The following is a 144,179-nucleotide window of genomic DNA, read 5'->3' as shown; positions in this document are numbered from 1 at the left end:
CTTGTAAACCGTTCAAAGGGTGAAGGTTACACCCCTTCACGATCCATGATATCGCTAACTCCATAGTGGTCTGGAACCATGACTGGATATTTGGAGATGAAGGTACAAATCCAACCTAAAAGAGATTGAACCTGCCCTAAATAGGCCTCTACTTTATTCTTCTTATATTCATGTGCACTTTCTGACTGACATACAATCAATATATTAATCCTAAACCTGTTTAATCTATGTTGGTTGAATATTAATGCACAAACAAATCTATTATTGGCGATCACTTGAATTAAAATCATATTAACCTAAATAAGATTATTGATTATCTTATTAAGTGTGATTACAAGTATAAATTCCCTTTAATCCTGCAAGAGAGGGCACGATCAAGCAATAACAATAATAATATATCAAGCAACAATAATAATGACAATCATAATATTCATAATAATATTCAATCTCAATAAAGCATAATAATATTAGCAAGATCCTAGGCATGATACTAATAAGATTAATAACAAATCCTAGCATGTCACTAAACATTAAAAATCAAAGCTTTATCCCTAAAATGATACTAACACGATAGAAGAAAGAATAATAGGAAGCAACCTAAACATGATACTAGAAAGCAATAAAAGCATCCTAACATGCTAATAGGAATTAAAATAATCTAAGCATGCTTTCTATATCAAAAGATTAATTAAATTACTTACTTTGATGCCTCGTATCTCTTTCTAATAATAAAATACACACGTTAGTAACTTCAAGGAAAATATTAAATCAAACAATCAAATGAAATAATTGAAATAGAGATTTGGGACCAAACCCTTAGACATTATCAACCTTTCACGTCTAGGGCGAAGGCAACTTCGAAGTTGGCTAGGTGTGTCTAGAACTTGTGAATGAGGAATTTTTTATTTGGAAAAGGTTTAGAAAAAGAGAGAAGAATAAGCTATAGCTTGAGAGAATTAAGGATGGTTGTGAATCTTGATGATTCTGAGTGAATGAAAACGGGGAAATACGACCCTACTTATAAAGAAAATAGTCCGAAAACGATAGAAAAGAATCAGAATTTGCATCGAATAAAACTGACCCCTGTCGCCAGCGACAGAGCCCAGCGCGAAACGACAAGCATCACGCATGGCAACAGGCTCTGTCGTTTGGCGACGGACTTGTCATTTGGCGCTAGTTAAAGATAAAACGCGTTTTGTACGGAATCCTCTTCTTAATATAAGTAAGAAATTAAACTCCGTGTTTATCACCTTTAAATCGGATTTTATCAAAATAATACACTGTTTTATTTCAAATCAAATCATTATTTTTCTAAAAAAGATAATTATCAATCCTGACGCTATTAGAACTTAAAATAACTTTGTAGACTATCCTAGAAAATTAGAACCAATCCTAATAGTTTTAGGAATAATAATTAATGGGCCCTCCACTAGATCATTGGGCCATAAAACCATTTCAGACCCAATTTAATATTTTGGCCATAACATCCTCATTATCCATTGGAATTAGGCTTATAATATATCATTGGAAAACTCTTTGCAAGCTCGACCCAGCTACACTATTATTGGACCCTCGTCATGGACCAAGCTAAATTTGACTAGCTATTTTCATAAATAGAGAAGATTTTCGAAAACAAAAAGAAAGATTTTCATTAAAATAACCACATCACAAGAATTTTCACACTTCCACTTCGTTCGATAATCAAGCGACGTGAAAAGTATTCATCACCGGGTTTGGTTTTTGGGGAGACACATTTGGGTGTCTACACCCGGCATTTGGTCGGTTTTAAATCTATGAATTATGCTGACTGAGTCCGTTTTGTTCAATTACTCTTAAGTTTTATTTCAACTTTTGAGTTTAAATTTTGCATATGTATACTTGAATTTTACCTAACTCAATAATGACATGCGGCAAATGACAAACCGACTGTACTTGCCCCTGGGCGGCTGTGTGGTTGGTTTCACAGCTTGCTGATTGATTGATTTGGGAACTTTTGATTCTTTAAAGAGTATGAGATGTTCCTAAGTCAATTAATCACATTAGTGATTGCCCCAAACCAAGTACACATTCGTCCAAGCGTACAAGGAAGCAACCGTTAACCCAGGCGGTGAAATAGTTGTATTGAACTTCTTTTTCTCTGCCTGGGGTATTTGCAATCCAATTACGCTCAATGTCCTTTTCCCCTATTGGGAGGACTTGCATAATCTCAAAAAATAATCTAAATTAGAACTTCAGCCGGTCACCGGCTGGTGTCTTTAGACATCCGGCTTTCGTAAACTTGATTGTTTTTTAGATTATCCTGATCAGATGGCTATGAGTTGACCAATTAGGTTGTTCAATCTTTGTCTTCTGTATGCGTTTGTAGAGCACTGTGTCACCCGGATGAGAGATACTCTCTGCGACGATTCCACCAGGATGGGCGTCGCCGGATGCCACACTCATGTTGGAGCAGACGAATTTATAAAATTTTAATTATCATCAGGCCATTAGCCTCGCGTCTCTTGGACATTTATTTAGCTACTAAGTTTTCAACTTAGTTTAAATCTGGTTCGTGAAAGTTAACCGTCTGTACGTCATTTAGGCGTTGGTTTGAAATATTACGCATGTAAATAACAGAATTGAAAACAAAAAGTAACTTTTTCATTGATAGGCTTTTCATTTACAAAAAATTACAATTCTTAGAAGTAGTACTTTTTAAAGTTGTCTACATTCCAAGTTCTGGTCAGTCGCTTACCGTCTGGGGTCTCCAAGCGGTAGGTGCCGTTCCTTACTTCCTCATAAATCTGGTAGGGACCTTCCCAATTATGAGTTAACTTTCCCTGTTCATTGGCCCTACCGGTTTCCTCCATTATCTGTAACACAAAGTCACCTTCTTTCTTAGGCCATTTGTGTACTATTTTGTTGTAGGCACGGGTCATTCTCAAACGGTAAAACTCATGACGCAAGGCGGCATTGCCCCTTAGCTCCGGGAGTGAGTCCAATGCTAGCCGCATGGCCTCCCAGTTTACCTCTTCATCATATAGCATGACTCGTAGAGTAGGCTCATAATGCTTGATGGGCAAGACGGCTTCAGCACCGTAAACCATGAGAAATAGGGTTTCACCGGTTGCCCCTTTTTCAGTTGTCCGAATGGCCCATAGGACGTGAATTAACTCTTCTACCCATAAGCCACCGGCTCTTTCAATCTTCTTTTTAATGTTGTCTGAGATGACTTTGTTGAAGGCTTCAACTTGGTCGTTTGCTTGGGGTTGACCTGACTGATACAAAGCAATGTGAGATCCCTTGATCTCCTAAAAAAGTTTTGAGTTGAGGCGTCTCAAACTGGGAGCCATTGTCAAAAACCATAGCCATAGGTATCGGGTGATGATGTTCTTCCAGATGAAAGAGATGTGTAGGGAATATTTCAAGCATCCCACACTTGAGCCCCACTGTGATCATACACTTAAGTATGGTGGCGTCCAAGGGAAGGAAGCTAGAGCAAAAGAGTCGCCAACAAGTTTTAGGAACTTGTAAACCGTTCACAGGATGAAGGTTACAACCCTTCACGATCCATGAGATCGCTAACTCCATAGTGATTTGGAACCATGACTGGATATTCGAGGATAAAGGTACAAATCCAACCTCAAAGAGATTGATCTTGTCCTAAAAATAGACCTCTACTTTATTCTTCTCATATTTATGTGCGCTTTCTAACTAAATCAATGTGATAATCCTAAACCTGTTTAATCTATGTTGGTTGAATATTAATGCACACACAAATCTATTATTGGCGATCACTTAAATTAAAATCACATTAGCCTAAATTATTATCTTATTAAGCGTGATTGCAAGTATAAATTCCCTTTAAACCTGCAAGAGAGGGCGTGATCAAGCAATAACAATAAATATCAAGCAACATAATAATAACAATCATTATCATAATAATATTCAATCTCAATAAAGCATAATAATACTAGCAAGATCCTAGGCATGATGCTAACAAGATTAATAACAAATCCTAGCATGTCACCAAGCAATAAAGATCAAAGCTTTATCCCTAACGTGATACTAACATGATAGAAGAAATAGGAAGCAACCTAAACATGATACTAGAAAGCAATAAAAGCATCCTAACATGACACTAGGAATTAAAATAATATAAGCATGCTTTCTAAAGATTTAGCAATAAAACTACTTACTTTGATGCCTCGTATCTCTTTCTAATAACAAATACACACGTTAGTAATTTCAAGGAAAATATTAAATCAAACAATTAATTCAAATAATTGAAATAGGGATTTGGGACCAAACCCTCAGAAATTATCAACCTTTCACGTCTAGGGCGAAGGCGACTTCGAACTTGGCTAGGTGTGTCTAGAACTCGTGAATATGGTATTTTATTAGAAAAGGCTAGGCTTAGAAAGAGGGAGAAAGAACAAGCTATTAGCTTAAGAGAGAATAGAATAGAATATTGATGATGATTGTGTATGATTGTTGATGAATAAAACAGGGAAATACGAACCTACTTATAGAGAAAATAGCCCGAAAATGATCAGAAAAAGATCGAATCCTATTTGGCGTAAAACCGCTCCTGTCGCAGAACGACAGAGTCCAGCGCGATGCGACAGATCTGTCGCTGTAAGACAAGCTTGTCTTTCAGCGCCAGCTTTGTCGTTCCGCGCTGCTTCACACGTTTTCTAAAAACTCGTACGGAATCCTTAATCTAATTAAATTCGATTAACAACGTCCGTACTTATCTTTTGAAAATCAGTTTTAAATCTCTTTAAAACACTTGTGTTATTCCAAAAAGAATTCTTATGTTCATAAAAGATAAAATTATTATTCTTAATTTTATTAGAACTCAAAAAAATCTCCTAAATTATTCTAGAAGACTAAAATCAATCCTAATAACTTTAGGAATATTAATTAAATGGCCCTCCACTAGATCATTGGGCCATAAAACCATTTCAGGCCCAATTTAGTATTTTAGCCATAACTTCCTCATTATTCATCGGAATTGGGCTTATAATATATCGTTGGAAAGCTCTTTTCGAGCCTAACCCAACTACACTTTTATTGGACCCTTATCATGGACCAAATTAAATTGAACTGGACATTTTCCATAAATAAAGTATATTTTCAAAAACAGAATGAAGAGTTCTTTTATTAAAACAACCGCATCACAAGACTTTTCACACTTTCACTTCGTTCGATAATCAAGTGACGTGAAAGGTACTCATCACTGGGTTTGGTTTTGGGGAGACACAATTAGGTGTCTACAAGATGACATCCTTTGTCTTGATGTTCTTGACTGCATCTGCCTCTACCCACTTGGTAAAATAATCCACAGCCACCAGAATGTACTGTTTTCCTCTTGGCGCAGGCGTATACGGTACCAGGATGTCCATGCCCCATTTAGCAAACAGGATTGGGCTATGAATTGTTGTCAGGTCAGTGGCCGGCTAATGGATGAGCTTGCAAAATATTTGGCACATGTCACATTTTTTTACCATCTCCATGGCGTCTGACTCAAGAGTGGGCTAGAAGCAACCCTACCGCCTGGCCCTGACAGCCAAGGATCTGTCGCCTATGTGAGAGGCGCAGTATCCTGCATGCAACTCTTTGAGAACTTCCAGTCCCTTTTCTGGGGAAACAAACTTTAGCAGAGGCTTTAAGAAACCTGCCTTGAATAGTTCTCCGTTTCTTATCTCGAAGTTTGCAGCTCGTTTTTTCATGACAGCCGCTTCTTGTTGTGAGTCAAGGAGCGTGCCATCTTGAAGGTATGCCCGAATGCCATCCATCTAGGTAGAGATTCGGTCAAGTACTCCAATGGGCTCTTCTTCTATAATACTTCATTTTTCCATAACTTCCCAGAAGACTGACTGAGGCGTATCACAAGAGGCGGAGGATGCCAATTTGACAGTGCATCCGCCTGATTGTTTTTCAGACTTGAGCGCTTGACTCAGATGGAATTCTTCAAGTGTCCCAGCTTCAGTTTTGACCGCCTGAAGGTATTTGATCATAGCCGGATGGGTGGCCTCATAGTCACCATGGTATTGGCTAACGACCAACTGAGAATTAGAGCAGGCGTTAATTTTTGTTGCCCCTGCCGCCTTACACATGCGGATACCAGCAAGCAGGGATTCATATTCTGCCTCATTATTTGAGGCTTCGAACTTGAACCATAGTGCATACTCATATTTGTCCCCTTCAGCAGACTGACAAATTATGCCTACACCACAGCCGTTCATGGTAGAGCTCCCGTCTACATACACTTTCTAAACCTGATAAAGATTGTCTGGTGCAACCGGCCTTGTCATTTCAACAATGAAGTCGGGAAACGCCTGCTCCTTCACTGCCTTTCTCGGTTCAAAAGTGATTTCAGTACTTTGCATTTCAATAGCCCATTTGAGCATCCTACCGGATGACTCCAAGGTTGTCATTGACCGCTTAAGAGGTTGGTCTGTGTATATCACAACCAGATGTCCCAGGAAGTAAGGTTTCAACTTCTTGACGGTTATGTAAAGAGTAAGGCCAAAATTTTCAACCATGGGGTACCGTAGTTCAGCATTTGTGAGCACATGGCTAATGAAATAAACCGGGAGCTGAATGTCGTCTCTCTCAGCACTGAGGGAATGATCTGAGACGGCTAAGTACATGTAAAGCATCTCTTGGGGCAGAGGGCTAACAAGCCTTGGCAAAGAGTGTAAATGTTCTTTCAATTTCTGAAAGGCCGCCTCAGCATCATCCCCCCATTCAAACCTTGTCTTCTTTTTGATCACCTGGAAGGAATAGAGGCACTTGTCACCTGATCGGCTGAGGAATCTCCCCAAAGCCGCCAGATAACCTGTAAGTTTCTAAACTTCCTTACAGTATGGGGTGACTTCATGTCTATTACCGCCTGTATTTTTTCTAGGTTGGCCTCTATCCCTCTTTGATCAATTAAAAATCCGAGAAACTTCCCAGACTCAACACCAAAAACACTTCTTGGGATTGAGCATGACCTTGTGCCGCCTGAGTGTGGTAAAGGTTTCTCGGAGTTCAGCAAGATGATTCGTCTGTTGCTTGGATTTGACTATCATGTCATTAATGTACGCCTCTACATTCCTCTTAATCTAATTAATGAAGACAGTATTAATCATCTGTTGGAAAGTAGTAGGCGCATTGTTTAAGCTAAATGGAATCACAGTATAACAGAATAACCCCTGATCAGTGTCGAAAGCCGTCTTCTCTTGATCTTTTTTCCACAGGGGTATCTGATGGAAACCTGAGTAGGCATCCATAAAACTCATCAAGGCATGCCCGGCTGTAGAGTCGACCAAGATGTCGATCTTTGGAAGCGGGTAACTGTCCTTTAGACATGCCTTGTTCAAGTTAGTGTAATCTACACACATGCGCCAAGTACCATTCGGCTTCTTTACAGGCACAACGTTTGCAACCTAATCGAAGAATTTACATAGCCGAATGAACCCAGCATCTAATAGATTTTTGACCTCGGTAGCTGCCGCCTGACTTCTCTTCTCACCGTGATTTCTTTTCTTTCGCCGGATGGGCTTCTTTTTAGGATCAACGGCGAGTTTGTGGACAGCGAGATTCGGACTGATTCTTGGAATCTTTTCCACTTCAAAGGCAAAGATGTCTTTGAATTCCTTCAGCAGAAGGTGCAAGTCTGCACCCAACTTTTCAAAAGCAGTCGTCCCTACCTTAACAGTTCGCTTTGGACGGCTGTCATCCAGAGGAATATCAATATGATCACCAGCCGGTTGGGGATGGAGTTCATCTGACCGTTTCCTGGTCACTGATTGCTATTTCTTCTCTTTCTTCACCTTTACCAGCTGATTAGCTTTTCTTTTCATTCCGGCTGAGGATTGGTCAGAGTCCTTGACATCGTCAAGGTCTATTGGCGCCTTCACATGACCGGCTGCTGCAGCCGTTGGTTTGACGTCTGAGAGGTAGCACTCTCTAGCCGTCTTCTGATCCCCATTCAGGGAGCCAACAGAGCCATCATCCTTTTCATATTTTAGCAACATAAGAGTTGGGATGATGACGGCCTTGCACTCGTTCAGAGTGGGACGGCCCAGAATAATGTTATAAGCGGTCAGCTCTTCAACCACCAAAAACTGGACAATCATATGTTGCTCTTTTCCCTTCTCCCCCAGCCAGATGAGTAAGTCACTTTGTCCGACTAGGTGCATGACCCCTCCCCCGAAACCAACAGGGGGGTGGGAGACATTGCGTAGGTTGTCCAGCTTGTACGTCAGCTTGGATAGACACTTGTAGCTGATGAGGTCAGAGGAGCTACCCGTGTCTATAAGGATTCGACCAACCAGTTGGTTGGCGACCTTACATACAATGACAACCAGGTCGTCATGCGGCCGGCGGACTTTGCCCCGATCCTTCTTAGTGATGAGGATGTTTGGGAAGGTATCGCTGGCAGACGCCTGACCCTCATCAACAACATGGATTATCTTCTTCAGATAATCCTTGGTGCCCCGGATGGTCGGGCCACCGCTTGCGAATCCGCCTGCTATGGTGTAGACCGGCTCTTTGTCAATGTCCGAACTACTAGCAGGCTGGACAGTCTTGGACGACTGTCTCAGATTCGTCTTGACAGTCGCTTTGGACTTCAAAATGTAAGATTTCAGCACCCCCTTGTCAGCCAGACGGTCCAATGTCTGGTTAAGACTATAGCAGTCATTCGTGTCATGGCCAACTTCCTCATGGAAGTGGTAGTATTTATTTTTGTTCTGCAACTGGACGGAACTCTTCATGGGATTCGGCTTCTCAATGGTCAGCCGATCCTTTATCTCCATGAGGATGGAGTAGCAGTCTTTATTAAACTCGTACTTTGGGACGTACGGTTTGAATTCTTTCCTTTTCTTCTAGGTCGGCTAATCAGATTCATCAACTGCCCAGACTTCTTTTCTCTTTTTTCTCTCTCCAGCTTTCTAGGTCAGCTGAGCAGATCGACTCTCTTTTTGTTTGTCAGACTTTTTGGAGTCTGACTGATGGTTGGACGAGCAGAGGTCGGTGGCTTAAATAAAGCTCTCCGCCTCTATCAACGCCTCTTGTAGAGTGAAGACCCTCTTCCGGATGAGGTCAAACTTAAAGGTTGACCCATCCTTCAGACCCTTGAAGAAGTCTGTATAAGCTACCTCGTCAGACAGCCCTTGTATCTGGATTCTCACCAGATTGAACCGTCTGACATAGGAGCAATGTCCTTCTCTATCTCCCTACCGTATGGTGCTCAAGTCAAGACTTGTTTTCTTGGCACGGATGTTCATCGAGAAGTTGGAGGCAAGAAGGAAGGCAAGCCTCCTAAAGCTATCGATGCATCCGGCTGGCATGTTGCCAAACCATTGTTGGGTTATGCCTTTCAAGGTAGCCGGGAAGCATCGGCACAACATAGCATCCTCCAACCCCTGCATGTGCATAGGTTGGTGTAGGCCATGAGGTGGTCCTCACGGTTGGTGGTACCATCATAGGCACCAACCAAGACATTCTTAACCTTGGTCGGCTGTGCTGCCTCGGTTATTTCCTTGGTGAACGCAGAGGTTTGTTCACCAAGTCTGAGCAGACAGAGCTGCCAGTCTAGGGGCTGGACATTGTGTGTCGCCTGACCTCTAAAGAGGGTCGGCTGCATGAATGGCGGGACATACTTCCTGTATGGCATCTAGGGCACATACGGGACTGGTCCAATCATTTGAGGGCTAGTATGGGCGGATTTGCCGCCTGTATGGCTCTCATGTAAGGATTGAGAATTCCTTGTAAATTTATTTTTGAAGGTGTTTGGAAAGCTTGATGTAGAGGCTGACTCAGACAGCTGTTGGCTCCGGTTGTGCTCGATGATGTGTTGAACATCGGAGAAGGTTTTCTTGCTGCCATCCGGCTGAACAGCTCAGATGACCTTTCTTTTTCCCGTCTAGGGCAGAAGGATCTTGGACCAGTCAATGGCAGGCGTAGTCTTCTCCTTTGGATGTGGAGTAGGCTGCCTCTCTCTAACTGACTTTCTCCTCTCAGCTTGAGGAGTCTTTTTGGCCGACTGACCCTTGCTAGAGCCATCCGTCCTCTTGTTGATCAGGTTCTTGATTTTACCCTTGAAACTTGTCATGAATTTCATGAGTTCGTCTCGGGTGACTAGAGCCTGACCCCTTGCCGCCTGGGTGTTCCCCGGCGGTGGTCTAGCAGACCTGCTGGGACCAGCTTTGTTGTTGCTTCGCTCAGGTCTATCCTTGGAACGGATGCGCTTAGAGATGAGTGACCCATCAGGGGCCACATAAGTTTCGACTTCACAGTCGTTATCTGAATCATGGTCCGTATAGACCTCCTCGTCGACCGTAGGCCAGTTGGGATCAGGTGGCGGTACAGAATCTTGAACCATCTTAGAGGTACTCTCCCCACAGACGGTGCCAAATGTTTTGGGTGTTTTTGTCCCTCGGGAGAGTTACAGCTCGAAGATTGGTCCGGCGCGCTCTGTACCTGCAAAACACAGAGACTCCGGTTGGTAGGAGCTCCGCCTCCGACGATCAAGTTAGAATCGGTCGAAGAATACGAAAAGGTGCGAAAAAGGTAAAAGTGAGATCTTCTCGGATTCCGAGATCAGGTGTTTTCTCTAATGTGAGATAATTTAGGGTTGTTGTAATAAATGAATTGTGTCAAAACAATGGGGGAAATCTCCCTATTTATAGGGTCATTGGAATAGGTGCCCTTCATTAGGTCAGTATGACCTAATGGACTGCGCCGTTTTACGGCACTCTTGGGAATTGGGCCTTGAAGGCCGAAATTCCATCTATTATCTGAGGCTGACACATGTCATCTGGTGAGTGGCCCATGTTGGACCAGTCAAGGGTTGACACGTGTCCCTCTCTAATTAGGCCACGTGTCTAGGGTATTTTTACCCTAAACAACAGGTTCTGGTTTCGGGTAATAAAATTTTAGACCTGGAACCTGTAGGGTACCCTGTTCGTATGGGTTCCGTATAGGGCACACGAAAACGAAACCTATCATTTAAGCCCAAATATAAAAGCCCTATACCAACTTTGTATAAAAGCCGTCACCTACCATTTTTCATCTTACTCTTAAAGGTTTGATTAATGGTATAAATATAGATATTTGTAATTTTGTATTCAATATTCTAGATAATCAGTGGTGGTTGATTATATTTGTAGCATTGAAAGTTGTAAGCTTTTATTGTGAACATCCATTTTTTTTTTATAACAATTTATCAAGTAACTATTAAGCTTACAGGTTCCAGTTCTGGTTCCTATTTTTAGGAACCTTTTGCAACAGGTTTCGTTCCGAGTCTTGAGATTTTCACAGGGTACCCTGCTACGCTCACTCCTAATTACACCCTTACATTCGACAAGACAAAGCCAAAGACTCGATTTGGATCCAATAACTTTAAAAGGAACTGAATCTACGTTTGACTTATAGCAACTTAGTTTGACTTGATAACAACTATAGACAACTCTATTATAGAAAGAGTTTTCCTGGTATGTCTAGCTATAGCGTGTGCGTTAACCATCCTATCGACGAAGGAAGTACATAAAGTTAAGATGGGGCATTACGTAGTTGAATTTACATTTTACAGATTTTTCATCAAATGCCTCTGAGTTTTTTTTTTTATTCACTATATACCCATGAAAAATTTCAAATTTAGCATATACTCACGAGTTTTACAAAAATATCACCAAATGCCCTTAATGACTAACGACAATTTTACATGGCATCATATGATTGGTTGTTTATTAAATTAGTGATGAATTAATTATTAAAAAAAAAACTTAATGAAACTTAAAAAGAATAATAACAACCACTCAGCCTCCCCTTAGCTACGTACTGTCAACGCTCACCTCTCGCCGACGACCGGCCAACCCCTCACCGACGATTGACCAGCACCTCGCCGGCGACCGGGCATTTTTTACACCCTAGAAATATTCATTTCCTTTAAAATACTTGTTTTGCTCTTTTTAAAACTCAAAATAGGAAAATCTAAGATTTTATCGCCACTGTGAAAACGACTAAGGCAATTATCAAAGACACACAGCGGAAGACTATCTTTAAAACCAATCAAAATAAGTCAACTTAAAAGTCAACCAAATGAAAGTAAAGTCAAATGAAAACAACATATAACTTTGAACCATTGTAGGCCCTTATTAAAACCAAATAAAACTTAAAAACCTTTGCGTTAGTCTCACAAGCATAATAATATTATAATCAATAAAGCAATAAATTACATCATAGTCTTAAGCAAACTAAGCATGATTCGCTCTTCACTCATGCCCACCATGAATATACTTTATCACCTGAAAAGTTCTTCTCTACTTGTCCCCACTACTCGCCATCAGAAATGAGTCGTCGTAGGGCCAAAGTAAAGATAAAGCCAAACAAACATACAAACACACAATCAGCAATGTTGAGTACATAAGCGTAAATAAAACACACTAACATGCTTTCACCCTATCATCACACAACTTACCTTGTTGCACCTGTTTACAAGCATACAACAAACAACACGACCCTCAAATAAATAACTAATTTATTTATTTAACTTGATTACGCATCGAACGGGTTTCTCCTAACCTGCCCCAATAAAGAGGTACTAACACGGGAGCTAACCGTGCCAGTATAAAAGAACCACTCGTAAGTGGCGGAATTCCTACGCATAATAAAAAGGAATATATAGCGTCCTGTACTCCCCGTAGAAGTTATAGTCAAATATAAAGTCGCATAACTCCCCCTATATGTTCATACTCAAGGTATATACGTTTTAAGAGTTTTGGTACGTAATCTCTTTCACTTTACATTGATTTACATATTATTAGACTAGGTGATGACTCTCAAAACATAACACAATCAATCATTATAATTATTCAAACAATTAAACATACCAATTTAATTCTTGAATAATTAGTGACCACATAATATTTAATGTTGAACCCTCTTTAATCTACCTCTGTGCAAAGACACTTTAAACGTGTAATGCGCCAAAATTCCTATCTCTCGGTGTTAGAAACACCTTAAGTGCACCAAGGCACCAAAATATATAATTTATTCCTCGTGTACATAGACACTTAAATAGTTCTTTCCTCATGCTTATAGCGTCAATAAAAATTATATGAACCATAATAAAATTCCTTTTCAATATTCCAAACCAAATTAAACATTTAGTTTAATTAAACATACTCACTATCATGCCAATAATAAAAGTGTGGTTCATATACAACATGTCAAAGTAATTATTTCCAATCACTGATCCATCACAAATAATTCATGCTTCATAATTCAATCACCAACATCAACTAGATAACAAATTCCAACCAAGATCTATCATGATACTGTTTGGAATTAATTATTCAAAGCCTAGTATGTTCCTACATCATCAAATAAATACCAAGTATGTGAACGTACCTCAATTCTTCTTTCTAACTAGCCAAAATGCTAGAAATTACTCAACTTAAAGTCTTCTACAATACCAAGTATATAAACTCATTAATCCCTTGATTACACAAATTTTCAGTAACTTTTAAACATCTTAAAACCTTTCAAATAAGCTGAAATTTTGGTTAAAAACCTTTTAAACGCTATATTTATGTGGGTAATTAAAACCACAATGTAAAAACATAATTATAGTGTATTTATAAAAATTCCAGCATACTTTTTAAGCTTTAAACCCTTAAATTAAATCTGAAAACCCCATAATAATCAATTAAAACATTCTCTACTTATGGGTAATCAACCCCTTTTAATTAAAACACAAAAGTAGTGCTTAAAATAAAATTCCAGCAATTTATTTTAAATAAAAATTAATAAAACATCATAAAGATACAATCTTTAAGCTTTATAACCACTTACAATTAATAGGTATATAAAACCCTCAAATCAATTGCAAGTTAAAACCCTAAAAATCAACACTTTAATAATTAAAACCTTAACTTTTAATACTTTATAAAATCTGAAATTAAACAACTTATAATCTCAAATTTACAATCTTTAATCATTAAAATAAAATTATAAAATATATTAATCATGTTTAAACAATTAAAATCAATACCCAAAATATAAAGTTTAGGAATAATAATTAAAACAAGAGGAGAGAGAAGAAGCAACCACCGTTAGTGGTGGCCAGCGGTTGGTGCGTCGCCGGCGATGACGTGGCGGTGATGGATTCACAGCAAGGTGGGCATGCATGGGAACCATGCCATGCGTGAAGAAGGAGTTTCACGCATGAAACTCCAAAACAAGAGGAAAAGGAAGGAAAAAAAAAAAAAACTTACATGGGAAAATCTAATTTCTTTGAGCCTCTTTGTGTGGGAGAATTTTGGGGTTTTGGGGGATATTTACAGAGTATAGTGTAGGGTTTAAGTTTAGGTTTATTAAATAAGTGGGCTTAAGTTATGGGATATTTGACCCACAAGGGTTCAAATAAAGAATTGGGATTAGTTAAATGAAATGGGTAGATCCAATAAGAGTATGTAGGAAGTAATTCTTAACACCTACCCCCTAGTGTAGCTTCCATTACCTTCACCCCCCCCCCCTAAACGCAACGTATGGAGTCCCACTAACCGCAGTAACCCCTCATATCCCACTAACCACAGTAACTTCTTAAAAACCGCCCCTACCCCACATATATATACAATTAAAAAAAACAGCATTTTCTCTCTCTAAACCCTTCTTCTTCAAGTTTCTTACAATTTCTCTCTCATAAAATTCAAAAAATCGAAGCAATTACAACAAAAAGTTGTACAAAATTACTTCAAAATTAGTACAAATGTCAGAAATTGAAGATAAAACTACTAAATCGATACAAGATTTAACAAAAGAGTAAGTAATTTGTTGATTTTGTTGCAATTTTATGTATGAACCCTAATTATTGTTCAATTTCTTGAGATTATAGTTCGATTTTACTGAAAATTTACTAAAATGTACTATATTTGTGCGATTTTTTTATTGAACAACAAAAAATGATTCGGAGAAGAACATTTCAAAGAAGAACACTTCAGAGAAGAGTATTTCGGAGAAAAGTTCTAACGAAATGTATGAACCCTAATTTTTGTTCAATTTTTTGCGATTATACTACGATTTTACTGAAAATTACTAAAATGTACTATAATTTGTGCGATTTTTGTAGAAAAACACAAAAGGATTTAGAGAAGAACATTTTGGAAAAGAATACTTCAGAGAAGAGTTCTTCGGAGTAAAATTCTGACGAAATGTAAGTTTTCTCACTACTTAAACTATGGAAATTGCTTCAAAAGTTGTTTTAGTAACAACATTGACAATTTATTAAACAAAACAGAGACGATGATGATGTACCTATTCAGTCAAGAGTAGAAAAATTGAAAAAAAAACCGCGAAAAGACTCCAGTTGTAGATCCTGAACTTTTATAAGATATAAACAAATCAAGTGATACGAATTTAAAAATGTCTCCATTTCCAAGGTATATAATCATTTACAGTATATATATTATTTTCATTTGTTTAATATGTTATATATATAATTTTATCATGACTTTGGTTATATCATGTACGTTTGTTTAATATGTTATTTGTATTTGTTCATTTGATTATACAAATATGCCTAAATAACAAATGTACAACTATGTGGAACTTTAAGGACATTTATGAAATTGTTAATTTATATCCTAAACTTGTTGCAGATTTTAAAATTCAAATAATATTTCATTAACAATTTATAATGTACAATTAAAAGTAAAATTGATAATTCCTGACTTATATATGTTCATTTGATTATAGAAATATGTTTATATCCCTAAATAAAATATGTTCATTTTTGTGGAACTTTGTGCACATTTATACAAATATATTCATTTGATTATATAAATATATTTATATCTATAATAAAAGTAAAATTGATAATTGCAGACTTATATATATTCATTTTAATATTCAACTAATATTTCATAAACAATCTATATTGTAGCAATGTACCACATAAAGTGAAATACTTGCTGTAAATAAGAGATGGAAATTCTGAATCATTAAGTATAATGAAGGTTATAGGAAAAAAAATTAATTGGATAATATGTGTCAAAGATACACTTTAAACACCAAGTAAGTTTATATACATGAACATAATATATCTATATACAAGCATTGTGTATTTTATATAGTGTATACATCAAACTTATTAGATAATTGTTAAAATTTTAGTGAAAAAAAAAAGATCAGACTGAAAATTAAAATGTCAAAATCAAGACCAGAGACAAATCAACACATCAGGTATAACAACTTTGTAATAACTATAACAGTTCATCACTATATTTATTATAAATCACATTTAGTATAACAATCTTTCTAATTTTAGTTTTCCAACTAAGGATGCTCCTCCTAAAGATGCACCTGAAGATACACCTGAAGATACCCCTCATGCTGATGATACTACTGAGATAGAATAGACAAAGCAGGGGCCAGAAAACACTGAAGCAGAAAAAGGTATAATAAAATGTTCATACATGTTAAGCATAATGAACATTTTTGTTAATATATTTTTTGTTTCAATTATTCAATTTAACTTTTAATTATTTTAAACAGGTGATAAGGAGGCAACAAAGACAACAGACATGGAAAAGAACAAGGCTGTGTCAACAGACATTGCAACACAAAAGGGTAATATGTTAAATATGATTACTGATACATTAAATGTTCATTATCTATAATATAAATGTGACTTTGTAGATTGATAATTGTTTAAATCTATTTTGATTATTAATCATATATAATAATGTTCATTTGATGATTGATAATTATTCAAATATGTTTTAATAATTCATCATATATGATTTCATAAATGTTCATATGATCTCATAAATGTTCATTATGTATAATATAAATGTGCATTTGTAGATTGATAATTTTTCAAATCTATTTTGATTCACATAATATAAAATGATCAAATTTATGGAGCATAATGAACATCATTGATTCACATAATATTGATTTATACATTACTAAATTAATTTGATATATTTAAACAGATATTAAGAAGAGAGTAATACAAGAAGTAATCATTGAGGATGAAACAAACCTTTTGTACAATGATTCTGAACCTCATATGAGTGCAGAGTCATCACAGAAGCAACCAAAATTTAAAATGGTTGGAATAAAAATGATGAAAAAGAAAAATGCTCCTAATGCTCCTGTAGGGAATATTTCAAGCATTACGATAACCCCAAACTTGAACCCCACTGTGATCATACACTAAAGTACGGTGGCGTTCCAAAGGGAAAGACAAAGAGCAAAAAGAGTCGCCAACAAGTTTTAGGAACTTGTAAACCCAAAAGACAATCCAAAAGGACCATCAACTACTCCATAAGGTCTTGAACCAAACAGGGTCCGGGGATGAGGGTACGAATCCAATCTACAAAAGAAAGGACCCGCCCTATAAAATAGGCCTCTACTTTGTTCTGCTCGTATTCATGCGTGCTTTTCGAATAACATACAAACATTATATTAAACCTACCCTGTTTATCTATGTTGGTTGAATATTAATGCACAAACAAAACTATTATTAGCGATCACTTGAGTTAAAATCACATTAGCCTAAACCAAATTAATAATTATCTTATTAAGCGTGATTTCAAGTACAAATTCCCTTTAACAATCATAAAAGGTGTGATCAAGAAATAACAATATGAAATATAATCAAGCAACATAAGTAACAAGGCAATAAATAATAATAACGATGATAATAGCATAATAAGGCATAATAAAGCTTAAATATAATAGCAAGATCCTAGGCATGATACTAACAAGATTAATAACAAACCCTAGCATGTCACTAAACAATAAAGATCAAAGCTTTAAACCTAACATGGTACTAACATGCTAACATGATATTAGAAATAATAAGAGGCAACCTAAACATGATACTAGAAAGCATTAAATAACATCCTAACATGATACTAGGAATTAATCAATAATAAACATGCTTTCTACATTGAAAGAGAGTAATAAGATTACATACTTTGAAGCCTCGTATCTCTTTCTAATAACAAAATACACAAGTTAGTAAACTTCAATGAAAATAAATAAAGAACAACTAAAGAATCAAATTAAAATCAAATTAAATAAAGTTTAGACTAGCTTTGGACCAAACCCTCAGAAATTATCAACCTTTCACGTCTAGGGCGAAGGCAACTTCGAACTTGGCTAAGAGACTCTAAGTCTTGTGAATGCGGAATATTGTATGTAAAAAGGCTAGTTTAGAAAGAGAGAGAAAATAAGAATTAAGTAATTCTTGAGAGGGAATAGAGAGAATTAAGGAAGAATAGATGAGAGTTGATTGTTGATTGAGAAAATTGATTGAGAGAATTGATTGAGAGAATTGATGAATAAAAACAGAAGTTCGGACCCTATTTATAGGAAAATAGTTCGGAAAATCATAGAATTTGATAAGGAATAAAACTCCACTCTGTCGCCAGGAATCGACTCTGTCGCGACGCGACAATGTCTGTCGCGAGGCGACAGGGTCTGTCGCGTGGCGACAGACTTGTCGTTTGGCGACAACCTGTATTAGCGCGTTTTTCTTCACGCGGAATCCGATCTTTAATCAACTTGATCTACGGAATCCGTACAGAAGATAAAATATATTTTTAAGATAATAAAACGATATTTTATTCCAAATAAAAATCTATTAAAGATAATTAATTATTAAATCTAATAATATTAGAATTAAAAGGAACTTTCTAGAAACTTCTAGAAAACTATAATTAATCCTAATAATTTTAGGAACAATAATTAATATTGGGCCCTCCTCTAGATCATTGGGCCGTATTTAAATAATTAACCAGACCCAGTTTAGTATTTTGGCCATAACTTCCTCATTATTCATCGGAATTGGGCTTATAATATATCGTTGGAAAGGTCTTTTCGAGCCCCATCCAACTACACCATTATTGGACCCTTATCATGGACCAAAATAAACTGAAATGGACGTTTTCAAATAAATAAGGTCATTTTCAAAAACAGAGAGAAAAGAATTTAATTAAAACTAAACCGCAACATTTGACTTTCGAATCACTTTCACCTAATTCGATAATAACACAACGCGCAAGGCATTCATCACTGGGTTTGGTTTTGGGGAGACACAAATGGGTGTCTACAGCTCCTGCTGAGAAACAAGTAAAATAATCTGCTGCAAGAAAGAGTAAATGTTCAATTTAATATAATTTGATAAATATTACAACTATCTATTTATATTTATTTTAATATGTTCAATTCATTTGCATATATAAAGCTCCTGCTGCAAAAGCTACAGCTACAAAGGAAGAAACAATATAAAAAGGTAAATAAAATAAATCAAAGTTTATTCTTATTATAATAATAAATTTTTAAATTGAATAATTGAAACAAATTTAACAATACAAAAAAGAGACCTGGTAAAGGAAAAATACCCTAGAATTGTTGAAAAAGCTTAATTCAATCCTCAGGTATGTAAATGAACACTTATAAATACATACATGCTGTAGGGAATATTTCAAGCATCCCACACTTGAGCCCCACTGTGATCATACACTTAAGCATGGTGGCGTCCAAAGGGAAGGAAGCTAGAGTAAAAGAGTCGCCAACAAGTTTTAGGAACTTGTAAACCGTTCATAGGGTGAAGGTTACACCCCTTAACGATCCAGGAGATCATTAACTCCAATAGGTCTGGAACCATGACTGGAAGTTTGGGGATGAAGGTACAAATCCAACCCAAAGAGATTGAACCTGCCCTAATAATAGGCCTCTACTTTATTCTTCTTGTATTCATGTGCGCCTTATAAAAAAAACAGTCCGGAGACAATAGAGAATACTTCAAGTTTTGTACGGAATAAAACTAGAATTTGTTGCTAGGCGACAGACATCAGCGCCAAGCGACAAAACCAGCGTCAGGCAACAGATACTAGCGCCAGGCGACAGGCTTTGTCGTTTAGCACTAATTAAAAGATAAAACGTGCTTTTGTACGGAATCCTCTTCTTAATACGATTAAGCAGCAAATTCCGAGTTAAAATCAGGTTTTGTGATAAAACACTTGTTTTATTCCAAATAAAACTCTTTAAAATATAATTATTAATCCTAATCTTTTTAGAATTAAAGGGAACCTTCTAGATATTCTAGAAGATTAAAATCAATCCTAATAACTTTAGGAATAATAATTAATAGGCCTTCCTCTAGATCATTAGGCCACATATAAAAATTATTTCGGGCCTAATTTAATTTAATCCATAATTTCCTCATTATTCATCGGAATTGGGCTTATAATATATCATTGGAAAGCTCTTTTCGAGCCCAATTCAACTAAACTATTATTGGACCCTTATCATGGACCAAACTAAACTGGACTGACTATTTTTCATAAATGGAGTAAGAGGAGAAATATTTTTGAAAATAGAAAGAGAAATATTTTAATAAAAACAACCAGATCACTAGACTTTTCACACTTTCACCTCGTTCAATAATCAAATGACGTGAAAGGTATTCATCATTGGGTTTGGTTTTGGGGAGACACATTTGGGTGTCTACAGAAGCCCCTACTTTGACTGAAATTGGAGAAATGCAAGTTTCGAAAACGAAAGTCAAAGTAGCGATAGGAACGGAGAATGATTCAGAACGTTCTGCAATCCTATATCATTCTTGTAACGCCGATACTTGCAAACTAGTGTTAGTTAAATAGACAAAAGAGTTAAGAAACGCGTATCTTGCACCGTCAAGCACACGTCTCTGGAGTAACCGTTTTTTTTTGTTTGACGATCTTCCTCAAGCTAGGGGATATCTCCTGAAGACTGCTACGCTTGCAGCTGCCTTCAATTTTTGCTGTGACAATCTTCCACATCCTAGGGAACACCGTCTATCATTGCTTCTATATCTCGAGCTATTTTCTTGAATCATGGTGACAACTTCCCAATCATAGAGAATGTCGTCGAAGACCGCCTCATCACGAACCGTTCTTCTCAAATCTAGGTGACAACCTCCACATCTTAGCGAACGCTGTCGAAGACCGCCCATCTCGTGCTATCTTCTGAAATCTAAGTGACAACCTCCACAATCTTACCGAACGTGGTCGAAGACCGCCCATCTCGTGCCATCTTCTCAAATCTAGGTGACAACCTCCACAATCTTAGCGAACGTCGTCGTAGACCGCCCATCTCGTGCCATCTTCTCAAATCCATATGATAATTTCCACCATCTTAGCGAAAGCTATCAAAAACTGCTTCATCTCAAATCGTTCTTTTCTCGAATCAAATAGTAACCTCCCCAATCATAGTGAAAGCTATCGAAGGTTGTTTCATCTCGAACCATCCTTCTTAAATCCAAGCAAGAGACTCTTTTAATCTTAAAGCCTCCTATTAAAAACTTCTTCATCTTGAATTTTCAAATCTTTTTGTCTTTACTTTTAGGAGTAATCGACCTTTCTAGCTTTGGGAAGAACCTTATCTTGAGATTCTTCGATCCTGAAGTCAATCTCTATAGAAATCTCCATCCTAGGAATCTTTTGTGATTACAATCAATCACTAATCAAATTAGTTTTCAAATTCGCTTAATCAATATGCAATCGATAATTTGATCGTCATCAGGCCGATCATCAATTAAGACCGAAATCGGGCCGACTACTAATCAAAGGTGTCAAAAGTTGTTCATTCGATATGATCGTCATCAAGCCGATCTTCAATCAAGGTGCAATCGGGCCGATTACCAATCATGTCAATTTACTTATAGGGGCTAACTGGCGTACCAAGGAACCTGAAATTACTGCATGAGGTCTGCATAATCTAATATGGGGGCCATGTATCTTGTTGTCGCACCAGCACGTGCCAGTGTATACTATCGCCAATATTTTGCTCTTTCTCCATGTGACAAGCTTTAGCGCCTGACGACAACCTTGTCATCGGGCACTGCAGTCGCTGTTGCTGCTGTTCGTTGCTCGGTTTCACTCCAAACCTTCAACTTGGTCGTTTCCTTTCAACCAAATCCGCTCAAGTCTTTTGCAAATTAAAGCTCCTCATCTTTAATTTACTGATCCATATAAGAATTTCATGTGTTTATATTCGCGGTTTTTCGAAAAATTCGGGAATGTCCTTTCTCGCTTGTCCTTTGGAAGTGATAGCTTCCCATGCCTTGAAACTCTGTCAAAAACCCTATCCTTCAAGATTTTACTGAGTCCAAGTTAATTTCCGTAGAGATCTTGCATCTTGGGAAGTTCGCAATTATGACCAATTATTATTCCAAACGAGGTGCTTGGTCAAAATCCGGGTGTGCTCAATTAATCAGGCTGATCGTCAATCTAACTATGATCAGGCCGACTCTAGTTTATTTGCTAAGCCATTTGTGTCCTTTTGCTTCAAATCTTTTGTACCTGCATTTATGTTTTGGACTATAGGACTTTGCTTATATTTTCTTTTTTTATGGTTGACCTAAGGCTTAGTGTTGCTTGATTCATTGCATAATATTTAATGTGTTTTCAACACATATGACTTGTCATGGCTCGACTCAAAGTATAAACTTGACTTATTGATGACTCACTTCATGTGACTCGTGTGTGCAAAGTGTTGACTCATGACTCAATGTGTGACTCGAAAACGTAGAAAAACAAAAAATTTCGTCATTTTTGTGGAGGGTACCGACTTTCTCCTGAAAAAAGAAAGACGCAAAAAGAAGAAGTGAAGTTTTTGAAGGTGCATGTTGAATGAGCTTAGTCAAGTGTAGGCGTCGACGTTGTATCTCATAGATTTCCACGTTGTATCTCATAGTGCAAGGATTGTAACATCCTAGACTATCCTAGTTGACTCGATAGTGACAGTATTTAGGTTACTTAGGCACGGAGGCTAAGTACTTCATACTTAATGATGCAATGATGAGTGATTTTGATATGACAAGGCATGCTTCAACGTTATGCTAAGACTTTATGACAAAAGGTTCCTAAGAGGTGGATTATTTGGTCATGTATCTGTGACGTGTGTGAAAGTGATACTAAAGTTAGGCTGCAAAGGCTAATGGTATGGAAAAATATTATTTCGAGAAGAGTCAAATGATGGTGACTCTTAAGCTAGGTAAGCTAATGATGTAGGGATCAAGCCCCCAAGTCTATCTCTAAATGGATAGGGATGAGCATTAGAAATTCCTTGATACGATCATGGTGTAAGTGTGTGAATATGAATGTGAATGCATTTTTATTACGGCCGCACCCCAATGTGAGGTTGCCTACGTATCCATTAGGAATCAGACCGAACGTAGCTCTAGCCGAACCTTGCACAAGTGTGTGTATACCTCAAAGAGGTCTTTTAAGGTTTGTGACGTGGTTAGGCTAAAGGTTGAAGAAAAAAGGGATAAAGGCTCAAGACCCTAGATAAGCCCCCAAGGTGTGCAACCTTGCTTTTGAAATCTTTATATTTTTATGCTTGGATTTTCTCACTTTTGAGCTCTTTTTTTTTTTTTTTTTTTTGCTCTCTCTCTTTTTTTGCTTTATCATTTTTATTTTGATAAGTGTGGGAAATCCCAATCATGCGGTCTATCACTCACTTGGCATTCATGTTTCTCAGGCACGGTACCGAGCACTCGATAAGAGACGCAATCTGAGACGTGTTCTTATCAAAGACATGTTCATATCAATGACATTGGAACACTTGCCCTTTTGTACACTTTTATTATTTTTGCTTTTTTGAATTTTGTAAAATCTCTCAAGCTTTCGTATTTAGAACTTGCATAAGTTGCACACCATCCCATCCCATCCCACCCCATCCCAAGGTTTGGTAGATGTGGGTTGAAAAAATAAAGGTTTATCGTTAGACGAGGCTCAAAGTGGTTTATCAAGAAATGATTGCATATTTGAAAGGTGAAAGGTGATAAGATATGGCTACAAGGGGTGCTCTAATCATAAGTATACCTTGTGCTTAGTTCGACATGAATATTTTTTTTTTCCAATGTAATGAAATGATCATATGCAAGAAAAGAAATGCTTATTTTAGTAAAAGGTAAAAAGGAAAAAAAAAAAACCTACAAAATAAGATCTAAGGAAAATGAAAGGTGCCTATGCTAGACTTATTGGGGAAAGGATGAATAAAAGAAATAGAAAAAGAGGTCACGAAATCTTGTCATTGAAGCTCGCCTCTTGTCTTATGCCTTATCATCACTCGCTTTTCTTGCCAACTGGAGGTATGGGAAGCTTGTTATTATCGGTCAAGTATTGGATGGCCTCTTTTACCTTCCAACAACTCTCAGTAGTATGACCCCTACCTTGATGGTACTTGCAATGTGCATCTTGGTTCCAACTAGGCAATCTCTTCTCAGGTGCGGGATCTTGAATAGGTCCAATGGGAGTAATGAGTCCCTTGGCGTGGAGTCGATCGAAGGCAGTATCATAGCTCATCCCAATAGGAGTGAAATCTTTCCTTAGTTGGTTTTTAGACCCTTGATTTTCCATGGCTAAGACTTCATTGAGATCAAAGGTACTAACATTTTTATTAGAGTGGGCGTTTTCGGAAGAAGAAGGATTGTCGTTCTTCTTTCCTTTCCAGCCACTGTTGTTGCTATTGTTAGTAGCTTTTTTCTTTGCAAGGTCATCTTCGATTTCAATACCTATGTCATAGACGGCTTTGAAAGTATTCAAGTTGTGTTGATATTTCAAATGCTTCGAATACTTGTCTTGAAGTTTCTAGATGAACATCCTTACAGACTCCTTTTCAGTAGGGACCTCGACCATATTAGCGAAAGTTTCCCTCCACTTGTTAAAGAAAGAAGTGAACCCTTTGTTTTCCTTTTGCTTTAACATCTCAAGTTGTCTATGGTCTGTTTCAACTTGAATGTTGCACTTATATCTATCAATGAAAGCGTTTATTATTAGATCCCAAGTAGAGGTTTTTTCTTTGTCAAGGGAAAAGAACCATTGTCGACAAACGGTTTCAAGAGATAAAGAAAACAAAGAAGGAAAGACTTTCCTACCAATCCCTTTAATATTCATTATGGTTTCAAAAGCCCTTAAGTGAAAATAAGGATTGTCTGTTGGCTTGAACTTAAAGATGTCATTGGCATTGAACTTTTGTAGAAGAAGCTCCTTGTTCACCGAGACCCCTTGTGAACTAATGCCCTGGAATCAATAGTCATTGGATATTTTATTCAAGCTTTCTTGCATGAGCTCCATTTTTTGTTGCCTCACAGGGTCATTAACTTGAAGAGCTATACTCTTCATCAATTCAGTTAGGTTGGCCACATCCTTCTTGAGTTCATTAACTTCTTCTTGAGACGCCATTATCTTTTGGGCTTTTCTTTTCCGACTTATGGGTTTGTCAAAAAGTAGTATTTGAACAAAGGTGTTGTCCTTGATTAATCTCCCTTCTCTCCTTGACCAAGTGCTGTGAAAAGGGAAGTTATGGATACTTTTTGTTAATAATTTGACTCAAACTTTATTCAACATGCAGTAGATGGAAAGAGGTAAGAAGAATGAAGGTTGTGATATGGAGAAAGCATGTAGAGAATGGAAAGACGATGTAGATGGAGAGGTATGAAAGAATTAAGAATAGAATGTACCCCCAACTCAAATGACGGAAAGACCGACTCATGCATGAACCTAAGACAAGGTCATGGTGATATATTCACAAAGTGTGTGCTAAGACTAGTGAGTGTAGGTGACATGTTTGACTCGTGTCATGACCATGTGATTAGACTATGTGAATAGAATTAATTAAGGACTAAACATAATTATTGTCATTGATAAACTGATTAAACCGATTAAGCAAACTGATTATTTAGACTCGTCGTGAGTACTCGAGCAAAAATATGGACTGTCGCCGGAGCAACATGACTGTCGCCAAACGCTAAGGACCAGCGCCAGACGACAACATTGTCGCCTGGCACTAATCACTAGCGCGTGGCGCTACAATCCAAACCTCTACGCCATTGCTGGAACATTGGTCTGGTTCCAGTATTTTTACTTCAAAGGGACAAGCCTAAAGTCGTACTAAGTCAAGTTTGATCAATTTATTTAGATTTTAATCATTTATTAATTAATTAGTTAATTTAGCAAAGTCCTTTAGTCGTTAATTAACTCATTTAAACTCATTCACAAGTCAAACAAACGGTTAGTGTAAACACATATAGGTTATGCACAAACAAATAATGCACAAGTAGTCAAGTAGTCACAACATGATGCAATGAGTTTGCAACCTAACCATGGCTCTATTTCTCTAAAGTTCGGGATATGGGTTAGTCAAAGAGGTTCCATGGTTATGAGTCCGGATGCACCGCACAGAACCCTTACCTTTGGAAAGGTTGGCGCGAGTGGATGGGACCCCGCGAGTTAAACTCGCTTCCATGGTTTGGTGAATTCACAAACTCGGATGTACCCATCGTTGCTAGGAGCGTTCGATTGGGTAGATGGAGCGTGAATTCCCAGAGGGTTATGGCCATATGTAGAACACATATGGGTTTCAGAAAAAAGGGAAAAACTCAATCAGGAAGTAAAACCAAGCAAACAGTACTAGAAAACTAGTCGAAACAACAAGGTAGATTTCTGGCTTGGTATTGGTAGAATTCGATGCGAGAAAATAGCGTCTGTCGCCAGACGATGCCTCCATCGCCAGATGACAAGTACTGTCGCCAGGCGACAGAGCCATCGCTCGGCGCTGACTCTGTTTTCTCAGCGCTAATTCCTACATGCCTCGGCAGCTTTCTATTCTTGAATTTTCCAGTTTTTTTCGTAGCGTTATTTCGACTTTAGTTGTCAAAGATATTTCCCTAATTTCCTACGTGTAAAAATCCTATGTTTTGACGCATTTCGGATGGTCTTTCCAATGCGGACCTTTTTATGCATATGCCAATAATGTTAATCAAAACTACACACATGAAATATTTAGAACTTTCCGAGTCTCATCCACTCATTCTAAATTATTGCCAAAATAAATTTTAGGAATTAAAATAGAAATCCTCCCCAGTGGAGTCGCCTAAAAACTGTAGGGAATATTTCAAGCATCCCACACTTGAGCCCCATTGTGATCATACACTTAAGCATGGTGGCGTTCAAAGGGAAGGAAGCTAGAGTAAAAGAGTCGCCAACAAGTTTTAGGAACTTGTAAACCGTTCACAGGGTGAAGGTTACACTTCTTGATGATCCAGGAGATCGTTAACTCCAATAGGTCTGGAACCATGACTGGAAGTTCGGGGATGAAGGTACAAGTCCAACCTAAAAGAGATTGAACCTGCCCTAATAATAGGCCTCTACTTTATTCTTCTCGTATTCATGTGCGCTTTCTGACAAACATACAATCAATAGATTAACCCTAAACCTGTTTAATCTATGTTGGTTTAATTTCAATGCACAACAAAACTATTATTGGCGATCACTTGAATTATAATCATATTAACCTAAACAAGATTATTAATTATCTTATTAAGCGTGATTACAAGTACAAATTCCCTTTCAATCTGCATAAAAGGCGTGATGAAGCAATAACAATAAAAATATGACAAGCAACAGAATAATCATCATCATAATCAAAGCTTAATAATAATAGCAAGATCCTAGGCATGATACTAACAAGATTATTAACAAACCCTAGCATATCACTAAACATAAAGATCAGTTAGCCCTAACATGACACTAACATGATAGAAGGAAAGAATAAGAATCATCCCATAGAAACATACATGATATTAGAAATCGTAATTATTACCCTAAACATGATACTAGGAACCATAAAGACATCCTAACATGATACTAGGAATCAAAATAATCAAAGCATGATTTCTATATAAAAAGATCAATAAAACAATTAAAGTACTTACTTCGATGCCTCGTACCTCTTTCTAATAACAAAATACACACGTAAGTAACTTCAAGGAAAATAATAAATCAAACAATTAATTTAAATAATTGAAATAGAGATTTGGGACCAAACCCTCAGAAATATTCAACCTTTCACGTCTAGGGCGAAGGCAACTTCAAACTTGGCTAAGTTTGTCTAGAACTTGTGAATGCGGAATTTTGTGAGAGGGAAGGTTTAGAAAAAGAATAGAGAGAGAAATCTTCTAGCTTTTAGAGAGAACAGAGAGAGATGATTGTGAATAATTATTGTGAATTGATGAATGAAAACGAAGGAAATACGACCCCTATTTATAAAAAAAAACAGTCCGGAGACGATAGAGAATACTTCAAGTTCTATACGGAATAAAACTGGAATATGTCGCTAGGCGACAGACATCAGCGCCAGGCGACAGATGTTAGCGCCAGGCGACAGGCTTTGTCGTTTGGCGCTAATTAAAAGATAAAACGCGCTTTTGTACGGAATCCTCTTCTTAATATGATTAAGCAGCAAATTCCGTGTTAAAATCAGGTTTTGTGATAAAAACACTTATTTTATTCCAAATAAAACTCTTTAAAATATAATTATTAATCCTAATCTCATTAGAATTAAAAGGAACCTTCTAGATATTCTAGAAGATTAAAATCAATCCTAATAAATTTAGGAATAATAATTAATAGGCCATCCTCTAGATCATTGGGCCACATATAAAAATCATTTCGGGCCTAATTTAATTTAATCCATAATTTCCTCATTATTCATCGGAATTAGGCTTATAATATATCATTGGAAAACTCTTTTCGAGCCCAATTCAACTAAACTATTATTGGACCTTTATCATGGACCAAACTAAACTGGACTGAATATTTTTCATAAATGGAGTAAGAGGAGAAATATTTTTGAAAACAAAAAGAGAAATATTTTAATAAAAACAACCACATCACTAGACTTTTCACACTTTCACCTCGTTCGGTAATCAAATGACGTGAAAGGTATTCATCACTGGGTTTGGTTTTGGGGAGACACATGCTCATTTCTGGAATATGAAATATATTGTTTAAAATCTAATTATTTATTTATATTCTAGATTTTCATGAATTATTTCATTGATGTGGTGAATGAAATTGGTCTTTTCTTGTCAAAACTATCAAGCAAATTGATGAAAGCAAAGGAAATATTCCCCGAAAATGAGTTGGTAAAAAAAGTTGATGAGGTTCTGGGGAAAATGGCAAGAGAACCATCAATCCTAAGCCAAGATGATGAGATCTATGGATCGGATGATTTCTTGAATGCCATTACAGAAGTTGAAAAGGATTTCCTTATAGAAATTGCAAATGAAAGAAAGAAAAAAGAAAAACAAAAACTAGAGGAGTACATAAAATCGAAAAAGCATTTAACTTAGGATTAACTCCTCCATTTCCACAAATTGGTAAGAGTAAATTCAAAATGTTTAAATGTTATACTCAATATATCTTATGATATTTTTCACTGACAAATTTTTATTAAAAACAAAAGCGGATCCGAGTCATTCAACATCTACAGAAATGGGTGTTATTCATCAAGCCCAAGCCTCTGCTTTCTGTAGCAGTTAAAAAGGCTACAGAAAAATCTTCTCCTATAAGTATGTTCATAATTATTATTAATAATAGTATATTCATAATTATTATTAATAATGTACATATCTATATATCATAATGTTCATTTTGATAACTGCAGGATTAACAGATCCAAAGAGTGCTGATAAGCAAGGCTCTACTTCTGTAGCAGTTGAAGAGGCTACTGAAAAAACTTCTTCTACAGGTAAAATATAAGAAAAAGAAAATAATATGGTCATATTTATTGTTTATATATTCATATTCATATTTATATTTGATAATGTTCATTTTAGTAACTGCAGGATTAACAAATCCAAAGAGTACTGATGAGCAAGGAACACATACTGAAAAAGAAGTTGAAATTGAGCCTATTAGAGAAAAAAAAAATGGAGAAGACATTTATGATATTAGAACCCCAGCAGTTAGTGATGTTATGAAGAACAAGGAGAGTGAACAGGGGTAAAAAAAACTTGAAGATGATCTATGTATTAGTAGTAATAATGTAGTTTATAATTTTGAATGTGAACAATTAAGGTTTATGTAACTCTGTAGAATCTTTTGTTAAATCAAGAACAATTAAGGTTTATGTAATTTATGAATTTTAATGTGAACATGTTATCGTAATATTAATTAGTTTTTCTGTAATACTAAATTTAAATGAATTGTTTTAATTATTTGGTTGCTAATAGATAAAAATAACATTATGTTACTAACTTGATTTGATTTTTCAGAATACAAAAGAACAAGAAGACACATATATCTTTCTCAGAGACTGACCAAAGGTAAATATGTTTTATATCTTCCTCATTGAATAAATGAACATTTGTGGGAACCAATATGTTCATTTATAAATTACATTTTATTCAGGGAAGATAGTATGAAAAGAGTTTAGGAGAATAAAACAAAAGAAAAAAAAATACCAGAGAAGAGCAAACAATTTGCAAAGAAGATAGATGAGAGGTATAAAATGACAATCCTTTATTTTATAATTGTATCAAATGTTCATTTGCATATGCATAATGATCATATTTAATTCATTATATGTTCAGTTCATCAAAAGAGGCCCCACTGTCCATTTTTTCTAATTGTATTAAATGTTCATTTGCATATACATAATGATCATATTCAATTCATTATATGTTTAGATCATCAAAGAGGCCACAACGTCAATCCCAAACTCTTCCTCTTGCTTTTAGATCTCCATACAAGGTCAAATACAAAGATCTTTTTAAAGATAAGAAACAATGAATCAACTTGTATGTGACTATGCTTATAGTGGAGAAGATGAAGGTAATTTGTTCATATTCAAATGAATTAATCTTTTATAAGTTTCTTGAGAAATTAATCATTTATACATTGCTTAATTAATGTTCATTTGTAACGCACTTTTATATCATGATGGACTCACTTGGAGATGATGTACAAGTTATGAATTGTGTCATAGATTCATGGGCAACAATCCTAAATCATAAGAACACAAAAAACAAGATATATTTCTCAACAATGCCACATGTAAGTTAACATCACTTATTTTTTATTTCTATTACTCAACAAAGGATTTATTAATTAATGTTCACATGTACAAGAAATGCAGCAAATTATGTGTACAAATAGAGTCTACAAGGAAGGGTCAACTATGGAAAAAAGATTTAAAGAATTCATAGAAAGAATAGACAATGAGTTACAGCTGTACAAAATCAAGAGCATTGTTGGATACAAACAGGTAACATCAATACATTTATTATTATTTGTTCAATTATAATGAATTAAATGTTCACTAACAATTTATTATTTGTTGAGATATTTTTTCCAGTAACTACTGCCAATCATTTTTTTGTCTTGTGCATCAATCATATGAGGGATACAATCCATATCATCGACAATAGAAAGCTACCACAACATGTGTCAGTACCTTAAAAGTATCTCGACCAACCAAAAATGATTGTAAGTTAAAATTTTATAACAATTTGATAATTGACTAATTGTTTATTATATATAATTTAAATGTTCATTTTTTGGTTGATAAATGTTAAAATCTATTTTGACAAAATGTTTAATATAAATGTTCATTTGCTGATTGATAAATATTTATCTGTTGATTGATAAATGTTCAAATCAGTTAAAAGGATTGGCTGCATACATGAAACACATTGGGTATGAAGATGCAAGTTCTATTGAAGATTATGACGTTGTATTAGAGAAAATGAAATGGCGTAGCAATGCAGACTACACAAACTGTGGAGTCTACATAATGAAGCATATGGAAACTTTCACAGTCGATCCTAATGAAAAATGGATTTGTGACTTGAAAGCAAACAATTTAAGTATATCAAATGTTCAATTACCTAAGACATAATGTTCATTTATATACATAGAATTGTACTTAATTTATAATTTATTCTCATTTACAGCTGGACCAAATAAGGAAACTGAGGATGCAATACACAGCTGAACTGATGCTTTTGGAAGAAAACACTAAGTCTAAGATTAACAGAAAATAAGCAAGAAAGTTGGCAAAATCGTGGTATAAAATGTTCATTTATAAATAGCAGTATAGTCATATTTCATATATAAACTGGTAGTTATTATTTTACAAAGTTTTGTATTTGGATATTTTATTTTTATTCAATTTTATGTATAAACAATATTACATATAAAATGTTCATTTATAAATAGCAATATAGTCATATTTCATATATAGCTGGTAGTTATTATTTTACATATAAAATGTTCATTTATAAATAGCAATATAGTCAAATTTCATATATTGCATTTTATGGTCATATAAGTGATCATATTTTAATTTATGTTTAAATATGAACATTTATTTTGAATCAATTTTATGTATACACAATATTACATATATATTAAAAAAATTTGCAAGTGCAGATAATATTCTTTCAAAAATGATCATTTATCATTTCAAAAATGAACATACAACAAGTACTTGTATGTTCATATTTAAACATAAATTAAAATATGATCACTTATATGACCATAAAATGTACAGATTCCAAATAATAATACTATGCTAAATGATCAAATGTAAACACGTAATGTACATATATAAATCATAAAATGCTCATAATTTCAGTATATATATTAAAAAAGGATTTTATTATACATAGCCCTTAGGGTTATGCATAAAAAATAGAGAGTTCATATCATAAATGTAAATTTAAGTTTTCAATGGAATCTATGGCATGTTTAATAGCACCAAGTCATTAACTACATATCAACATTATTTAATACTAGATAAAAATGTTCTTTAACTAAGCAATAAATATGATGAGTTGTTAACCAAAATAATTCATTTGACTTCACTACAATTTAACCACTGTAAATCAAAACCCACGTTGAATATTTTCAATTAACTCCAAAATAGCAAAAAAAAAATTGAAGTACTTTGTTATTGCTCCACTACTCCTATTTTAATTTTTTTTCAACCACTGGTCAAAATTGTGAATATATATTAGGATTCAAATATACTCAGTAAACAATGTGCAAATATGGAATTTAGCTTTGAGTATTATCAAGTATTACCTAAAACTTTAAAGTGAATACAGGATTAATCCTTAAATCACGAGCTGTCTCTTTTAGTTTTCTTTGGGAAGCAAATGGAGCACCCTCTTCCATTCCATTGAAGCCATATATATTCTCTTTGTGAGGACAAGTAGGCTTAGTGTGGCCGGGTTGTTTACATATGGAACAAGATTTAGTCTTCTTCCCCAACTCTTTTCCACCTTTCTCACGTCGTTTTTTTGGACGCCCTTTTATCTTAGATTTAGGGGGCAAATACACATTGGTTTCATGTGTAAGTTCATCATCCATTACATCAGATTCTTCTTCTGTCAAAATTTCATCTTCTCCTCCATCAACACCACAAGTACCACCTTCAACAACGTTACTAGAATTCAAGACCCCTCCTTTACCAACAGTAGTAGTTTGCAAGGCATTACGACACCATCGTAAATGTAAGTGAAATGAGGGTATCTTGAAACAGTCTTTATGGAAGAAGACTCGAAGAATATGACAACAAAGAATACCCCAAAATTCAAAATTCTTGCATCTACAAGTTGTTGTTACTCCATCCCAAAAAACATTATGATTTTTTGAAGTTTCCCCTTCAAAATATCGCACTATAAATGTATTACCTTGATCATGTATGATTGAATATTGACTCGCTCTAAAAAATTCATCTTGAAACTATTTAAAAGCAAATGGTGTAAGAACTCCAAAAGCTTGTACTTCTAATGGCGATTTTGATTTCACAGAAATTGGTCTAATATTGGTAGTCAAATTATTATACAATCGTCCTTGGGAAATTTCTAGAACAGCAATATCAACCTGTAAATATTAATTACAAGTAGCCATATAAATTATGTTGTTGTGCCATATAAAAAGCTATGTATAGTATAAAGTCAACCAAGTACAAATTTAGGCTATTTATGAAATAAACCCAATGCAAAGAGTAATACATAAGCCTAATACTTCCAACTGTAAAGCAATCAACATAAATATCGAACAACATTCAATTAGACAAAAAAAAGTTAGAAGGATGTTCATGTATGACATACCTGTTTCACAAAATATGTTAAGCTCACATTAGAGGAAACAAACTTCTTAATAAATGCATTAATAGACTCTGATATACCCGTGGTAATCATCCCTCCAAAAAAATGATCACGGAGATAAGTCGGCGCCTAAAAAAGTTTGACATTGTATAAGCCTTGAATATGATTATTCTCTTGCAAGTTGTACTTATGAATCATAATATTCCACTTACATTCAAACTCTTCTGGTATAGTGGTCCTATATATGCTGTAAAAATCAGCACACCAATCTTGATAGGCCGTACGGAGAAGTGATGCAAACCAACAACTAAATTTTGAGGTAATATGCCATATACAAAAGTTATGCTTCGTAGTGGCAAAATAGATGCAATTGCTTCCGACATCCAAGGGTCTTGATCAGTTATAATCGTCTTTGGTGGCATTTTCATTATGGTAACAAAAGTCTGTTTTATTCCAAATAATAGAGAAAATTTCTAGTTAGCTAAGTAAAATAATCTTACAAATAGATAAACTTAAATTTTTAGTAGTCTTACCTTCATCAACCACTTGAAAGTAGATGTTTTTTCATCGCGAAGAAGAGCACAACCGAATAAGATAGTCTTTTCATGATTATCGACACCAACAAAAATTGCACAAGGCATGTCATACGCATTCACTTTGTATGTGGTATCAAACACAATCACATCACCATAATTTTGATAAAGTTTAAAGCTTTGACCTTAACACCAAAACAAATATTCAAGCCTTCTACTATCATCCACTGTGTATGCATATCGAAACAATTCATTCTATTGTCTTGAAGATTAAATATACTCTAAAAGGCTCTTAATATCATCATCTCCAAGCACTCTCTTAACCCTAACAAAAAGATTACGAACATCTCTTTCAATAAATGATAGCTCACCATGCCTAATATTTTTTTCAAGCTCCATAACTCGAATGATTTGTCTTGCCGAAAATCCAGCTTCTTCATAGAGTAAATTTTTTTTTTCATCCTCTTGACTAATGAAATGATTAACTTCTAGAAGATGCATTTCATCATATGACAATAGCTCGTGATTATGCTCTTTCACAAACTTTGTGACATGCCATTCTTCGGGAAATATATCAAAACACCTTTTCAGTACTATACGCATATGTGCCTTGCAATCACATCTACAAGACTCCTTTTGTCTTTGAGGTTTCGACATATCAACCACTTTCAAAGGTTTTTTCCCGCCACAATGACAATAAAAGTCACGTCTCACAGCCCTTCCATGTTTAGTGTCCGAGCAATCTTTGCGAACAACATACCCATGTCGTTTTGCATAGTTGTTATAGTACAGATAAGCCTCTGCTTGACTCTCAAAAGTTTGGCCAATAAAAGGTTCATTTTCATCCTCCTCAGTAGCAGGATCATTCAAGTCAAAGTGTAACATTTGCACTAACTGTACACAAAATTTTATATTCAGCAAACCACTACTACTAGTATCAACAAATAAATAAAGAAAGACATCTACATATGTCTAATGTAGGCAAAGGAGAAACCAAATGGGTTCAAAATAAATTGAAAAAATATTAGACAATTATACTATCATGAAATTTTCTCAATTTAATTCAAAAATATCAATTATGATGGTTAATTTCTTATTGAAACTCAGATATTTATCCAATGTAAGACAAGAAGACTTACCAACTTCAATGTTCAACCTCTTGCTCAATTGTTTTTTCTTCACAGGTAATTGATAGAAAGCTAGCTATTGTTTGATGGGCATGGATAATTGAACGAGATTGTGTCTCCAATATAATAAATTTCTACTTTTATATTTCCATGGAAGGTAATTGAAGGAAGATGAAAAAGCAGAGCAAATTTTAGGCAGCAAAAATGTAAAGATAAAATAGAATAGCGCCATTAGCATTGGTAACTGATGGGAAAGGATGCAACTGTTAATTAATTGCAAGGGTAATAATTGCCTTGTACTGCTTACTTATGTTTTTAATAGCATTCATTTTTATATTGAAAATATAAAAGAATCTAGACAGTATTATTTCTTATATGTAGCCCTAAGGGCTACATATAACATTTGCCACTAAAAAATTACAAGTGTTGATAATACTAATGAGCTCTCTTATTTGCCACTATTAGCCAATATCTTAGCTACATTAGTATCAAAAAAAGCTAAAAATCTATCATACTTGGTAGAAAATTGTCCAGAACCAACATGATCATTTCTTGTAACATTTGAAGCACTTTTATTATTATCCCTTGAAGCACTAGCACCAGCTTGAACATTCTTTTGAATGGAAGGAAGAACAGTAGAACGTATTGCAACTCTTGGAGCCCTAACAGCAACATTATCATTCACAAAACCAAAATGGACCCTTTTTGGAACATTTGTATATATATGTGCACTAGCACTGGCTTGAACATTCTTTTGAATAGAAGGAAGAACAATAGAGCGTATTGGAACTCTTGGAGCACTAGCAGCAACATTATCATTCAAAGAACCAAAAAGAACACTTTTCTGAACATTTGTAGATATATGTGAATCCTTTTCCTACATAAGAAAATTAATCATTATGAGACATTAAATTTTCAATTTATAAAACAATAATAAACAAATAAGATGATATAAATAGTAGAAATATCTGGATCAACAGATATATTGGATTGAAGAGAGCTTTCACCAGTAGCCTTTAAAATAACAAATTTAAAAAATGTTAATAATGTACATATAAAATGGAAAGTACAAAATTCAACTATTAAACAATTTTTAGATATCTGATTAACCTCATTAAGAACACTTTGATCAGATTCCTTTGAGCTAGAAGGCATATCTTCCACAACTAAATTCCTACCAACATACAATTTATTATTATAAATTAATCATTTATAAAATAAAGATAAAAAAAATTAATAAATTAACCTGATGTAATGGGTTTTTCAGCATAATCAAGTCAGTAGGATCATTTATAGAATTGGCATAACTAACTGAAAATCCATTCTCACCAAATTCCTGGTAAAAAATTAAATAATAATATATTTCAGATACATAATCAAATATAAGTATATAAATGTTCATTCCTGAACATATAGCAGTAAGTCTGTAAGTAATAAAATAATATGTACATATATAACAATTAAATGAACATATATGATAAAATAAATGATCATAATTACCAGTACAACAGCCTAACCTTTAGCTCGTATATAAGGAGTATATATTGCCTTTCTCTTCCTCCATTTACCCTTTGCTTTGTTGCATGCCTTCTCTAAGGCACTCTTTGGCCTAAAATTCCTCTCACCAACAGGCCTTAATTTTGGTGGATTCTTGACTTCATGATTAACAATTTTAATACCTTCAACAGGCTCACTAAAATCTATAGCACCAGAAACACTCTCAACCTTTTCCTTTAAAAGGTTAAAATAACAATCAATCTCTGCCCTTGCATTCAATGAGTTTTGACAAATTGTTACCAACTTTACAAATTTCCTTAGTGTTTGTGACCTCCACACACTAGTAGACACAACATTAGTTCTCAAAGTTGGTTCTTCAATACCATGACTACACATAGCAGCCTTTGTCTAGCATTTCATTATGTACTCTTGTGGAATATTGCGTACACAATACAAATGATATACTCGTAGAGAATGAGAGCAAAGCAAACCAGTTTCACTAAAGAACATGCAAGTGCAAAAGATTGCATGTGTTTCTTTATTAAAAACAACTTCATGTTTAATCATGTCCTTCCCAGGATGCCAAAGATGAAACGAATATTCAGGAAAACGCAAACCAGAATCTTGATGATCGTATGCAGTACCTTTGATGAACTGCTCTTCAAAAAGCACATAAGTTTGAATAGTATACAAAGATCTTGCATGAACTAAGATCCCAATGTTAGCAAAAGCTAAATGTCTATTTCCCCTCAAATTATTGAAATCCCTGTCACCTTCTTTGCTTCTCCACTCAGAAACAACATCAAGAAAAACATGGTAAAGTCACATAGACCTTGTGTCTTATTAAGTCTTTGAGAAACTGACTTATTAGTAGTTTCACTACGTTGAGAAGATAGAATACCACCAGACCAAAACTTCTTAGAATAAGCTGGACACTACATCTCCTTTATTTTGTACAAATCACACAACCACTCATCATTTGCACAATTATATTTCACCAACATTCTGTGAAGCAAAAATGACCATTTATCATTTCAAAAATGAACATACAGCAAGTACTTGTATGAACATTTATATAAACATAAATGTTCATATTTAAACTTAAATTAAAATATGGTCACTTATATAACCATAAAATGTACAGATTCCAAATAATAATACTATGCTAAATGATCAAATGTAAACACGTAATGTACATTATAAATCATAAAATGATCATATTTTCAGCATAATCAAATAGACAAAAAGTATAAAATATAATGATATTACCTTTTCCAAAAATGCTCAAACTCAGCAGGGTTTCACAATATTTCACTAAATAGCTGAACAAATCTGTAAAACTATCCAAAGCTCCGAAATATAGAAAATTTATTTCTAGTTTCTATTTATAGTTATCCTTTTCAATTTTTTTTATAAAAAAAAAAGATATCACCTAGAATCTAAATACATAGATAATTAATAGAAAATACGGATTCAATTGAACAATAGATGTCTTTCACATCCAACTATAACACTGAATAATGAATTTTTTCAATTTTAAATGGCAGTTCCAAAAAAAACGTACTTCGATTTACAAAAAGCGTATTCGTAAAAATATTTGGAAAAAAGGGGGGTATTGGGCGGCATTAAGAGCCTTTTCGTTAGCAAAATCTCTTTCTACCGGGAATTCGAAAAGTTTTTTGTACGAAAAATAAGTAATCAAACCTTGGAATAAGCGAAATCGACCTGACTAAAAAAAATGGTATAACAAATTCGAAATAATTCCATTTCTCGTTTAGAATCAAAAAATCGAAAATAAAGGATTTAGGGAGGTTTGTATTTATAAATTACTTTTTTTTGAACTAGAAAATTTTGTTACTTTTTCTTATGATATGGAGAATAAGAAATCTTATGACAACACTAACATAGTACTTTATGTTTTTTGTTGAAAAACTCTCGATATATAATCTATATATCGAAGATTTCATCAACTTCCTTTTTTATTTTAGTTTATTACTTAAAAGATAAAAGATGGGGATTTTTTTCCCCATCAACCTATTTTTTTTGTCAAAAAAAAAATGAAAAGTTTTCTCGACTTATAGAATTAGTAGATTTTATAAAAAAGGGCAAATCAAAAATAACAACGGTTAAACTTTAACTTACAGAAGCATTATTTCTCGAAATTGCTTTTTTCTAGTCCGGTTTAAATCAATCAAAAAATCCTTTCGTTTTTTTAGACGCAAAGTTTTTTTACTACGTTTCCATAGGATCAAAACTTTTTTATATGAAATATTCGGTTCAATACTTAAGAAGAAAAATTTTACCGATTAATTGCTTTTTTTGGATTTGGATAAAAAACTATCCATTTACAGAAAAGAAAGTCCCTCGATCTCGTGTTCAAATTGAGAGCTAAAATATTCTATTTTTTATGTATTCAAAGGGTCTATGTATTTGTTATTTTTGAAATCCGCTAAAAAAATTCATTTCTCATTACTAACTGAAAAGAAAATGAGAAAGAACTTTGTTGAGGTCTATCCTGGGATGAAAGGAAGAATTTTCTAGTTAGAGAGGTTTCAGTTCATGAAAACATAAACTACATGAGAGTCCATTGACAGATTAAAGCAGTCTTATGAAAAAAAAATTCACGAAAAATAACAAAAACCTTAAGTAATATATACTTATTACTATGAATATGAACCATTTCAATTCGTGAATAAAAAATAATTTGCAAACCGAACTGGTTCGGTTACTACTTGGTGGAATACTAAGCAATCTGAAACTTTTTTGAATGATATTCAAGAAAAAAATCTTCGCGAAAAATGGATCGAATTCGAGGAGCTCCGCTTGTTGGACGAAATGATAAAGGAATGTCCGGAAACACATCTACAAAAGCTTCGTATAGGAATCCACAATGAAACGATTCAATTGATCAAGACGTACAATGAAGATTGTATCCATATGATTTTGCACTTCTCCACAAATTTTATCTGTTTCCTTATTCTAGGTGGTTATTCCATTCTGGGAAATAAAGAACTTATTCGTCTTAATTCTTGGGTTCAGGAATTCCTATATAACTTAAGCGACACAATAAAAGCTTTTTCCATTCTTTTAGTAACCGATTTATGTATCGGATTTCATTCGCCCCAAGGTTGGGAACTACTGATTAGCTCTATCTACAAAGATTTTGGATTTGCCCATAACGATCAAATTATATCGAGTCTTGTTTCCACTTTTCCAGTCATTCTAGATACATTTTTAAAATATTGGATTTTCCGTTCTTTAAATCGTGTATCCCCATCACTTGTAGTGATTTATCATTCAATGAATGACTGAAAAAAAGAAAGCTGCAATATGCCTCTTTGAATTTTGTTCAAGATGCCATACACATAATCGATGATGGACAGTTGAAGGGAAAATGTTTCTTATACCCGCTTCAATTGCTTGTGCTTGGTTAGTCATAATAGTGATGGGACTTTTCTTTCCCATAGAATAAAGAAATGTATCGAATAACCAATCAAAAGAATCAGTGTGCTCATTAAGAATAAAACCCATACCAAACATCACATTGTTACCATGATGGTTCATTCCTACAAAGGGAGCACAAATTATTCCATATTTATTAGTTCTATATGTTGTATCAAACACCAACAAATCTCCAAAGTAACGATAATCTCTTAACATTCTTCCATCACGCCAAAATACTAACTAATGCACCACTCTCATCTTGCTCAAAATCATAATAAAAATCTTGAAAATAGGATAGTACACCCGGGTGCACCATGTGCATGGTGCACCTGGAAGACGGAAAGAACATACGGTTGTTCGATAAAGAACATACTGTGTTTGACAAAGAATATACTTATGTTTGACAAAGAACATACCCATATATGTTTTGATAATATGTTCTTTTATGCTTATGTTCTTTAACATATGTTGATTAAACATGGTTTTTGGGTTTCAATAATATAAAGTATGTTATTTGAATTTGGCTCGTATGTTCTTTGAGGTAATGAGTGACGCACAATTTATTATTATTTTTTTTTTATCATATATCATTTTTTTATTATTATCGTATGTTCTTTGAGTTTGATAAGTGTGTTATTAGGGTATGAATTATATGTTCTTTCATTATAAACTTATGTTCTTTCAACCTATGTTAATTTGAATTTTGAAATTTGAAAATGAAATCTTGAATTTTTTTAGTTGAAAATATTTAAGAGAGAGAACTAAAATTATTAAGGAAAGTTGAATTTTTGGACTTTGGAGAGAGCGAAAACTATTTTTGGGGAAATGATATCTTTGGTAAAGATTTTTTCTGTTAATGTGTAATTTTTCACAAAATTTTAATAAATTTTTTATCACACGTTCTTTATGTAATGTTTTTATGTTCTTTAATAACGCATATTCATTGTTATTTAAAAACCTGCATGTTCTTTTTTGAACATCTAAATGTTCTTTCTGCTTTTTTTTTTATTTAATCGGGTACACCATGCTCATGGTGCACCCTGGTGCACAGATCATGCATTATAAAAATCTGCCTCATCTACATGTCTCTTTGCAAAATACTTTATCAACTTATTGCTATCACATCCATCAAGTTTGGCAGCTTTATCACATGATAATGCATTATACACATTCGAAGCTGTAAAAGTAAGGTTAGGAGAACCACCAACTTCCTTTTTTAAAGCCCTCAAAGAATCAGAAACTTTGACTCCACTCATTTTCAATGTAGAAATAAATCTAAGTTGTTCTTCATTAACACTCCTTTGAGACCTTACTAAATGCCTCTTTTCAACAGGAATCATATCATGATTATGAACCATTTCATGTCTTGAACATGTCCAAACACCATCATGATCAACAAAAAACTGTATAAAAGTTGTACAACTAGTTCGAACATCAAGCTTCTCATAAGCCCTACGATTACTACACTTATCATTATAACCCTCATTAGAACAAACAAATCATTTCTTCAATAATGAGCCATCTCTTCACCACTTACTCTTCCCAACTCGGACTCCAAAACCCTTCCTAAAAGCATACTCTTATACATTTCATAAGCTTCATCTTCAGATTTAAATCCTTTATGCAATAATTCAGACTTACTTGCTTCATGATAAACAATACCATCCTTTTTTCCCACTGCATAAATATATAAAGTAAAATTATGATCAACATCAATGCATAAAATGTACAATAACAGAAAAACAAATAATCAACTATAAAAAAATTTAAAATCTAATGTAATTAAAAATGATCATTTATACACAAATGAGCATTTATCACTTAAAAATGAACAATATTCAAAAATATATCAGTAAGTCAGTAACAAACAATAAAACATATGATAATATTAAAATGATTATTTAGCATACTACATTTGATCAAAACAAATTAAAACAAATTACAACATAAAAACAATTTAAATTAAGATCTAGCAAAACAAAATGTACTGCGATTTTTGCAATTTTCCTGAACATGCAGAACATCAAATCGATATACAAAATCAAAATAATTAGCGAAATACAAAGCATCAAAATACACTAAACATTTTCATTATACAAAGCATCAAAATCACAATAAACATGCAAAACAAAAATCGATATACAAAATCAAAATTACAGGAAACATAAATCAATTAGCGAAATACAGAGCATCAAAATACAAAGAAATCCAGAAATTTTAAATATAAATAGAGCATAACATAAACACAATTATTAGTAAAAAAAATAATTAAATTAGGATCATAATAGCTCACATTGATTAACAAATGAATCAACCAATGAAACACCAGATGGAAGAACAGCTTCGCAATCACGATCAAAATCAACAATAAAAGAATCATCCATTAGAAGAAAACGCAACTATCAAAATTAAAGGAAGAAATTAGATGAAATCAAATCAATGATGAGAAAACGAGAAGAGAGAGAAAAAATAAGAATAAAATCAATTGAAGAGAGAGAAAATAAAAGTTTAAAAATGATATATATGTACATAGTGTGAATAAAAAGTAAGACATTAAAAAAAAAAAAAGGAAAAAAAAAACTAACCAAAAATGGCAGAAAAGAAAAAAAAGGAAAAAAAAAAGATGAAAACACGTAAACAATCAAAACGACGTCGCTGGGGAGAGGGGTGTAGGTAGAGGAAGCTACACAGGGGGGTAGTGTAAAAATTGTGAGTTTAGATACGATTATTTAAATGAGTTCATATAATTAATGATCGTTTGGCCCAAAATATAATTTACTTTTATAAAACTTTATAATTAAAATACTTTAGCACTTTAAAATATTGATTAAAATACTTGAGCCCTTAAAAATACATTTTATAAATACTTAAATATTTTATAAAAATACATAAAAATACGGAGTATTACAGTATTGCCTTCCCGCCGTTGGCAACCCCAACCCTAACGTTCCCACACATCCTCACTCCAAAATTCGTTCTTATTTCTCACTCCTTTGGCTTGAGCACCACACTTACCACCCTTTCCCTTACTCCGGCAGCGACATCGACAATGACCCTTCCTGCTCCCTCCTCCGCCATCGGTGTCGCACTTGTCCCTCCGACCGTCGCTCTCTCCCCCTTCCTCTTAAACCACCTCTCGATTTTGGGGTTTTAGGGCTTTGGGATGGTGGTTTAAAGGGGGGTAGTGGTGGTGATGGTAGGAGGAGGGACGAATCAAGTTTGCCAGCGCGGGGGAGGGGGTTAGGGCGCCGACTGGGTGCGACGGGAAAAGAGGGAGGTGTATTTTCGAGTGGAGGGATGAGTTTTACGGTGAGGGGAAAGTGAATATGAGAAATGTGAGGGGCGTCGACGGAATAAGTAAGGGGAGGGAAGTGGCTGCTGGTGTCGCACGCGTTGGTCGCCGGTGGGGGTGGGGGCAAGGGCTGGCTGGCGTGGGGGTGGTGGTAGCAGTGGAGGGTGGCTAGGTTGGGTTTTTTTAAAAAAAAAAATTTGGTTGTTTTTTGTTAAATAAAACAAATAATAAAAAAGAACCAATTAGAATATGTCATGTGGCATAATTACTCTTAATGACTAATGGAGTTAAATTCCGTTAGTTATTTGGGCAATTGGTAACATTTTTAAAAAATTAGGCATTAATGAATATAATTTTTTTTATGAATATATGACAAATAAAAAAATAACTTAGGGTATTTGGTGAAAAAATCCGTAGATTTTACATTTGAGCCATTTGTCAATTTTGTTTAACAAGAATCAAAACAAAGTCTTTCTAGAAAGAGACCCAATATTTGAATTATCCGATTTAATATCCTCCATTTATTTCCCCACCAGCCGGTCCAGCCCAACTCAAACACCAGTACTACAACTCTGCAAGTGAGACCCAGATATCTCTCTGATTCTCTCTCCAATTTCCTGCATTCAAAACAAAAAACAATCGAAAAATGTCAGGGCCACAATGCTGCGAAAATCCTCCTGCTTTGAACCCAAGCAGTGGAACTGGGCATGTTGAAGAAATTGGTGGTCTTAAATCATATGTTTCTGGCACTTCTGATTCCAAGCTTGCTGTTCTTTTCATCTCTGATGTTTATGGTAATTTTTTCTAATATCCATTTCCATTTAATTGTTGTTTCGGTCATTTTGATCTTATAATTGTTTGATTTAAGAAATATGTATTGGAATTTGTTATCAATTTTTGTGGGTAGTAACCATTTCTTATTTGTTTTTGCAGGATTTGAAGCTCCAAATTTGAGGTATAATTAATGAAATTTTATAATTTAATTATTTGGCTGAATTATTAATTTCTAGTTGTTTGGTGATGATTTCATAACCTCTAGTTGTTGAATTATGTTTGAATTGTAGTGAATGATTGATTAGTACAAAGTCGTCATCATCCGTTGTGAATGTTCTCTAAAGTGTTGGAATGAGGTTAAATTGGCTTTTTTGAATTATAGTGTATCATTGATTAGTACAAAGTCAAAAGAATGGCTTCTTTTGGGAAATACAATCATGTTTGGTTTATGTTCCTTTTTGTCATGTAGTACTAAACTACTAATCGGTACTCCGTATTTTCTATGATTATTGTTTAGTCTAAACAAGTTACTCGCAAGTGCTTGTTTGGTTGACATGAGAATTTTCCGTAGGAAGTTGTATGGGAAGCTATTTCCCTTATTAAATCTTAGTGAATTTTTTTTAACATGTTCAGTTGACATTTGACAACATAGGAAAATTATATTTGATTGACCAAGAAGGTTTGGTAATGTATTTCCTATGCTTTGTGGGTGATTTAAAATCTCACGCCTATTTTTATTTTGCTTTATCAACTAAACAATTACCCAATATAACAATTTCCAATAATTTCCGTTGCCCTCAATTTTTGTTGTCAACTAGAAGGCAAGAAACACTCAGTGTAAATGGTAAAAAAAGTAAAGTGTTTTTATGGTACTTAAAAGTGGGAGATATAGATATTCGTGGGAATTATTTTGTATCAACTCAGCAATTATCCTTAGAAATGATAAATACCCATGAAATGCATACTTGGAGCATGTATCTTATACTCTGTATCTTATGCATGATAAATACCCATGAAATGCACCTGCTGTAAAGTGTTAAGCTATGGTAAATTATCTTGTGCATGTTATTTCATCCTTGCATAGTTGGAGCATTATATATAATAGGATGTGGCTTTTATCCTACTTTTGTTTTTGAAACACATGGCTCTTTTTAGCTTTCTTAAAGAAATTAATCATACATATTCTACAAAACAAGCTATTCCCTTTATTCATGTTGCCTTCGATTGTTTATATCATGCTTCCTAAATTATACTCCATATTTTTCTTGGAATTTATTGTGCATTTATAGTGTTTGGAAAGGGTACTCGTGAATTGTTTGATTTCTGTCTGATTTTTTCCCCTGATATTTATAGTTTGGGGCCTTTGGGCAGTCTGAAATTATGTGAGTTCTGTGTTAATTTGTTAATGGGAAAATACATGTTTGTTCGGCCTACTTCTACCTCACATGCAACTTCATTGAGCCATATTCAGTTTGGAAAGTTTTTTGGAGTATGATAGCCCATTAGCCCCCAATTGCAGCATGCTGGTGTAACTGGTGCTGATTAATGTGTACTTTTTTAACCATTGAACACTGACATCAACAGCATAATCCTACAGGAAGCTCGCAGACAAAGTTGCTGCTGCTGGTTATTATGCTGTTGTCCCTGATTTCCTCCACGGGGATCCTTACAATCCTGAAAACACCGAGAGACCGATACAGGCTTGGATAAAGGACCATGGGACGGTAAGTTTGTGTTTGTGTTTTATTCTGGTCTAAGTTAATGGAAGGTAAGAATATTTTAGAACAAAAATATCCGTTTGTTCTATGATTGTTTTTGGCTGATTTGTCCATTTAATACAGTATGGATTAGCCAGCTATGAACTCGTAACTAAAAGGAAGTAGCCAGTAGCTTATAAGCCTAACTCTAATTACTTCGTACTTTTTAATTATTTTTGCTAACGTCTGATCATTTCTTATAGTTGCATTCATGATAGCATGGTTAGAGATCAATTCTTGCTTAGTCTGTTAAATTATTGCCACATTAATTCAATCTCTATGAATAGGATATAACATGATTTTACTAGAAATTTTAATTAGACCATTTTGGCACCTATTTTAATCAATCATTGTTGCATTGACCGAAACTTTATTATTAAGGACATGACATGAATGTACTAGGATTTTCCTTATAATATTTAGATTATTATAGTAATATTTAATCCCTCTCTATGTAAGTTGGGTCACTTAATTATATCCAATTATAAACCATTATTATTTTAGGATATGACAAGTTTTTAGACATTCCAAAACAGTATACATGACTATAATCACCGGGCAAAGGGATTAAGATATCTTTATAGTGGTTATGGGTATGGCTCTGATATTTATGCATATCAATTCATATCTTTTAGGACAAAGGATGTGAAGAGGCTAAGCCGGTAATTGATTCTCTGAAGCAGAAAGGTATATCAAAGATAGGAGCAGTTGGCTTTTGTTGGGGAGGTAAAATTTCATCTTTTCTTTCATATGCAATGCTTTTTACACATAGGTGACTTGTATTTGTAATTTGATGTTGCATGCCAAATCTTTACTCACTTGTTTTTTCTCTCTTTGTGATCTTAATCATTGACTCAATTTAGCCAAAGTGGTTGTGCAACTAGCACAAACTGATGAATATATACAAGCAGCAGCGCTCCTACACCCTTCATTTGTTACTGTGGATGATATCAAAGGTAAGGTTCAATATAGCACGCAGTCTGTTTATCTTTGTGATGGTATATCTTCATTAATATTCTTTGTTAACCTGCCATTTCTGTTCACATAGTAATTTTTGTACTACTTCATATTTGTTGTTAGATGGAAACGGTGTGTCGATGCTTAGATCATTTGGTTTTTGAATTAGGAGCAGTCTTTGACTCTTCAATATTGATCACCTACACCTTTAGTTGCAAAGATCTCCATTGATGAAAGTTTATCACAGCCCTTAGTTGTGAAAGAGGGATGGTTGAATCTCTTCACAACCTTTTCACAAGAAGTCTGCAAACTCCCTCCTTAATTGTATACTACTCGTGTGTGAATGTATACTTTGATTAAGTATCTGTATGTTTGTGTGTACATTATTTGTCCAAGTAGGGATTGTGTGCTTGGCATCATCCTATTATATTTCTCTTGTGGTTTCTTTTTGCAACTCAAATGAATAACAAGATGAACCCCAAATGGTGTCTGACACTTTTATCTATTTCATACCCACACTAGCAAGAAGCAACTGCCACTGCTTGTGTACCCCTTCTTTGTGGTTTCATGGTGCAACTATTCTATATATGGTACTCCTTTCCCCAGTCCCATTAATTACTTCTGTATAATATCGGCCTTTTGGACTGCTCCTGTTGGTTGATTTGGCACTTTAAACCTTGAATTTTCCCTTCCATGAACTAAAGCTTTCTTTTAAAAGTTTCCTCCGCAGCATAGCTCATTTTCCCCTAGCAAAGCTCCAAGATATATTGAGTGACATGGTCAGATAAGTTGTTAAGTGGAGAGTGGAGTTTATCTAGGGAAAGAGCCAATAAAGCAGGATGAAGGAGCTTGAATTAATAAGAGACAAATAGAATGGATGTCAATATTAATTTGTAGACTTGAAATAGGGAAAATTATCATGATGGCCAATATTCAATTTTAGATGTGGGCAAGTAATTTAATACAAGTAGATGTTTTTGTTTCTAAATTTTTTGATTTAATTTTTTGTCATTGAAAGAGAGGTTTTTTAACTCCTAGAATTGTTTTGCATTTTACACCAGGGATTTTAAGTTCCATTGTGATCTTGGTTTCATCTTAAATCTTGGTTCAATTAAACCTTGAAAATTTACAGTGACTGAATTTGTTTGGTACTTTGTTGGTCAAATTGCAATAGGTGTGAAGGTACCTATTACTGTTCTTGGGGCTGAGGTTGATCAAATGTCTCCACCTGAGCTCGTGAAGCAATTTGAGGAGGCCTTAAATGCCAAGCCTGAGGTATAGAGACTGTCATACTTTACGTTAAATTTTCTCTTTTGAGTTATAATTGGTGTTTTTTGGGTGATTAAAATTACTAGATATAATGAATTGAAAGTACAATTGGTGTTTGGGTGATAATAATTAGATATAATGAAAGTACAATTGGTCTTTTTGGTTTTGAGCAAGTTTAGTAGTGCTAATTGGATTTCCTCAGCAAAAAGAAGTGTTAACTCACCTATTGTTTACTCTTCCTTAATATGGCCTCCCTGCTCATACTTGCTCACAAAGAGGTCATCATCTATCAAATGAAAAAGAAGAGGGCCTTAAACGTCTCTTGAATTCTTGATTTTCTGCTAGATTTCTTTTTTATTTCGGAGACTTGAGACAATAAGGCTCCGTTTGGTTTGGTAAAACATTTTCAATGAAAAACTAGTTTTTATGGAAACATATTTCCAAGGAAAACCACACTAGTAAGATAGTTTTCCTTTGTTTGGTTCTTACAAGAAAAGGTAAAGAGAAATAAAACATAGGAGTGAAAATGTAGGGATGGATGAGAGGAAAGTTAAAAAGAGATAAGAAGGGAGGAAAATGTGGCTTCCCTTGTTCCGTGAAGAAAAATGTTTTCCAACATCATAAATGCAATTTTCTGCCATTGGGAAAATTATTTTCCACCCTTTCACAAACCAAATAAAGGAAATTGAGAAATAATGGGAAAATCATTTTCCATAAGAACATTTTACATCAAACGGGGCCTAGTACTAGCTAGAAAAATTGTGTTTTGACTTTATACCCTTTATTTTTGGTAAGTGTAGTTTTATTGCAAAATCACACCATTACACCCAAGTCCCTAAAAAAGAAAGGGAGCAACCAAAAGGCAGAAAAAAGGACTGCCTAGCAGACCTTAAGGAGCAAGGCCATACAATTAGCTCCTCAAGAAATTTCCTATCATTACATTTTATACTCTTAGAACAAAGACCAAGTAATCTAGTTCTAATGTCTTATCTTTATTTGCTTTACAATATTATCTAGTTCTAATCTTTAAGGTCCCAGAGAGCTGTGTTCCTAGCTCTCCATTCACTTTACACTCTACAGAAGTGTAATGTTTCTTGCTTGTTATATATAGGTGGATAAATTCGTCAAGATTTTTCCTGGAGTTTCCCATGGATGGACAGTCAGATACAAACCTGAAGATGCTGCAGTAGTCAAGGCTGCAGAGGAAGCTCACCAGGATATGTTGGGATGGTTTCAGAAGCACATAAAGTAAAGATCGTAGAGAGTTATGATCACCGGATCGGAGTATTACACTATCACATGCATTAAATAGGGCTGTATGAAATAAAATGAGCTATGGTTTTAGTGATTTGTCAAATACTTTCACGTTTATGTGACTTGTGGAATTTCATAAAAATAAAGTTCTGCGTGTGATTTAGTAATCTTGTGTGAAAATGTGTTGCATCTGGTTTATGCTCAAGTGCTCAACTGCATTGTGTGTACTAGACTACTAGTATATGCACCTGTCGTTGGCCTGAATTCATATGATTCTGGTTTTTTTCACATTATTTTCACTTTAGGTGTAAGTTTAAGAGTAATTATATATGTAGACCTTAGGGTTATATATGCATAAGCATTAAATATACTTCCTAAAATGGAATTAAGTTGGGAATTCATGATAAAATCATACACAAATTGGTGTAATTAATGTTAATTTATCCTCAATATTTCAATTTTTAGTTTCTTATACATAGCCCTTAGTGTTAATGTTAATCATTTTTCTAAGTTTAAATAAGTTTAGTCTTCAAAAAATAAGTTTAGTTAAATACATACTTAGTATAAGATAAGTTTAGTTAAGTTCATATAAGATAAGTTTAGTTAAGTTCATATATGAGATGTACATTCAAATCACAACTAAAATAAGTTTTAATATGTTCATGTAAGTTCAAACAAAATAATTGACTTTCAAATAAGTGAAGATCAAGTAAATAGAATTCCTTAATGAATTGATTACATTACATATAAACAAGCTCTCCAAATTTGTAAAAGTCGGAAGCCTTGAAACCATGACCTCTGAAAACTAAAGTACTAAGCTAGTCTAAAATAAAACTAAGGACATAATCAAGGTATACCAACAACTAACTACTTATATATATATATATATATATATATATATATATATATATATATATATATATATATATATATATATATATATATATATATATATATATATATATATATATATATATATATATTTTTGAGGAAACTAACTACTTATAAAATACAAGTAATTACAATAAAATAAACCATCAAACAAGGTAAACTACTAAAATTTTGATCATTAGTATAATTTAGTAGTGACAACGCATTTAAACAACACAAATGACAATTATTTAATCAAATAACGGGTCTTTTTTTAATTTTAGAATTAACGTAACCTTTTAGACATGGGCAACTACTTTTAATATTACTTCATATTATATATACTTACTAATTGCTTAGAAACCTTTGACTTTTGATTATTGAGTTAGGTATAATTTCTAAAGTAGAAGCATTAAGCATATATACTCTTCTCTTTTATTTTTTTCTTCTTACAAACTAAATGAGGAAGACTAAGAGTGCATTTGCATTGATAATCTTCGTATGGGCTTTCATCACCCCCACTATATTTGTTCAGTGGTCCTCTGTTGCTGCTCAGGGTATGTCTTAGCTTTAAATCGATTGTTGAGGATTTTGTTGCTTATGATTCATGTGTATTTGATCATTAGATTGTTTTGATTTGTGCATCATGGATATGCCATTTGTGATCGAACATAAAATAATCTTGAGTTTTTTTTCAACATTATTCAATTAGTATCCTAACGATGACAGATCTTGGAAAACCTTCAACTTTTATATACTCGTATTTATTTATCACATGTTCTTTATCCTTCGCATCTAATAGCTAGCTTGTATGCATGCATTTTAGAGAGAAAGGGGGTTAGGTCCCTACGAACATTAATTATTACGATTTGCATACTTGAAACTACATACAAACATGGCTTTAAGAACGTACAAACATGGCTTCATTGAAGATCATTCACTACATAATATATTGAAGTATTACGACATGAATATTTGAACCTACATAAAGTCTTGGCTTTAAGCCTTTAAGGACTTCACATGGCGTTTGTTTAGGGAGGACAATAAGGGTAGAGACTTGTAAATTGTTTTTGTGGGATTCAAATAAGGATAGGGATTTGTTCCTCATCCCAATACTTGAAGGGGTGGGAAAAAAATTATGAGGGATAGTTTGTTAGGAGACAAAAAACACTTTTTTTTTTTTTTTAATTTTTTTAATTTTTATTTTTATATGAGCTTAATAAACAAAAGTAAGGATTACAAAGGATTAAGGGGGCGTTTGATTTGCACGGGGTAATCGGAATAGAATGAACAAAAGGAAAGAAAGAGAATGGAATGGAAAACCCTTAATTTTGGTATATTGTTGTGTTTGAAAAACAATGAGAAATAACCCACTAGTCCCACCACCACATCACCACCACACAACCACCCATTTTTTTCAAAATCCACTTTTTCAGCCACCACCTAGCCAACTCACCACTCGTCGAACTTCCCCCACCACTCGCCGCCGTTCGCAGCACCACCCTCGCCCTTCGCTACCCCTCCCCTCTCCCGTTAAACTTCCTTACCACAGTAAAACCCTAAAAACTCCTCACTCTCCCACCACCTTAGAAACCCTAGGCGCTAGGGTTCCGAGGGTGGTGGGAGAGGGGGATGACAAGTTTACAGGGAGGGAGAAGAGCTTTTAGGGTTTTGCGGGGGGCTGGGGGTAGTTTTACGAGGGAGGGGGCAGATTTGCGGGTCAGGGGAGGAGCGGCGGTGCGTTGGCTGATTTTTCGGTGGTGAGGTAAGAGGGTGGTGCTATGCTATGGTGGTGATGTGGTGGCTTAGGAATGGGAATGGAATTACCTAGGGAGGGTGAGGAATCAAGTTAGAGGGATTTGGGGGAATGAAGAGGGTAAAGGGAATAGGAAAAATGGCCTAACAAACAACAACAAAGGGAATGAAGGTAGTTGATTCCCATTCTCTTTGATGAATACCCCCAGCCAAACGCCCCCTAAATTTGCTACGGTACTTGAGCTTTACTAGTTCCAACATTACATAGGCACAAATAAAACTTAAGAACAACTTCCTCACAAGAAAACCCCGTATCATGAATGATAAATTTATATATTTTCGGCTAATTATTAATCTTTTCATCCCAATAAATAAGTAATCGTTTCTTTTTGTCATATTTTCTAACATAATTTCGACCATTTATATTGTTAATTTTCTATAAGTAAAAAGATATAAAATGTTTAATTGTGAAAATATACATTAGGACTAATCCAACAATTTTTCAATAAAATATTAGTTAAAAAAATTGTAATAAAATAAGTACCGCATATATTTATATAGCGTAAAAGTCAAAATAAGTATGATATTATGGGATAAATAGAATGTCTAGTAGTTCGTACAATAGTATGTTGTCAAACAGGAGGTGTTGTGTCAAATTTGTGATCATGTTTAGTGAAAACATGTCATGAGCCCTTGACACTAACTTGATCCATTTAATAATTGTGTGGAAACTCTTGGCATTATCCCAACGAAGAAACTTTTAATGATAGATTAGTTTTTGTATGCTAAATTTGTTTTATTGCTGTATCAATTCATGTTTAGGTAGTATACTAAATATTTGAATATTTAATTCAAATTATGATAGTTCATGCCATTCTATTGTCCTAAAATATTGATTTAGATGGGTATTATGGTGTCATCTTTGGACTAACAATTTTAACATCTTGCCCAATTTTATTTATTTATTTATTATTTATTTTTTTGGTGAAAACATCTTGCCCATTTATTATACAGTATAGCTCGTGCTGAGACTGCTGACTTAACTATTTAAACAGATGATAAATATCTTACAATAATATATTCCGTACGTACATATTTTCCTTTATTTCGCACATGTACATATAATATGTTGTAAACTTGTAATGATCAGTAGCTCATAATCAGTTTAGCCATTTGCTGGCTTATACATGTTAACACGTGGACATGTGCACTGAGAGGTCAAAATCCTACCGACCCAAAACACATTAATTTTAGATATCAACTTGTCCGATCCGGATACAACAGTTAAACATACTTAAATTTAAAAATAAACTTGATACAACTTTATTAAACCCGACTTGTATATCAGAATTGACATCTCTACTACATGTGATGATTGGTGAAAAGGGAATAAAGGAAAAAGGTCAACTTTCGACTAATGTCGCTACAATTCTTACAAAAACCACTCCTTGTTGCTTTAAATAGTTTGGTAATTTACGTTGTTATTAAGAAAAAGATCGTGGAATTATGTAAAGTGAGAATATTTGTTTTGAGGGTGAGTAAATATTTTGATAAATGAAGATATTTGCTTTGAGATTAGGTAAATATTTTAGCAAATTTAAATGGGTACTTTGAGAATATGTAATATCTTAGTACTACCTCCGTTTTATAAAATCTGCAACAAACTGTCTTTCACATTTTCAACACAAAATTTCTTAAGCAAAGATTAGTAAAAAAAGGACATGTGATTAATTAGATGAGATAGAAAATAAACACCTCCACCACCCACTTTGTAACCCACCCTCCCACCACCACTCAGATGAGAAACCCCACAACCACCACCCAAAACCCACCCAAGAAACCCCACCACTACCACCAATCAGCTTGAACCACCACCCAAAACCCCCACAACCAACTCGACCAGCCACCCATCAACTCTCACCACCCCCCAAATGAACCCACCCAACAAACCAACCCGACCAGAACCCACCCAACAAACCCGACCAGCCGACCACCAACAAACCCACCCAACAAACTGAAACAACCACCTTACCACCTCCAACAAACCGAAACCCTAACAAACCACCACTAATTTAGATCTAAAACCCCAACAAACCACCACTAATTTAGATCTAAAACCCCAACAAACCACAACTAATTTAAATCTCAAACCACCAACTTAGCACCATCCAATTTCGATTTTGAAAAGGGGTGAACTTTGAAAAGGGGAAATTGGAAAGGGTAAAAGAGGGGCGGCGGCGGCGAACTTGCGAGGGTGTTGGTTGTTGAGAGGGAGGAGAAAGAAAGGTGGTGGTTGAGAGGGAGGAGAGAGAAAAATTGGTGATGTTGTTGGTGAATGTGGTTGTGAGGGAGGAGAGAGAAGGTGGGTTAGAGTTTTAAGTATGGATAAATTAATTTGGGTTAAAAAGTTAATAGGTTGTTTATTGAAGTTAAGTAAATATAGTAAGGGTATAATAGTAAATTTACACCAAAAAATTTACTATATTAGGAAAGTTTTTTTTTGTTGCTCATAATGTGTAGCTTCTATTTTGGGTAATTGTTGCAGATTTTATGAAATGGAGGTAGTAAATAGAAATAGTTGCATTTTAGGGGGTGAGTGTAGCAGGATATCCTGTAAAAATCTCAACACCTGAAACCGAAACCTATTGCAGCAGGTTCTTAAAAAAAAAAAGTCGGAACCGGAAGTAGAACCTGTTCAACAGGGTCCTCAACATTGGGAGCCGGAACTGGAATCTGCAAGTTCTAGTTCCAAAACAGGTACTCTGTCTTTCAATGTAAGCTGAATAGTTATTAGATAAATTGTTACAAAATTTAATAAAAGGTTACAACTTTAATACAGTAACAAAATTATAACAAACCAACACGGATTGTCTAGAATATTTAATACCATATTACAAATACTTATATTAATACCATTAATTTAACCTTTAAGAGTAAGATGAAAAATGAATAAGATGAGGGAAAGAGGTAGGTGACGGATTTTATACAATTTTGATGTAGGGCTCTTATATTTAGGCTTAAATGATAGGTTCTGGCCCGTTTCGTGTACCTTACAGGGAACCCTACAAGTTTCGGGTCCAAAATTTTATTACTCGAAACCAGACCCTGTTGTAACAGGTTTCCAATTTTATTATCCGAAATCAAAACCTCATCTAGAGGTTCCGATTCCGAAACTTGCGGTTTCAAACAGGTTCCACTTCTAGTTTAGGGTACACTGGATTTTTGCTCACCTCTAGTTGCATTGGAAGGAAGTAATACTACGTGTATGAGGTAGGTGTATTGGGATTTGGGAGTGAGTAAATGTGCGTTAAATGTGGAAAATTAGAATTTTATTTTAGGAAAGATTAGGAATGAAATCATAGAATGGAGACGCCCAAAAATATTACAAAGTTGCACTAGGCTTTGTCGTAGTTAGCTTTTGTAGCCCACTGGTTGTAAGAACCCACCCTAAGCTTGAAATGCTCTCTCTATATACAAAGCAACTCAAAGTCTGAATTTCTCTCCAGTTTATGCTTAACAAAATTTTATTAAAGAAAAAAAAAAAATTGAAAATGGCAGGGCCACAATGTTGCAAGAATCCCCCAAAATTGAACCCAAACAGTGGAGTTGGGCATGTTGAAGTTATTGGTGGCCTCAATTCATATGTTTCTGGCTCATCTCATCATCACCATGCTATCCTTCTAATTTCTGATATTTTTGGTAAGTTTTTTTTTTTTTCACCCATAAATTCTCAACTTCCTTTCATTCCATTTAATTTATTGAATAATAAATCAATTTTAATTTCTGTCCTCAAACTATTTTTTTTGTCAAAATTGTTAGTTGACTAATGTAAAAAGTCAAAATATTGTATGTATTAAATCAAAATTAAAAACAGAGGTAGCATTACATAGCTGTAATCAAAATGACTGATCATTCTCTTTGTATTTATATTTGTCTTTGCAGGATATGAAGCTCCAATCTTAAGGTATTTGAAAGTGCTATTACAAGATGTTAATCCAAAGTTTACTAGGAATTTTTTTTTTTTTAATTTAATTGTTTAAAATTTTGGATTTTTATGCTCGTTTCGCGTTAGACCCCTTATCTGATTCTCAGTAATTTCACAAGGTTAGCTAAATTAAAGACAAATTTAGGAAAAAGATACTCTAAAGTGGCACACAAGCTAACATTATACTCTATACTTTCGCTAAGTTAGTTTACTTTATGACAGAATTGGGAGATAAAGTTAGCTAGTGTTGCATAGGTGTCAAAAGCACAAAATCGACCTGAAAAATATTCAATTTAAATTTAAACTCTTGTGAATACAATAAGTTAGTATGATTCAACTTTAAAACTTTATTCGATCCGAATAGACTATATCAAGAACATTCGAATTGACATCTCACTGTTGCTAATGGTCAAAACAATACTCTTCTACTACTCCATATAAGGTAAAGAGATTCTATCAAATCTCAAGCCTTACGTTTTTAATTTTTTTTTATGGGAATTTGGGCAATTATGGGTGGGAATTTGTTGTTGGGAATTAATGAAAGGGAACAAAAATCTGTAGTGTGGTAGTTGCTAGGAATATGTTGATAGTTACTAAGAAATTACATCGATGCCCTTACTCACATCTTCTGAATTACTAGCCCAGTAAACCCCCTTGGTAATAAAATTGTGGGAATTGAGTGGGAGTTTACTTTCCATTAAATAAATTCCTATTCCCACCTTCTTAGGCCCGGTTCTTTTGAGTTTTTAGACAGAACAGAGCAGATCAGATCAGATTAAATTTCAGCAAAGCAGAGGCGAGCAGAGCAGAGCAGATTTCGACATTATTAATAGTACCATTATTAATGTTATTATTATTAATGTTGTTATTATTATTATTATTATTATTATTTAGTTATTATTATTACTATTATTATTACTATTACTATTATCATCATCATCATCATCATCATCATCATCATTATTATTATTATTATTAACTGCATATACCATTGATTTAGGTGAGTGAAAACATTAACATATGTGTACCATATTTAACATATGTTAATAGTAGAAAGACAAAAGACAACGGTTTAACATCTTCAAATTATTACAACCGCATATCAAAATAGGAATATAATTAGATTAGAGTTTAATATCATGGTGAATTAACCATCCACTTCCATATGATATTCATTTTCATCATCTTCATTGTTGCTTTGATCTTCGTTGTTATCACCTTTAATGTCGCTTTTGAGTAAATAGGGTTGTTGGGAAGAACATATTTTTAAAGCACATAATTTTTTGCAGCTTTTTTTATTCTTTTTATATCATTGGTAATAATAATTAAATAAAATTTTGTATTTAGTATTATTATTAAATATTCAGTATTGCTTTTCAAAAAAAAAATATTAATTATTATTTATTTTTTTGAAAGAATTGTTATAATTATTAGAAATTATTAATTACTAATATTATTAAATATTAATTCTTAATATTTTGAATTATTTATTGTTATTATTGATAATTATTATTAATAATTGTTATTATCAATGATAAATATTAATATTATTAATATTAATATTAAAAATTATTATAATTATTATTAATAGTAATAATTATTATAATTATTTTTAATATTATTAATTATTATAATTATTTAAAATGATAAATTATTATCAGTAATACAATATTAATTATTGTTATTCAATATTAATTATTATTATTATTGTTATTATTAGTTTTTTGAAAATAGAGCAGAGCAGAGCAGAGCAGATTTCTTTTGAGCAGAGCAGAACAGACTTGATCTGAGCTGAGGGCTCAGCAGAGTAGAGCAGCTCTAAAGAACGGGGCCTTAATCCCACATACCAGACACCCCTTTGAACATTTCTTCTAGTGTCATTCTTTTGAACAATTTTCTGTAGGGAAGAAAATGAATAAGAGAGAATCTTCATTATCCCCTTTGCAGAACATTGATATAATTGGTAGTAATTTACTAATCCTTATGTTGTGCTATTTGCACCATTAGATATTGACATGATCAACAACGTACTGTACTACTACGTACAGGAAACTCGCAGACAAAGTTGCTGCTGCTGGTTATTACGTAGTTGTCCCTGATTTCTTCCATGGAGATCCCTACAATCCTGATAACGCTGACAGACCGGTACAAGTTTGGATTAAAGACCATGGCGCAGTAAGTTTGCGTTTGTTATCTATGTCTGTTAAAATGGATGACATTAAGTTTGTATGTAAGTAATGTAGCTATTAATGGATTTGATATCTATCTATGCATATGAATTCATTTCTTGCAGGACAAAGGATACGAAGAGGCAAAGCCTGTCATCGAGTCTTTGAAGCAGAAAGGTATATGTAAGATAGGAGCAGCTGGCTTCTGTTGGGGAGGTAAAGTTTCATTATTCTTTTGTTTTTTTCCCACTATATTTGACTAATATTTGCAACTAGATGTGCTAAGTCATCACCTTACTACTCATTTGCCTTTATTCGTACTACAATTTTCAATCATTTGCTCGATTCAGGCAAAGTGGCTGCGCTACTAGCACAAAGTGATGAGTATGTACAAGCAACCGTTCTCCTACATCCTTCAGCGGTCACTGTAGATGATATCAAAGGTAAAATAGTGGATGCCTAAACTATATAGATTTGTAACAATTGTTTTATTTTGTTTATGGCGCAATGCACCTTAGTTTACAATGTCTAACTTTTTGTAATGAAGGGTGACTGGGGTACTTGCACTGTTAACACCTTTGGTATATGTTAGAATTAGTATAGTTGTGTACTCTTCAAAATTGATTACATAGACAAAAGATTTTTCACATCAATGGAAGTACATTATGTACCTTAGTTTGAAAGACAGAGCTTTAGGGTTCACACTCATCCTTCATTCTAATCCTGCTCGAATGAAGCCCTCTAGCCGTCCTGCACATTTATATACACGTATGAACATACACATGTATGTATTTTTGAATCAACAAAAGCCATGATTATTTCCAAAAGTGTGTTCACTAGTTAATCCTTGCTAAAGTTGCTACCAGTTGCCAAGGTGGCTCTAATAGTTTAATTACCTAGTACATAATCTTATTTGTTAATTATGACAGGTGTGAAGGTACCAATTGCTATTCTTGGGGCTGAGCTCGACCAAGTATCTCCACCTGCGCTCCTGAAGCAGTTTGAGGAGGCCTTGAATGCTAAGCGCCCTAAGGTATGTCGATCATTATACTTCAATGTTAAGCATGCTCTTTAATTGAGCTAACAATATCCGTAGTGAAACAAGTGTACTATCTAAATGAAAACTAGATCCTCAATAATTTGCTAAAACTTCTTTAGTTTTGTAGAAGAGATGATAATATCTGGCTCGGGTTGAAAAAATAAAAAATCTGATTCAGGAAGGGAAATTTACTTAATGTTGTACAGAAATCTTATGTAAGTTGGTTTTATAGGTGGATGGATATGTGAAAATATTTCCTGGAGTTGCACATGGGTGGACAGTGAGATATGATCCTGAAGATGCGGCTGCTGTCAAATCTGCTGAAGAAGCTCTCAAGGATATGCTAAATTGGTTTAAGAAATACATCAAGTAAAAGATCTAATTATGTTACAATTAATGGGGATGTATCAAATACTATGATTATGATCTATGACATTAATACATTATATACATTGAAGAATAATCAATTTTATGTGATGACTATTGTTTATTAAATCCCTTTAGTCATCTTGTTTGTTAGTAATTTAGTGTATATTCTAACAGTACGTAATAAGATAGTTCTTATTTCACTCTCTCTCTAAGTTCGTGCAACTTAATACATGCTCACAATTACAGCAAATAGAAGAGTACTGCCAAGGAGTATATATGTCGGTCAAGAAGACTAGCAATAGAGATGAATATATGATGTGACTTGGTCCTTTGCTGAAGTTGGATGCCTAAGTGAATGCGTGGATGGAGAGGATTTCGGAGAAGCGGGAGTAGGTAATGGTGTGGTGGTGCAAGATCATTGTGGGAGCTGGCCAACAATGGAGGTAAGCTCGATCTAGAGCCTGTGATAGTCAAACTGAAGACAGTGGTATTAATCAGCCCTATATATTAGGCTTACATATGCAGCTCAAATGGATGCAACATGCAAGAAGCGTGTTTGTTATGGCTCATACTTAGTGAACTTATTTGATGGTGTTATTTTCAACCATGTGCTTAGTAGAAAAACAAATGTGCCAGCACACATTATTGCTGCTAGTCTTAATCTTCTTGAATACATATCCGTACCCGACAAGGGTTTTGGTGGGCTGGGGAGGAGTCCTTTAGTTGTTGAGAATGTAATTGGTACTACTCCGTAGTTACTTTGGGGTTTATCCATTCAAAAAAAAAAAAAAAAACAAAAGGAAAAAATAAAAGGGCAAGTTCATCCAGCTCTCATTCAAATTTAAAATGATAGGGACACAATGTTGCAAGAATCCCCCAACTTTGAACCCAAACAGTGGAATTGGGCATGTTGAAGTTATCGATGGTCTCAAATCATATGCCACTGGTGTTGGGAGTAATGCAAGTCCAACGATTCGATTGATCGATTGTATAAAGCTATTTGATGTTAAGCTTCTTAATCCCATATGCCCTACCGCCCTGGGGGATAGGGCGGTGAGAAGTAGGCTTCTCGTCAAAGTAGTTAACTCCATAGTTATCGTTTCCCACATGCCCTGTCAGGGCAGCTGCCCTGGCAAGCTTCTAATTACTTTGTTTTAACTTTTACCCCGCGTGCCCGGTAGGGCTATCTTGCCCTGGCAGACCAGGCGGACCTTGCAAGGCTTCGGGAAACGCGTTTTGGCCTGGTTTTATTTCCTTATTCTTGATTCTTTTCATAACCTATAAATACCCTTAAGCTATTATTTTTTACAGAGATGAAAAAACACAGAGTATTGTGAAACCCTAAATACAATAAACACAAAGCCATCCCATAGAGATCTGAGCAGTTCTTGAAATAATTCCAACCTTCCAATCGGAGTACGGAGTTGGAAGGTAGCTGCGTTACCCTTCGGGAGCATTCGTCACTGAGAGCCTCGTACAGGTGGTGGCGAAATACGCTTCTAGGGTAGCCGTAAAACGCGTCACAGCTTTTATAAGATCTACAATGAAGTATTGTATTTTGCCCTAATTGTAATACCTCGTATTTTTATACGTATTTTATTTAAAATAAGTATTTTGAGAAGTATTTAATTGAATTGAAATGTCTTATTTAAAGTATTTTAGTTATTTATTTTAATAAGTTGGAAATATTTTATAAAAGGAAAGTTTATTTAATTAATTATTTTAATTAAGTTGGGGTTTAATTTAGAAAAATTTATTTTAGTAAAGTTTTATTAGGGATGGAATTAGGAAAATTAAAAAGGGAAAGTTTAGGGAGAAGGGTCTTAGAGAAGGGGTATAAATATCCCACATATGAGGCAAATCAAACTTTGCCCAGAGTGGAGAAAACGCAAGGTAAACTTCTCTCTCATTTTTCCTTATTTTCTTTCTTTTTTTTCTTTCTCCTTTTTTCCCCTTCCCCTTCTTTTTTCGGCTGCCCACCACCGGCAGCAGGTGGCTGTCGCCGACAGCAGCGTCAGCCGCCGGCAGCAGGCGGCCACCGGCGCTGGCAGCCGGCGTGGTGGCTGCCGCCACCTCCTTCCTCCCTCTTTTTCGAATAAAAAAAAATTAATCTTTGTTTTAAAAACCAATTTAATCCTAGATCTAAATATTAATTATGGGTTTTGTGATTTGATTTTTGATGTTTGATTATAAGTATTATGTTAATTAATTTTCAGATTATGTTTTTAACTAAAAAGTCCCAATTTTTTAAACCCTAGATTCTTGATTTATAAATTATTGAAGGATTATGATATATAATGGTGTAAACCTTTGATTAAAGTGTTTTAAGACTAAATTACAACAAGATTTAATTAAAATATAGTGCTGGAATTTTTGGTAAAGCATTAAAAATCAAGTTTCTTTAAGGAACTTTAATTACCCATTAATTGGGATTGAATTATGATGTTTTAAATATAATTTCAGCTTATTTTAAATAAAGTATGAGGGGTTTTATAATAGTATATATTGCTAGAAATTTGTGTAGGGTGGATTTTAATATTCTTCTATGATTTTAAATTGTAGGAGACTTTGAAGTGGGTGATTTCTATTAATTGTGGCGATATTAAGATCGTATTCAAGGTACGTTCGCGTACTTAGCATAATTATGTTGATGTAATAGCATGCTAAATGTGTTTGATTGATTACAAGTAGTATCATGCTAGGTTTGGTTTGGAAATTATGATTTGGATGTCATTGGTGATTGGATTATGAAGCATGATTTATTTGTGATGGAATATTGGATGGAAAATAATAGTTTGGAATATTATTTATGAACCACATATTTATTTATGGCATGATAGAGAGTATGTTTAATTAAACTAAATGTTTAATTTAGTTTGGAATATTGAAAAGGAACTTTATTATGGTTCATATAATTTTATTGATGTTATAAGCATGAGGAAAGAGCTATATAAGTGTCTATATACACGAGGAATAAATTGTATGTTGGTGCCTTAGTGCACTTAAGGTGTTTTTAACACCGAGGGATAGGATTTGTGGCGCTTTGTGCGTTTAAGGTGTCATTGGCACCGAGGTAGAATTAAAAAGGGTTCAACATTAAATATTATGTGGTCATTAATTATTCAAGAATTAAATTGATATATTTGATTGTTTGAATAATTATTGTTGATTGAATGATTATGGTTTGAGAGTCATCACCAAGTTTAATAATCAGTAAATAACGTAAAGTGAAAGAGATTGCGCACCAAAACTCTTGGAACGTATATACCTTGAGTATGAACATATGGGGGGAGTTATGTGACTTTATATTTGATCATAACTTCTAATGGAGTACAGGACGCTGTATATTCCTTTTATTATTATTATGCGCTGGAATTCCGCCACCTATGTGTGGTTTTGATGCTGGCACGGTTAGCTCCCGTGTCAGTAACCTCAATTTATTGGGGGAGGTCAGTAGGAAACCCGTTCGATGCGTAATCAACGCTAAATAAATTATTTAGTGTCTAGTGAGAATTTTTATTGAGTATGGTATGCTTGAAAAACAGGTGCAACAAGGTAAGTAGTGTTTTGATAGAGAATTGTATGCTAGTCTGTTAATTGCGCTTATGTACTCAGCTTTGCTGATGGTGTGTTTTGTGTGTTTGTTGGCCTTGTCTTTATCTTGGCCCTATGATGACCCATTTTTAATGGAGAGTAGTGGAAATAGGTAAAGATAAGCTTTTCAGGTGTTAAAGCATATTCATGAATGGGCATGAGTGAAGAGCGTATTATGCTAGTTTCCATAAGTATATGATGTGTTTATCGCTTTAATTATTTATGATAATATTATTATGCGTGACTAACGAAAAGGTTTTGAATTTGGTTTGGTTTTAATAAGGGCCTATAATCACTAGTAGAAAAATTGAAAAATACAACGCTCATTGGCCACCGGTTTTTGAAAACCCGTGGCAAAAATTAGTGGCGGGATGAGGCAAAGACCAATGGCCACCGGTTCAACCAAACCCGTGGCAAAAATTGGAAAGGCCACCGGTTTTGAACCGGTGGCAATAACCAAGTATATTAAAAAAAAAAAAAACAACGCCCCCCCTTTATAAACCCCTAACCCTAAAATTTTACTCTCCCTCAGCCTCTCTCCGTCACTCTCCCCTCTCCCTCAACGATCTCCTCTTTCTCCTGTCTCTTTCTCTCTCATCTCCTCTCCACCTTCTCTCTCCTCTCGTGCGCCTCTCTCCTCTATTCTCTATACTCCTCTGTCCGACGTCTCTCTCCTCTTCTTTCCCCTCTACTCTTCTTCTTTCCCCTTTCTTCTCCGACCCCTCATCTCTCTTCTGTCTTCTGCCCGTGCCGCCACTAACCAGCGCCGCCACCAAGTCCGAGGTTACCGCCACTAACCAGCGCCGCCACCAAGTCCGAGGTTAGTGCATGTTATTGGGTTTAATTATTCGAGGTTAATTGATTTTCGAATTTTTTTTGGGTTTTTTCGAATTGATTTTGTGGTTTTTGGAATTGATTATGGGGTAATTGATTTTGGTTATTTTTCGAATTGATTTTGGGGTTTTTCGAATTGATTTTGGGGTTAATTGATTTTCGAATTAATTTTGGGGTTTTTTTCGAATTTATTTTGGGTTTTTTTTCCAATTGATTTTGGGTAGGGTTTTTGTTGCTTTTGTGGTTGTTGTCTTAATGTATTGTCTTTAATCAATGGAGGGTCTAATTCAGTTGTTTGATTACTGATCGATTTCACATTTTTGATATTTTTTTGATGTGAGTTTTGCATTTTCTGGGAATTTTTGGTGGGTTTGGCGTCGGGTTGGGTTTTGGTTTGGCTGTGGGTTCGGTCAGGGGTCGTGGTGGGTGTCGGTGATGAGTCCTGGTGGGTTGGATGCGGTTCGGGTGGGTCTGGGTGAGGGTTGGATTGGGGTTTGAGCTGGTGGCCGGTCGTGTGTTCTGGTGGGTTGTGGGTGGTTGTGTTAGGATGGTTTTTTTGTTTTTTTTTTCTTAAAAAAAAATATTAGTTTTAGAAATTAGGCCAATTAGCCTAATCCCATACTAATGACATCTTTTATTTTTCAGAAAATGCTGCTAGTTATGATCCAGAGAATCAAGTTTTTCTGATCTAATGGTATTTACAGAGATTAATGCTCCAGAGAACTAATCCTTTGAAGACTAAGCTGATGTTGTAAATATTTGTTTTGTGTAATTTGATAAATTTAGTTTTTGTAAATTGGAATTGTTGTATCATTAATTTATTTGCAGTTATAAATTTAGTTTTTTTGAATATATATGTGTTTTATGTATATTATGTAGGTATATATGTATCTGTACATTTTAAGTCAAAAAAAAAGCAAAAAAAAAAAAATTTATTTTTTTTGTTTTTTTAAGGGATTATTGCCACCGGTTAACCGGTGGCAATACTTTTTAATACCAAAAAAAAAAAAGCGGGACAGATTATAGCCACCGGTTAACCGGTGGCAATACTTGTTTTTGCCACCGGTTTTGAACCGGTGGCCTTTTATTCTAGGATTTGCCACCCCCCAACTGACCACCGGTTCAAAACCGGTGGCATATGGGGGTTTTGAACCGGTGGCCAACTAGTTTTTTCGCCTAGTGAATGGTTCCAAGTTGTAGGTTGATCTTATTTTGCTTCGTTTGACTTTGGTTTGATTTTACTTTTGTCGATTGACTTTTCAAGTTGACTTGTTTTGAATGATTTTGAAATTTGTCTTCCGTTGTGTGTCTTTGATAGTTGCCTTAACCGTTATCACGGTGGCGGTAATGTCTTAGATATTCCTATTTAAAGTTTTAAACAGGACAAAACAAGTATTTTAAAAGAAAGAAATTTTTAGGGTGTTACACTAATTTCTTTATTATTTTCATGGTTACAACATCTTATTTCCAACAACTGGCTCTTCTCATTCTAATCTTGCTATTCTCCTCATCTCCGACTTTTTTTTGGTAAGTTCCTCATCTTTTAAATGGGTAAATTCATCTACGAAGTATAACTAATCATTTTTCTTTAGAGCATTAAACTATTTTCTTTTGAGGCAAACCCAGTTGATATCCTATATTAACAAACTATATTAATATCACTAATTTTTCCTCCAAAATACAAGTACAGTACACTCATCTTCCTCCACCATCACCAATATTTCCTTCTCTCTCCTCCTCTTCCATGGCTATGTCGGCAATGGACCACCTTGGGGACTATAAATTGGCCGGCCGGCCGACCGCTAGTTAAACAAAAGACACCCTAGTTGCAAAGCAAGTAAAGTGGGCCCATATTATATTAACCCCTTAGGGAAATGAATTTTCTTGTGAAATGGTGTCCATAGCTATGCGGTGGTGCTAATTGTCGTGATGTGGTGCGATGGGTGGCTCTAAAGGTCGTGCGGTGGTAGCGCGATGGTGTTAACGGGCATTGTAGACAACTGATTGTAACTCTCCAAAAACCAAACCCAGTGATGAGCATCTTTCACTCGAGCAAAGTGAAATGTTGAAGAGTCTCGTGAATTTTCCCTTTTTTAAAATGTTTTAAGTCAAAATAATTCATTTCGTATTTCTTAAATAACGTCCAATCCAGTTAGTCCATAATATGGGTCCAATAATTGTGTAGTTGGATGGGGTTTGAAAAGTGTTTTCTAATGATATATTATAAGCCCAAATCTGAGCTATAACGAGAAAGTTATGACTAAAATACTAAACTAGGCCCAAACCGAGCTTTATATGTGGATCCAATGATCATGTGGAGGGTCCATTAAAATTAACTATATTTCTAAAACCATTAGGATTTTATTTAAGCTTCTAGAATTATTTAAGCGTGAAATGAGAAAGGTGTCAACTAAATAAAAACTGAGGTAGTATAACTTTTGTAAAAATTTCACAATTTATCTTGAGTTAATATTATGAATCCTCCATATAAAATTAATTTTCTCACATGAAATCTTATGTTTAAAATTAATATTAAGGAATGTGACCATACTAGTAATGCTAACAAAAATGTAGAAAAAAATAATAAAACGAAGAGTAGTTAGAAATCTACTTACAAAATATAAACAAAGATTCTTAAATTTTAAGTTTTATAATTAATATATTTTAAAAAAATTTATTTAATTTGCATATGTAACTATTTGTTGTATTCCAAATGAATTTTTTTTAATCTTCGACTATTTGATTTTAACCATTCGCTACTTTAGTTTAACCCTTCAACTCAAGTCTTGCCAGTAAAGTTGGATGCTTGAAGCAAACATTTAGCATTTGAAGAGGTATTCTTACTTTGTAAATATTTGTTTTTTTTTATTTTTTTTATTTATATTATTCTTAATATTGGTAATATAATTAATCAAGATTTGATAGTTATATGTTACAAGATTCATTGTAGTGCCTTATAATAAACAATTAACTAATATTAATATTAAGGAGCATAATTTCACTTTAAAGTCCATCAAACATTTGAAGTCCATTATATCATAATTAAATTTGAAATTAAAACAGTAAATTAAAAAAATCAAGTATTTGAGTAACAAAACAGGTTCAAATGACGGTAGGTTTGTAATTTAATTAGTAACAATATTTATTGCAATAGTATTCTCAACCTCTATTATAGTTTTCAAATAACAACAGTGAATACTATAATTATTAAAACTAGGTGAATTTTCCGTAATCTTGGTTACAAATGCAACAATGAAAACTTGTTTATTGCTATTATATTAAAATTGTACATAAATAACAAAAAAGGTTAAAACGACTGTGATTTGAAATTAATTTAGTAATAATATATCTTTAAATAATATTAAGAACCTATATACAGTTTGCAAATAACAACGGTTGATAAGATTAGTAATTTAGTATGCAATAAAGCATGTTGTTTTTAATTGCAAAGGGGTTGGTGGGATAAGATATATTATTAAAGCATGTTGTTTTCCACCCACAACTTTTTCCTCTTTTTATTTTTTTTATTTTATTTTTTTTGGCTAGCATTGATATGGCAACCTCTCATTGGAAGTTTATTTCTGCCCCACATAAACCGTGTATCTTCTCTCTTTTTTCTTATTGGGTTTGTCATGTAGTTATAAATCTTATTGGTTTTGTCCGTATTTTCTATGATTATTGTCTAGTCTAAAAAAGTTACTGGTAAGTGCTTGTTTGGTTGACATGAATTTTCCACAGGAAGTTGTATGGGAGGCTATTTCCCTTGCATTGTTAAATTCCTGTAAAATTTTATAACATGTTTAGTTGACAAAATGACAACATAGGAACATTAAATTGGATTGACCAAGGAGGTTTGGTAATTTATTTCCTATGCTTTGTGGGTGATTTAATATCTGACGCCTATTTTTATTTTGCTTTATCAACCAAAAAATCACCCAATATAACATTTTTCAATTATCCATTGCCCAGTATTTTTGTTGTCAATAACTGTAGGGAATATTTCAAGCATCCCACACTTGAGCCTCACTGTGATCATACACTTAAGCATGGTGGCGTTCAAAGGGAAGGAAACTAGAGTAAAAAAGTCGCCAACAAGTTTTAGGAACTTGTAAACCGTCCACAGGGTGAAGGTTACACCCCTTAACGATCCAGAAGATCGTTAACTCCAATAGGTTTGGAACCATGACTGGAAGTTCGGGGATGAAGGTACAAATCCAACCTAAAAGAGATTGAACCTGCCCTAATAAGCCTCTATTTTATTCTTCTCATATTCATGTGCGCTTTTTAACTAACATACAATCAATAGATTAACCCTAAATCTGTTTAATCTATGTTGGTTGAACATTAATGCACCAACAAAATCTATTATTGGAGATCACTTGAATTATAATCATATTAGCCTAAACAAGATTATTAATTATCTTATTAAGCGTGATTACAAGTACAAATTCCCTTTAAACATGCATAAAAGGCGTGATCAAGCAATAACAACAAATAATATATATCTAGCAACATAATACAAATAATCATAATTATCAACATAATCTCATCAAAGCTTAATAATAATAGTAAGATCCTAGGCATGATACTAACATGATTAATAACAAATCCTAGCATGTCACTAAACATTAAAGATCAAAGCTTTATCCCTAACATGCTACTAACATGATATTAGAAAAGAATAGGAAGCATCATAATAATATCATAAATATTAGTTAACCCTAAACATGATACTAGGAAGCAATAAAACATCCTAACATGATACTAAGAATCAACAAAATAATCTAAGCATGATTTCTATATCAAAAGATTAAAGTAATTAAATCACTTACTTGGGTGCCTCGTATCTCTTTCTAATAACAAAATACACATGTTAGTAACTTCAAGGAAAATAATAAATCAAACAATCAAATTAAATAATTGAAATAGAGATTTGGGACCAAACCCTCAGAAATTATAAACCTTTCACGTCTAGGGCGAAGGCAACTTCGAACTTGGCTAGGTATGTCTAGAACTCGCGGATGTGGAATTTTGTAAGAGGGAAAGTTTAGAAAAAGAATAGAGAGAAGAGGCTTCTAGCTTTAGAGAATGAATAGAGAGAGATGATTGTGAATTGTTGATTGAAAACGGAGAGATATGACCCCTATTTATAGAAAAATAGTCTGGAAACAAATCAAGTCCTACTCGGAATAAAACTGGCATCTGTTGCCAGGCGACAGACATCAACGTCAGGCGACAGATGTTAGCGCCAGGCGATAGACTCTGTCGTTTGGCGCTAATTAAAAGATAAAATGCATTTGTACGCGGAATCCTCTTCTGAATATGATTAAGAAGCAAATTCCGTGTTTATCAAATTAAAATCAGGTTTATCATAAAACACTTATTTTATTCCAAATAAAACTCTTTAAAATATAATTACTAATCCTAATTTCATTAGAATTTAAAAGAACCTTCCAAATATTCTAGAAGATTAAAATCAATCCTAATAACTTTAGGATTAATAATAAATAGGCCCTCCTCTAGATCATTGGGCCGCATATAAATTCATTTCGGGCCAAGTTTAGTTTAAGCCATAACTTCCTCATTATTCATCGGAATTGGGCTTATAATATATCGTTGGAAAGCTCTTTTCGAGCCCGAACCAACTTAACTATTATTGGACCCTACAACATGGACCAAAATAAATTGGACTGGCTATTTTCATAAATAGAGTAAGAAAAGAAATGTTTTCAAAAACAGAAAGAAAGATATTTTAAAAAAACATCCACATCACTAGACTTTTCACACTTTCACCTCGTTCGATAATCAAATGACGTGAAAGATATTCATCACTGGGTTTGGTTTTGGGGAGACACATTTGGGTGTCTACAATAACCAAGAAGGCAAAAAACATTCAGTGTAAATGGTCATAAAGTAAAGTGTTTTTATGGTACTTAAAAGTGGCAGATATAGAAATTCGTTCGTGGTTTGTATCAACCTAACAATATTCCTAGGAAATGATTATTACCATGAAATGCATACTCAAGAGTCTTGGAGCGTGTATCTTATACAATGTAGGATGTATACAACACCTGCGGTAACGAAATAAGCTATGGTAAATTATCTTGTGCAAGTTATTTGAACCTTGCATAGTTGGAGCATTATATAAAATAGGATGTGCTTCTATCATACTTTTGTTTTTAAGACACATGGCTGTTTTTAGCTTCTTTACAGAAACTACCCATACATATTCTTCAAAAAAAGTTTTGTCCTGTATTTGTATTGCCCTCGATTCTAAATTTATATTCCGTAAGTTTCTTGGATTTAACTGTGCCTCTATAGTGTTTGGAAAGGGTACTCGTGAATCGTTTGCTTTCTTTCTGCTTTTTTTTTCCTGATATTTATAGCGTTTGGGCAGTTTGAAATTATATGAGTTCTGAGTTAATTTGTTATTGGAAAATACATGTTAGTTTGGCCTGCTTCTACCTTACATGCAACTTCATGGAGCCATATTTCTGTTTGAATTTTTTTTTGATTTATGAGGGAGTGATCGGAATTAAGCCGCATGGCGGTACCCGCCAAAAAAAAAGGATGAGTATGATAGCCCATTACTGTTAGGGACGGAGCAACAGATAAACACAATATCGGAAGAATGATAAAATTCGAAACAACAAAAAAACAACACACAATATTTTACGTGGAAAACCCCTCCTCAATAAGGGGAAAAACCACAATTCGAATCTCCACGGACAAAAACAACTTTACTAGCAATAATATCAGGAATACAATGACCACTACTACAATTACAATATTAGATACAATGTATTTTAGGATATTCTACACTAAGTACCCTTTAACGTTGGTACTTATACTAATCCTAAAATACCCTTCACACTAATATTGTGTTTGTCTCTCCGTCACTTCCTCCCTCACTACTATAGCTATGCGCTACTTCTTTTGCTAGTATTCTTCTACTTCTCTTACTTACCCAAACTCACGGCACATTGCTACGTTATATATCAAAATACCAAGCTTAAGCCTTAAGCTTCCACCAACTTGCCAAATAAATGCAAGTATACAAAGTCAAGGTTTGCTTTAAAATCCTTCTGCCACAACCTCAATACAATTGGACTTTCAAGTCCCCTAATTTACTACTACTCCACCGTCCAACTACATGCATGCATTCTCTCTTTTTTTTTTCTTTCTTACACCATTGTTATTATTACTACTAATAATAATACTTACTTAATTGTGATTTGGGGAGATTAACCCAACAATTACCCCCCCCCCCAAATTGCAGTATGTTGGTGTGACTGGTGCAGTGGTGCTGATTCTTAATGTGTACTTTTTTCACCATGGAACACTGATATCAACAGCATAATTCTACAGGTTACTATGCTGTTGTCCTTGATTTCTTCCATGGGGATCCTTACAATCCTGAGAACACCGAGAGACCAATACAAGCTTGGATAGCTTGGATAAAGGACCATGGGATGGTAAGTTTGTGTTTTATTCTGGTTTAAGTGATGGAAGTTAGAAAAGTTTTTGAACAACCTCTGTATGTTCTGTGATTTGTTTCCGGCTGATTTGTTCATTTAATATGGATTGGCCAGCTATGAACTCGTAATTTTTTTTTTTTTTTTTTTTACTAACGTCTGATCATTTCTTAAAGTTGCATTCATGATAGCATGATTAGAGAGCAGTTCTTTTTTAGTCTTGTTTTTATACTTAATCTACTAGGAAATTATTACCACATTAATCTAATCTCTATAATTAGGGCATAATATGATTGTTTCCAGATTCCTTATAATAGTTAGACCATTTTGGCACCTTTTAAATCAATCGTTGTTGCATTGACCCAATATTTATAATTAAGGATATAGCATGATTGTACTGTGAATTTTTCTTAATAATAGTTACTTAGATTATTATGTCACTTTTCAATCCCTTTATGTAACTAGGGTCACTTAAACATATCCAATTATAAACCATTATTAGTTTCTGATAAGTGACAAATTTCAAGATATTCCAAACTAGTATATACGATTGTAATCACCAGGAAAGGGATTAAGATATCTTTATAGAGTTTGTGGGTATGGCTCTGAATTTTATGTGTATCAATTCATTTCCTTTAGGACAATGGTAATTGAATCTCTGAAGCAGAAAGGTATATCTAAGGTAGGAGCAGTTGACTTTTGTTGGGGAGGTAAGATTTCATCTTTTCTTTCATCTGCAATGCCTTTTACACATAGGTGACCGACTAGTATTTGTAATTAAATGTTCTAATTCTGCACTCCAGAATTTTTAGTTTTTACTCATTTGTTTCCTCTTTCTCCTTGTGATCTTAATCATTGACTCAATTTAGCCAAAGTGGTTGTGCAACTAGCACAAACGGATGAATATATACAAGCAGCAGCGCTCCTACATCCTTCATTTGTTACTGTGGATGATATCAAAGGTAAGGTTTTATTTAGCATGCAGTCTGTGTATCTTTGTGATGCTTAGGGGGTGTTTGGTTCATTATATTGGAATGGAATCTCATACTAGAAAGGTATGGATTCTAAAACCCATATTAGCCTAAAGTTGTTTGGTTTAATATTGGAATGGATTGTATTCTTCATTTATAGAATGGATTGTGAATCTTAGGGGGGGAGGTGGATATGGATTCCATAGGTATGGGTAGAGTTAGAATCCCTTGGATATGAGAATCCATTACTAAAAAAAACTCCACCAAACAAAAAAAAAATAGATAGAATGGATTCTAACTCCATTCCAATCCATTCTTAATTATTCAACCGAACGACCCCAATTTATTCTTTGTTAACCTTCCATCTCTGTTCACATTGTAATTTTTTGTTCTACTTTGTATTATGTTTACGGTATACCATGAGGAGGGGTTGTTAGATGGAAATGGTGTGTTGTTGCTTACAACATTTGGTTGTAGAATTAGAAGTAGTCTTTGACACTTCAGTATTGGACACCTACTCCTTCAGTTACAAAGATCCTCGTGAAAGTATATCACAACCCTTAGTTTTGAAAGAGGGATGGTTGAATCCCTTTTCAGCCTTTTCACAAGATGCCCTCAAACTCTCATATTATTTGTATACGAGTACTTTATACTCATGTGTGAATGTATACTTTGAATAAGTATCTGTATGTTTGTGTGTACATTATCTGACCAAGACTCCAAGTAGGGATTGTGTGTTTGACATCATTCTATTTTATTTCTCTTGCGGTTTCTTATGGGAAAATCCAAGTTTATATTTGTGCTAAACATACCAAGTTTAGCACATGGTGTAAATACCTAATTGTGTCTCCCCAAAAACCAAATCCAGTGATGAGTACCTTTCACGTCTTTTGATTATTCGAACGAAGTGAAAGTGTGAAAAGTCTTGTGATGCGGTTGTTTTATTAAAAATAACTCTTATTTCTGTTTTTGAAAATGTACTCTATTTATGAAAATATCCAATCCAATTTAGTTTAGTTTGGTCCATAATAAGGGTCCAATATTAGTGTAGTTGGGTTGGGCTCGAAAAGAGCTTTCCGACAATATATTATAAACCCAATTTGAATAATGAGGAAGTTATGACCAAAATACTAAATTGGGCTTGAAATGGTTTTATGGCCCAATGATCTAGTGGAGGGCCCATTAATCAATATACCTAAATTTATTAAGATTGATTTTAATCTTCTAAAATAATCTAGGAGGTTGTTTTAAGTTCTAATAGGATTAGGAATAATAATTATATCTTTTATAAGATAAGAATTCCATTTGGATTAAAACAAATGTTTTTACAAAGATTAAATCTGGTTTTAAAAGATAAGTATGGACGTTGTTAATCGAATTTAATTAGATTAAGGATTCCGTACAAGTTTTTTAGAAAATGCTTGAATCAACGCAGAACGACAAAGCTAGCGCTGAACGACAGGTCTGTTGCATCGCGCTGGACTCTGTCGTTCTGCGACAGAGGCAATTTTACTCCTAATAGGATTCGGTCTTTTTCTGATCGTTTCCGGGCTATTTTCTCTATAAATAGGGTCATATTTCCCCATTTTTATAATCATTCACAATCATCAACAGTCATTGTAGGGAATATTTCAAGCATTACCCCAAACTTGAACCCCACTGTGATCATACACTTAAGCATGGTGGCGTCCAAAGGGAAAGAAGCTAGAGCAAAAGAGTCGCCAACAAGTTTTAGGAACTTGTAAACCGTTCACAAGGTGAACATTACACCCCTTAACGATCCATGAGATCGTCAACTCCAAAAGATCTTGAACCAAATAGAGTTCGGGGATGAAGGTACAAATCCAACCTAAAAGAGATTGAACCTGCCCTAATAATAAGCCTCTACTTTATTCTTCTCGTATTCATGTGCGCTTTCTGAATAACATGCAAACATTAGATTAACCCTAAACCTGTTTATCTATGTTGGTTGAATATTAATGTACAAATAAAACTATTATTGGCGATCACTTGAATTATAATCATATTAGCCCTAAACAAGATTATTAATTATCTTATTAAGCGTGATTACAAGTACAAATTCCCTTTAAACATGCATAAAAGGCGTGATCAAGCAATAACAATAAATAAGCAATATCAAGCAACATAATAATCATCATAATAATAACCATAACAATTATAATCATGTTAATAATAAAGGTTAAATATAATAGCAAGATCCTAGGCATGACACTAACAAGATTAATAACAAATCCTACCATGTCATTAAGCATTAAAGATCAAAGCTTTAGCTCTAACATGATACTAACATGCTATTAGAAAAGAGTAAATGGCACCCTAAACATGATACTAGAAAGCAATAATAACATCCTAACATGATACTAGGAATTAAACAAATTTAAACATGCTTTCTACAAGAATAGAGCAATAAGATTACATACTTTGATGCCTCTTACCTCTTTCTAATAACAAAATACACGCGTTAGTAACTTCAAGGAAAACATAAAATCAAACAATTAAATTAAATAATTGAAATAGAGATTTGGGACCAAATCCTCAGAAATTATAACCTTTCACGTCTAGGGCGAAGGCAACTTCGAACTTGGCTAGGTGTGTCTAGTGCTAATGTATGAGGAATTGTGTAAGAGGGAAGGTTTAGAAAAAGAATAGAGAGAAGGAAAGCTTCTAGCTTTAGAGAGAGAAAGATGATTGTTGTAGATGATTGAAAAAATGGGAGATATGACCTCTATTTATAAGAAAATAGAGAGTCAAAGAATAAGAAAAGAATCTGAATTCAAATCGAAATAAAACTCGTCGGTCATTAGTTTTTGCAAATTTTGTTTTTATCATAACTTTTGATCCATAAGTCCAAATAATTTATATAATATGTCGTTGGAAAGATCTTGAAGTCTAATTTCCAACCAAATTAGAATCAGATTAAAATCTTTTGTAGATAAAAATATATGGCCGAAATAGTGGGACGGTGTCAGTTTTGGATAGAGTTTCGTATTCCTTCATATCTTTTTCGTTATAACTCGGAATTAATATTATAATATATCATTGGAAAGATAATTTCAAGATCTATCCAACCATATAAGATTTGGATAAAAATTATGAGGCACGAAAGTAATACCTGACCGTCTTTGAACATCTTTAAATTCGAATAGAATTAGGACTTAAAAAAGGAAAGTTTTATTCAATTTCAAACTCTATGATCTTATCTTTTCAAAAAGGATAATTAAGATCTTTTAGAAACTTATAGAAGCTTCTAATTAATCCTAACTATTTTAGGAATAGGATTAAACCTTTGGACCCTCCACATGATCATTGGGGTAAAATCTAGTTTGGGCCCAGTTTAGTATTTTGGCCACAACTTCCTCATTATTCATCGAAATTGGGCTGATAATATATCGTTGGAAAGGTCTTTTTAAGCCCGTCCAACTACACTATTATTGGACCCATATCATGGAGCAAACTAAACTTGACTGCACGTTTTCATAAATAGAGTAAGAAAAGAAATATTTTCTAAAACAGAAAAAAGAGATATTTTAATAAAAAAACATCCTCATCACTAGACTTTTCACACTTTCACCTCGTTCGACAATCAAATGACGTGAAAAGTATTCATCACTGGGTTTGGTTTTGAGGAGACACAAATGGGTGTCTACAGAAGCCCCCACTTTAACTGAGTTTGGAGAAACGCATGTTTCGAAAACGAAAGTCAAAGTAGCGATAGGGACGGAGAATGATTCAGAACGTTCTGCTATCCTAAATCATTCTTATAACGCCGATACCTGCAAACTAGCGTTAGTTAAAACAGATAAAAGAGTTAAGAAACGCGTATCTTGCACCGTCGAGCACACGTCTTTGAGGGTAACCGATTTGTTGCATTTTGTTTTGACGACCTTCCACAAGCTAGAGAACGCCATCCCGCCTGAAGACTGCTACGCTTGTAACTGCCTCCAATTTCCGCTGTGATAATCTTCCGCAAGCTAGGGAACACTATCGAAGATTGCTTCGCCTGAAGTCATCCTCGGTTGTTGTGATAATATTCCGAAGAAAATTACCGAAGATCAATGCCTGTCGATCCTTAATGCCGCTTGAATTTTGATGTTGATGTTTTGGGTGATGACAATCCTCTTTTCTTCAGGAACAGTTGTCAACACGACTCTTGTATGATGTATGACAATCCGATTTAGGGAAAGTTGTCAATGCCACGTAACAATCCATCCTTGGAAATATTGCTACGATGAAGCGACAATCTGTATCTCGGAAAATTTGCCAAAATCCAATTTTGGGAAAAGTTGCCAATGCTTCGTAACAATCTGTCATAAGAACTTTGCTACGATCGACAATCCACATCTTGGAATATAACTGAAAGCAATCCACCTTGGAAATTTGCCAACGCTATGCGACAATCCTTTTAGGAAAATATTGCCATTATTGACAAACCGCATCTTGGAACATTTGCAAAAAAAGAGTTGACCGACAATCCACTTCGGGAAAATTTGCCACTTACTGAAATGAATGACAATCCACGTTGAGGAACCTTTGCCGAAATTTATGATGAGTAGAGACCTACGACAATCCTTTGGGAAATTTTGCCATAGGGAACTATGTGTATGACAATCCAATCTTGAAAAACTTGCCAGAGATGACAATCCGAACTTGGAAAAAATTGCCAAACAGAGAAGGAGCACGACAATCCACGCTTGGAAACTTTGCCAGAGATGACAATCCAATCTTGGAAAAATTGTCGAAGATATTATGAATGTATGACAATCCGAACTTGGAAAAACTTGCCAAATAGAGAAGGAGTACGACAATCCATGCTTGGAAACATTGCCGAAGGGATGACAATCCAATCTTGGAAAAATTGTCGTATAAGAAGATGCGCGATAATCCATATTTGGAAATATTGTCAGTTAGGGATGACAATCCAATCTTGCAAAAATTATTGTATAAGTGCTTGCTTTTGAACCGATGCCTTGGTGCTTGTAATGAGCCAATGCTTAGGCGCTTAAGCTAAGTGAGACGATCATCGTCAGGTCAATCACTTACTGCGATTTTAATCGAGCCGACTACTAATCATGTTAATTTGCTTATAGGGGCTAACTAGCATACCAAGGAACCCGAAATTGCTGTATGAGGTCCGCATAATCCAATATGGGGCCATGCATCTCATCGCTGCTTCGGCGCATGCTGGAAACTGCTGTCGCCGCACTGACGCCTGCTGGAAGACTCTGACGCCGCGCTTTTCTTCTATCGCTGGGCGACAACCTTGTCGTCTGACGCTGGAGTCAGGTTTTCATTCGCGGTTTTTCGAAAAAATCCGAGAATGTTCTTGCTCACTGAAATGTACCTGCATTTATTTTTTTTGACTATAGGACTTTGCTCATGTAATTTAGGGTTGACTTAAGACTTAGTGTTGCTTGACTCGACGTGTAACTTGATGTACTCAAATCGACTCGTGTGCATATACTTCATGACTCGTGTGTGCATTGTAATGTGATCGTGCGACGCGAAAATGCAAAAAAAAGCAAAAATTTCCGTCATTTTTGTGGAGGGTACCGACTTTCTCCCAAAAAAGAAAGACGCGAAAAAAGAAAGAAGCGAAGTTTTTGAAGGTGCATGTTGAATGAGCTTAGTCAAACGTTGTTTGATACTATCTCTCAAGGTGCAATGATTAACTCATCCTAGGCTATCTCAATTGTTGACTCAATGATGAAAGTATTTGGGTAACTTAGGCACAGAGGCTAAGCACTTCATACTTTGTGATGCAATGATGAGTGATGAGTGACTTTGTTATGACAAAGTATACTTCAATGTTGTGTTAAGATTTCATGACAAATGGTTCCTAAGGGAAAGACTATTTGGTCATGTATCTGTGTAGTGTGTGAAAGTGACACTAAAGTTAGGCAGCAAGGGCTAAGTGTGTGGAAAAATATATTGAAAAGAGTCAAATGATGGTGTCTCTTATGCTGGGTAGGCTAATGATGTGAGGATCAAGCCCCCAAGTCTAGCTCTAAGTGGAAAAGGATGAGCATTGGAGATCCTTTGATATGATCATGGTGTGAGTGTGTTAATGTGAATATGAATGCATGTTTATTACGGCCGCACCCCTTTGTGAGGTTGCCTATGTATCCATTAGGAATCAGGCCGAACGTAGCTCTAGCCGAACCTCGCACAAGTATGTGTATACCTCAAAGAGGTCTTTTAAGGGTTGTAACGTGGTTAGGCTAAAGGTTGAAGAAGAAAGGGATAAAGGCTCAAGACCCTAGATAAGCCCCCAAGGTGTGCAACCTTGCTTTTGAATCTTTGTATTTGTATGCTTGAGGTTTTTCATTTTTGAGCTCTTTCTCTTTTTTTTTTTTTTTTTTTTTTTTTTGCTCTCTTTTTTGCTTTTGCATATTTTTTTATTTTGAACCTTTTTTGATAAGTGTGGGCAATCCCGATCATGCGGACTATCACTCACTTGGCATTCATGTTTCTCAGGCACTGTACCGAGCACTCGATAAGAGACGCAATCTAAGACGTGTTCATATCAAAGACATTTTCATATCAAAGACATTGTAACACTTGCCCTTTCGCCACTTGTATTGTTTTTGCTATTTTAATTTTTTGATTCACTCAAGCTTTTGAATTTGCATAACTTACAAACCATCCCATCCCAAGGTTAGGTAGATGTGGGTTGAAGAAAGAAAGGTCTATCGTTAGACGAGGCTCAAAGCGGTTTATCAAAAAAAGGATTGCATATTTGAAGGCTGAAAGGTGATATGATGTGGCTACAAGGGGTGCCTCAAATCATTTATATATCTTGTGCTTAGTTTGACATGGATTTTTTTTTATGCGATGTAATGAAATAATCATATGCAAGAAAATAAATGCTTATTTTATTATAGGGAAAAAGAAAAAAAAACCTACAAAATAAGTCTAAGAAAGGTGCCTATGCTAGACTTATTGGGGAAAGGAAAAAATGAAAAAGAAATAGAAAAAGAGGTCATGAAATCTTGTCGTTGACGTTCGCCTTTTGTCTTGTGTCGTTTGCTTCAACATCACCCAGTCTTCTCGCTAGCTAGAGGCAATGGGAATTTTTTTTGCTTCTATGAGATCTTGAATGAGATTTTGAAACCTGTAGCATTCATCGGTGGTATGACCATTTCCTTGATGGTACTTTCAATAGGAATTAGGATCCCATCTTGAAGATCGCTTTTCTGGCGTTGCATCCTCGGTAGGGCCAATGGGTTTGATTAATCCTCGATCGTAGAGACGATCGAAAGCATCATCGTAGGTCATTCCAATGGGTGTGAACTCTCTCCTGGGTTTCTTTTTATATCCTTGATTATCCATAGCTAAGATACCGTTATTGTCAAAGGTGCTAACATTGTTACTAGAGTGGGCGTTTCCAAAAGAAGAAGGATTGTCATTCTTCTTTCCTTTCCAGCCACTGCGGTTACTATTGTTAGTAGCTTTTTGCTTTGCGAGGTCATCTTCGATTTCAATACCGATATCATAGACGGCCTTAAAAGTATTCAAATTATGTTGATACTTTAAATGTTTTGAATACTTCTCTTGGAGGTTCTTGATAAACATCCTCACAGATTCTTTTTCGGAGGGCACCTCAATCATCTTAGCGGAAGTTTCCCTCCACTTATTAAAGAAAGAAGTAAAGCCTTCATTCTCTTTTTGTCTTAGCATCTCAAGTTGTCTATAATCGGTTTCGACTTGAATGTTACATTTATATCTATCAATGAAAGCGTTTACAATAGCATCCCAAGTAGAGGTTTTCTCTTTATCAAGAGAAAAGTACCATTGCTGACAAACAGTTCTAAAGATAGAGAAAACACAGAATGAAAAGCTTTCTTATATATTCCCTTAATATTCATTACAGTTTCAAAGGCTCTTAAATGAAAATAAGGGTTATCCATTGCCTTGAATTTCGGGATGTCGTTGGCATTGAACTTCTGCGGAAGAAGATCCTTGTCCACCGAGACCCCTTGTGAGCTAATGCCCTGGAATCTATAGTCATTGGATAATCTGTTCAAACTTTCTTGCATGAGCTCCATTTGTTGTTGTCTCATAGGGTCATTGATTTGGAGAGTCAAATTCTTCAACATTTCAGCCATGTTAGCCACTTGTCCCTTGAGTTCATTGACTTCATCCTGACTTGCCATTATCTTCTTAGCTTTCCTTTTTCGATCGATTGGCTTATCAAAAAGTTGAACTTGAATAAAGGTGTTGTCTTTGATTAATCGTCCTTCTCTCCTTGACCAAGTACTGTGGAAAGGGAAATTAAGGGATATTCATTGTTAATTATTTGAATCAACTCTATTCAACATGAAATAGATGGAAGAAGGTAGGAAGAATGAATATTGTGATATGGGGAAAGCATATAGAGAATGGAAAGATGATGTAGATGGAGAGATATGAAAAAATTAGGAATAGAATGTACCCCCAATTCAAATGACGGAAAAAATCGACTCATGCATGAACCTAAGACATGGTCATGGTGACATATACAAAGTGTGTGCTAAGACTAGTGAGTGTAGGTGACATGTTAAGACTCGTGTCATGACCATGTGGCTAGACTATGTGACTAGACTCAAGAAAAGACTAAGTTAAGACCTCACATATGTGCACTAAAGTGGACAGGTTGTAGTATTTTAGTCATAACTTTTGATCTGTGAATCCGAATTGGACGAAACCAACGGCAAATGAAAGATAACACTCGGGGCTACAGATCCATAAGTTATAAGACTCGTAACTCTTCCTATAACTCTGGCTATGACCAACGTTTGTGCAGTATACGGGAATAAAAATCCGAGTTGACTCAAAGGAACTATGACTCGATTTTAGACATGTTTATTAGCAAAATTAATTAACTAATTAATTAAGCAAAGTTCTTTAGTCTTTGGTTAGTTTATTTAGACTTAAACACAAGTCAAACAGACAGTTAGCACATATAGGGTATGCACAAGCAAAGAATGCATAAATAGTTCAAATCGTCACAATATGATGCAATGAGTTTGCAACCTAAACATGGCTCTAGTTCTCTAAAGTTCAAGGATATGGGTTAGTCAAAGAGGGTCCATGGTTATGAGTCCGGATGCATCGTGCGGAAGCCTTACCTTTGGAAGGGTTGGCGCGTTTAGATGGGATCCCACAAGTTAAAAACTTGCTTCCACTGTTTGGTGGATTCACAAACTCGGATGTACCCGTCGTTGCCAGGAGCATTCGATTGGGTAGATGGAGCGTGAACCCCCAGAGGGTTATGTCCATATGTAGAACACATATGGGTTTCAGAAAAGAGAGAAAAACTCAATCAGGAAGTAGAATCGAGCCAACAGTGCTAGAAATGGTCAAAACAAGAAGGCAGAGTTCTGGCTCGGTATTGGAAGAACTTGGCGCCAGACTACAGGGACTGTTGCCGCAAAAGTTCCCCTGTCGCTAGGCGACAAAAGCACTTTATAGGCGACAAGCCCTATTTTCTAGACGCTAGTTCCTACACGCCTCAGCAAGTATCTACGTTCTTAGAATTTTCCAGATTTCGCAGTATTATTTCAATTCTAGTTGTGAAAGATATTTCTCAAGTTTCCTACGTGTAAAAATCCTATGTTTTTGACTCATTTCGGATATCTATCCAATGAGGACCTTTTTTATGCATATGACATTAATGCTAATCAAAGTTACGCACATGAAATACTTAGAACTTTTCGAGTCTCATCCACTCATTCTAAATCATTGCCGAAATAAATTTCAGGAATTAAAATAGAAATCCTCCCCAGTGGAGTCACCATAAACTGTAGGGAATATTTCAAGCATTACCCCAAACTTGAACCCCACTGTAATCATACACTTAATCATGGTGGCGTCCAAAAGGAAATAAGCTAGAGCAAAAGAGTCGCCAACAAGTTTTAGGAACTTATAAACTGTTTACAAGGTGAACATTACACCTCTTAACGATCCATGAGATGTCAACTCCAAAAGGTCTTGAACCAAATAGGGTTCGGGGATGAAGGTACAAATCCAACCTAAAAGAGATTGAACCTGCCCTAATAATAAGCCTCTACTTTATTCTTCTCGTATTCATGTGCGCTTTCTGACTAACATGCAAACATTAGATTAACCCTAAACCTTTTTATCTATGTTGGTTGAATTTAATGCACAAATAAAACTATTATTGGCGATCACTTGAATTATAATCATATTAGCCCTAAACAAGATTATTAATTATCTTATTAAGCGTGATTACAAGTACAAATTCCCTTTAAACATGCATAAAAGGCGTGATCAAGCAATAACAATAAATAAGCAATATCAAGCAACATAATAATCATCATAATAATAACCATAACAATTATAATCATGTTAATAATAAAGGTTAAATATAACAGCAAGATCCTAGGCATGACACTAACAAGATTAATAACAAATCCTACCATGTCATTAAGCATTAAAGATCAAAGCTTTAGCCCTAACATGATACTAACATGCTATTAGAAAAGAGTAAATGGCACCCTAAACATGATACTAGAAAGCAATAATAACATCCTAACATGATACTAGGAATTAAACAAATTTAAAAATGCTTTCTACAAGAATAGAGCAATAAGATTACATACTTTGATGCCTCGTACCTCTTTCTAATAACAAAATACACGCGTTAGTAACTTCAAGGAAAACATAAAATCAAACAATTAAATTAAATAATTGAAATAGAGATTTGGGACCAAATCCTCAGAAATTATAACCTTTCACGTCTAGGGCGAAGGCAACTTCGAACTTGGCTAGGTGTGTCTAGTGCTAATGTATGAGGAATTGTGTAAGAGGGAAGGTTTAGAAAAAGAATAGAGAGAAGGAAAGCTTCTAGCTTTAGAGAGAGAAAGATGATTGTTGTAGATGATTGAAAAAAGGGGAGATATGACCTCTATTTATAAGAAAATAGAGAGTCAAAGAATAAGAAAAGAATCTGAATTCAAATCGAAATAAAACTCGTCGGTCATTAGTTTTTGCGAATTTTGTTTTTATCATAACTTTTGATCCAGTAGTCCAAATAATTTATATAATATGTCTTTGGAAAGATCTTGAAGTCTAATTTCCAACCAAATTGGAATCAGATTAAAATCTTTTGTAGATAAAAATATATGGCCGAAATAGTGGGACGGTGTCAGTTTTGGATAGAGTTTCGTATTCCTTTCATATCTTTTTCGTTATAGCTCGGAATTAATATTATAATATATCATTAGAAAGATAATTTCAAGATCTATCCAACCATATAATATTTGGATAAAAATTATGAGGCACGAAAGTAATATCTGACCGTCTTTGAACATCTTTAAATTCGAATAGAATTAGGACTTAAAAAAGGAAAGTTTTAAAAAAGGAAAGTTTTATTCAATTTCAAACTCCATGATCTTATCTTTTCAAAAAGGATAATTAAGATCTTTTAGAAACTTATAAAATTTTCTAATTAATCCTAACTAGTTTAGGAATAGGATTAAACCTTTGGACCCTTCACATGATCATTGAGGCGTAGGTAAAATCTGGTTTGGGCCCAGTTTAGTATTTTGGCCATAACTTCCTCATTATTCATCGGAATTGGGCTTATAATATATCGTTGGAAAGGTCTTTTCAAACCTCATCCAACTACACTATTATTGGACCCATATCATGGACCAAACTAAACTAGACTGCACGTTTTCATAAATAGAGTAAGAAAAGAAATATTTTCTAAAACAGAAAGAAGAGATATTTTAATAAAAACATCCTCATCACTAGACTTTTCACATTTTCACCTCGTTTGATAATCAAATGACGTGAAAAGTATTCATCACTGGGTTTGGTTTTGAAGAGACACAAATGGGTGTCTACAATCATCTTTCTCATTCTCTTCTCTCTCAGGCTAATAGCTTATTCTTTCTCCCTCTTTCTAAGCCTTCCCTTTTCAAACACAATACCGCATTCACAAGTTCTAGCCACACCTAGCCAAGTTCGAAGTTGCCTTCACCAAGACGTGAAAGGTTGATAATTTCTGAGGGTTTGGTCCCAAATCCCTATTTCAATTATTTAAATTAATTGTTTGATTTAATATTTTCCTTGAAATTACTAACGTGTGTATTGTTTTGATAAAAAGATATACGAGGCATCGAATTCAGTAATTTAATTGCTTAATTATTCTTTTGATATAGAAATCATGCTTAGATTATATTGCTTCCTAGTATCATGTTAGGATGTCTTTATTGCTTTCTAGTATCATATTTAGGTTGCTTTCTATTTCTTCTATCATGTTAGTATCATGTTAGGGTTAAAGCTTTGATCTTTATTGTTTAGTGACATGTTAGGATTTGTTATTAATCTTGTTATTATCATGCCTAGGATTTTGCTATTATTATGCTTTGATGAGATTATTATTATGATGATTGTTGTTATTATGTTGCTTGATATATTATGTTACTGCTTGATCACGCCCTCTCTTGCAGGATTAAAGGGAATTTGTATTTGTAATCACGCTTACTAAGATAATTAATAATCTTGTTTAGGCTAATGTGATTATAATTCAAGTGATCGCCAATAATAGATTTGTTTGTGTATTAATATTCAACCAACATAGATTAAACAGGTTTAGGGTTAATATATTGATTGTATATTAGTCAGAAAGCGCACATGAATATGAGAAGAATAAAGTAGAGGCCTATTTTTAGGGCAGGTTCAATCTCTTTTAGGTTGGATTTATACCTTCATCCCCGAATATCTAGTCATGGTTCCAGACCACTATGGAGTTAGCGATCTCATGGATCGTGAAGGGGTGTAACCTTCACCCTGTGAACGGTTTACAAGTTCCTAAAACTTGTTAGCGACTCTTTTGCTCTAGCTTCCTTCCCTTTGGACGCCACCATATTTAAGTGTATGATCACAGTAGGGGTCAAGTGTGGGATGCTTGAAATATTCCCTACACATGACAATTTTGTAATTAAATTGCGTTGGAGTTCGTGCATAGACAATAAACAATAATTTCCCATACTAAAGCATCTGACATTTGCCATATGCAAATTCAAACAATGTAATGGCAACATATTGCCCTCCGTTAATGCAGTACCACAGTAACTCTCACCCCCCAACCACGGTACCTCTCACTCCCAACCACAGTAATTATACTTGAGTTAAGCTTTTACTACCTCTAATATCACTTTTTCTCTCTCCTTGCGGTTGCCATAGTACTCCATTGAAGCAGCCTTGAGTTTCTCTATCTCCCTGCCATAGTACCCCATTGAAGCGGCCTTCGAGTTTCCTCTCCACCATCGAATTTTGTCAAATACCCAGTTAATTATTGAATTTCAGTTTCATAATTTATGTTAGTCGTTGATCATAGAATTTCAATTTCTCAATCTAGCAACTTCAATGGAGGAGGGAAAGTACAAGAAAACGAAAAACGCATATCCTTTAGGGTTAACCATACCCTTAATTTCTCCCGTATTCTTAGGATTTTCGTTAAATATAAATGGCCGCCGGAAAAGATGGGTTAAGGTTGGTGTTAGTTGTGGTCATGGACCTTTAGCTTGGAATTTCAATGTATGAGAGACTACTTGCTTCTGGCCTTCCTTCCCTTTTCAAAGGAGGTGCTGGTTGTGGTGCTTGCTTTAAGGTTTTCCTCCTTGTTAAATTTGCTCGTGTTTCATGGTGCAATGGTGGGTACTCGTACTTGTGAGGGAGGGGAGAGAAATTCAATGAAAAAGTGAAGAAGAAGAAGAAGACACGTGTCGCTAAAGTCTGTTGTGTTTGGGTAGGTGTGACAGCAACTAAACCAGGGTTAAGCAAAACAAGGTAACAGCAACATAACAGCAGTTATGTTTAAATTTTGCATTGGACATTTTCACCCTTACTTTTTAACGTGAAAGGACGAAAATGTCCTGTTATAAACAACCCAGATTTAGCACAGATATTAACTTGAGTCGCCTCCTTTTCAAATGTACAAGATGAACCCCAAATGGTGTCCGTCACTTCTATCTGTTCCATATCCATGAACCCATCCCCTTCTTTGTAGTTTCAAGGTGCAACTATTCTGTATTTGGTTCTCCTTTATCCACTCTCCTTAATTACTTTTTTTTTTTTTTTTTTAATCATGAAATGACTTTTGGACTGCTGCTGTTGGTTGATTTGAGCATTTAAACCTTGAAAATTTCCGTTCCATGAGCTCAAGTGTTGCACTTTCTTTAAAACCCCCCCCCCCCCCCCAAAAAAAAAAAAAAAAAAAAAACAAAAAACAAAAAACCTCACATCATAGTTCATTTTCCTTAGCAAAGTTTTATGATACTCCCTTCGTTCCTTAATACAAAGCATCTTTCTAGCATTTATTATTCACATAATAAAAAGAAAGAGGCTTTTAATTTAGGGACGGAGGGAGTATTTATAGTGACATGGCATATAGTTCATGAGGAGAGAGTGGAGTCAATCTAGGGAAAGAGCCAAAAAAAAAAAAAAAAAAAAAAAGCAGGATGAATGAGCTTGAATGAAAAAAAAAAAGACAAATAGAATGCATGGATGTCATCATCTATTTGTAGACTTGAAATAGGGAAAACTATCTTGATGGCTAATGTTCAGTTTCAGAAATGGGCAAGCATAATCAGGCCCGTTTCTGAGATTTCGGAGGCCTAGGGGCGGATGAAAAATTGGGGCCCTAGTTAGCTAACTATTGAATTTAATAAGAGAAAAATTGGGTATGCAAAAAAATAAAATAAAATACGCGATATTTTATTTGAAGTTAAGAAATTTTATTGGTACAATAACGCTTATACAAAATGTTTCCTTCTAGCATTTCTAGATGCAAAGTCATTAATAATAGTTTCTACATCAATATGCTCTAACATAGTTCTCTCGATACATAAAGTAGCTAAACCATTCAACCTTTCTTGAGACATTGATGATCTCAAGTAGGTTTTCAATAATTTCAACTTTGAAAACACAATAAAACACAATAAATAACACAATAAAAGTTAAAGAATGATATCACCGAATCTCGCAAGATGCTAGTAGTATAGCCGAAAAGTCCAAAAGACCAAAAGTCGTCAAATAACAATGAGCAACACCTACAATAACAAAAAAATCCATAATTAAAATCTATCAATCAACAATTTGACAAAATTTGATACTGATAAGTGATAATTCATAAATCATAAATTTATAGTTAAAAATTTATCAATTGACAATTTGATAATTCATAATCAATAATCAAATATCATATTCATGATTCAAGAAAACTGATACATTGAGAATTAACTGGAAAAATTAATTCGTATAGCATCTTATTTAATATTTCAGAAATACTAATGTAAAATTGAATAATTCATAAATTAAAATAAATTAATTGCTGGAAAAAAGTTAAATTTAAGAACTTACCAATACTCGTATGATTTCTGATTTCATCTTCGATCATCGACGCCAAACTCCATAATTATGGTGAAAATATAATAAATACAAATAGAAAAAAGTGATTAAGAAAATTGATATGTGCAGAACAATTGAAAGAGTATAATGTATAGGAAAAATCTTAGATTTTAATCCCGTTGAAAATTGATTGCAAAGATGAACGTTTATGGGGGAAATCATCTGTTTAGAATTAATTTGGGAAGGAAGATGAAAAATCAGAAAAATATAGGTAATGATACAAATAATTGATTTCATGAATGAAAATTGAAGATTATACGGTTGTATTTGGTTAGATTATAGGAATTAATTTGGCAAATTCAACTTCCCAAAGATGAAGGGGCTATTTTCTAGGAGGAATTAATTTGAGGGGATTAATAAGGGAATAATTTGCTTGATTAACTGACTCTTACTTCGTTATTCTTAGTATAATTTATTTTTTCTTTTTTTTTTTTTTTAAAAAAAATATACGAATATGGATTTAAAATTTTGGGGCCCTGGGCGGGTGCCCCGGCTGCCCCGGCCCAGATACGGCCCTGAGCATAATACTAGCAGAAGTTTTTGTTTCTATATTGTTTTACTTAATTTTTTGTCATTGAAAGAGGAGAGGTTTTTGTAAATATATAATTGTTGCATTTAACGTCTGGGAATTTAAAGTTTCATTGTGATCTTGGTTTTCATCTGTATGTAAATCTTGGATCAATAAAACCTTGAAAATTTACATTGACTGAATTTGTTTGGTACTTTGTTGGTCAAATTGTGATAGGTGTGAAGGTAGGTACCTATTGCTGTTCTTGGGGCTGAGGTTGATCAAATGTCTCCACCTGAGCTCGTGAAGCAATTTGAGGAGGCCTTGAACGCCAAGCCTGAGGTATGGAGACTGTCGCACTTTACATTGAACTTTCTATTTGACTTATAAATTACTTCTATAATTAGTGCTCTGGATGACAAAAATTAAACATAATGAAACTATAATTGGTGTTTTTGGTTTTGAGCAAGTTTAGTGGTGTTAATTGGATTTCCTCAGCAAAAATAAGTGTTAACTCACCTGTTGTTTATTCTTCCTTATTTGTGGCCTCCCTGCTCACACTTGCTCACAAAAAGGTCATCATCCATCAAATGAAAAAAAAAAAAAAAAAGACGGCCTACATGTATATTGAGTTCACTTGATTATCTGCTAGAATTTCTATTAATGGTATTTTGCACTTGAGAGTTGAGACGATAATACTAGCTAGAAAAATCATGTTTTGACTGTATTCTCTGCACAAGTCTAATGTTTCTTGCTCGTTAAATATAGGTGGATAAATTCATCAAGATTTTCCCCCGAGTTCCCCATGGATGGACAGTCAGATACAAACCTGAAGATGCTGCAGTCGTCAAGGCTGCAGAGGAAGCTCACCGGGATATGTTGGGATGGTTTCAGAAGCACATAAAGTGAAGATCGTAGAGAGTTATGATCACCTGATATGAGTATTAAACTATCACGTGCAAATAGGGCTGTATGAAATAAAATGAGCTACTCCGTAGATTTGAATGATTTGTCAAATACTTGCATGTTTATGTGACTATGTTGTGGAATTTCATAAAAATAAAGTTTTGCTTGTGATTTAGTGATCTTGTTATGTGAAAATGTGTTGCATCTGGCTTATGCTCGATTACAATGTGAGTATATGGGACCAGCCGTTGGCCTTTAGTTCATATGAATCCGGTTTTGTTCACTCCAACCATGCTGTATTCTAGGCAGGTATCACAAAATGTAAAGGCGTGAACTAGCTCTGCCCTTATAAACCCAAATCTAATTTACGTAAACTTTGTGTAATAAATAGACGAGTAATCTAAGGACCTGTTCTCCTTAGCTTAATTTCAGTTCAGTTCAGTTCAGTTCAGCTCCAATTAGTTCACTTCAATTCAGTTTTTAATTTCCTTCTCTTATAAAATATTCAGTTCAGTTCATTTTAACTCCAATCAGTTCAACTCAGCTCATTAAATCAAACTTGTAAAAAGTCGCAAGCTTTGGAATCATGACCTCAAATGAAAATTAAAACCAAGGAAATATTCAAGGTATACCAACAACTAACTATTTATAAAATACAAGTAGTTACAATAAAATAAACCATCAAAAGAGGTAAACTACTAAAACTTTGATCATGTATTATTTTATACGAGTAGTATAAGTAAGTAGTGACAAAACATTAAATCAACAAAAATGACAATTTGATTAATCAAATGGGTCCTTTTTATTATTAGGTACAATGTAATCTTTAGACATGGCCAGCTACTTTATTATTATATATAAGAGCAACTTCAATGGTTGCTTTGAGGGACTAGCTTGTAATTTTTATAAATTTTCAAGCTAATAGCCAAACTATTTAAGGATTATTCACTAATTAGTTTGGCTAAATTAATTAGCTTAGAAATTTATTGTTTCAAATAAAAGTTATTAATTTTTTTAAAAAAATTAATTTTAAGAACTAAACAATAACTACCTTACCATTGGAGTAAACATTAGCTAGGAATATTAGCTGGAAATGATGATGTAGCAATTTAAGCTAGAAGATAAATAGCATACCATTAAAGTTGCTCTTAGCTAATTGCTTGGAAATATTTGACTTTTGATTATTGAGCTAGGTATATCTTTGAAAGTAGAAGCATATAATGTGGAAGTTAATATCAAGACATATTCTTAATATTATTGAAGATAAACTCTCATAATAATTGTGAAGGTAATCACTCTTTGATTCTAGTCTTTCTACTTCCCTGTATAGTTTAGATTATAATCTTTATTCAATAAGTCTTGTATAAGATGTAGTTTCGCTAATTTTTTGAAATACGCTGATCTTATGATAACTTTAACTATTCTTATAGTAACTTTAACCCCTTAAAAAATAATTTTTAATTTGTGATGGGTTAATTTATTTTAATGAGTATTTTTTATAATGAATATATATGTTATAAAAGCTAATATTATTAATCTACTATATTATAATTGTTTTTCTAAAAGTAAAATTTAATTAGAAAAATGGTAACTTTTATAGTATACTTCGTATAAGGATAACTTCATATATTTTTTAATAACTTTAACCCATCTTACAATAAATAAACGTATATAAGTTTGCCTAAAATAATAATTTGTGATCTCTATTTAAGTACATAGTTGACTTTGTTTTATAATGCTATTGATTGGGCTTGTATATAAATGTACACCGAGACCATAATATGATTTAAGCTCTCTCTAATCTTTCATATACTTCTATATTGCTCTTCTCTTCTTACAAACTAAATGAGGAATTGTGAATTTGCATTGATAATCTTCGTATGTGCTCTGATATTTGCTCAATGGTCCTTTGTTGCTGCTCATGGTATGTCTTTCAATTGATTTTTGAGATTTTTGTTGTTTTTGCTCCATTATGTACTGTATTTGATCATTGGATTGTGTTGATTTGTGCATCATGCCATTTGTGAATGCAAAATAATCTCGAGTTTATTTATTTATTTTTTTACGGTTTTATACAATTAGATGGATCTTGGACCAAAAAATATAGAGGGTAACCTTCAACTTTTTTTTTTTATTTATTTATTTATTTGTCTATTTCACACAACATATTCTTAGTGAAGACATTTTAGGGGGTAATAACGGGGTAGGCGGTAGGCCCTTGTGAACGTCAATGAAATCATCTATTGCATCATATTGAAGCCACGATTTTATTACTTGAATGAGTTAAATACTTGAATCTACATATAAACTTGGGTTAAAGGACTTTACACCGAAAACATTTTAGGGGGATAGGGAGTAGGCCACTAAGCCCATACGAGCATCAATGAAGATCATCCACTGGATCATATTGAAGTATTGCGACTTGGTTACTTCAAATTCACATTGAATATTTGTTTTTTCTTTTTTTTGGGTATTTAGAGAACCACAAGGGCAGGAGTGAGAATTGATCCCCCAATCTCCTAAAATCGGAGGAAAGTTCTAACTATTTGAGTTATCCCCCACTCTCAATATTTTAATATTTTTAATATGAAAGTATTGCGACTTGAGTTTGGATATTTGCATACAATTCTAACCATCAATATTTTTAATCATTTATAAAGAAATTAAATTACTTCTATAAAAACAATTGTTGTAACTAATTCAACAATATATTACATGATAATATTTATTTAATGCTTTTTTTTTTTTTGTAAGTGTCCCACTTCCTATAAACAACCTGTTTTTTTTTAAGTGCCCCATTACCAAAAGTGTAAACGCCGCTCACATTTCTCTTTCTTTCTATTAATCCCACTAACATTTTATGATATTTTCTCCATCTCACATTATTTCTAGTGGTCCCACTAGTAGAAAAAGATAAATTCGCATCGGTTCAAAACCCCCCTTTTGAACCGATTTTGAACCAGTCTAGAATTGAGGGGTGCGAAAAATGAAAAACAATCGCACCAGTCCAAAATCGGTGGCATTGCTTATTTTTCGCACCGTTTAACCGGTGCTAATTAATTTTATTCGTACCGGTTAACCAGTGCTAATACTTCATTGCCGCGCTTTTAAATTATTATCTTTATGAATTAGCACCGATTAACCAGTACTATTACTCTGTTTTTTTTTAATAATAATAATAATTTTAATAATAATAATAACCTGTACCTGCATTAATTCTGCCAATATTATTATAATATAATAATAATTTCTATAATACAAAACAACAAAACAACAACAACAATAATAACAATAATAATAATTTCTAAATTGGAAAAATAACAACAATACACAGATATTGATAATTCCCAAATGCAATATAATAAAGCGTCACTTTTACAAACAATAAAGCGTCACTTTTACAAACAGTACTAATTGATGAAATAAGCCAACATGTCTCAAACTTCATTAAGTTCTTTGCTTGTCAACAGACCTTGCTTTTGTACCTTGCAAAACTTGGAATAAAAATAAATTAGTTCAGAATTAGGCCCCGTTCTCTTCAACTTATTTTTATTGAACTGAAATTACTTTTACTGAAACAAATTATATTTCCTGAACTTAAATTATTTTTACTGAACTTAAATTAATTTTACTGAACTGAAATAATTTTTGTTGAACTGAAATTATTTTTACTGATTTTCTATTATAATTGTTCTTTAAGAAAACTGAATTTTACTGAACTGGACTTATTTTTAGTGAACTGAAATTATTTTTACTAAATTGAAATTAATTTTACTGAACTCAACTTATTTTTACTGAATTGAAATTATTTTTACTTAATATTATTTTTTTAAGGTGAAAAGAACAGGGCCTTAATTACATAGGCTGTACATGTATAAATAAACGTTTAAAAAATTAAATACCAAACTTGATTTATTATATGAGGCTCTCTCATATATAGAATGTTTCTATTATTAGTGAGTATAATTTGCTGATGTCAAAAGAAAAAAAAAAAAAAAGAAAAAAATGGCCTAAAATGACATGTAATAGCTATTAACGTTCCCGAACTTATTCTTTTCACTCTAAATTTCAATCCAATGACTTATACTAAGCTTATATACCATGTTTGTATTGTTGAAAATTATAAACAAGCAACTAGGAGTCAAATTCATGCATTTACATGTTCACTTGGGTAAAAATGGCTTAAAGTGGCATGTAATAGGTACTAACATTCCCAAATTTGTTATTTTCTTTCTAAATTTCAATCCAATGACTTATACTAAGCTTATATATACCAGTTTATATTGTTGGTAACTCGCCACTAAGAGGAGAATGAAGAGGGAAAGGGACTTAGCTTGTGGTGGAGGAGGCGGCTGTGGTGGAGGGAGTTCTGGGCAGGTGACGGCTGTGGTGGAGGGGGTTCCGGTGCTGGTGGCGGCTATGGTGGAGGAGCTGCAATGGTGGATTCAAGAGAAAGAGAGAATGAAGAGGAGGGAACGAGAAAGAGAAAGGAGTGGGAAAATGAAAATAAAAAGCAACGGGAAAGAGAAAGAAGAGAATGGGGCTTCTTTTTTTTTTTTTTTTTGAATTGGCATTGGTTTGAACCAGTGCGATTAACATAAGTTGGCACCGATTTGGTTTGAATTGGTACGATTACTCTTTCCTAAATCCCTTTCAGCCTATTTTTTCCGCAACGGTTTTTAAAAACATTTCTCGGTGCTTTTATGATTTTCTACTATTGTCCCATTCATATTTCTCTCAACGTAGTATCACTTTTCCAAATTTTTTATTCCTAATCATACTCACTTTTATACTTTGTATTATCTTATTCTTTTACCTGAAATTATGTGCCCAAGTGTATGGGGCACTTAAAAAAGCAGATAGAGTATATAAATAGAGTAAAATCTCAAATGATGCATTTTTAAAAACCGAATAGGATAAAAAAAAAGTAGGTCCCTAAAAACAAGCATCAATTAATAATTAAATATCATCCACTCCATATTGAAGTATTTTACAACTTGATTACTTAAACCTACAAATAGTCTTGGCTTAGAGCCTTTAAGGACTTCACAATATTCACATGGTGCTTGCTTGGTGGTGGGGGGGTGGGGGGATAGAGATTTGTAAATTGTGGCTGGGACAGAAATAAGAATAGACTTGTTCCCCATCCCAATACATGAAGGGGTGATAAATAAGAAGGATATATACTAATAATAAAGTACTTCGTAAGAAGTTAGGAGACAAAAAAAAAAAAAAAAAAAAAAAAAAAAAAAAAAAAAAAAAAACCTGTGTGATTGATAAAATATTTGTACTTATCTCAGTAATATTTTCATCCCAAATATGGAGTAATATTTACTAACATACCGAAGTATAATTTTGATTATCAATTCTTTAATTATTATATACAGAGTATTATAGAGATTATATATTATAGAGCAGTAAAGATTTTAAAAGTTTAAACTGGAAAAATGTACATTGACTCATTGAGATTTATCCAACAATTTTTAAATCATACTTGTATGAAATTATACCTATACTAGAGCAAAAGTCTAAATATGGATAACTTATTGAGGGATAGACGAAATGTGTTGTGTCAAATTTGTGATCGTTCTTGGTAAATAACGCGTCATGGCTCATGAGCCTTTGACGTTAACTCAATTGATTAAATTCAAGGAATATTACTTTGTAATTTTTTATGTGTTTAATCTAAAAAAACGGAAGGTCGTGCATTCTTTTTAAGTTACCAATTTTAACACTAATGTAATCCATTAATTGTTTGATAAAGCTCGTGTTGACCGCTAGATGATAAAGGTTTTACATTAAACCATTTATGTTGTTGTGTTCGGTTTGTCAATTACTTCCTCCATTTTTTAAAACTTGACCTGTTTTTTTTTATCACGTTTGTCGATGCACAATTTTTTTTTAATCACGTTTGTCAATTCACAACTTTAATCATCAATAACTTTTATATTCTATAAGTAAAAATTATAAGAGCTATATATTGTGATAGTACTTGTATAGACGATTCTAATAAGATCCCACATGAACATGTTTTTCCTTACATATAATTCACAAAAGAGGGTCAAAGGAGCGGGTCAAATAAAAAAGAACAAAGGAAGTATAAAATATTATTTTTAAAACTTAACGCACAAGCAATCAGCTAACATAATTAAACTTTCCTAAAATACCTACTTCAAATTATGATAGTTGTAGTATATTTCAGGACTGTGGAATTATGAACCATTTGGCCCTAATAAAAATGAAAGTTTTTCAATTTGGATTTCGAATTGGATCCAAGCCATCAAATCTAATTTGGATTGAATTATTGAAATTTTTGTGGATACATTTTTTTGGATGAAGAGCATAGTGAGCTTGCAAGTTGCAATGCTATATATATATATATATATACCAAAAGTGACAAAGTCTGAATTTCTCTTCAATTTATGCTTAACCAATATGAAATTGGCAGGGCCACAATGCTGCAAGAATCCCCCAACTTTGAACCCAAACAGTGGAGCTGGGCATGTTGAAGTTATTGGTGGCCTCAAATCTTATGTCACTGGCTCTCCTCATTCTAAACTTGCTATTCTTCTAATCTCTGACTTTTTTGGTAAGTTTTTTTTTTGACCCAAATCATTTATGAAATTCCTTTCAATAATTAATCAATTTCCAAATTATTATTTTTTTACTCAAATATGTTATTGAACTAATGTAAAAAGTCAAAATATTATACGTATTAATAAAAATCGAAGTAGAAGTACGTACGGAGTATTAGATTTTATTCAACTTACTATTATTGTGGCAATCAAAATGGCTAATCATTCTCTTTGCATTTGGTATTTGTATTTGTCTTTGCAGGATATGAAGCTCCAAATTTAAGGTATATTTCTAGAGTATATACATTAATATTTGGGATTGTTCAATAACTAAGATAACGTGTTACATTAAAAAGGTTATCCATAGGAGTTATTTTAATTATTAATATTCCAGTTCATGTTTCACCCCCACCTCATACTTACTTATTTCATTTAAAATACACACACACAAGTATTTTAAAGACAAATTTAAGGGAAAAAAAAGAAGTTAAGTCTAATCCTTTATACCTTTAAACAAACAATATCTTCTTGTGTTTCTCCCCTGCTTGGTGAATTACTTCCTAGAGCAATGTTAAAAAAAAATTCTTGAAGAAGAAAACAAGACTTTTTATTTGTCCTTTGCAAAACATCGAACACTAATATTAACACGATGTAATCATCTTATGTACGTACAGGAAGCTCGCAGATAAAGTCGCCGCTGCTGGTTATTATGTAGTTGTCCCTGATTTCTTCCATGGGGATCCCTACAATCCTGATAACCCTGACAGACCACCAGAAGTTTGGTTAAAAGACCATGGAACTGTAATTTTTTTTTTTTTTTTTTTTTTTTTTTTTTTTTAAAAAAAAAAAAATCTGTACCTATTAGAATGAATGAATGCAAGTTTTTATTTATCTGATTATCGGTTTGATATCTATGCATATGAATTAATTTCTTAGGATAAAGGATACGAAGAGGCAAAGCCGGTAATTGAGGCTTTAAAGCAGAAAGGTATATGTAAGATAGGAGCAGCTGGATTCTGTTGGGGAGGTAAGCTAAGGTTTCATACTTTTTTCCCTTATAATTGACTAATATTTGCAATTAGATGTGCATGCTAAGTCATACTAAATAATTGTACTCGTTAATTTCCTTTTCTTTCGTACTATAATTTTCAATCATTTGCTCGATTCAGGCAAAGTGACTGCACTACTAGCCCAAAGTGATGCATATATACAGGCAGGCGTTCTGCTACATCCTGCAGGGGTCACTGTGGATGATATCAAAGGTAAAATAATGGATGTCTTAGATTAATTAATTTGTAAAATTTGTTTTGTTCAAAGGGTTATGCGCCTTTGTTTACGATAGAGTATAAAACATATTCCTGAGCTTCAACCATCAGCTTAAGCTTTTGGTTGAGTTGATCCATTAACAGTTTACGTACGTTGTGTCCCCTTTTTGTAATGAAAGGGTACTTGTTCTTCAATCCTGCTTCAATGAAGCCGTCTGCTCATATCTATACTACTGGCACGTACGAACACACATGTATGTATTCATGAATCAAAGGCCAATGTGACAATGTCCATTGATGAGCCACTTTTACTCCCCATACTTAATTTGCTAATAAATTGTTGAAGCTCTTAATTGTACTTGGTTTTCAATTGAATGAACTTAAATCTTATTTGTTAATTATGACAGGTGTGAAGGTACCAATTGCTGTTCTTGGGGCTGAGCTTGACCAAGTATCTCCGCCTGAACTCCTGAAGCAATTTGAGGAGGCCATGAAAGCTAAGCACCCTAAGGTACGTCGATGATCTGATACAACATCTTTTGTTCCAGAGATGAGATGATAACACAGGACTTAGGTTGTGTCAATAAAAGAAGGTTTTGGTCTGATTGATACCAGCAGGAGAGAAAAATTTATTACGCCGTAATGTTGTACAGAAATCTAGCTTATGTGACTTGGTTGATTATAGGTGGATGGATATGTGAAAATATTTCCTGGAGTTGCGCATGGGTGGACAATGAGGTATGACCCTAACGATCCTGCTGCTGTCAAGTCTGCTGAAGAAGCTCATAAGGATATGTTGAGTTGGTTTAAGAAATACATCAACTAAGATCTCATCGTCACAATTTTAAGTATGGAAATGTATCAGATATTATGTGCATATATGTCCTATGACGTTATATTGAACAAATAATCACCTGAATGTGTGACTTGTTGGTTAATCCATTCATATTCTTGTTTACTACTCCATACATATATACTACTATGTAATACGTATTCGTTCCAATTAGAATTAGTTGGCAGCTTAACTGTTCATAATCCAAATCACTCTCTATCAAATGCGAATTACATAGTATACTGTATATTACATATTTTAACTGAAGAAATAAATCTTTACAATATAACAAAAGTCATTTTCAAGTACTTACAAAATATTTTTTTATATTAGGAAGCCCTCCTTACAAGGGAAATTCCTAATATAAGTACTTACATAATATGGCTTTCTAATTTTTTATGACATGGTCCATATAATGTATTTCTAGGTTTTCTTACAAAAAATAAATAAATAAATAAAAATAAAATCGAGACTCTTACTTTGGTTTGAGTAAGAGCATGACCAATGGTTATCTAAATCCATTTGGTCATGATTAGAACCATTGGCCATGCGCTGAAATCTTTAATTATTTGATTCTCTTTTGATTTATTTGTGATCAAAACCAATGATATAATAATACTAGTTTTGTGCCCCGTGCGATGTCCGAGTAATTTATTCACTTTTAAGATTAAACTTTTTATATATATGCCAAATTTTAAATCATATCATTAATATAAAAACTGTTATGAGAGGTATATATCCCTTTTGTTTTAGTATATTTTGATGTAGGATATCATTTAGTAAATTTTTTATCTTAAAAAAAATCTTGATAAATTTATCGAAATTCACTAATGTATAATCATACGTGTAAAAATAACCCAAAATTGTCGCTTCGTAACACTTAGAAAAAGCCAAAATGCCAAGTTTCAATATCTCGTTTTAGTTGATTAAAAAATATCATAAATTAATTTTATTTGTACAAATTTTTAAAACAAATTTTGTGATATAAAAATAACATATTTACGATATTTTTTTATAGTTACAATATATTTAATTCAAATGAAACATTAGAAGTCCTATCAGAAATTAAATTCTAAATAACTTTTTATCTAAAAAAAATCTTAAAATTGCTATATTTAGGTGTCGTATTAAATCTTGGAATCGCCAACGTGGCACAACACTTGGCGAAAAGTTGGAACGGCAAGTGTCGCTGCCTCGTGGAATGGCTAAAAGTTTAGCTTTGTATATTAGTTATATGATATAATATGATATGACCAAACACTTTCAAACTTACAAGGATATTTAATAATAAAAAAAATAAAAAAAAAATAAAAAAAAAAATTAGCAAAAAAACTATTGGGCTATGGTCCCTTTCTATGTGGAGAAAGCCCATTTTATGTTGTGTTATTTTTGGGGCAAGTAGTGTAACTAAGGTTCATATGTGAAGTCTTCTCAAGGAAGCTTCCTTTTCTTGACTTTGTGTGTTTTTCCGTGGAAGTTTTTGGGGCAACAAAGTCTTTAGGAGACTTAATTACTTGCTGCCAGCTAAAGGAGTAAATGAGGGAAGTAATTAGTTGAGAGAAAGTGAGAAAATACAGAAAGTTTCAAGAGCAGTCCTGTTCACGGTTTTCACTACGCAGCTTCAAAAGTCATCCCCGATTGAAGCTCATCTATGGTCCAATTTAGCTCAAATTTTGACAACTTGTCCAGGACATCTAGGGATTTGTTTTCAATAGTTAGATTGTCATTTACTTGTGTTTAGTATTGAAAAACCAGAAGGTAAAAGTGATGAGTAATGACAATTTGAACATGAGCAAGTTTATGGGTTCATTCGCCAATGGGTTGATGATAATGTCTTGAATCACATAAATGATGATGTGCATGCAAAGTCCCTTTAGGAGAAGCTTGAATCCTTGTATGCTAGTAAATCTGGCAACAATAAATTGTACTTGATTAAGAAATTGATGGGCTTGAAGTACAGAGAAAGTAAGACACTTTCAGATCACTTGAATGATTTTCATGGCATTCTCCAACAGTTATCAGTCATGGAAATCAAGTTTGATGATGAAATTCAGGGACTTATATTGCTTGGTACTCTTCTTGATTCTGGGACACTTTCAGAATGACACTTTGTCACTCTGCACCACAAGGAAAATCACGTTGGATCTTGCTATGGTCGGTATCTTGAATGAGGAGATGAGAAAGAAATCTCATGGTGTGTCATCTTCATCCGAGGAAGCATATGTTGCTGATAACAGGTGGAGAAGCAAGAGCAGGGCTCCGAGTGGCAGAGATAAAAGCGGGAGCAAGTCCCGTGGGAGATACAAAAACATGAAATGCACCTATTGTGATAAAATGGGTCACATTCAGAAATACTGCTACAAGTGGAAGAAAGATAACAACAGGGGTGGTAATGGCAAGCGAGAAAAAAAGCATGATCAGAAAGATCAAGATGGTGATGATAGAGCAGCAATAGCAACAGATGATGATCTTATCATTGTTTATGATGAGAGTTCTGTGAATCTTGCTAGATATGAGACAAGCTGGGTTATTGACAGTGGAGCCTTACTACATGTGGAATCAAGGAAGGAATTCTTCACATCTTATACACCTGGTGACTTCGAGGTAGTAAAGATGGGTAATGATGGTTTGGCTCAAGTTGTTGGTGTTGGTGATGTTTGCTTGGTAACTGACATTGGAGCAAAGTTAGTGCTTAAGAATGTTAGGCATGTTTCAGACATTCGTTTAAACTCGATCTCAACAGGAAAGCTCGATGATGAAGGCTATTGTAACACCTTTCATAGTGGTCAGTGGAAGCTCACTAAGGGAAATTTGGTGTTAGATCTTGGAAAGAAGCACACAAGCCTGTATTTGCTTCAAGCCACAATTTCCACAGATAGTGTAAAAGTAGCAAATGATGATCCAGCAAAGTTGTGGCACAGAAGACTTGGCCATATGAGTGAAAAAGGGCTAAGTTGTTTGATGAAGAATAATGCACTTCCAGATTTGAAGAGTGCAAAGTTGGACAAATGTCCACATTGTTTCACAGGAAAGCAAAACAGAGTCTTTTTCAAGAGACACCCTCCTTCTAGAAAATCAAGTTTGCTTGACCTTGTTCATTCTGATGTTTGTGGTCCTTTCAAGGTCAAAAGTTTTAGTAGTGTACTTTACTTTGTTACCTTTATTTATGATTGTTCAAGAAAGCTTTGGGTTTATGCTTTGAAACTAAAGATCAGGTGCTTGATACTTTTAAGCAATTTCAAGCTTTGGTTGAAAGGCAAACAAGTAGAAAGTTGAAGTGCCTCCGTAATGACAATGGTGGTGAATACATTGGACCACTTTATGACTATTGCTTGTCACAAGGTATACGACATCATTTCACGCCAAAGAAGACTCCATAGCTGAATGACATAGCAGAGAGAATGAACAAAACTTTGTTAGAGAAGATACGGTACATGCTTTTAGAGGCAAAATTACCGAGACATTTTTGGGGTGAAGCTTTGTTTACAGCTACACATGTGATTAATTTGTCTCCTTGTGTTCCTTTAGATGGTGACGTTCTAGATAAAGTCTAGCTAGGCAAGGAGGTTTCTAATAATCATTTACGTGTCTTCAGGTGCAAGGCATTTGTGCGTGTTCTAAATGATGAAAGATTGAAACTGGATTCAAAGACTCGCCAGTGCATCTTTGTGGGCTATGGTTTGGACCAGTATGGTTACAGGTTTTATGATCTTTTAGAGAAGAAATTGATTCGAAGCAGGGATGTGGTATTTGTCGAGGACCAGACAATTGAAGACATCCAAAAGGCTGAAGAATCTACATCTTACACTAACGATGATTTGGTTGATTTGGATCTACCTCCTTTGAGTCCTGCACCTACTCCAGCTGAACAGGTCCAAAATAATGATAATGGGGATGATGTTCCTAAGGTAGATGATGATTTTGATAATGATGATGGTGATGCAATTTAGCTTGATGACCAGGGTTTAACTAAAGAGCAACCAGATCCTGTGAGACGATTTACTAGAGACCGACGCCCTTCCACGAGGTATCCTTCTGATTATGTTCTCCTAACTGACGGGGAGAACCCGAGTCCTATGAGAAAGCAATGGATAGTGATGACAAGCAATTAGTTAGATGCAATGAAAGTTAAAATGAAATCATTGCATGATAACCATACTTTTGATATGGCAGGTTCTAATATGGCAGGTGATATCGACTCGAGGAAGTCTACTTCGGGTTATTTGATCACTTTTGCAGGGGGAACAGTTTCTTGGCAATCTAGATTACAGAAATGTGTGGCATTATCCACAACCGAGTCAGAGTTTATTACAGTGACATTGGTTTTCCACGTAAAAATCATGTGTCTCTTGCTTGGTTGTTCATGCTTGTTCTTTGCCTTAAGTTGCTGCATTATATGTGTTGATATTGCTGGTTGTGTGTTAATCTTGTTTGATGGAGATATAGCATATAGCTTGGGTTAAGTGTGACCTTTGAACAAACTAGTAGCTTGTATGTGCTTGTGGTTTGTTTGTTTGGTCGATTGATTATTCCATAAGAGGTGTGTTTATCCTCAACAAAAACCACCTTTTATAGCAACTTTTTTTTAAACAAACACCTTATAATTTTTATTTTTTTATTATTTTTTTTTTTTTGTAAAAGCACACCTAATACCAATTCTTTTTTTGCAAATTAACACCTTATCCTGATTTCCATCCTTTGACTTGGTTTTCAGGCATTGACTTGCACGTGAGAAGCACGTTGTAGGCGTCATTTGAAGTGCGCCTATGTTAAGCATGTGTGAATATGTTAGGCCCTCATAAGAAGTGGGAATTGACATAATACAATTAGGGACAAGGAAAGTTGGGTGCCGCCAACAAGTTTTTAAGGAACTTGTAAACCGTTCACGGATCATTTAAGGCAACCACGATAAGGGACAACGAAAAGCAACAACGATTGACCCGTAAAGGTTACACCCCATTCATAATCCATGAGATTACTAACTCCATATGGTTCGAAACCACGAAAGGAGGATCGGGAATGATGGTACGAAGTGAGTCATGGAGTCACATTCGCCCGTATTGGCCTCTACTCGATTCTTATAGCGAAAAGTATTTCTGCGATCTCAAAGGCATACAAACAAAATATTCAATTCGCTCTAAACTATTATTATGCTAAATTGGTTGAATATTAATGCACACATATAGTTCTAAAATATTTGTCACTTAATTAAACAACAAGATTAAAAAGGATCCTAAACCGGTTGTCTAAATTATCTTATTAGGCGTGATTTTCAATTACATATTCCCTTTAACATGCAATATGGTGATCAATAAATATAATAAAATCAACATTAATATTGGAAGAAATTCAACAATAATAATGTTAGTTAAATCAAATATAAATAAACCTAATCATGATACTAGCAGCAAGAATAAAAATAAGAGTAATTAAGTGAATTAATTACTCACTTTCCGCGTTTCCTTGAATTGCTACATCATGAATAAATTGTTAGTAACTTCAATAAAAAATATAAATCAAATTGAATAATTAAATTAAATAAAAAGTAGAGTTGTTTTGGTCCAAACTCTCAATTAATTCTACCTTTCACGCCTTTGTTTAAGGACGGAACCTCGGGACAAATATGGACTCCTTGGAGTGCTTAGGGGAAGTAATGATATAGTTAGGAATATAGGTTTAATTCTTAGAGTATGAGAGAGAGAAGAGGATGATTTTTGGTGTAGAAGAGAGGAAGAGAGAATGATTTGGTGCCCCGAACTGCAGAAATGAGGTTTGTATTTATAGAGGAGACGAATAGGGGGATGCATAAAACCCTAGAAGAGATAAATCCGCGGAAAAAACCCTAATTAAGCACCGTGACACGGTGTGTGTACCGTGACACGGCACTGAACACCGTGTCACGGTACTGTCTGCCGTGACACGGTAAAAAGAACCATGTCGCGGCAGACAATTTTACCCAAAATGCGGCTAAGTTTAGAAAACACATGAGGTTTTGTACGCGGAAAGCACACAAGAATTTCCCGTGTCACGGTATGTGTGCCATCACACAGCACAGGATACCGCGACGCGGCGCAGTCCACCGTAGCACGGTGTTACATACCGTGTCGTGGTGCACAATTTTCCTAGATTGAGTCCAAATTCATAAGCGCGTGAGAAATCGCGGAAAAGACACGGAAAAAACAACGTGACACGGTGAAGAATACCGTGTCACGGTACAAAGAACCGTGCCACGCCAGCTTATACTGTGGCGCGGTGTTTTTAACTGTTGCACGGTAATTGCAGTTTTTTACGCGTTTTTAAAACTATGATAAATTTTGATATGTAACTTGGAATAAGGCATATAATATATCGTTGGAAATCTTATTAAGTCTACTTTCCAACCCAATTAGAATCTGGTTAAAATCATTTGTAGATTTTAATATATGGCCATTTTAGTAAAAGGGTGTCGGTTTTGGGCCGAGTTTAGTATTTTACTCATATCTTCTTCGTTTTAAATCAGAATTGGGCTTATGATATATCGTTGGAAAGATTATTGAAAATCCTATACAACCAAATAATAATTGGATCTAATTTATAGGCTAAAAAATCAGTTCAGCTTGATTTGTGATGTGTACACGAAAAGTGAGTTACGGTTTGGGGAAATGGGCTAAAAATTGGGTTGGTTTATAAATGTATTAAATGGAAACATGGATTTAGCACTCCAAAGATTAAAAACTCAACCTGACCAATAACAGCGGTGAAAGGTTGTTCATCTTCGGGTTTGGTTTTGGGGAGACATTTTTAGGTGTCTACACACGTGTTCCGGTCAATTCCCCCTTTTCTTTTCTTTTTTCCCCAATTTACCCTCCATTTCTCCAATTCAACTTTCTCTCTCCTACCTTCTTCTCCAAAAAAGCCCCAATTACTCACCATTGACAAAGGAAACTCCATTTTTAAGCGCGAATTGCTGCAATTAACCTAATTTTGAGTAACCTACGTTGTTGTGATTACTGAAATTTCTTGTATATTATGTTGGGTTTAGAATTTTCATAAATTAGGGTTTGTAATTGAAAATTAGGGTTCTTCGTTTTTCCCACCAATGATGGAATTAGGAGTAATTTCGAGGGGCCAATGTACACCAATGTGGTCTATGATTCTTTTATTTTTTTTATTTAATTTTTTTTTGTATGTGCTTGCTCTATTGGGCTTCAATGGAGGAAGGGTGTGATCGAGGAGGTGGGTTGGGGTTTTTGGGCGGATGGGGATGAATTAATAGGGGATAGAATTTTCATGGGAGTAGATTTTTTGGGTGAGATGGTGTTGGTGACGGTGGTAGTGAATCGGTGATGGCGGTGAGGTAGTGTTGGTGGGGGTGGCGGTGAGGTGAGGTGGTGTTGGTGAGGGAAAAGAGAAAAAAAAAAATAAAGGAAGATGGTTTTATGAGATCACGTGACCTACACGTGCAAAGTCAACGCCGAAAAACCAAGTCAAACACCGAAAACCGGATTAAGGTGTTACTTCGCAAAAAAAAAAAGTGGTTTTAGGTGTGCTTTTACATGAAAATTTTTATAAGGTGTATTTCCACAAGAAAAGTGTTATAAAAGATGGTTTTTTGCAATTTTTTTTTAAAAAAGGTATGTTTTCATATCATTTTATTCGTTACCAACCAATCATCCAAGACACGTGAATATTCATCTTTTATCCATGTAGACGATTAACATCCACTTGACAAGCACCAGAGCCCACCTTTAGGCAGGTAGCATGTACTTCTTAGTGTGGTGGTGCGGGATTATGGAGGGTGCAGCATGTTGCATGCCAACAATGGAGGTAAGCTCTAGACCCGGTGATAGTCGAAGTGAAGAAAAGTGTTTTAGGCGGCTTACAATTTACAAGTGCAACTCAAATGGATGAAAGCAAAGTGTGTGAATTGTAACGGTTCGTACTTAATTAGCTTATTTGATGAAGCTCCAAACTTAAGATACTTCATAAAACAAAAATTGATGTTACAATTTTGGAATCTTATGTTGTTCATGATTCATCTCACTTTAATTTCACAAATTTCAATCTAATTTTAGCTTGGAATTGGGAAATACAGTATAAAGATTATCAATATTTGATTCAAATTCACAATTAGAATTTCTAAAACAAGCAAATATTTGCTTAAATAAGCTTAACTGAACATAGATAGGCTCAGGGCCTGTTCACTTCAGCTTAATTTCAGTTCAGTTCAGCTCCAATCAGTTTAGTTCAGCTCCTAATTTCCTTCTCTCATAAAATATTCATTTCAGCTCACTTCAATTAAGTACCAATCAGTTCGGTTCATTTCAGCTCAGTTAAGTAAATGTGAACAAGCCCTAATAGTGAATACTTAAAATTGCTTGGTGCAAAACTGCAAACTGTATAATACTACAATGTAAATGCAACCACATGTCATATGAACAATAGCATCCTGTATGTGCTCCTCCCATACATTGTCGGGGTGTTTGGTTGGAGGGATGGAAATAAGAGGGATATAAAACCCTCTCCAATGGTGAGACTCAAGTAAGTATTTTTAGGAGAGAGAGAGTATTTTTTGCAAAGGATACCAATAAGTTGCTATCTAAACTTAGCAACTCCAAAATAAAGTTGTTTAGATACTCAACTTTGAGTCTTATTTGACAAAAAGTGTGAAGCCCTTGTCAATATTCTAATATATTTTGTAATTTATTTAAGTTTTACTTTTTTTTAAATTTTTTTTTAATCTTATAATATTTGATATTAAAAAAGAAATGGATTTGGTGGGCCATAAATTGAAAATGACATTTGTATATTTTTAGAGAGTCTCATCATTGGAAAATTAGACTTCACATGAGTTGCTAAATTGAGCAGTGGGTATGATATCACCATTGGAGGTAAAACACAACTCATTTTGTATTTCAATATTCAAACTTGAGTTTCACCATTGGAGATGGTCTAAGGAGAGAGGATAAAGACAGGAGATTGATTGATGAAACAAGAATAAATAATTTTTATCCCATGTTTGGTAAGTATGAGAAACAAATTAGGGATAAATTATAAATTTATAAAAAAAATACCCTTACTAACTTCTACCTTTTCTCCTTATCCTTTCAATATCCCTCCAACCAAACGCCCTATAAGGGTAATTTGGTCTTTTAAAATCCATTTCTTATCCCTTCACCTTATACCACCTACCCCCCTTAGCTATAAAAATGGAGGGATAAGTGGGTGTTTTTATCCCTATCCATAACCCCCTTCTAAACCCCACTGCTCTAAACAAACACTACATTTTTTCTATTCTTATTTTTTTTTTAATCCTTGTCCCACCCCTTTTATCCCCCTAAACAAACACCCTCTATCAATAACTTCCTACAGTGCGCAATAGCTCAGTTAATCTATTCAAAAATTTCTAGAGTTTTGTTCTTCTCCTCTGCAGAAATACATATATTGATCTAATTAACGGTAATTTGTGCTATTTACACCATCGAACACTGACATCAATGTGTACTCCTACATACATACTGGAAGCTCGCAGACAAAGTTGCTGCTGCTGGCTATCAAGTAATTGTCCCTGATACTTTCCATGGGGATCCCTACGATCCTGATAGCCATAAGTCCATAACAAACCACCAGCAGTTTGGCTAAAAGACCATGGAACTGTGAGTGTGCATATTTTCTAAAAAATATCCTGGCTAAATTTAATGATAACAGTAAGTTTGTGGTTGCTAGTTTTTCAAAATGATTATAGAAATTAGGAAAAATTCACATTTACTACCAGCAAAAGCACCACGTATTAGATTTACTACCTGTTTAAAAAAATATTTTATATTACTACCACCATAATTCCCTAATTGTAGAAATAACTACCACTAACTAACCCCGTTACTGTTTCTTTTTGAGGGGCCCACAACAACGGCTAGTTGTCACCGTTCAACCACCTTGCAGCCCACCCGTCCCCTCAACTGCCACCCCCTCCCCCCTGCCGGCGCCGACGCGACCCCACCACATCCCCCCTGCCGGCACAACCCCACTCCCTCCCTTTCCCCCACCTACGCAGACAACCCCCCTCCTTTTTCCCGTTGTTGCTGCCCCGACCCCCACCCCGTACCGGAAACCACTCCCTTTCCCTTTCCCCCACCAAAAATCGCCCCCCTCCCTATTCCCCACACCGAAATCGACCCTCTCCCCTTCCCTTACCTTTCGGCCATCCCTAATTCTAAACCACCAGCCCCAAACCACCCTAAACGAGGGTTTCGATTTCGGTGGTTTGGGGCTGGTGGTTTATGATTTCGAATTCGATTTCGATTTCGAATTTTAGGGTTTCGATTGGCTGGTGGTTTGGGGCTGGTGGTCGGGGCAACAGGAAGAGGAAAGGGGTTCATTGGCTGCGTAGGGGTGGGGGAAAGGTCGGGGCGCCGCCGATGAAGAATTTGGTGGAATTTCGCGGCGGAGGTGACAGTTTAGCAGCGGGTGGGTGGTGCACCGACCACGAGGTTTGGGGTGGTTGGCTGGAGGGGAAATGGAGGAGGTGGGTTTCGGGGAAACAGTTGGCCGCCAGCAAGGGGAGAGGGGAGGGTGGCTGACGCCGGGAAGGGGAGGGGAGGTGTTTGAGATTTTTTTTTTTTTTTTAAAGTTTTTTTTATATAATTTAAATTATTATTTAATGAAATATGGGGCCCACTTAACGGAACCTTAACGGATTCTGTTAAGTGGTAGCAATATATACAGTTAGGGAATTTGTGTGGTAGTAATTTAAAATATTTTTTTAAACAGGTAGTAAATGTGACACGGGGTGTTTTCGCTGGTAGCAAATGTCAATTTTTCCTAGAAATTAATATGTGTATGAAATCATTTCTTCAGGAAAATGGGTATGAAGAGGCAAAGCCGGTAATTGAATATCTGAAGCAGAAAGGTATATGTAAGATAGGAGCAGGTGGCTTCTATTGGGGAGGTAAACGTTACATTTGCAAAACTCGATGTGTTAGACTTTGTAGACACTGCCAAAGTTTTTACTCGTTTGAGGTTTCTTTCTCCTTGTGATTTTAATCATTGACTGACCAATTTAGCCAAAGTAGTTGTGCAACTAGCACAAAGTGATGAATATGTACAAGCAGTGGCGCTCCTAGATCCTTCATTTGTTACTCTGGACGATATCAAAGGTAAGGCTAAAGGGTAGGCTCAGTTTTAACCTGCCGTATGTTTATCTTATTGTGTTATATCTTCGTTAACTCTTTTTCAAATTATGATTTGTATTTGAATATAAGTTTTCGTGCTATTAAAATTCACTTTTGATCCTAGAATAAAGTAGTTTCTCAATAACTGCATAAAACAGAATTGGATTATTATCCTGGCCTAATAGTCTTTCATTAGAACCTAAACGCCCTAAGGTACGTCAATTGCTATACTTCAATGTTAAGCATGTCTGCTCTTCAAGTGGTGTATGTTTATACCATACTTTTGAGACAAAATATTCAAAGATTCTATTTTACATAAGAATAATGCTTGCTTTAACATACTTATTGTTTATGCCAAATTTCGCCAAAGGGCGTCCTAAGGCTGGGACGTACGACGGCTAGAGTGATTCGCTAAATAGACGTGAATTGAAACAATAAAAGACAAGGTGTTTTGATGACGCAGAAAACCCAAATGCGGGAAAAACTGCGGGTGGGTGCAAGACCACCGATTCACTATGAAAAATAGATGATTACAATGTTGTGAGAGCTTTTGAATGTAAGTGCTAAGCAGTATGAGTGAGATGATCCTCAATGATACAAATATCGTCCTATTTATACTATAATCATGCTAGGGTAGCTAAGCTGGAGATATCCGTTGAAGATGCTTCAAACGTCCTCCGCAAAAATAGGAGACCGTTGCTTGACCTAGTCTTGAGACTATCTTCTTGTTGCCTTTGAATTATCTGGGGAAAAATCCCATAAAAATAGGAGGAACAAACTGCTGAAGTGAATATATTCCAGGACTTAGTCAAACCGATTTTCCGGGGAGATATACTGCCCTTCGCTGCTTCACTGTCTCTTTGGTCATGCGTCTTGTCGTGCGTCGAGACGAGTCTAAAAATTAACCATAACAATTTGCCCCCAATTGTTGAGTTGATCGTGGGAAGATCAAGGAAACAATTAACTTCCTACTAACCCACTGAATTTGAAAACTGCCATAACTTCTCCCAACCACTTGCATAAATAACCGTGCCGATCTGATTTCTACACACTTCCCCCAAATTCTCATTCTCTCTCCTAAAAACTTCCAAATCAATTTCTTTAGTTCGTGCTGATTTTTCCGGCGGTTTTACTCGAATTCCGGCCACTTTCTCAGGTAACTTCCTCTTCTTGAACTTTGATTTCTTCTACATTCATAGTTATCGTATGACTAGGAAGCCCAATTTACTTCCAAGAACTAGATTTTCACTTAGGGTTTTAGAGAGGGGTGAAAGTAAAATTGTGGGAGATATGGCTGATACTGACGACCCTCCAAGTGACCTCGGCGAAGGCGACGTCCCAGCATTCATTGCTTTGGCTGGGCTCCCCGAGTGCGCTGTGATCCAAGTCCCTTCGGACGAGGAAAGACCAGAGGATTGCCCAAAAGACCATGTCGTGATGTACGAGTACCCTTTTAAGCTGGGGTACAATATTCAATTTGGCCGTCTGGCTAGATCTTTGATGGAGGTGTTTGATATCGGCCCTAGTCAAGTGATGCCGCAATTCTGGAGAGTGGCTCATACCCTAGAGAAGGTTACTGCAGATTGGGAGGACCCTTTTACTTTGTCCGACCTTGTTTTTGCGTACAAACTCTCTTTTTCTAAGACAAATAGGTGTACATTGGTTCTGAAGAGAGGGCACCCTGCCTTGGTAGAACGAGCAGGGGTGAATGATCGTGGCTGGAAGTCACGCTATTTGTTTGTAGATAGGGAATCCCTGGGTGTAGAGGCTAGTTGGATGCGTTGTGGTTGGCGCGACGGAGGTATTGCTTATATCTTCTGTCGCTTAATTTTGCTCACTTCGTTTTGACGTGGTTCTTATGGCTTGTTTTGTCGCAGATATCGACATCTCAGTGGTCTCACCAGGGAGGAGCAGTTTGAGGAAGGTAGAGGCTGTTCTGAGCATTCCTATTGCTAGACGGACCTTTGAAAAACCTGGTACCAAAAAGACAAGTGAAGGGGAAAAAATGGCTGCTGGTAAGGATGACTTACTTTGATTTTTCCTCTTGCTTTCTCATTCTGTGCTGACTGCTTGGGTCATTCTGTTCCAGAGTCTCAATCAGGGAAGTCTGCCAAGATGTCGTACGAGGAGATGCTCGAACGTGCTGCAAGGAAGAAGAGAAAGCAGACTACTTCCAGCTCTGAGGACGTGGTACTGGACGTCCCTCCTATCAAGACAATGCCCAGTCCTCCTCCCAACATTCCTAAGGCACCTAAAGATGCTGACTATGTGTTGCGCGTCCCTTCTGACTTTCTTACTGGAACGTCGATGTCCGCGTCCCTTTGGCCCACTGCGGAGAAGCTGTTGTTTCCTAGCGCGGAGAGGCGTCTGGAGAAGATGACTCCTGCTCAGATTTTCAGCGAGGCAGTGTCCCTTCAACTCAACGTAAGTCTTCTCTCCCTCTATTCTTTTCTTTCCTTTTTCTTAAGTGACATTCTTTGGTTTGGTACTTTCAGTCTCTGCAGAACTTTCTCGCAACTCGAGGGTACTTCATTTCTACTGAGAAGGAAATGGCTTTCCTTCGCTCTTTAGTTGGGGCGATAAGTAACGCGAGACGTGTTGCTGATGAGGAGGTGAAGAAGCAGAAGAAGCAGGTTGAGGAGAAGGACGCGCAGATTTCCAGTCTTAAGGTTGCTCTGGAGCTGAAGGAGAAGCGCGTCGCGGAGCTGGAGGAGTCTTTGGAGGAGAAAAAGAAGCAGGCTGCAGACTTGGAGGCCACTTTAGCTGAGGTTCGTGAAGATGCAGTGAACTCTAAGTGCCTTGATCAGCTGACGACTCGTGCTAAGCTGTTGAGGCATTTCCTGTCTGGTCGTCTAACTGTTGGGGCGGCTCAGGACGAGCTTAACAAGTTTCTGTCGTCCTTGGGGACCGAGGCTGATCTGATTTCGGCTAGTGAAGTCCCCGGGGACGACGCGAAGTCCACAGCTGATTCTAAGGAGGCTGACGAGGGGGCCAGGAACCTTGATGGCGCCTTTGCTGATGTTGTCCTCAACTTTGATCCTGAGGTCCCTGCTGAAGTCGACGCTGGAGTCGGAACTTCTGGGGCGATGGATGTCACAGCTGAGGATGCCTGACTTCTGCTTTCCCTGCCTTTTGTCTGTCTTTTAAACTTGTTTTTTTGTTGAACTTTCTGTTTTACTGATCGTCGTGGGACGATCAGGTCTGTACTTTTGGATTGCTATTGCTTTGTCTTTATTGGATGTCATGGGACAGTCAGTCTTTTGCTTCTCTGCAAAACAAACTTTAGATTTGTGTGCTAACAAATACTTCGTGTTTTATTTGCTTTTCTTGCGCTCGTTTGATCTTTGGATACAAGCTTACATCATTTTTTTTGCAAAAAGAAATAAGTAAAAAGTGCTAAGTACAATGTTTCAATAAAATGGCCGTTATTTTGAAAAACCAAGTAAAAGTTTGTGCTTTTGATAGGCACTTTACATTTAATAGAAAAATTGAACGAAAGTTTCTCACTAGGTCGTTGAATAGTCTTGAGTGCTTGTATACATGGGAGGTATGTTGCCCCCAAATATCTGATGTCGTACGTTAGTTGGCCAACTCGACGTCGTTAGCGAGATATTTTGCTGCCATGGCTGTCTTGGGTCGTGACTGACTTCCTGTCGTGTCTTATCCAAGCTTCCAGGTTTTGACTGACCTGTCTGTCGTGTCTTTGCCCGGGACTGGCGTCTTGATGCCCTTGCATTTTCTGCAAAACATGCGTTAGGACTGGCCGTTGGCGTTTTTGCCAACGGCCCTCCGATGCTTAAGTCAGAACACTTAATCTGAAATATGGAAATAAAATTAAACTTTCAAGACTTAAGATCGGGCGTTTGAGTACCTTAGCCTTTACCTAAAAGTGGTAAAGTTTGAGATGTGTCGCATTCCAGCTTCGAGGAATAACCTTACCTTCCTTAGTCATGAGCCTGTATGCTCCTTTGCCAGCGACGTCGAGGATCTGATATGGTCCTTCCCACGTCGGGCCTAGCTTTCCATCCGTTGGGTCTTTGGTGTTTTGGAAGACTTTCCTAAGTACCCAATCTCCGATTCTGAATACTTTGGCCTTCACGTTTTTGTTGAAGCTTCGTGCGACAATTTGCTGTTGTGCCGCCATCCTTAGATAGGCTGCCTCTCTTAGTTCTTCAGTTGTGTCGAGTTTGGAAGACATCTCGATATTATTTTGATCGCCTGTCATGAGACCATACCTTGCAGTAGGAATTCGTACCTCAGATTGTAGGACTGCTTCACATCCGTAGACAAGTGAGAATGGCGTCTGTCCTGTAGACGTCCTTGGCGTCGTTCGGTTCGCCCAGAGAACTGGTGGGAGCTCCTCGGCCCATTTTCCCTTGGCTTCTTTGAGTCTCTTCTTGAGTGATTGGATAATTGTCTTATTGCTTGACTCGGCTTGGCCATTTGCTTGCGGATATCTGGGAGTGGATGTGCATAATTTGATGTTCCACTTGTCGTAGAATCGTCTGGTTTTGTCACTTATGAACTGTGACCCGTTGTCACAGACGATCTCCGAGGGGATGCCAAACCTGCAGATGATATTATTCCATATAAATGAAATGACTTCTTTGTCGCGTACCTGAGTGAACGAATCTGCTTCGATCCACTTTGAGAAGTAGTCGGTGAGAGCGAGCATGAAGACTTTTTGTCCTGGGGCGACGGGAAGTTTCCCTACTATGTCCATTCCCCATTTCATGAAAGGCCAAGGGCACAACGTAGGGTGGAGCATCTCTGGCGGTTTGTGCGTTACTCCTCCGAATCTTTGGCAGCTGTCACACTTTGCTACGTATGCTTCGGCGTCTTTCTTCAGAGTTGGCCAGAAATAGCCTACTCGGAGGACTTTGTTTGCTAAACTGCGACCTCCTGAATGGTTGCCGCACTCTCCGTCGTGCTGTTCCTGCAGGACATCCTGCTGTTCGTCGCCGACGAGGCATCTTTGCCAAAGACCTGTGGATGATATTTTGAATAGCACATCATGTTTAATTGCATATCTAGAAGCTTTATACCTGACTTTCCTTGCTTCTAATGGATCGTTTGGGAGGACGTCGTCCTTCAAGTACTTGATGATTGGGGTTGTCCAATTCGCGGTTGCGTCTATCGCCATAACGTCTGGTATTTGGGAGGTGTCGATTGACGGCTTCTGGAGATGGACCAACGGGATGGTGCTGAAGGGCGACTTCCTGAGTGCGGAACCCAGGTTGGCTAGGGCGTCAGCTTGGGTGTTCTTATCTCTTGGAACTTGTTTGATTGTGAATGGGTTGAATTGTTTGGCTTTTCTTTTGGCGGCTTCTAGGTAGGCCATCATCTTTGAATCTTTGGCCGCAAACTCTCCGTTCAATTGGCTGACGATTAGTAACGAGTCGCTGTAGACATTTAGGCCTGTTGCTTTCAAATCTAGTGCGATGGTCATGCCTGTAATCAGTGCTTCGTACTCCGCCTCGTTGTTAGTTGCCTTGAAGTCACAGCTGATGGATTGTACTATCATGTCCCCTTGTGGTGATTTTAGCACGAAGCCTAGGCCGGCGCCTCTTTGGTTTGACGAACCATCACAGAACATTGTCCAGACTGCCTCTTTCTGAGCGCTGTTGATTTCTTCCAGTTCTTGAGCTGCTAAGGGCTCCAATTCCGGGCTGAAATCTGCCACAAAATCTGCAAGTGCTTGGGACTTTATGGCCGTCCTTGGCTGGTACTTGATGTCGTACCCGCTTAGAGCGACGCTCCACTTGCCCAACCTGCCTGTCAAATCTGGGCTGCGCAACACAGACTTAAGTGGGAAATTAGTGCGTACCACCACTGGGTGGGTTTCAAAATAATGTCGCAGTTTTTTAACAGCAGTAGTTAAAGCAAGCACTAATTTTTCGAGGGCGGAATACCTGGTCTCTGCGTCTAGCAGAGACTTACTGACGTAGTATACAGGCAGTTGTTGGTTGTCGTCCTCTCTTGCCAGTACTGCGCTGACTGACGTCGTTGTTGCCAGCCGCACACAAAAAGTTGTTGTATCTTATTTTGTCTTAACTCATTAACCATTACCGTATCTTATTGGAATATGTTAAATAACTTTATTATATCAGTTTATCCTATTGGTCTTATTAAATCTTATTTACCCTATCTTATCTGATTTGAATTTAAAACTATAACTATGATTTTATCTTACCATATCTTATTAGTTCTTATCTTATCTAAAATTCAAATCTTATAATCCTCATTTAACCCAAAACTACCATACCATTATAAAATATGTCAATATACACATTGGTCCTTTTGCTAACTCAAATAGTTGTAAGAAACTAATTATACACCAAACATTTTTTATACAATCAATTAATCAAATCATTTATTACTCCCTCCGTCCCATAATTACAGGCAAATAACTCTAAAAAGTATGGTTTTTAAGGAGGACGGAAAAAGTAGAGAAATATCGTATGAAAAAGATAAAAAGTTGAGAATGTTGTATGGGGATAATAAAAAGTAGAGAATATTGTATGGAAAAGTTAAAAAAGTAAGTAATGATTTTTTGGGTATGTGTGTATTTTGTATGAAAAAGAGAAAAAGTAAGTAATGATTTTTTAGGTATGTGTGTAATTTGTATGGAAAAGCTAAAAAGTAAGTAATGATTAGATGTTATTTTTAGTAATAGAAGGAACATTTTGGAACACCTAAAGTAGTATATTTACCTGTAATTATGAGACGGAGAGAGTAGTAAACAATTCGATAGTGAAATCAGCTTACTCTTTCATTTTTCAATTTTTCACCAAACATGATATACAAATGTGACGAAACAAAATGATAAAGAGTAAAATTTTGGTGAATTTGTTGAGCTTAGATTTTTAGGTGCCTAGTTGGCACAAAGACTTAAATTACTAGTAATCCACTTTATGTTTGATTGGGAAAGATAAATAGTACTAGTTGTCTATGTTTGAGTTTGTGAACTTAAAACTTCCCTTTTATGTCCCTCCCAATATTTAAAGAAACTTTCTACTTTTTCTTTCAAAAACATGTCTCTGCTGTCATTATCCTCTGTCAAATTATGTGGACTACAGTTGCAGCATATTTAATACTCCTCACTAATTATTTATCCAATTTTTTAATTTTAATTGATTTTTATCTATAATTTCTTTGCATTAAAATTAACAAAAAAAAACCCTCATTTTTTTTTTAATTTCTGTGGCTAACTCTTTCCACTACCCTTCTGTTTGAAGCAGCATTCATCATCACTGTTCACGGAACTTCAAATCTACCCTTTCTTTCTTTCTCTCTCCTCTCAAAAGATCTAACCCACCTGCGAAAACCCCATTTTAACTTCCTATTTTTCTTAAAAAATTAAGAAAATCTTCAATTTTTCTGTTACCCAGAAATCGAAAAGATTTAATCTTTAATACCCATTTCTTTGTTTTTTTTATTCTCAATCAACTTCCTGTTGTTCTTCAGTTGTTTTAGAAATAAAAAAGATTAAATCTTATTTACCCATATTCTGCTTGAATCGTAAAAAGAAAAAAAAGGATCTTTTTATTGAGTAATTTGATTTTGAATCGTTAAAGTTCTTCATTTCTTGCTAATATTAGCCACATCGATTTCTGTGTTGGGTATATTTAGCTATAGATCAATCCTTTGATCCTTTGCCTTTTTTTAAGAAGCTATTTGGATCTAAGAAATTAGGGTTTTTTTCTTCTTGATTTTTAGTTTGAAGGACTTCAAATGGATTTGTTTTAGCTCACAGATTTGATTTTTGAGTTGGGTTTTGTGAGAAATTTGAGGGTTTACATTGGTTCAATCTATTTGTTTTTAAGTTGATAAAAGTTTACATTATTTGGATAACTTTGGCCTCTTTAAGGGCACTTCTGATCTAGGGTTTGCGCCCTTTTTGTGAGCTGATTCGAGCAACCCACCAATTCGATCTATTTAATTGATTCATTTGGATCAAGGGGCCATTAATGCTTTTTGGCCAAAATGCAACAAGATCAAAGGAAAAAGGTAATTTATACAGAAATTTTGATGTAATGTTTCGTTTAAGTTTCTATAATTAGTTTTACATTCTAGGGTTCTTAAGGATTTGAGTTGCATTTAATAGGATTTGGGGTGAAATGTTAATTTATCATCGCCAATACTGTGCACCTTTACCTTAGGTTGCTGCTTTCTAGCTATTTGCAAACAAGTGAATTCTCTTAGTTCTTCATTGAATTATGGTTGTAATTGAATGGATTTTCTTTTGGCATATGGAATGAGGATTTATGTAATTGTTAGTTAATTTTTTGTTGTGGATGATGCGTCCATGATCACCTATTAATTCCATAATAATGTTGTCGCTTCCGTAGTTATGTTTTCTGTACAGAATGGAGCAATTGGTTGCAATTATACCTTTTGGAATATTGTGCTTGGATCTTGAAATTTGCATATTTGTAGACAGTGTGTTAGTGTCCACAGTCATGTGCAATTGTGCAACTGAAGTTGTCATTAGGATTGAGAAAGGATGATGTGTGAACTGTCAAGTTATAATATCGAATCTAAATGTCTTTGTGCAGACGTCTGTGGATGTGGACTTCTTTACAGAATATGGTGAGGGTAATCGGTATAAGATAGAGGAGGTGATTGGTAAAGGAAGTTATGGTGTTGTTTGTTCTGCGTATGACACTCATGTAGGAGAGAAAGTCGCGATCAAGAAGATAAATGATATATTTGAACATGTCTCGGATGCCACTCGTATCTTACGTGAGATTAAACTTCTCCGGCTTTTGCGGCATCCAGATATTGTGGAAATCAAGCATATTCTGTTGCCTCCTTCAAGAAGAGAATTTAAAGACATATATGTTGTGTTTGAGCTGATGGAATCTGATTTGCATCAAGTAATTAAAGCAAATGATGATTTGACCCCAGAGCATTATCAATTCTTTCTGTATCAGCTCCTTCGAGGCTTAAAGTATATACATACTGGTATTTATCTTGCAATTGTTTGTGTTATTTCTGTTGAATGTATCAAGTTCTGGAATGTTAGAATTCCCTGGTTGATATAATTTGCTTCTTATACTCTTTATATCCTCTCTTCCATGCAGCAAATGTCTTTCATCGAGACTTAAAACCAAAAAATATCTTAGCAAATGCTGACTGCAAGCTCAAAATATGTGATTTTGGTCTTGCAAGGGTGGCCTTTAATGACACACCAACTGCAATATTTTGGACAGTATGTAAACCTCCTTGAATCTAGTTTCTTTTTTTTTAGCCCCCTCGTTCTCTGATTCCTTTTTTTACTGGTTAACAATTTTTTTTGACTATGATATTATAATGTCTGATTTTCTGATAATACCTGCTTCTTGCATTTTTAGGATTATGTGGCAACAAGGTGGTACAGGGCTCCCGAATTGTGTGGATCATTCTTCTCCAAGGTAAAAATGTAACAACATTCTCCCTTTTTGTCATTTCTTGTAAGTAGATTGTTGATCGCAGCATATCCTAGATTTTGTTAAATGATGCTGGAATTCTGTTAGCAAGCATTTGTTTTTCTTCTGGTGGTTTTTATTGAGTTTTATGAACTGTGGCTGTGATTAGAACATTGCAAGCATTTGTTTTTCTTCTGGTGGTTTTTATTGAGTTCTATGAACTTTGGCTGTGATTTAGAACATTGCATTTACATGCCTGTTCAAATCTAATAAGCATGTGCATGCATGCAGAATATGTGAATCTGAGGCATGTAGTCTATCCTCATTTTGAAAATCTAATCACAGCCATCCACCAGGAATTATGATAGTAAAATGAAGGTGGTTAATTAAGAATGTAAATGTGGCTGGCAGAATTTCTTCTTGAAGCCTTTCCTAGATGATTTATTATGTATCTGTAGTGCCTAGATACAAACAAACAAAGCTCCTTAAGATGGAAGAATGAATCAATCACTATTATTGTTCCCCTTTGGTGATCTTTGATGTAAATCTTTGATATTCCATCAATCTTGCAACTTGATGGCTGAAATGTGTATGTTAAATAATGGCTAGCAGTAGAAGGAATAAGCTCTTGTCAACACTGTGAATGTGATTTATGTGGCATGTATTCTTAGTTTGGGTTTCCATTGAGTATTTGGATTCACTCTCCCAACACTCAAAATAATAAGATCTTAAATTAATCTGAGAAACTAGATTTGGTTTTCACTTACCCAAAACAAGGATTTTATATTCACCATCACTCACTGAGAAGAGTGAGAACAAGGAAAGTTAAATGATGCAATTGTGCAAGGAAATGAATATGTATATTCAATTCATTCTTGTAAAAGTGAACATAGATGGCTCAATTGTGCAAGGAGAAGAAAATATTTTTTCAAATTATTCTTTTAAAAGTGTACATAGATAGAATGTATTAAATACATGACTCAGATAGATACAAATACGCAGATTTAAATTCCCAAAGTCTACTGTGCCCAAGACCCCAAAATTTACTTGCCTGTAACCCGAAATCCTTAATAAAGTTGGATTGGAAAACTTATCATTAATGGCTCACAAATCTTTTATCAGATGCTCAGAAGGAATATAATCATGAAAACAGACCTAACCTACAATGCACACATGAGATAAGGCAAGACAAATAAAAATTATATCCTATAATTACTCGAGTAAGTGTGAAACATACCCTCTTGTAGTTATTCACAACTTGAATCTAGATTTATGGCAGTAGGGCTAGTTGGCTGCACATTCACCAATTCCAGAAATTTCTTCATTTGCGCATTGTTTGCAAGAATTAGTCGCACAGAAATCAAATAGCTGCTGCCTGAGGTGTTACCTTATAAGCAGTTGTCTAAGAATTTGTACTGACTAGTCATGAAAAATGATTTTAAAAAAGGACCTAGTCTCTTGTGTTGCTGCTTAGAAATATACTATTTAGTATCTAGGGGGTCGTTTGGTTGACAAAATTGAAATTCCCATGAATTTCTATTTCCTCCATTTTTACGTTTATGTGTCAACAAAACAACTACCTAACACATCAATCCCCATGAATTTTTATTTCCCCCATATTATATTGGCAGCCAAACAAGGCCTAGTTATTCAAATTGGCACCGCTTGTAACATAATTCTCAGTACTTCAATTTTTACTAATACATTAAAAGCCCAGACCTAGCCTTGTTTTGAACATGCTTACATGCCTGACTCAGTCCACTTGATGAATGGGGCAGGCTTTAGAAAGGTTGATCATATGCGGGCTTTAAATGGAGTGGGGCAGACCACAGACCCTTAGTTTGTAAAATATTTATACATTCATGGCTCCTGTTAAATAAAAATTGATACTCCCTCCGTCCCACAATATAGTTTTTGTTTTTCTATTTTGTAGATCCAAAATGTTGTTTATGTTTCTATTTTTGGATAGTATGTAAAGACCATTATACTTTTTTTTTTTTAACTTTATTCATTGAACTTCCTAATTTCCTTTTAAATTGTCCACTTGCATTGTACTTTTTTAAGTTTCTCTCTCTAACTTTTGTCTGTAATTGTACTTTTCACTTTTTTCCCCCTTAAATTATCCACTTGCCTTGTACTTCTGTCTAACTTTTGTCTAGCTTTTTTCCACTTTTAATGTACTTTTTCCTCTTCTCCTCCCATTTCTTAAATATCGTGAAAAAACACAACATGAACAATATAATGGGACGGAGGGAGTACAACACTAAAACTCCAAAATCTCTGTGAAATCCTCTTTATCACTTTAATTCTTCTCCTCTCAACTAGAACCCACCATTTATACATACCTCTGCAGAACCCTAAGAGAGAAAAACCTTTGCTCTTACTTACAAGCTCTCATCAATGGTGCTCGAGACTATCACTGAAGTGGATTTTGTAATGAAGGCTAAAGGATGATGCTTCGGAAGATACCACCGTTAAGAGAGAGAGAGAAGAGGTGGAGTTAAATGACGGGTAGGCAGCGCTTTGAAGGGGAAGAACAAGGATGAAGAAATGAAGATGTGGGTGTGATTGTGATGGACAGAGAGGAGCAGCGTAAATATAAATACAAAGAAAATAAAAAAGGAGAAAAAAACGGGTCAAGCTGAACCGGGTTAGATGGGTCTTGATCGATCCATTGCTCTACACACTAACCTGTGACCCATCCTGCCCCAGACCCATTATGAGCAGACCAACCTGCCCCTAACCCAGCCCCGTAAACATATCTAGAAATAACCAAGCACTTTAACTTGAGCTGATGGCCTTGAAATACTGAAAACCATGTGTAGACACTTGAAGGCCCTTAAATAATATCTGGAAGTACAAATTTTTATATTAACTCTGAAATTAACCATTCTTATTAATTATAGAGTCCATTATATAATTAATCTTGAGTCAGCCGTAAAATCCTACATCATTAGTTGGTAACTGTCAGTGTGACCTAAAGTAACTTGCATCACCCATTCACCCTATTATAAATTAGCTCATTTGGGAAGTGTTGATTTACAAAAGGTTGTAGTTACACTGGCTGGCCTGCTTTATGCTCTTTAATTTAAGTTCTAGGTACGATGACCTCTTTTCTATTCTGAGACTACACACTATTCCAGTATCCACTTATGTCACTGCTACATTGTGGAGGTTGCTGTTGCTAAAGTTTGTAATTATCTTTGCTCCCAGAAGAAATTCCTCAATTTGTCTCTGTCTCTATTGTCAAGCCTGTCCAAATGTCTCTTTTAGAAAAGTGCAACATTTTCTTTGCTGTCATAGTGTCATCTCATACTGGTTCTCATGCTTGCATTTTTGACCTTTCCACAGTACACACCTGGTATTGATATCTGGAGCATTGGGTGCATTTTTGCTGAGCTTCTTACTGGGAAACCCCTGTTTCCTGGGAAGAATGTGGTCCACCAACTGGACCTCATGACTGAGTTGTTAGGAACCCCTTCTCCTGATGCTATTGCCCGGGTTTGTCTCGAAGCTCACCAATCATTTTAATATATTTAAAATTAAATTGTTGGTCTTTATGATAGAACTTCTTGTTCCCGATCATAAACCTTTGTATTGATGATCCTCTTACAGATACGTAATGAAAAAGCTAGGCGATACTTGAGCAGCATGCGCAAGAAAAAGCCTATTCCTTTCACCCATAAATTTCCTAATGCTGATCCTCTCGCCCTTCGTTTGTTGGAACGAATGCTTGCTTTTGAGCCTAAGGACCGTCCTTCTGCTGAAGAGGTTGGTTGCTGTTTGTATGTTGCCTGAAAGTCTTATCTTGCTTATAAAATACGCACATTTAAAACTTCATTACTTTTTTAATGAGGTTGGTGTTGCTGCATGTCTTCAGGCTCTTGCAGATCCATATTTTAAGGGTTTGGCTAAGGTTGAGAGGGAGCCTTCTGCTCAGCCTGTTACAAAAATGGAGTTTGAATTTGAGAGACGCAGAATGACAAAAGAGGATGTTAGGGAGCTCATTTACAGAGAGATTCTTGAATATCATCCAAAGATGTTAAAGGAGTTTTTGGATGGTTCAGAGCCAACTAACTTCATGTATCCAAGGTATTGTTGAATCTGACATTTAGCCTTGTGTGGTCAATCAACATTTAAAATTATTGCCGTTTTCTTGTACTCTGTTGACTTACCGATATGAATTCATGCAGTTACTTTTTGCCAGTGATATATATTTACACCAGAAGCTAAATTTAGAATTTTATTGATTATTTGTTGGTGATGGCTGTCTAATTTTTCACCAAATGCTAAATAAACAACTTGTTGCTAAAGGGGATTTTTACTTTGGTATGTAGTGCTGTTGATCACTTCAAAAAGCAGTTTGCTTACCTTGAGGAACACTACAAAAACGGTTCAACTGGTCCTCCAATTGATAGGCAACATGCTTCTTTGCCAAGGTATGTACTCTCTTTCACAGGGCTTTTTATCTCTTGCTTTATGTATGGCTTTACAGCTCAAATGCCAATTTATATCGAAAACAATTTCATCATGCAGGGCCTGTGTATTATATTCAGACAACTCAGTACATGGTTCTACTGAAGTCACTGAAGATCTCTCCAAATGTCGGATTAAGGAAGTTGAAAAGGCACATGTGGATAGGAACGGTGCAATTCCAATGACCAGGCTTCCTTTACAAGTTCCTCAAAATGTACAGGGTAAGAATTATCTTCTAATCTTGTTCAATAATGATCACATCATATTAAATTTTATCCCAAGTGTTCGCACAGGATACGACATTAGGTGACATGTACTTTAGAAACATGAAATTTTGACATAAACGAATTTGAAAATTGTCGGTCAAGGTGAAGTATTCTTTAACTTCACCCTCATCCAAGAAAACCTGAAATTTATTGGTTTGATTCTGGTTGAGCTGGAGATCTAAAATTGCAATTAACTGTTATGCCACAAATGTATTATGCAAGTACATGATAAAAAACAGAAGGCAGGTACATGATTAAAAAAACTGAGTGCAAAGCATGCAACTTTCTTAAGTATAATAATTGTACACCACCTGCCATAGTATACACGGATATAGCTTTTCCCCTTTAATTATATCTCTCTTATTAATACTTGATATTCTTGTCATGTTTGTCCTTGGAGTGTCTAACAAGATTAGATAGTCCTTGACAAATACTAAGTAATACCTTTGTCTGATTTGTACAAGTTTATAATTGGGACCTTTCATGTCTACTGCAGGAGCTGCTGCAAGGCCAGGGAAGGTTATCGGAAACCTTATGCGCTATAACAATTGTGGGGTAGCAGCAACATCAGACGTGACAGATCGACGACCGGGGCGAAATCCATCGATACCTGCCTCTCAATTCCCTACACCTAGCTCCTCGTATCCAAAAAGAAATCCTGGGTGCAAAAATGAAAGAGGAGAAGATGATTCTATGGAAGGGCCTAACGGGCTACAGTCTAAGCCCCAGTACTTGGCTAGAAAGGTGGCTGCAGCTCAAGCTGGACCTGGTAGTCAATGGTACTAAATGTACGTGCCTACAATTTTGGCAAACTAGATTGCCTATCCACTCACTGCTGGGACGTTTGTGGTTGAGGACAGGTAAAGGGGTAACGTGGGGTCTCATTTGTTGAAAAATGCGTTTCCCAACTTTCAGAGATTTGAGTTGAAAGCAAGATGAAATTTGATCAGTTTGTGGAAAGATTAGGCTGGTTGATGCCCTATGAACAACTCATGCCGGTGACTTCTTGATCAAATGGTATGGCAGATGGACTGGTTAATTATCTACATTGAGAACCAGATCACTATTGAAGCCACGCCTTAAAACAGATTTAAATGGTAAAGAAATCCAACTGTTATTTCTAACGTTGAAGTACGTAGTATTTTATGACATTTCGTGTAGGGTTGACGCAAAGCTTATGGTTCTTTGCACTTCTAATGTATTTTTATCTCCAAAAATGTAATAAATGCCCTCTCGTATTCATCCCACATGAGGAATTAGTCTGATGTATAATTTGTGGATCTTCTCAACTTTGATTAACAGACTAGACATCTTTTGCTATAATTAGTGAGGTTTTCATCTTTAAATTATGTTGCATACCATGTAAAATTGTAAAATGGAAAAAGAAGTGAGTTTTCTCCTGAGAAAAATGGTGATTTTGGTTTTGTTTTTTAACTTTCTTCAGAATTAAACTTATTGCTGGTAGTTTGTTACTTGCCACTAGAATACCATACAAATGAGAACATTACGTTGCCACTAGATCATTGATAATGCAACATGACCTTTCTTCCAATCACTAGTATCAAATGATTGATAAAGCAACATGACTGTTCTTCCAATCACTAGTATAAAATGAGGCTGAGGTGGTGGAGTAGTGACATTTTCTCCTTAGCTTCTATTCGTGAGGTTTAGGGATCAAATTTCATGAGACATTTGAGGGATTTCTATATCAAATTTCATGAGATATCTGAGGGATTTTTGTTATCCCCTCAAGTGAATCCTCTTTTACCCAAAAAAAAATGTAAAATTCCACGGATGTCAAATACTAGTATTAAAAGTTTGGCAAAATCAAACCAAGATACTATTGCTAAACCATGTATTTAGGATTAACAAAAGCACCACTTTGACAATCATGAACATTAACATTGTGTTTTAAAAAAGCATGTAGAAAGGTTGTTTACGATAATCTCCAAATTGTAAGGTACGACTTATTTCTTATTACTGTACTTATTTTTTTATGACAAAGATAAAAGCTTTACATTTGGAAAATTAGTTTATTTGACCAACATTAGCTTATTGACTATTAAATAAACTAATTCAAGATGTTTGGTGAGAACCTAATTTAAAAAGCTTATTCCACTAAAAAAAAGCTCTTTTTGAAAAAGATAGGAGCTTTTTCAATTAGCTTATTCATTAACATATGGTAAAATGACACTTTAAACCCCATTTAATTTAAAATCCTAGCTAAACTTCCTACCCCACAATTAGTTTATTGTTCATTTCGCATACTCAAACAACTTTAAACTATCAGCTATTTATCAAACACTTTTATACAATCATCTAATAAAATAAGTTAGTCAAATCAGTTAATACAACCCACTGGTCAAAATCAGCTAATATAAATAGTTTCGGCTTTCAGCTTTAAGCTATTCACCAAACACGGCTAAAATGTGGGTTTTTTTTTTTTTTTTAGAACGCAAGTTTTCCATAACAACGGAATTAATCAAGAAAATTCATACCCATTTTTACCCTCACAAAATGAAATTGCCATCCATTTATCCTTGGCAATTTCTTATGTTTTCGTTGTTGTACTTGCTATTTATCACTTCATTTGCAATTTTCTCCAGTAATTCAATTCCTTCCAAAAACCCATGGCTTGTTCTCCTTCTCACTTGCTCTCCTACCCTTTCACTCCAATCAAAGATAATCTTCTACTACATTACACTAAATTCCCAGAAAAACCCACAAATTTAACAACACTTAAATTCACACCCAGATTAAATTCATCAATTTCCACTTCACAAATCACAGAAAACGCAGTAGCAACCCCAGAAGCAAAAGAGCTGCCGAAATTCAGATGGGTTGAAATAAAGCAAGATAAAATTACAGAATCACAAAAACGTGCAATTTCTAGATTACCCAAGAAAATGGAGAAAAGATGTACGGCTTTAATGCGGCAGATTATCTGTTTTTCACCTGAAAAGGGTAGTTTGTCTGATTTATTGTGTGCTTGGGTGAGAATTATGAAGCCCAGAAGAGCTGATTGGCTTGCAGTTCTTAAGGAATTAAGCTTTATTAATCATCCTTTGTTTATTGAGGTATAGCTTTCATCATATGTTTTTTGGAATTTGAATGAATCTTTAGTTAGTTTGCTTGTTTGTGAGAAAATATCTGGGATATGTTTAATTTAATTGGGTTGGTCCATTTTGAAGCATATGAATCCTTGTTTTTGTCTTGGTAGGAGAAACATTCATCTGGGTTTCTGTACAAATGCTTGATTTACTGCATATGTTGTCCATGATTTGTATTAGACTGCAAGCAATGATGGCACAGCAGGGCAGTGGTTGGTAGCATTAGGTGGTAGCATCAGTAGTTTGTAAGGAAATTTGCATTTTGAATATTGTTGATGTTCATGTGCAATTGCGCAGAGATTGTACACTATGCCTTTTTCCAGTATAACTGAAGTACTGAACTACTGATGAGTGATGACTGCTTGCTTTGCTTTCCAATATGGTAGTTGCTGCCACTTCCACCTCCTAAACAAGCACTTAATTTTGGGTTACCTAATTCTTTGACAAACCGTCTTATCGTGTATTAGGTTCCCCATACTGATTTAGTTTTCATGGTGTCCTAGTAGTTTTGGGATACTCCTTAAATATACCCCTGTATTGGCAGATTGAAGATTAGAAAGATGAAAAGGTATACTATTATATAGATGTTCTTATTGTGTGAAATATAGCCCTGCACTGAGATTGAATATTAGAAAGATGAAAATGTGCACTTTATAGATGTTCTAATTGAGTTTGAGTTTGGACTTAGTCCCGTAGTTAAGTTTTATCTCCAACTTCTTACTATTTAGCGTAGCAAACTAGTATGTCCAAGAAAGGGTATTGATATGTAATACCTATCAGAATCATTTTCCTGGAGGTTCTAGTATTACACTTGCAACTAGAATGCACTACAATCGACTAACCGTGAGTCGATGACTACTTATGCATGATAATCTTTTGTGTTACCATGTAGAACTGAAATCTTTTTACTTGGTCCTAGATTTCTGAACTTGCACTTTTGGATGAATCATTTGAAGCCAACATTCGTGATTATACCAAATTAATTCATCTGTATGCCAAGAATGACCGACTTCAAGATGCAGAAAATGTGCTCTTGATGATGAGTAAAAGGGGGTTGACTTGTGACCAGGTTATATTGACGACCATGATACATATGTACAGTAAAGCTGGCCACTTCAAGTTGGCTCAAGAAACATTTGAGGAAATGAAGCTTCTCCGTCAGCCATTAGATAAAAGATCATATGGTTCAATGATCATGGCTTACATCAGAGCTGGTATGCCAGATAAAGGAGAAGAATTAATTAAGGAAATGGAACAGCATGAGATCTATGCAGGTGCGGAAGTTTACAAGGCATTGTTGAGGACTTACTCCATGAAAGGTGATGCTGAAGGAGCACAGAGGGTTTTTAATGCGATCCAAGTTGGTGGCATTTGTCCTGACGTGAAGCTGTGTGGGCTTCTCATAAATGCCTACGTTGAGTCTGGTCAAAGTCTAAAAGCTCGCATTGTGTTTGAAAATATGAGATAGGCCGGTATAGAACCTAATGATAAATGTGTGGCTCTTTTGTTGGCTGCATATGAAAAGGAGAACAAGGTAAACACAGCTATGGAGTTCTTGATACATTTAGAAAAAGAAGGCATCATAGTTGGTAAAGAAGCTTCTCAATTATTGGTTGATTGGTTCCGGAAGCTAGGAGTAGTAGAGGAGGTGGCAGATGTCTTGAGAGATTTTGCTGGCAATGAAGCTACTTTCTAAAAACCCCATTATGTAGCAAAGGTGTGTCAATATTCTGAAGGTATCCACATTTCATTGATTCCTGCCAGTCGCTATTGCGGTGGAGTGATGAAAAACCTACCAAAGCGTCTTTGGTCACATTCAGAAAACCTGAATGCAGAATGGTAATTTGATAATGGTTGTTCTAATCTGACTTGTCACACAAGTTGATCATTTGTTGTCAGCTTACCTTCTCTGATTATATGTGCATTCCTTGCAGCTTCTTGTTACGAGTATCATCAAATGCCTAGCTCTGAACCTCTGAAGAGGTTGAGAGGTAGTATAGCAAGTTAGCAACAGAAGATCATTACTGTGTTCTACCACTGCAAGGCCCAAATGCAGATGTTTTTTGCTTGGAGTAACTAGAACTTAAAAGTTGAAATTTGCAGCTACTTTGAGAGGAATTAGAAGATCAGCAAGTTTCTGCATTCATTGATAATCAATGGCACTGATGCATGTTGACGGTCCTCTGTGAGAACCCTATTACAGTATTATAAAGCTGTCTGAAAATTCTTTTTTTTTTTGGTTAAGTTTTAGTCTTTTACTTCAGTATGCAGATGTGTTACTCTCATTTATTGTTAACTGGCATACCTCACCAAAATGAAATAGCCTCTTTGAATGCCAGATGAAGGGTAAAGATATTCATCCTTACACCCCACCCACCCACACGGCCACACCAAGGGGGTAGTTTACTGAGGATATATTGCTGCTGTCGTGTTCCCCTTGCTAAGTTTTTATATGTCGACAGAACCTATAATTGAAGATATGTCTGTTATTACTGAAAAAGAAAATACTAATGAAGAGTTGTTTAATGAGTTAAAATTTTGCGTTCAGTATAGCAAACATAAGCATAGCAAGCTAGAATTTGTTCTAGACATCATGCATTTGCACTTGATGATTTATGCACAAGTCTTGTGGCCTTAAAATTCGTTCTTTTAGGTTTCTGTTATTTCTATGCTTAGTCTAATTTGGCGGGAGATTTACACTCCATGCGAATTCATACTGCACACTTGCTTAATGTAACAGTAATAATACTCGGTAACAGTATGAATACTTAAATAACAATATAATAACAATAACAATAATAATAATACAAAATAATAATAATACTCCGTAGTACTGTAGTAGTAGTAACAATAACGATAATGAGATTGAGCATATTCTATTAGAACCATACATTGTAGATTCTAAGCTCTTTGTACCTTCCTATCAATAGTTTCCCCTAGGCAGTGTTGACAATAGTCGTCGCCTGTTGTTAGGAACTTTTACACCACGAGCCTCCCTCTCTTTGGCCTCCATCAAATGTTTAGCCTCCTCCTCGGCCTTTTTTAAACGTTGAGCCGCCACCTTCTTTGCAGAACCCCCCCTCTTCTTAAACCAATAGTATACCTTATCCAATTCTTTAGTTCCCTGTGACAGTGATTTACGAGTTTCAGGAGGAATGAAAGCAGAAGCTAAATATATATCTGCACGGACAGGGACGACACCTGTACAGTAAAGGGCGTAACTAGCATAACCATAACTATCATCAACACCAAACAAAACTTACTCATATTTGCAATTTATATGGATACAGTAATAGAGTTGAATAAATGAAGTTCGCGGGATTATTGGATCAACCATATATATAGGCCTAGCTAAGGGATTTTGATTCATAAATAAACAATTTCAACTGTCATTATCAATTACAGTTTTACATTAATTATTTAGCTATTACAGGCCAGCTTTTTGAATAATGGACATTAATCTACATGATTATATTAATTTTTTCCAATCCATATTTGTTTAATATACGTGCATTCTACTTTCTCAATTTCATTTCATGAATACTACTTAGTACAATTCAAAATGTAATACTAGTTTGATTATATTCTATAATACAAGATTTGCAGGCCAAAAGTCAAACCATTTTTTTTTTTTTTTTAGAATAACAATTTTTATAACTCCGTATGGTAATTAATACTAGTAGTACTCTATTACAGTATATTGATTCACATTAAGCTGGTACCAAAATAGTTTTACTGGTCCTTGAGATAAGGTATATTAAAACCTTCATGATGCCTTTTTGGAGGTGGGTATATTCTCTGAACTTCCATGAAAATTCGAATGAGCATTGAGGTGCACTATTATAAGGTATCTCAAGATTAACATAATGAGGTACAGAATATCATTGCGTACATGCACCTAACTGAGAGCATAATAGAGATTTTTCCAACAAGCCTAGTTCATGAAGTTGGGTGAAGTCGTCTTGTAAATAAAAAAAATTGGCTTGATACTTGTGTTAGTTTAGTTTAGTAAAGAGAGCTAAACTCTCTTCTTGTTTATTTTGTAATCTCTGAGTCTAAACGTAAACAAGAGAATAAACACACACACACACACACATTCCACAGGATGCATATCAAAATTGCAACATCCAACAATTTGTAGTCTTAGGGACTAAAAACAGATTCCGAATTCAGTATACTTACAGATGAACCAGAAAATGTCAAAACCTGAAAGAGTTTTTATTATGCAGTCAAGAACCAGGATCAAGCACTTGAAGCCTACAATGGAAGCTAATGGATTTATCGGTCTGCCTCGATCCCGGAATGAAGAACTGATGAACAACAGTCAAAGAACCACCCTGAGATCCAATTAACACCTTAGAAAGCACAATCAGGTTTAGCAAAATGACACTGCAAACACTAAACAAAGTGCTTCATCCCACCATCACCATTAATCTCCTCACTATCCTCTCCAATAATCATCAATCTCTTAAATTCAACCCCTAAATTAACCAAACTGCTTGAAACCTTCAAACCCAATTCCCCATTTTTACCAATATCAACCCCCATTACATCACCCACCCAATTGCTAATGATAAATGAGTGGCTCTTTTGTTGGCTGCTTATGAAAAGGAGAACAAGGTAAACACAGCTATGGAGTTCTTAATACATTTAGAAAAAGAAAAAGAAGGCATCATTATTGGTAAAGAAGCTTATCAATTATTGGTCAGTTGGTTCCGGAAGCTACGGGTAGTAGAGGAGGTGGCAGATGTCTTGAGAGAGTTTGCTGGTAATGAAGCTGCTTTCTAAAAACCCCATTATGTAGCAAAGGTGTGTCGTCGTTTTGATTTTGAATTTTTGAAGGTATAGTATCCACAGTTCATTGATTTCTGTCAGTAGCTATATGAGGTGGAGTGATCAAGCAAAGGTGTGTCGTTCTGAAGGTATCCACATTTCTTTGAAATTTTCTGTCAGTAGACAGTAGTTATTGTCGTGGAGTGAAAATATAACCACCAAAACGTCTTTGATCTGATCTTATTAAGAAAACCAGAATGAAGAATGGTAATTTTTATAATGTTTGTTTTAATCTGACTTCTTACACAAGTTCTTGTTTTCAGCATACCTTCTCTGATTATATATACATTCCTTGCAGTTTCTTGTTACAAGTATCATCAAATGACATGCTCTGAACCTCTGAAGAGGTTGAGAGGTAGTATAGCCAGTGGCGGATCTACCTTTGGGCATGGTAGGTCACGTGACCTAGCAAAAAAACAAAAAGCTTATAAATATTAGACATTGCAGGTAATAATTATATATGCTCAGTAGACTAGTGGTTGAGGCATATTTTTTCTAGGGAATGAAAATGGTTTCGATTCCCATGAGCAGCATTTCCTTTTTTTTTTTTTTTTTTTTTTTTTTTTTTTATAAAAAAAAATTTATTAATTAACTTCATCCTCAAATCCCACCTTATTAGTATTTTTTCCTTCTTAGTTCTTATTAGGCAACTTGTTAAAATTTATTTTTTATTTATTACCTTCATCCCTCAAATCCTACCTTCTTAGTTCTTACTAGGTAACTTGTTAAAGCTCGTCATTCTAAATCTTTTTGGTAATTTCATTGGTTATTTGTCATTATCCGTCAGACCATCACAAATCCTCCTTCTCCTCTCCCACGAGATAGTTAATATTTTTGGAGTGACTTTTTTTTTAAAAAAAAAGCTTTAAGAATATTTATGTATTAAATATTGATTTGTATGCGGTCGATGGGAGACAGTGACCCAGCACCCGTAAAATCCTGGATCCGCCACTGAGTATAGCAACCTACGATAGAGTACCAACTGGTTCTACTGTTGCAAGGGCCAAATAATGCTGATGTTTTTTTTGCTTGGAGCAACTAGAATTTGACACATTTGTGAAACTTAAAAGGTGAAATTTTCAGCTAATTTTAAAAGGAAAAGAATGATCTACATTCATTGTCTATCAATGACACCGAATTGCATCACCCAATTGCTAGTATAGAACCTAATGATAAATGCGTGAATCTTTTGTTGGCTGCTTATGAAAAGGAGAACAAGGTAAACGCAGCTATGGAGTTCTTAATACATTTAGAAAAAGAAGGCATTATTATTGGTAAAGAAGCTTCTCAATTAACGGTCAATTGGTTCCAGAAGCTAGGAGTAGTAGAGGAGGGGGCAGATGTCTTGAGAGAGTTTGCTGGTAATGAAGCTGCTTTCTGAAAACCCCATTATATAGCAAAGGTGTGTCCTCGTTTTGAACGTATCCACATTTGATTTCTGTCAGTAGCTATTGCGGTGGAGTGATCAAGCAAAGGAGTGTTTGTTCTTAAGGTATCCACATTTCTTTAATTTATGTCCGTAGACAGTAGCTATTGTCGTGGAGTGATAAAAAAATCACCACCACGACTTTGATCACATTCAGAAAACCAGAATGAAGAATGGTAATTTTTAGGAAACTTTGTGAAAAAGGACCTTTTAATAGAGCGACTTTGTAAAGAAGCACCTTTTAAAACAAAAGTTGTGAGAAAGGACCTTATAATTTGTGTGAGGTTGTGAACAGGGACATTAGTTGGTTTCAAGCTAGTCAACGCCTGATTCACTAGTAGAAAAACGCAAATACCCACCGGTTCAAAACTCCCTTATGCCACCGGTTCAAAACCGGTGGAAATATCAATTCACGCTTTTTTTTTTTTTTTTTTTTTTTTTTTTTGCCACAGGTTATATACATATATATATATATATATATATATATATATATATATTATCTTTTTTCACTTGAAATACAGTCAGAGTTATGAGTTCAAATTTTTTTTTTTCACTTGAAATATAAGTAACACAACAACAAAATCAACTGAACTTGAAAATGAAATATATAATCAAAAATAAATTTATCATTAAGTTGTTATTGTACAATATCCAAAAATAAAAAAAATTACAACATCAAAATCAAAAAAAAAAAAAATTACAACATCAAAGTCAAAAAAAAAAAAAAAAAATTACAACATCAAAATCTTGATTCTTCAGTCATAAACTAATACCTGCATAATTAACACACCAAAATTAATTAAACTCTCAATATGCATGCGAAAAAAAAAAAAAAAAAACAGAAAACATGAGCTTTGTTTTGGGTGTTTTTTCTCAATATGCATGCAAAAAAAATAAAAAAAAAAAACACAGAAAACATTAACGCCATCTGGTGGCTGTCTGTTTAGTTCTAGCCATCGTGTCCTGCACAGACACATAGATGGTCGGTTGAGGAGTATAAAATTGCTCCATGCACCCAGAGCCGGCACTCCCAGTCCTAGACTCAGCCGTACCAGGAGACCGGTTGACTACTGACCTAGGCCGTGCCGTGTGTGTTGGTGATGAGTCCATTTATTAAATGAATTGAAGAAAATGTAAATGAGCTGAAGGGAGTAGAGGCAGTACCTTACGTTTGTCTCTGAAAGGGGGGCAAATGGTGATGACCGACTGAGATGCTGCTGAAGTCGACTTTGCTTGCTTGGGGCACAGGCGGTTGTAAACCGGCTGAGGCAGGCGGAAAATGAACAACGCTTGTATTCACACGGACAGACGGCAGACTCTCTCTCTCTCTAGGATTGGTGATTTTCTCTCTCTAGAATGTTTTGGAAACGTCCAAAATGAGGGGGGTAAATCGTGTATTTATGGAGGGGTAAAAACAGGGGTATCCTGGTAATTTTCCTGGAATGTGAAAGGTTAAACTTTCACAGTAAAAAAAAAAAAACAAAGCTATTCCCTATGGCTGAGTGACATGTGTCACAGATGCAACGTGGCGGGCCACGTCACATCTGTGAGGGGCTAATGTTTTGGGTAATTTTACCCATGCCACGTGGGCCAATCATGTCCTGACACGTGTCATACTCTGGTTGGTCCGAATTGGACCAATCTCCATTTGACACGTGTCCCTCCTAGAACTTGGGAGAAAAAGGCGGCCTTCAAGGGCCCAAATCCCGAGAAAGCCGTAATACAGCGCAGCCCAGCAGAGAGAGTCACCTAACCAGGGGCACGTTTCCCAATGACCCTATAAATAGGGAGATTCCCCCATTTTCGGGACAGGAATTAATTATTACACCTACCCTACATTCTCTCACATCAGAGAAACACCTAATCTCGGAATCCGAGAAGATCTCATTTCATTTTCCGCACCTTCTCTTACTCACATTCAAGTACTAACTTGATCGTCGGAGGCGGAGCTCCAAACACCCGGAGTCTCCGTTGTTTTGCATGTACAGGCACAGTCGGATCAGTCCTCGAGCTGTAACTCTCCCGAGGGACAACAACACCCAAAACAAGCTTCGAAATCAATAAACACCCAGAAAAATCAATAAACACAAAATAATAAACCCCGAAAAAAACACGAAAACAAAATAATAATAATAATAATAATCCGTGTTAAAAAAAATAATAATAAAAATAAACCCAGAAATTAAAAACAACAAACCACCTAAAACCACCCACCACCCACGACTTTACCACCTTAAACCACCCACCACCCTCTTAACCCAAACCCTCACCGAACCCCACCAAACCCAGATCTACCAACCTAAACACCCAACCCTGACCGAACCCATACTCCAACCCACCGACCTAAAACCCTCAACACGTAAGACTACCACCACCACCACCGCCGAACCGACAATCAAACCCACCAACCTAAAACCATCCAAAAATTAAATAAAAAAATCAAAAAACAAAAATAAAAACATTATAATATACCTTAAAAATCAAAAAGCTTCGAAATTCCCTCGAACTTGGTTTTCATGGTCGAATTTGACCTTAAAACCCATTAAAATGCTAGAAGAGAAGGGGGATGTTGTTGTTGATGTAGCTTTTGTTAGCGGCGGCGGTTGGTGGCGGTGGTGGTAGTGACCTTTGAGGAAAAGAAGAGGAGGGCGACGAGAGAAAAGGAGACAGGGGTGAGACGAGAGAAGGAGGAGATCGGGAAACGGAAGGAGGAGGAAAGAGGAGGAGATCGGGAAACAGAAGGAGGAGGAAAGAGGAGGAGATCGGGAAAGAAAGGAGGAGAGGGGAGAGCAGGAGAGAGAAAGGAGGAGAGGGGAGAACAGGAGAGAGAAAGAGAGAGGCTGATGAGGAGAGGAAAGATTAGGGTTAGGGGTTTATATAGGGGGCGGATTTTTTTTTTTTGTAACAAAGCCACCGGTTTTGAACCGGTGGGATTAATATTTTTCCCACCGGTTCAAACCGAACCGATGGCAATACCCTTCCCTTATAATCCCGCCCAATTTTCTCCATATTTTCCCCACCGGTTTTTAAAAACCGGTGGCCATTGCTCAGTGGCTAATTGCATTATTCTACTAGTGATTCTAGCGTTGACTTTCATGTGCCTAGCATATGACACTGAAAAAAGACTCTCATGCAATTACCTTTTTTTCCCCACGTTTTCCCTCATGTGCCTAGTATGGGATTGTTTGAAATGGAGGAAAATGTGGGGGGGAAAGTACGAAAGGGTCTTTTTTAAGTGTCATGTACTAGGAACATGATAGTCAATGACGGAGTCACGAGTTGACTAGCCGGAATCCAACCAAAATTCTTTTTCACACCTCACACAGCTTATAAGGTCCTTTCTCACAACTTTTGTCTTAAAAAGTCCTTATTTCACAAAGTCTCGCAAATTGATCACTCTTATAGAAGTTGATCACTTGTTGTCAGTGTACCTTCTCTGATTATTTGTATATTCATTCCTTGCAGTTTCTTGTTACAAGTATCATCAAATGACATACTCCGAACCTCTGAAGAGAGGTTGAGAGGTAGTATAGCAACCAATGATCAGTACCAACTGGTTCTACTGTTGCAAGGGTCAAATAATGCTGATGTTTTTTGCTTGGAGCGACTAGAATTTGCCACATTTGCGAAACTTAAAAGGTGAAATTTTCAGCTATTTTGAAAGAAGGATGATCTACATTATTCATTGTCAATCAATGGCACCGATGCATGTTGACAATCCACTGTGAGATCCCTATTACTGTGTTATAAAGCTGTCTGAAAATGCATTTTTCATATGGTTAATAACTTAATTTTAGTCTTTTACTTATCACAGAATGTATTAAAATGGCTCCTCAAACTCTCATTAATTGTGAATTGGCATATCATACTGAAATGAAATAGCCTCTGAAAGGTTGCAGAAATTCAACCTTGCCTCCCCCCTTCTCCCACCAACGCGGTAGTTTACAGAGGAATTGGGGTACTATTGCTGTTGTACTACGCCTGGCTATATGTGGACGATCATAGTTAAAGATATGTCTATTATCATCACTGGGAAAGAAGCTACTAATGAAGAGTTGAAATTTTGCGTTCAATATATAGCAAAATAAGAATACAGTAGCAAAGTAGGATTAGTCCAGCCATTACACAATCTGCACTTGATTATTTATGCACGAGTCTTATGGCCTTAAATTCGTTCATTGTTTATTTTTATGTTCATCCGAGTATGATTGAAGCCAGTATATATATATACTGTACATTGTCATGAATTTCTGAACAATGATTCTGTTTTCCCTATGCTTTAGTCTAATTTGCCGGGATGCTCTCCATGCAACTACTTACTGCACACTTTCTTATTATAACAATAATAGTACTCAGTAATAATATAATAATAACAATAATAATAATTACAGTAAATCATAATAAAAGTACAAAATACAGCAATAATAATACTGTACTTCGTAATAGGAGTTGGAATAATAATAATAATAACAACAATAATAATAATACTACGTATTAATAATAATGCGACTGCAAAGATTATATTCGGCTCGACCATACGTCATCAAAGTATGAAGTAGATTCTAAGCTGTACCAACAGTTTTCCCCAACAATAGTGGTTGCTTGTTGTTGAGAAGTTTTACTCCACGAGCTTCTTCTTTTCGGTCTCTTTCAAACGTTTAGGCGGTATACGTACACCATGTAAAGACGGCTCTAGGCCGTGCCGGGTTGTACCTCGTGTCAGGCCCATGTGTTTTGGAGTTAGTTGGGCTCAGCCCATGAGTTTCGAACCGTGTTGAGTCGTGCCGAAATTTTTAAAAGGTTGACCAGTGCACGGCCCAAACCCACATGCCATAATGCCAGGCCGCGCCAAACTTGCGTGCCTTAGCAAAATTTTGCCACCGTGCTCATCTTGTGTAGTGCTTTTTCGTGGCGGGCCATGATGGGTTAGTTGGGCTCGGCCCATGAGTTTTGAGCCGTGTTGAGCTGTGCCTAAATTTTTAAAAGGTTGGCCAGTGCACGACCCAAACCTACATGCCATAATGCCAGGCTGCGCCGGACTTGCGTGCCTTAGCAAAATTTTGCCACCGTGCTCATGTTGGGTCGTGCTTTTTCGTGGTGGGCCATGACGGGTTAGTTGGGCTCGGCCCATGAGTTTTGAGCCGTGTTGAGCCGTGCCGAAATTTTTAAAAGGTTGGCTTGTGCACGGCCCAAACCTACATGCCATAATGCCAGGCTGCGCCGGACTTGCGTGCCTTAGCAAAATTTTACCACCGTGCTCATGTTGTGTCGTGCTTTTTCGTGGTGGGCCGTGACGGGCCTTAAGATGGCCTGCCCCAGTGCTATCTGTAACACCACGTAAAGATGGCTTTGGGTCGTGCCGAGTCGTACCTCGTGCTAGACCCAAGTGTTTTGGAGTTAGCTGGGCCTGATCCACGAGTTTCGTGTCGTGCCGGGGCGTGTTGAAATTTTCAAAAGGTTGGCCCGTGCATGAGCCAGCCCCACATGTCATTGTGCTGGAATGTGTCGGGCTTGGATGCTTAAGAAAAATTTCATTGATTTTAGCGTACTTTGTCTTGCCGTGCTTTATCGTGCTTCTCCCAAATATATACGGCTTAGGCCCGATCCTCAGCCCAACATACATTGTAATGTGTTGTGTCGTGTTTACACTGTGCCCGTGCTGTATCATGCTTTGTCGTGCTAGGCCATGATGGGCCTTGGGCCGAGCCGGCCAAGTGCCATCTTTACGTACACGTGCAGAGTCGGCTGACTCTACGGTAAAGGGCGTAACTAGCATAACCACGGCTATCATCAAGGATACCAACACCAAACAAAATTACTCATTTTGTGTACTTATATTAATATAAATACAGTGATAGAGTTATATGAATTGAAGTTGGCGGGATTATTGGATCAACCACATATATAGGCCAAGCTAAGGGGTCTGATTAATATATAAACAATTCCAATTACTAGTACTATTAAATTTTACATTAATGAATTAGCTGTAGCAGGCCAGCTTTGTTAAATAATGGATATGAATCTACACGATTATATCATTTTTTTTACACTCCATATTTGTTTAATTATTATACGTGCGTTCTACTTTCCCGCTTTCATTTTCCTAGATACTAATATACTATGTAGGTAGAACTAACAGAATTATAATCTAAAAAATTCTAATCGAATTAACTACGATTAGTGTCAATGTATTCTAAAAGATTTGCAGGCCTAAAATTGGAAAATTTGCAAATTACAATCATTTAAAGTTCGTATTTTGCAAATTGCAGTCCAAAAGTTCGTATAAATTGTAAATTGCAGCCCGATTTAACTTTTTCATCGGTTTACGTGTCGAAAAATCTTCGATTAAGGTTTTTGGGGTCATTTTAGCCCTTAGTGTTCCAAATTGAGCTCGGAATTAACAAAAAAATAACGCAAGTGCTCGTTTTGCGTAACAAAAATGTATCGGTTTATGGGAAACTGTAAAAATGAGACACGTTATTTTTTTGCTGATTTCGAGCTCAATTTGGTTCCCTAAAATAATCTCTAAAACCTTAACCGAATATTTTTCGACATATAAACCGATGAAAAAGTTGAATCGGGCTGCAATTTACAATTTATACGAACTTTTGGGCTGCAATTTACAAATTTTTTTTAAATGGCTGTAATTTGCAAAATATGAACTTTAAATGGCTGCAATTTGCAAATTTTCCCCTAAAATTAAACAAAATATTTTACTTCGTAGTAGTATAACAATTTTTATAATTACCTATGGTAGTTAGTAGTAGTACCCTCACACTGTATTAATCCACATTAAGCATATACAGGATGAACAATTTTTACAAGCCTTTATGGTAATTAGTACTCCCTCCGTCCCTTAATACAAAGCCTCATTTCCTTTTTAGTTAAACTAAAATACAATGTCTCTTTCTATTTAAAGGTTGTATTTTTTGACATTATTACCCTCTTTTTGATGAGTTGTCATCTTTTTTCCTTTACTTTTTTTGTACTTTTAACATCAATTTCCAACACTTTTGATCTCTATCTCCTCAATTATTCCCAACTACTTTTTCTTTCTCTCTATCTCTCTCTAACCCTACATGCACAAATGTACTTTTAATTATTAGTTTTAAAAAATTTACAACTTTCTTAATTTCCACGTAAAAACTGAAAGAGGTTTTGTATTAAGGGACGGAGGAAATACTTAGTAGTCCGCCTCTGCCTTGGAATGAAGAACCAACAACCACATGATGCATGAGTGAGTTCGGACATACGGATGATTGGACAGCCTCCAAGTACTGAAAAAAATCTCTCTGCATCAAGTGTAGCAGCACTCATCAACAACTGAAAATTTCAGATAATGACTTACAAAGTTACAATATGCAAATGTGGATACGTTGGAAGCTAGTCCCTGCATGCAAGGGCCAACAAGCAGAATGATACGCAAAGATCACTAATTTTAGTAGTAAGATTGATAATTGGTTCTGTTCACACTTTCTGAATGCACTTTTTGTCCACATTTAGCCATGAATTTAGAGTTTATAGGACTTATTGTCCATGCTTTTATTCTTTCGAGCTCTTATATGCTTCACAGGTTGTTTTATTGTTTTTAATACGTTTTGCGGGCATGCTTTGATCCCTTTTGGCTGATGTTGATACAGAATCAAGCTTCGGAACCTGATTTGAAGCCTCTTGAAAAGAACACAGGGGAGGAAAAGCATCAGAGCAGTTAACGCTAATGCATGTCCAACTCATGCACAATCTTATTCAGAGTGGTTTGGAATTTTCTTTGCCTTGGTTGAGTAAGAAACAGCATCATTAGATGATGAAGCTTGAAAGTATAGTCAGTGATATTCTTTGCTAATTAGTAAGTCAATTTTTTAATGTACAGGTTCTTTGATTTGGCTTCATTTACTTTAAATCGGCATACGAAAGAACTATTATGTTCTTGCACCAGAAGTGGTCAATTTTTATTGTCGTACTAAATTTATTTTTCATTTTGAGCTATTGAGATACACAGTATATGAAGCACTTGTATCATTGGACAGTAGTAATCCACTAGTCCATGGGGTCACAAAGAAGACTATCACACCATCTGATTTTATATAGATTACGTCGTGTTTTCCTAAACATAGTTCTGAATATAAACGAGAATAAACACACTACACACACTGAAACAAACATTCCACACTATGCATATCAAAGTTGCAACATCCAACAATTTGAGTCTTAGGGACTTGAAACAAATTCCGAATTCAGTAGACTTACAGATGAACCAGAAATGTCAAAACCTGAAAGAGCTATATATGCAGTCAAGAACCAGGATCAAGCACTGGAAGCCTACAATGGAAGCTGATTGATTTATCGGTCTGCCTCGACCCCGGAACGAAGAACTGATAAACCACAGTCAAAGAACCACCCTGAGACCCAACTCCATAGAAAGCACAATCAGGTTTAGCCAAATGACACTGCAAACACTTAACAAAGTGCTTCATACTAACCAACACATTCATCCCACCATCACCATTAATCTCCTCACTATCCTCTCCAATAATCATCAATCTCTTAAATTCAGCCCCTAAATTCACCAAACTGCTTGAAACCTTCAAACCCAATTCCCCATTTTTACCAATCTCAACCCCCATTACATCCCCCAATTGCTTCATTCTCTCAACAAAATTGAGCAAACTATCCAATTCAGTAACCCCAACTAGGGTTCTTGGTAGATCTTGAGCATCATCCAGAGCAGTTTGGAGCTCCAAAACATGAGCCCTCGAAAGGGGTTTCGATATCGGAATGTCCTGAATCACAGCAGAAGCAAACCCTTTAGTCTCAAATGTCAGAAACGGCATTGGGTTGGTGGAATTTGGGGGTAATTTCTTGACAAGCTTGATTTGGAGTTGATCAACGGCGGAGGAGATTGCGACGGCCGATCGGAGGGCGCGGAGGAGGAGAGAGAGATCGAGGGAGAAGGCGATACGATCCTCGTTTTGGCTGGTAATGCTGTAATAAGAGAACAAAGCATCGATTCTGAATTGGGCAATTGATTGAACACCATCATTGGTAAGGAGGTTGTGGAGGAAGAAGGTGTGATCTTTGGTCAGATAAACATGGCAGATTTTCCCCATTTTTTCTAAGGCAGGGATGAATCTTCTCTCTAAAAGGGTTACTCCATTTTCTGTCAGGTTTGCCTTGAACTTCATTGTTGAGGTTTAAGAGAGAGGGAGATTTGGATCAATTGGATGCCCACCAAGTGTTTGTGAAAATGTCTAGCTGAAGTAGGAGAAGTTTAAGAGAAGCTTTATTTCTAATTTTCTTTGAATTTCGAGTTTAGCGCTACTAATTTGAGTATACTAGAGTGTACCCGTACATAATGCACGGGATATATAAGAAAAAATATATTTAAAATATAGAAAGTTGATTTTGATGTTGCTGAAATTTACATAAGGTAGTGTCTTGACTTTGCAAATAATAATACTCGGTACACTTTGCAAGCTATGTAATCCTTAGTTTTCTGTCCAAAAAAAAAAAAAAAAAAAAAACCTTAGTTTATATTTTAATTCAGAATATATTATTTTTATAATGTTATATTCCTCAATTAATTTCTATTAGAATCATACTGATAAGGTGAAGAATTGAAGTTACTAATGGTGTAGCCATTTCTTGTATCAATTCTCTTTCGTAATGAGTAGGGGATTAGAAATTAGAATTGATTTTTTTTAAAGAGATAAATTAAACCTTTTAATTCAGTGTTTTTTTTTTAATATTAATCATTATTAGTAACAGAGATAAAATTAGAACTTTTTAAGATATAATTGAGAGAATTTGGATGGTTGATTAAGATTAAATTGTAATCTTTTATATACTCTATACAGTTTTGTCAAAAAAAAAAATATACTCTATACAGTAGCCAAATACAATCAAATAATCATCCATAACCAATAATCAAAAGTATTGAAAACCTTGCAACGTTAATTTTTTTTAATCAAATTTTATAACTTGATCAATATCTTTCAATCCTTTTACATTTACATATGCAGAAGTGCAGAACTTATATATTCACACATAAGAAATTATAACCAATCTAATTATATAATATGATGGCACATTCCTTATTCAGTTTCCAACTCATAGTATTTATATAGTAAAAATTAATTAGATAAAAGCAAAACCTTGTATTTCCAAAAGCACCCTACTTGGTAAAGATCAAACCAACCGATAAAAGCAAAACCTTGTATTTTCAAAAGCATGGTAAAGATGAAACCAACCTTATTGCTTCCTGTCAAAAAAAAAAAAAAAAAAACCACCATTATTGCTCTGAAAAGTAAAACTTTAAAGATATAAATATAATCAGTACATTGATAACATTCATTATAATCATACTTATTCATACGTTGATAACATTTGTTATATTCAAACAGCTTAAAAATTAAAAGTTTATAATCATATACTAAAATGGGAGTCCTCATAATAATCTGTATAACATTATAAGCGAAAATTGATTTCTTACCGAATCAAAAACCGAAGATACCCAATACAATAATCTACTATATCACCAAGTTTGATTTTGTCTTTGTTTAGATTTTTTTTGCTATGAAGTATGAGTATTGATAAGTGTAGTAGTAATCTTAAGTTTGGTATATTATGGGGACTGAAAATGAAAGTGGAGGTGTGGAGTTTTACAACTAATTAGCACGTTTAGTGGGTTTTTTTTTTTAAATGAGATTAGAAATAGATTAAGATAAGGCTGATATTTTTAGAGAGCAGTTAGTGGATGGTGAATTGTATGTAAACTACGTGTGTAATTTTTTTTTTTATTAAAAAAAGAAAAAAAATTAAATAAGTGAAAAAGGCGGGAGTGAATGAGAGTGTAGTATTGGGGATTTGGAGGATTCTCGTGAAAAGTGTCTCTGTAATTATATATTTGACTAGAGTGTACCCGTGCAAAATGCACGGGATATATATCACACAGTAAGATATTAAAATGAATACAATGTAGGAAGTTTTTTTTAAAAGAAAATTGTGGAACTTATGCTAGCGTGTTTTCTGTGTGCTGCAATACCGTAGGGTTACTGGTAGAAAAATGGAGTAACCT

The 144,179-nt window shown here is 35.2% G+C and overlaps 10 protein-coding genes and 1 long non-coding RNA gene across 11 annotated transcripts; 7 read left to right on the top strand and 4 right to left on the bottom strand.

The window, feature by feature from the left end:
• Positions 1 to 32,912: 32,912 nt before the first annotated feature.
• Positions 32,913 to 34,584, bottom strand: LOC145580888 (protein FAR1-RELATED SEQUENCE 11-like). The gene is made up of 5 exons (XM_081637972.1): positions 34,477 to 34,584; positions 34,156 to 34,386; positions 33,947 to 34,072; positions 33,618 to 33,716; positions 32,913 to 33,362 (listed from the first exon to the last, which is right to left on the bottom strand). Exons 1-5 carry the CDS (start codon positions 34,582 to 34,584, stop codon positions 32,913 to 32,915), a joined length of 1,014 nt encoding a protein of 337 aa, XP_081494098.1.
• A 162-nt stretch (positions 34,585 to 34,746) lies between these two features.
• LOC145580887 (protein FAR1-RELATED SEQUENCE 11-like) lies at positions 34,747 to 35,932 on the bottom strand. The gene is made up of 2 exons (XM_081637971.1): positions 35,897 to 35,932; positions 34,747 to 35,370 (listed from the first exon to the last, which is right to left on the bottom strand). The coding sequence occupies exons 1-2, from the start codon at positions 35,930 to 35,932 to the stop codon at positions 34,747 to 34,749; spliced, it is 660 nt and encodes a 219-aa protein (XP_081494097.1).
• Positions 35,933 to 44,390: 8,458 nt separating this feature from the next.
• On the top strand, positions 44,391 to 50,014 carry LOC145581996 (endo-1,3;1,4-beta-D-glucanase-like). The gene is made up of 7 exons (XM_081639035.1): positions 44,391 to 44,630; positions 44,770 to 44,791; positions 46,208 to 46,334; positions 47,003 to 47,093; positions 47,231 to 47,323; positions 48,499 to 48,599; positions 49,705 to 50,014. The coding sequence occupies exons 1-7, from the start codon at positions 44,483 to 44,485 to the stop codon at positions 49,843 to 49,845; spliced, it is 723 nt and encodes a 240-aa protein (XP_081495161.1). The 5' UTR covers positions 44,391 to 44,482; the 3' UTR covers positions 49,846 to 50,014.
• Positions 50,015 to 55,855: 5,841 nt separating this feature from the next.
• LOC145581995 (endo-1,3;1,4-beta-D-glucanase-like) lies at positions 55,856 to 60,055 on the top strand. The gene is made up of 7 exons (XM_081639034.1): positions 55,856 to 56,171; positions 56,415 to 56,436; positions 58,506 to 58,632; positions 58,751 to 58,841; positions 58,976 to 59,068; positions 59,555 to 59,658; positions 59,897 to 60,055. Exons 1-7 carry the CDS (start codon positions 55,982 to 55,984, stop codon positions 60,035 to 60,037), a joined length of 768 nt encoding a protein of 255 aa, XP_081495160.1. The 5' UTR covers positions 55,856 to 55,981; the 3' UTR covers positions 60,038 to 60,055.
• An 824-nt stretch (positions 60,056 to 60,879) lies between these two features.
• LOC145581993 (endo-1,3;1,4-beta-D-glucanase-like) lies at positions 60,880 to 89,811 on the top strand. The gene is made up of 8 exons (XM_081639033.1): positions 60,880 to 60,972; positions 65,932 to 65,988; positions 68,904 to 68,942; positions 71,817 to 71,944; positions 72,576 to 72,646; positions 72,806 to 72,903; positions 89,106 to 89,198; positions 89,625 to 89,811. Exons 1-8 carry the CDS (start codon positions 60,880 to 60,882, stop codon positions 89,763 to 89,765), a joined length of 720 nt encoding a protein of 239 aa, XP_081495159.1. The 3' UTR covers positions 89,766 to 89,811.
• LOC145581994 (uncharacterized) lies at positions 64,163 to 65,311 on the top strand. The gene is made up of 2 exons (XR_014099718.1): positions 64,163 to 64,447; positions 65,107 to 65,311. It is a non-coding gene; the product is annotated as an uncharacterized LOC145581994 (long non-coding RNA).
• Positions 89,812 to 91,548: 1,737 nt separating the features above from the next.
• On the top strand, positions 91,549 to 98,568 carry LOC145581992 (endo-1,3;1,4-beta-D-glucanase-like). Its single transcript, XM_081639032.1, has 8 exons — positions 91,549 to 91,686; positions 96,211 to 96,351; positions 96,600 to 96,621; positions 97,012 to 97,138; positions 97,274 to 97,364; positions 97,507 to 97,599; positions 98,010 to 98,113; positions 98,288 to 98,568. Exons 1-8 carry the CDS (start codon positions 91,608 to 91,610, stop codon positions 98,426 to 98,428), a joined length of 798 nt encoding a protein of 265 aa, XP_081495158.1. The 5' UTR covers positions 91,549 to 91,607; the 3' UTR covers positions 98,429 to 98,568.
• A 14,159-nt stretch (positions 98,569 to 112,727) lies between these two features.
• LOC145580886 (uncharacterized) lies at positions 112,728 to 115,650 on the bottom strand. Its single transcript, XM_081637970.1, has 4 exons — positions 115,538 to 115,650; positions 113,519 to 115,373; positions 113,273 to 113,399; positions 112,728 to 112,852 (listed from the first exon to the last, which is right to left on the bottom strand). Exons 1-4 carry the CDS (start codon positions 115,648 to 115,650, stop codon positions 112,728 to 112,730), a joined length of 2,220 nt encoding a protein of 739 aa, XP_081494096.1.
• A 1,122-nt stretch (positions 115,651 to 116,772) lies between these two features.
• LOC145583003 (mitogen-activated protein kinase 15-like) lies at positions 116,773 to 125,123 on the top strand. The gene is made up of 10 exons (XM_081640102.1): positions 116,773 to 117,594; positions 118,143 to 118,551; positions 118,671 to 118,798; positions 118,941 to 119,000; positions 122,346 to 122,495; positions 122,610 to 122,765; positions 122,875 to 123,086; positions 123,332 to 123,433; positions 123,531 to 123,691; positions 124,233 to 125,123. The coding sequence occupies exons 1-10, from the start codon at positions 117,571 to 117,573 to the stop codon at positions 124,520 to 124,522; spliced, it is 1,692 nt and encodes a 563-aa protein (XP_081496228.1). The 5' UTR covers positions 116,773 to 117,570; the 3' UTR covers positions 124,523 to 125,123.
• Positions 125,124 to 126,323: 1,200 nt separating this feature from the next.
• Positions 126,324 to 129,449, top strand: LOC145581991 (uncharacterized). The gene is made up of 3 exons (XM_081639031.1): positions 126,324 to 126,813; positions 127,766 to 128,685; positions 128,781 to 129,449. The coding sequence occupies exons 1-2, from the start codon at positions 126,367 to 126,369 to the stop codon at positions 128,312 to 128,314; spliced, it is 996 nt and encodes a 331-aa protein (XP_081495157.1). The 5' UTR covers positions 126,324 to 126,366; the 3' UTR covers positions 128,315 to 128,685; positions 128,781 to 129,449.
• An 11,807-nt stretch (positions 129,450 to 141,256) lies between these two features.
• On the bottom strand, positions 141,257 to 142,342 carry LOC145581990 (uncharacterized). The gene has a single exon (XM_081639030.1). The coding sequence runs from the start codon at positions 142,285 to 142,287 to the stop codon at positions 141,397 to 141,399; it is 891 nt and encodes a 296-aa protein (XP_081495156.1). The 5' UTR covers positions 142,288 to 142,342; the 3' UTR covers positions 141,257 to 141,396.
• Between the last annotated feature and the right edge of the window lie 1,837 nt (positions 142,343 to 144,179).

This window comes from Chenopodium album, chromosome 15, assembly GCF_948465745.1.
Source record: "Chenopodium album chromosome 15, dcCheAlbu1.1, whole genome shotgun sequence".
NCBI classification, from domain to species: Eukaryota; Viridiplantae; Streptophyta; class Magnoliopsida; order Caryophyllales; family Amaranthaceae; genus Chenopodium; species Chenopodium album.
Note: the sequence above shows the minus strand (reverse complement) of the source record. Positions and strands in the feature narration are given on the sequence as shown.

Excerpts from the sequence above, each read along its gene's own strand:
- LOC145580888 (XM_081637972.1), bottom strand. The coding sequence starts at position 34,584 with ATGCCTTGTGCAATTTTTGTTGGTGTCGATAATCATGAAAAGACTATC. Across the intron at positions 34,073-34,155 it reads TATACCAGAAGAGTTTGAAT|GCGCCGACTTATCTCCGTGA; the intron begins GTAAGTGGAATA and ends AAACTTTTTTAG. Across the intron at positions 33,363-33,617 it reads AATCAAAATCGCCATTAGAA|ATACCCTCATTTCACTTACA; the intron begins GTACAAGCTTTT and ends GACTGTTTCAAG.
- LOC145581993 (XM_081639033.1), top strand. The coding sequence starts at position 60,880 with ATGATAGGGACACAATGTTGCAAGAATCCCCCAACTTTGAACCCAAAC. Across the intron at positions 68,943-71,816 it reads TGCATAAAAGGCGTGATCAA|CATAATTCTACAGGTTACTA; the intron begins GCAATAACAACA and ends TGATATCAACAG. Across the intron at positions 72,647-72,805 it reads AGTTGACTTTTGTTGGGGAG|CCAAAGTGGTTGTGCAACTA; the intron begins GTAAGATTTCAT and ends GACTCAATTTAG.
- LOC145581996 (XM_081639035.1), top strand. The coding sequence starts at position 44,483 with ATGTCAGGGCCACAATGCTGCGAAAATCCTCCTGCTTTGAACCCAAGC. Across the intron at positions 44,631-44,769 it reads TTTCATCTCTGATGTTTATG|GATTTGAAGCTCCAAATTTG; the intron begins GTAATTTTTTCT and ends TTGTTTTTGCAG. Across the intron at positions 46,335-47,002 it reads GGATAAAGGACCATGGGACG|GACAAAGGATGTGAAGAGGC; the intron begins GTAAGTTTGTGT and ends CATATCTTTTAG.
- LOC145580887 (XM_081637971.1), bottom strand. The coding sequence starts at position 35,932 with ATGAATGCTATTAAAAACATAAGTAAGCAGTACAAG. Across the intron at positions 35,371-35,896 it reads ACATAAGTAAGCAGTACAAG|TTAGTGCAAATGTTACACTT; the intron begins GCAATTATTACC and ends TTTTGTGTACAG.
- LOC145583003 (XM_081640102.1), top strand. The coding sequence starts at position 117,571 with ATGCAACAAGATCAAAGGAAAAAG. Across the intron at positions 118,552-118,670 it reads CTTAAAGTATATACATACTG|CAAATGTCTTTCATCGAGAC; the intron begins GTATTTATCTTG and ends TCTTCCATGCAG. Across the intron at positions 122,766-122,874 it reads ACCGTCCTTCTGCTGAAGAG|GCTCTTGCAGATCCATATTT; the intron begins GTTGGTTGCTGT and ends GCATGTCTTCAG.
- LOC145580886 (XM_081637970.1), bottom strand. The coding sequence starts at position 115,650 with ATGGTTAATGAGTTAAGACAAAATAAGATACAACAACTTTTTGTGTGC. Across the intron at positions 115,374-115,537 it reads ACGACAACCAACAACTGCCT|CCCAGATTTGACAGGCAGGT; the intron begins GTATACTACGTC and ends TGTGTTGCGCAG. Across the intron at positions 112,853-113,272 it reads GGCAAAGACACGACAGACAG|AGAAGCAAAAGACTGACTGT; the intron begins GTCAGTCAAAAC and ends TTTGTTTTGCAG.
- LOC145581990 (XM_081639030.1), bottom strand. The coding sequence starts at position 142,287 with ATGAAGTTCAAGGCAAACCTGACAGAAAATGGAGTAACCCTTTTAGAG.
- LOC145581995 (XM_081639034.1), top strand. The coding sequence starts at position 55,982 with ATGCTTAACAAAATTTTATTAAAGAAAAAAAAAAAATTGAAAATGGCA. Across the intron at positions 56,172-56,414 it reads TCTAATTTCTGATATTTTTG|GATATGAAGCTCCAATCTTA; the intron begins GTAAGTTTTTTT and ends TTGTCTTTGCAG. Across the intron at positions 59,659-59,896 it reads TGAATGCTAAGCGCCCTAAG|GTGGATGGATATGTGAAAAT; the intron begins GTATGTCGATCA and ends TTGGTTTTATAG.
- LOC145581992 (XM_081639032.1), top strand. The coding sequence starts at position 91,608 with ATGAGGAATTGTGAATTTGCATTGATAATCTTCGTATGTGCTCTGATA. Across the intron at positions 97,139-97,273 it reads GGTTAAAAGACCATGGAACT|GATAAAGGATACGAAGAGGC; the intron begins GTAATTTTTTTT and ends TTAATTTCTTAG. Across the intron at positions 97,600-98,009 it reads CACTGTGGATGATATCAAAG|GTGTGAAGGTACCAATTGCT; the intron begins GTAAAATAATGG and ends TAATTATGACAG.
- LOC145581991 (XM_081639031.1), top strand. The coding sequence starts at position 126,367 with ATGGCTTGTTCTCCTTCTCACTTGCTCTCCTACCCTTTCACTCCAATC. Across the intron at positions 126,814-127,765 it reads ATCATCCTTTGTTTATTGAG|ATTTCTGAACTTGCACTTTT; the intron begins GTATAGCTTTCA and ends ACTTGGTCCTAG.